Source organism: Cryptomeria japonica, chromosome 7 (assembly GCF_030272615.1).
Source record: "Cryptomeria japonica chromosome 7, Sugi_1.0, whole genome shotgun sequence".
In the NCBI taxonomy this organism is placed as follows: Eukaryota; Viridiplantae; Streptophyta; class Pinopsida; order Cupressales; family Cupressaceae; genus Cryptomeria; species Cryptomeria japonica.
This window is the reverse complement of record NC_081411.1, coordinates 810,660,300-810,804,478: the sequence shown is the minus strand read 5'-3', so window position 1 is coordinate 810,804,478 and position 144,179 is coordinate 810,660,300. Positions and strand designations below refer to the sequence as shown.

At 37.6% G+C, this 144,179-nt stretch overlaps 1 protein-coding gene across 1 annotated transcript; it reads right to left on the bottom strand.

Moving 5' to 3' along the window:
- Positions 1 to 38,164: 38,164 nt before the first annotated feature.
- Positions 38,165 to 105,305, bottom strand: LOC131067511 (wound-induced protein 1). The gene is made up of 2 exons (XM_058002573.2): positions 105,296 to 105,305; positions 38,165 to 38,968 (listed from the first exon to the last, which is right to left on the bottom strand). The coding sequence occupies exons 1-2, from the start codon at positions 105,303 to 105,305 to the stop codon at positions 38,502 to 38,504; spliced, it is 477 nt and encodes a 158-aa protein (XP_057858556.2). The 3' UTR covers positions 38,165 to 38,501.
- Positions 105,306 to 144,179: the final 38,874 nt, after the last annotated feature.

The following is a 144,179-nucleotide window of genomic DNA, read 5'->3' as shown; positions in this document are numbered from 1 at the left end:
ATATGACCCCTAATGACACCATATTGGGTCGCTTTGGGTCATATTGTGTCCTAAGGGGTCATATTGTGTTCTAAGGGGTCCTATGGTGTCTCAGGACACCATATGACCCCTATGGACACCGTATGATCCCTAACGACACCATAAGACCCCTTAAGACACCAAATCATGTCAGTAGGGGTCATATTGTGTCTTAGGGGGTCGTAGGACACAATATGACCCCTAATGACATGATTTGGTGTCTTAAGGGGTCCTATGGTGTCCTTAGGGGTCATATGGTGTCCCATGAACCCTTATGACCTCTTAGGACACCATATGACCCCTAATGACACCATATTGGGTTGCTTTGGGTCATATTGTAGGGAAAAGGGGTCATATTGTGTCCTAAGGGGTCTTATGGTGTCCCAAGACACCATATGACCCCTATGGACACTGTATGACCCCTAACGACACCATAAGACCCCTTAAGACACGAAATCATGTCGTTAGGGGTCACATTTTGTCTTACAGGGTCGTAGAACACAATATGACCCCTAACGACATGATTTGGTGTCTTAAGGGGTCATATGGTGTCGTTAGGGGTCATATGGTGTCCCATGAACCCTTATGACCTCTTAGGACACCATATGACCCCTAATGACACTATATTGGGTCGCTTTGGGTCATATTGTGTCCTAAGGGGTCATATTATGTCCTAAGGGGTCGTATGGTGTCCCATGAACCCTTATGACCTCTTTGGACACCATATGACCCCTAATGACACCATATTGGTTCGCTTTGGATCATATTCTAAGGAAAAGGGGTCATATTGTGTCCTAAGGGGTCCTATGATGTCCCAAGACACCATATGACCCCTATGGACACCGTATGACCCCTAACGACACCATAAGACCCCTTAAGACACCAAATCATGTTGTTAGGGGTCATATTGTGTCTTACGGGGTCATAAGACACAATATGACCCCTAACGACATGATTTGGTGTCTTAAGGGGTCCTATGGTGTCGTTAGGGGTCATATGGTGTCCATAGGGGTCATATTGTGTCCCATGAACCCTTATGACCTCTTAGGACACCATATAACCCCCAATGACACCATATTGGGTTGCTTTGGGTCATATTGTGTCCTAAGGGGTCCTATGGTGTCCCAAGACACCATATGACCCCTATGGACACCATATGACCCCTAACGACACCATAGGACACCTTAAGACACCAAACCATGTTGTTAGGGGTCATATTGTGTCTTACAAGGTCGTAGGACATAATATGACCCCTAACAACATGATTTAGTGTCTTAAGGGGTCTTATGGTGTCGTTAGGGGTCATAGGGTGTCCATAGGGGTCATATGGTGTCCCATTAACCCTTATGACCTTTTAGGACACCATATGATCCCTAATGGCACCATATTGGGTCGCTTTGGGTCATATTGTGTCCTAAGGGGTCCTATGGTGTCCCAAGACACCATATGACCCCTATGGACACCGTATGACCCCTAACGACACCATAAGACCCCTTAAGACACCAAATCATGTCGTTAGGGGTCATATTGTGTCTTACGGGGTCGTAGGACACAATATGACCCCTAACGACATGATTCGGTGTCTTAAGGGGTCCTATGGTGTCGTTAGGGGTCATATGGTGTCCATAGGGGTCATATGGTGTCCCATGAACCCTTATGACCTCTTAGGACACCATATGACCCCTAATGACACCATATTGGGTCGCTTTGGGTCATATTGTGTCCTAAGGGGTCATATTGTCTCTCTCTCTCTCTCCCTCCCTCTCCTCTCTCTCTCTCTCTCTCTCCTCTTCTTCTCTCTCTTTCTACCTCTCTCCCTCTCCTTCTCTCTCTCTCTCTAAAATATGACTAATAAAATCCTATATCCGATTTAATCGGATATCGGATTTCTGCAATGTGGCAGTTTACTAAATAAATAGCAGCAACGGGAATTTTTTTGGGGACCACAAATTTTTGTACTAAAATCGGATATCGGATAAAATCCGATATCCGAGTTTTGTACAAAAAACAGAGAAAAAAAGTTTTTGTGGGCCATTCTGTAGATTCCAACTGCCCACAGTCTACATATATTCTGTTTTCTGTCGAGGATCACGGGTTTTCAGACAGCTAGAGACAAATTTGTGCTTTTGGGAGATTCTTATAGCGAAAACTTACATTGTCAATCATGAAGGAGCATGTGTGGAGGGAAATGGGGAGTAGTAGTCGTCGGAAGTCTAAACGCAAAAGAAAACTTTCAAATGACCAAATTGAAGTGTATAGAGAAACATATAGAGAATGTCATAGGAGGAGAAGACAAGGTATGTTAAATATTGCTAATGTTACCTCAACTGAAGAAGAAATTGAATTTGAAAATGTGCCACAAGTTATTGAAAATGAAAATGTAGATTTTGAAAGTGAAAATTTTGAAAATTTTGAAAATGTTGAAAGTGATAATGAAAATGCTCAACATGTGGAAAATTTTGACATAGGAGGTGAAAATGTGGAAAACTTTAACATTGAAGGTGGAATTTCTCAACCAAGTGAACCATATGTAGCACCTAATTACTTTAGAAATGAAGACCCTCTCATGGATGAAAGACAAATTCCAAATCCAAGACCTTCAAGAACCCCAAAATGGTTATTTGAAATCGATGAGAACATTATTGCGAATCTTGAAGGCAAGAGGTCAACAAGAACCGTTCGGTTGTGGGCTACACAACTTTTCAACCAAAATTTTAGCAATAAGACATTGACTGAGCAATGCCAACTCTTTGTTCAATTGCTAAAGATGATAAAGATGAGACCATTGCTAAACAAATTGAAGATTCGTATGAACAAGAAGATGGAGAGAAATTCTGTTATTGCAAAAAATCTATTTGACGCTCTCAATTCTATTGGAAAGAATACCAAAGAAAGAGATAAGAGAGCCACTCGAAGAGTGATTACAACCTCCTTAGTAAGCCATCAATTGAGGAAGGCTCGTCAAATGAGACAAACTTGTGTTGATTTTAACATAAACCGTAAAACTTTGGATAGAGCACTTGCACGAAGACAAAGACTTGATGATCCACTTCAACAAGATACATGGGCATTTGGTGGGAGGCTTCCACATGTTGATAGAAAGTTGACTGACAATGTGAAGGAAGAGATTCAACAATTTTGGCACTCTAATTCTAGAGTGTCACCCAATGTAAAGGACGTTTTGAAATTAAGAATCGGCAACCGAGACCACACACCGCATCCCAAACATTTCTTGGAATCAAGCCAAACAATGTTGTACAATTTTTTTTGTGAATTACATCCAACTTTGCAAATATCACAAAGGGCCTTTGAATCATTGAAACCATTTTATTGTGTTCCTCTTAAGATTCGCAATACCTGTTGTTGCAAGTACCATGTGGAGTTTTCAATGTACCATGAACTTTTATGTCATATTCGTTCTACAATGCATACTAATGAGATGTTGCAGGAGTGTGGTGAAATGCTATTTCCGAGATCATCAAGAGACTTGCAAGATCTATTTTTATGCCCTAGAGATGATGGCTGCTATTTCTATAGAAATGATTGTTTGAATGAGAAGTGCTCAGAATGTGGTGGGTTGTCAAAGTTTGTTTCATGTTTTCATGAGGGCAGTGAACACAAGTTTGGAAATAATTATGTTGAGAAAAAAAGATACGAGACAGTGAAATATACTTTGAAGAGTGGAGGTGAAGGTTCTAGATACGAATTAGTCTCAAGAGAAGTGAGTATTGCTGATTTTATTTTGGATTTTAAGGAAAATCTTTGCTACAAGTATGCAAGGCACACCCATAGGTTTCAGTGGTTGGATCAACAGTTCAGGATGTGTAAGAACTCTTTCCCAATTGGCACTATTGTATCAGTGGTTGATTTTGCAGAGAACTATACATTGCAACCACAGAATGAGGTACAGTCTCAATACTACAATTCAGTCCAGATTGCTATTTTTGTTCACATTACATATAGACATGCTCCTGATAGTACAGAAGAGGACAGGAAGATAATCAGGGAGTGTTATTTTTATATGAGTGACGATAGATCACACTCCTCCGAGTATGTGCAACATTCTTTCGAGAATTTTTTTGAGTTCTTGCATGAGAAAGATATTGCAATTGACCGACATATAATATGGTCAGATAACTGTACGTGTCAATTCAAGAATGCCCATATGTTTTATTGGTTGATTAGAATGCATGTGGAGAGGCATAAACCTCATATTTGGAGCAAGTGCATGTTTGAAGAGAACTCTAGTTAAGGAGAAATTGAGGATTTCAGGTGCAAATTTCTCTGATGCACGTTCTATTGTTGATTGGTGTAGTTCAGCATTGTCACATGGAGGTACTCTTGATTCAACAATGAGCATATTCTTTTGGTTGGTTGAGGAGGGAACAGTGGGAGATAGATTGGATTGTCAAACAATTAAAGATTCTTAAAAAATGCATTCATTTCTTAGCTCAGATGCAAGTACATGGACCATTTGGACACGAGCGTTGGCTTGTTTTTGTCAGAGTTGTGTTCGATGTGATTGGGATCAGTGCAAGTCAAGTGAGTGGGTTGATACATGGGTTCCCCACTATCTAACTCCTTTATCTCAAACAATATCCTTGTCAAATGATGACATGGAAAGTTCACTTGAGTATGATCGTCTATCAGATCTTGTACAGCGAGGACATGTTTTTGCAGTTGTTGCACCGCAAGGGAATGAAGAGAGATCAGAATATTGGTTGGCATGATGTGTACAGGGAAAACAAAAGCTAACACAACCAGTGACAGATGATGATAGGTTCACATATCCTACAGGTTCAGTTGTTGTTGTGGGAACTTGGTTGCGAACATACATGATTAGAAAGAATGGCATACTTGCATTTGAAGACTATGAGAGACACAAAACCATTATAATGTATTCACACCTTATTATAGCTACAAATGTCAAGTTGTTGAAGCATCAACCAAAACCGAAGACCAAAGAGCTATGGACAGTGACTACTGCTGATCATGAAGCAATACTGGATACTCTTAAACAAAGAGATGACCCTTCAGGCACACTTGAGTAGTAGGTCTTTAATGGTGTCTTATTTTGTTTATCATGCATTTCATTTCGAACAATGATCATTAAACCTTAATGATCAAGTTTGTTACGTGTATATTAAGGATGTGTTGAAAATGCAGGTCTATTGATGAATGTTTTTTTTTGGCAACACGGTTTTTGCATGCACATAGTGGGTACACGATATAATCGGAAGGGACGTATTTTTGCAACACGACTTATTATCATGCATTTGATGAGCTTTACAATTTTTGTTATTAGAGAACACTATCTGACAATTTTTGATGATATAATTATCACAAAACCTTTATGCTCATGCAGGTCTTTATTGATGATATACAATAGTACATCACATTATGATTTTTGATGATATACAGGTTCATGCTAGATCATTCGCCGTTGACAAGACCCTCTCTTGGTGATGGTACATATTCTTTTGTGCATTAATGAGATAAAAATCTGTGCATAAACATTAAGTCAAGTGAATGTATTGCTATTTAGAAATGACCATATCTACCATCGTCTTCAACCATGCAGAGAAATGCAGTGAGAAGGGCTTTAATCAACATGCATCTTTCTTCAAAGTTATGCTTGTATACTTTGCAGAGAAACTGGTAAGTTTCGTAATTATACAATCTTGTGCGTCTTAAAAATGTTTGAAATGATCTATTTATAATTTGCCAAACTAATTTGTTGGTCTTCATTTATATACAGGCATTGATGTACGCAAGCTTTTCTCTTAGGACATGAGGATGTCTGATGCAAATGAAGTGGGTTGTTGTATTTGTATATGGATGTGAATTGATGTAACATTGTTATGATGATATACAATATCCATGAGCAAATTATGTGTATACAATACATGGAAATATTCATGATCATTATGTATCTACAGTGTAATGCTTGGAAATATTGATGATATACAATGTCCATGAAAAAAAATATCATGTTTGCATATCCCTTCATGGATGTCACATGCAAGTGTAATGGTAATTATGTGTATATAATACATGGAAATATTCATGATCATTATGTGTCTATAGTGTAATGCCTGTTTATATATAATTTTAGCACTCAAGGGACGACGTCGGTAGGGTATCACCCCGAGCGTTCGATCGAGTGGGGGGGCAAAATAGGAGCATGCGTAGGGTAATAATGCCTAAATGGATATGTCAGAGCCGATGGTTCGTCATCGCGATGAGCAGAACAAGAAATCGGCCACGCGACAACATTCCATTGAGTGAGACTGACGATTATTTCGCCAACCGAAAAATTGCTACCCTAATAAAACCGTAGGGCAACTTGAAAAACTAAGATAGGCTTTTGTAGGGACCCCTCTCGTGGCCTCGTAGGTTCAAACAGATCATTTGCAGATGCCACAGATTTCGAGTTAGGGTCCGTCAAAGTTTGACAATTTTGAGCACTTAGGCCGCTCAAGGGACGACGCCGGTAGGGTATGACCCCGAGTGTTCGATCGAGTGGGAGAGAAAAATAGGAGCATGCATAGGGAAATAATTCCTAACTGGACATGTCGGAGCTGATGGTTCGTCATTGCGACGAGCGGAATGAGAAATCGACTGCGCGACAACATTCCATTGAGTGAGACTGACGATTATTTCGCCAAATCGAAAAATTGCTGCCCTAATAAAACCGTAGGGAAAATTGAAAAACCAAGATAGGAATTTGTAGGGACCCCTCTCGTGGCCTCGTAGGTTCAAACAGATCATTCGCAGGTGCCACGGATTCCGATTTAGGGCCCGTCAAAGTTTGACAATTTTGAGCACTTAGGGCGCTCAAGGGACGACGTTGGTAGGGTATGACCCCGAGCGTTTGATTGAGTTGGGGGGAAAAATAGGAGCATGCGTAGGGTAATAATGCCTAACTGGACATGTCGAAGCTGACGGTTCATCATCGTGACGAGTAGAATGAGAAATCGGCCACGTGACAACATTCCATTGAGTGAGACTGACAATTTTTTTGCCAACCGAAAAATTGCTGCCCTAATAAAACCATAGGGAAACTTGAAAAACCGAGATAGGCTTTTGTAGGGACCCCTCTTGTGGCCTTGTAGGTTCAAATGGATTGTTCGCAGGTGCCACGGATTCCAAGTTAGGGCCCATCAAAGTTTGATAATTTTGAGCACTTAGGGCGCTCAAGGGACGACGCCGGTAGGGTATGACCCTGAGCATTCGATCGAGTGGGGGGGCAAAATAGGAGCATGCGTAGGGAACTAATGCCTAACTGGACATGTCAGAGCTGATGGTTCGTCATCGCGATGAGAAGAACGAGAAATCGGCCACGCGACAACATTCCATTGAGTGAGACTAACGATTATTTCGCCAACCGAAAAGTTGTTGCCCTAATAAAACCGTAGGGCAGCCTGAAAAACCGAGATAGGCTTTTGTAGGGACCCCTCTCATGGCCTCGTAGGTTCAAACGGATCATTCGCAGGTTCCACGGATTCCGAGTTAGGGCCCGTCAAAGTTTGACAATTTTGAGCACTTAGGGCACTCAAGGGACGACGTCGGTAGGGTATGACCCTGAGTGTTCGATCGAGTGGGGGGGCAAAATAGAAGCATACGTACGGTAATAATGCCTAACTGGACATGTTGGAGCTGATGGTTCGTCATCGCGACGAGCAGAACGAGAAATCGGCCACCCGACAACATTCCATTGAGTGAGACTGATGATTTTTTCGCCAACCAAAAAATTGTTGCCCTAATAAAACCATAGGGCAACTTGAAAAACCGAGATAGGATTTTGTAGGGACCCCTCTTGTGGCCTCGTAGGTTCAAACGAATCGTTCGCAGGTGCCACAGATTCCGAGTTAGGGCCCGTCAAAGTTTGACAATTTTGAACACTTAGGGCGCTCAAGGGACGACGTCGGTAGGGTATGACCTCGAGTGTTCGATCAAGTGGGGGGGCAAAATAGGAGCATGCATAGGGAAATAATGCCTAACTGGACATGTCGGAGCCGACGGTTCGTCATCGTGACGAGCAGAACGAGAAATTGGCCACGCGACAACATTCCATTGAGTGAGACTGACGATTTTTTCGCCAACCGAAAAATTGCTGCCCTAATAAAACTGTAGGGAAACTTGAAAAATCGAGATAGGATTTTGTAGGGACCCCTCTCGTGGCCCCGTAGGTTCAAACAGATCATTCGCAGGTGCCACGGATTCCGAGTTAGGGCCCGTCAAAGTTTGACAATTTTGAGCACTTAGGGCGCTCAAGGGACGACGTCGGTAGGGTATGACCCCGAGCGTTCGATCGAGTGGGGGGGAAAAATAGGAGCATTCGTAGGGTAATAATTCTTAACTGGACATGTCAGAGCCAACGGTTCATCATCCCGACGAGCAGAACGAGAAATCGGCCACGCGACAACATTCCATTGAGCGAGACTGACGATTTTTTTGCCAATCGAAAAATTGCTGCCCTAATAAAACCGTAGGGCAAATTGAAAAACCGAGATAGGCTTTTGTAGGGACCCCTCTCGTGGCCCTGTAGGTTCAAACGGATCGTTCGCAATTGCCACGGATTCCGAGTTAGGGCCCATCAAAGTTTGACAATTTTGAGCACTTAGGGCGCTCAAGGGACGACGTCGGTAGGGTATGACCCCGAGCGTTCGATCGAGTGGGGGGGGAAAATAAGAGCATGAGTAGGGAAATAATGCCTAACTGGACATATCGGAGCCGACGGTTCGTCATCATGACGAGCAGAACGAGAAATCGGCCACACGACAACATTCCATTGAGTGAGACTGATGATTTTTTCGCCAACCGAAAATTTTTTGCCCTAATAAAACTGTAGGGCAGCTTGAAAAACCAAGATAGGATTTTGTAGGGACCTCTCTCATGGCCCCATAGGTTCAAACGGATCGTTCGCAGGTGCCACAGATTCTGAGTTAGGGCCCGTCAAAGTTTGACAATTTTGAGCACTTAGGGCGCTCAAGGGACGACGCCGGTAGGGTATGACCCCGAGCGTTCGATCGAGTGGGGGGGCAAAATAGGAGCATGTGTAAGGTATTGTTCATTAAACGAATTGTATTTTTCATGAATTGTATTGTTCATTGAATGAATTGTATTGTATTGTTCATTAAATAAATTGTATTGTATTTTTCATTAAATGAATTGTATTGTTCATTATAAAAACAACACTTACGATGAAATGAAATGAATTGTATTGTTCATTAAATAGCCATTATTAACCATTGTTAATTATTGGAATGAAGATTAAAGATTTCCATGATAACACCACGCACAGATGAGCAACAATTTATATGATCGAATATCAACTTCTGTATATATAAAAATGTCAAATGATTACAAATGTATGTCCATACACAAATATGGCATAAACGCCAACTGAAACAAAATGTATGTCTAAATACGTGAATGTATGTCCATATACAAAATATACATGCCAACTAGACATGTAAGCATCCCAAAACTATCTATAACATCCTAAGCTGCTGATGGATCATCAAAATCGATCCTCTTCGCCACACTGCTCGGCTCTGAAGGATCCTGCCTAAGAAAAACAAACCATGATTAATATTAGTTATATTATATAATTCACATTCGAAAAGTTAACATAAAAATGAACTATAATTGAACTATTCATGTTTACCTCATCTCCACGTTTTCTCTTCAGCTTTGCAGGACTCTTGATGTATGTCTTCGGTAGAGGAGGTATGTTTTGAATATTTTCATACACAACCTACATATGTTCAGAAACATGACATTGATACAAGTTAGCATATAATTGTCACTGATAATAACAAATTATATCTACTAATCAAAAAATTAAAATAAACACACATCTACTCGACGCATCTCTTCTTCTTCTTCAGGTATACCGGGTGTAGTCATCAAGGATGTGAAGCCAAGAATTCTCTGTATATATACACATCAAGTATATGAAACTATCAATCTATGTCTAGACATGTATAATCACTATAAGTTATTTAAACTATTCATTCAATCATATTTGCATTCAATTACCTTTCCCTTGTCTCCAACTGCACTACCAGATCCTAAATCACACTGCCCCACACTCGTGCTGCTTGTGCCCTACAAGAGTAAAATAAGATATACATGCAAGTTACTACATAATATAATTAATACCAATATAAATGATGAGCATGTATGTACAATAAAATACAAACGACTAGGTGCAATAATATATGTATCGTCAAGCTATCAAGGCCAAATGAAATGGCCAACAAGGTGCCCTCCTGAATCTGTCTCAACTCATCCTTGGTCATCAACTGTTAAATAGACCATGCAAATAAAAATTAGTACTTAATATTATCTAATTTATAAATATTTAATTAAAATATAACATGAACTGTGAAAACACAAATCTTACCAATACATCATCAATGTATGATGACGGTGCCTCCTCGCCTCTAGCATGTGAGGACTCCCCAAGGTATCCTCCAGTCTATGTAATAACATCTGGTGCATCATGCATCTCATTCACCTCATAATCTGCACTGTCCACATGAGGATCAATGGGCTGTCCAAGTGGACCCAAGCATACGTGCCCACACATGACACAACTATGGGGCACGCATATGTGTGGAGCCGAGGATGACGTGTCACTGGCACCGGATGCATCGCTACCATCAAGAGTAGGCTGAGCTACTGACGCAGCCTGAGAAACCAAAAGGCTACTCAAAGAGTGAATAGCCGATATGGTCCGTGAAGCCGCCTCACAAATGATATCAGGATGCTGAACTGCAGGTGGGGGATCAACAGGAGGAGGGGGGACATATGGGCCCTGGACTAATCTGACTACCCTAGGTCTATTTTGGGGCATACCTAAACCTACACCCTGGAAAGGTTGGATGTCAAAGTAGTTCACATGTTTGTGTAAAACAAACTCACCATAAATTTTTTTATGAAATAGAAGGGGATATCAAGATTGTTGTTGGGTGGTTTGTCGAAAACCATCCACCAACGATCCCAAAATTTTTTCACAATCCCATCATTTGTGAACCATTTGATAGAAAGTTTTGTCTTTTTGGGATCTACGGGCTAACCAGTATAGGGATTGACAAACAATGAGGCGATTTCGGCTTTGGATATCTCAAGATCCTTGATATCCTTATACGACAAGCCATCTGCATATTTTTCCTTCATATAATCTCGCCACAAAAGGGCGGCATCGTGCTCCTCAGTCATGGTTTCCATACTTTTTATGATCGACGTGAGAGGATCAAACAATGAGTTTAGACGAGGGATCCTACGATATACTTCTGCAATCCCCCTCAATTCATTCAAATTTGTGCAATCAAATCTTGAATTGAGGAGGGGTTTGGCAAATGAGGGTTTGGTTGTTGCAGTTGTGGTTGGTCAGTGTTTTCATTGTTATCCCCCATTTTTAACCTAATTGAATGTAAACAATTAAATTTAGTTAACAAATTTAAACAATTAGGTATTTGATTTTAAAAAACTTAGCTTTCATGAAAAAAACCATATTTTCAATGAAAAATCAAATAAACATTAACAAAAAATACAAAAAATGAATGAAAATGATTCAAAACGATAAAATTCTTACCTCTAAATCTATTTTTTAGCATTTTTTTGTCAAAACACCGAATATCGGATGGAGCAGATATCGGATTTTGATGAATTTGCGCGGCCTGTGAGTTAAATAACTCACGGGACTGTCACTGTCGAAATATAAAAGTCTCAGAAAATCGGATATCCGATTTCTATACTTAAATTATTTTTAAATAACATATATAATATAATAATATATTATATAATATAATAATATATTATTATATTATATAATACGTATTGTATTATATTATATATTATAATATATAATATATAATATTATATTATATTATAATATATAATATAATACAATATTATATTATATTATAATATATAATATAATACAATATTATATTATATTATAATATATAATATAATACAATAATATATTATATAATATATATTATATATTGTATTATTACATTATATATATTATATAATATGTAACATATAATATATTTTTTAAATTAAAATTACAAATAACAATCGGATATCCGATTTGCATAGGTAATTACCAGGCCAAGGTGTACTGACACCCAGGCCAAGCAAAAAGTCAACATGGATTTTCGCGTTTTTAGGCGAGTGAGGAAGGCTATTTTTTTCACATCGCCACTTTTTGGCCCCCCTTGATCCTGCACTAACCTAGGCAGCACCTTTGCCAATGGCATGGCTCCTAACCCTTCTCTAATTCTAAAATCAGTTGCCTTCTTCAAAATTTTGGCCTTCCTCATTCGCTCCTTGACTTGCTTGAGGAGTTCCTCAATACTTTCTTCGGGTTACGCCTCCTCTTCTGGGTCCATAGAGGTATTCATTCTAGAGTTGGACCTTGTCCTGCGGGCATACTCCTTATGAGCCCTTGACTAAGGAACACCTGAGGTTGATTCCTTTTGCTTCCCCTTCGAAGCGCTCGGCCTAACCCTCAAACTTAACCACTGCCTAGTTCTATCTCTAATAGTTTGAGTTACTCTATCTATATCCACCTCTTCATGCCCCGACCATCTGATTGGAGAGAGAGGCTTCTTATCAATTTCATGTTCCTTAAATGTAGGGTCTAATAAATCACCATCATCCCTTAACTCTTTAGGGAGATTGGTCTCTATTTCAAAATTCCTTATCTGTGGAACTGAGAGCTTGGAATACTTTTTCTCTCTAACTTCAAAACTGTCTTGGAGGTTGGCCCAAAAATCCTCCAATCTTGACTTGTGTCCCTCATATGCCTTTGGCATTATTTGCTTTAGTTTGTTGTATGGGTCATAATACTCTCTAGCATAACTGAATTCTTTTAAATTTAGCTCTTGCAACTCCTGCTCTGTCATCTTAGCTACCGAAATCTTGGAATAGGAAAAATAACCAATAGAAACTGAAAAATCCACACATGTCTTATGTTTTGAAGACAAAAGTGATTGCAACCCAAGCATATGTCTCACATACTCTAATAATATAATGCGATCATTGCAATATCTTGGCAACAACATAGGGCTCCCTGTAAATCTACTGACCCTAATATACGTGGAACGTTCGTTCTGAATGAACCAACATTGCCATTCCCTGATTATGGCCATTGCTTCTGGGCTTATTCTATAACCTATATCACCTATGAGTTTGATGATGACAGGTAAAAGGAAGGCATCGTTTATTCTTTTATAATGTGCCTTTGTGTTGCCTAGAGGGAGTTAAGTGTAATACTCCTACGCCTTCTTTTGTCCTTCCTCGTCTCCAAGTTGGCCCTCTGTCTGCAACCCTAGAAATTTTCTTGCTCAAGCCACTACCCAAACAACGTATGAAGTGAAGAAGAATTTTTTCGTTTTATGCACATCTACTAATGGCCTGTGTATATTGTCTAATAAGATCTGAGCCCAATCGAAATATTTCTTTCCAATCAGAACAGTAGTCATGTAGTGAAACATCCATGGGTGGAAGTGTCGGTAATTTGTCTTGCCGAATGCCTTGCTTAGCATAATAATCAAGTCATGTTGTGGCTCCTTGAAAAATATTGTTTTTATCTCCTTCTGGAGCCAATTTTCATTCATATGCCTTTTGCTCGAAGTAATACCCCCATCCCATACTTCGGCGGCTTCTTCCTCAGTCATTAACAGCATCTCTTCCTCTCTTGAAGGAATACCAAACACATATCCCAACATATCAGCAGATAAATCTATTATTGTCCTTCCTTGGGCATCAGTGCACTTCCTAGTGTCTGCATTGTAGAAGTGTGCCACAGTCATAATGAATTCAGGGGCTTGGATGGATTGAGAAAAAACAATTGCTTCTACCAGCCCTGATCTCTTGATCCTCCTGTAAGGATCCTCTAGCCTTGTTTTATCCAATTGTGTTGCAATGTCTTCTAATTCAACATTTCCTACCTCTGTGTCAGTTACCCATTTGATTTGATCATCCAATTTTGAAACATAAACTTGCCCTTGATAATGGTAGTTCATGGTTGTGGGGAGTCTATCCAATTCCTTGCCTTTCTTGCTGGAGGTTGGGTCCATCTAATTTTTCTGATCTGCACGAAAGAACCACAAATTATCATATCACATCATCAAATAGATCAATTATATTACCCACTTCGGGACTCCAGGACTCCGAGGTTCTGGGGCGAGAAACTCTTTCTCAAACAACTAACCTTGGAACTCCGGGGTTCCGAGGTGAGGAAGGGCTAAAAATTTTAAAAAATTAAAAAAAATAACATGGCCCAGAACTTCGAGGTTCCGAAGTTCTGGGGTGGACCAAAATAATGGAGCCCGAGACTCTGAGGTGGACTAAGTGTGCAACCCATTCGAGACTTTGGGAACCCGAAGTCCTGAGGTAGTTCAAATAATGGCCTCAAAGATGCCTTGAAACTCCGAGACTCTAGGGTTCCGAGTTAAAACAATGGCCTAAGAGGAAAGAACTTCGGAACTTCGTGGTTCCGAGGTTAGTTGTAGTTCATCCATTGGTCAAAAAGGGATGGTCTGGAACTCTGTGGATCCGAGGTTCCGGGGTGAAAGCACAATCCAAAAAATATCAACCTCGGGACTCCGGGGTTCCAAGGTGAAAACAACTACCGAACCCGGAACTTCGAGGTTCCGGGGTTGGAAAACCCTAAGGGACGCGGGAAGAATACAAACACACAAAATGAGAAAAACCAAAAAAAACCAAATCTAAGCTAAAAAACTAATAGATCTAAACTAGAAAACACAAAGAGGCAAAGAAATCTACCAACTTGGCGGAAGAAATCCCTCGAAAATTCGGCGAAATGGAGGTGCAAAGTCGGGAGGCAGAGCAAGGAAATCGGAAAACTTGAATGCACAAATGAGCTCAAAAACGTTCATTTCCTCTGTTTATACCCCCGATATTTCGTTCGTACTATTGCCTTAAACACGAGCTCCGGAGTCTGGGGTTCCGGACTTCCGAGGTGAAAACACAGAAAAGCCAAAAATCATAAACAGACCTCAGGACTCCGGGGTTTCGGGTAAAAAACAATCAAGGGCACTTTAGAACTTCGGGGTTCTGGGGTAAAAAACTAGAAGGGGCACCTCAGGGCTCCGGGGTTCCAGGGTAAAAAACAAGCAAAGCAACTTCGAGACTCCGGGGTCAAAAACAACACAACTTCGGGACTCCATTCCGGGGTTCTGAAATGACTAACAACAAAACACGAAGAACTCAAAATTTCGGGACTCTGGGATTCCGAGGCTTCAACGACAAAAAGAGACAAGGCACGACTTCGGGAATCCGGGGTTTTGAGGTTGTGCCAAACACAAAAAACAAAAGCCTACCTCGGAACTTCGGGGCTCCGGGGTAAGAGCACAACCAAAAACAAGTGCCTACCTCGGAACTCCAGGGTTCTGGGGTAAGAACGCAACCAAAAACAAGTGTGTGCCTACCTCGGAACTTTGGGGTAGGACTTCAAAAATAGGCAAAGAACACCTTGGAAGTCCAGGGGTTCCGGAGTTCCGAACTGTCAAGGCAAAAACTAAAAAAAACAAAGCTACAAAAAGCAAAAAGGAGGGACCCATATTTTCAAGACAAGGAAACTAATGGGGTTAGGTATGCATGGCATAACAGGTTGCTAACTTGGCCACAAAATTTCTCCCATGTTGAAGGTCATCTTCCTATGCCATAAATGATTTATATATTCCATCCTTAACTTTCTAAGATTAGTTTTTCCCATTGGTAGAAATATTGCTCTTTTGTGGACTCCAATGAGAAAAACAATATATTTGTCTTTGATTGCAATAAAAAATAATATCTCATGTATCATTCTGAAGAAAATACCATCACCTTGCCTCCTTGATCACCTCTTAGATGAGGTTACTCGTCATTGGCCTCTTATAGGTTCGTAGCATACTTCTCAAAAGTGAACATAGGATTGTTGCTCATTGGTCTCTTGTAGATTTGTGGTAATTGTAGAAAGTGATCTTAAAGGTTCACTTTGTCGGCTAAGGTTTGAAAATAGAGAAGAGGTGCAAATTTTGAAAAACAGTTAGAATACACTAAGGCATCATTATCTTTTGTTTATTATAAATACATTATAATAGATGTTTGATGCATTCTAAAAATTAGATAATCATTCTCCAAATTTTGATGATACGATTAGGATTTGGAAAGTAAGACCAGCTAAATAAGAAAATTAAACTTAAAATGTCAGATTGTGGGGCATAGGATTTTCCCCTTGCCGCTGGATAAGGTGATTGAGAGCTACTGCAGAAACATTTCAATTTTGACCGGAACTCCAAAGGCTCCTTGTCATATACGCTGGCATATATTTTTCCCCTTTTGAAAGTTGCAACCTTTCTCCCCTTTCTAACCACTTTTATTGATGGATACGGTCAACACCAGCCATGAAGTAAATCTTTATGTTGAACGTTGCACCGTCTATGTTAGAATACTTGGTGATTGGACGAAACGGTCAAACATATACTTCTGTTCTAATCCCCTCTAATTTGTGACGGTGCATTTAAAGCTTCCCATAAATTTAGCTTCGGTCCAAGGAAGAAACAAAGAAAGTGACCTGCGGAGAATTCATGGGATATAGTAGGCGTCATAGTTTAGAAGGTAGCGCTAGGCGTTATATTCCTGGTTTTTTAAATCAAAATTGAGGTCAGTGAATTCAAAATTATGTTGGGCTTCTAGATATGGTCATAGGATGAGCGTAATCAAAGCTATGAGGTACAATTATCTAAGTGAGGAAAATAATTGACTTACAGTACGGTGTCTGAAGATCTCAACAATTGATAAAATCAATCAACCAAATCTTAAGTAAAGTCCAATAGACTTCAAATTTAAAGAGTAATTTCCTATATCTCTTTAGCAAAACAACAATGGAAAAAGGGATGATTGAACAACGAGCAGCACATAATGCATCTGTTAGCTGTGAAGACCCCTTGTTTGATCAGGTTTTAGTTTCTTGTGTGATGCAGTCCACAAAAACAATTAACCTTAGGAATGATCCTGTGATTCCAGACAATGGTAGGGGTAGAGCATTTGAAATTTTATTATGAGGCCATAGATTTAACCTACCAAAAGAGTGAAGAGTTCATATAATCTCAACTTTCATATAAGGATTGAACAATTTGCAATCCCCAGTGGCTTGCAGGAATTGATCAATGAGATTATCCATACCAATCAGCTGAGAGTGAAAATTTATCTATTGAGGAGTCTGACCAATCCAATCAATATGTCCATTCAGCATTTTCCCCATTAAAGGTTCTACCATACCAATGAATTGAGGAAGAGAATACAGAGGAGGGAGAGGAAGAGGCTCTAAGAAATATGCTTTGAATTCTTATTTCAAGGTACTTAGCTTTAAACATTAAGGCCCAATCTTTGTCACCCTTTAAAAGATTCCACCCTATTCTAAGGAAAAGTAGTATGTTGGCAAGGGAAACCTCACAATCCCATTCTACATAAACTCAGTAAGTGGAACATATTTTTCTACATAGAAATCTTCAAGTTGATAGGTACATAAGCAATTAAAGGGATTTGAATCATATGAGACATTCAGAATAGTCCTTAAATCCTAATTAATTGAAAAGGGGACATTACAAAGTATGGAAATGTTGGACCTACGCTAAATTTTTAAATTTGGATTAGATTTGGATACGTCTTTTAGATGGAAATTAAATCTCATGCTTGTTGGTATATATTTTATAGAATATAAGAGAGTATAAGAGAGGTAGAGCTAATCAATCTCATTTAGTTAACAAAGAACTTTATTCATAATTTGACTATGCAAATAAATGAGGAGTTTGGGTGAGAGAGTGGTCATGAATTAGAGCAAGTGTACCTAGATAATTGCAATTGAGAACTCATGAATTAAACTCCAAGGCTAATAAATTTTCAAGTTACAGTATAGTGCATTCACTAGGCTCATTAAGAGCATAAAGAAAATAAATTCTTATTGAGCAACCTTGGATAAGGAGAGAAGAGCCCATGCATAGTTATGTGAGAGGTCGTGCACATCAAAGAAACAACAAAGAAAGACCTCATACAACCCCTCCAATATTGTCAAAGTTCTTGGAAAGGAAGAACTTAACTTTGTAAATCTAGCCCAATCCTTAAACCTCTCATCTTTGTAACTTCTTGAAGTAAGATCACATACAAGATACCAAGCCCTGATTGTGTTTCTAAGTTGATATTTTCTAGTAGGGATGGACACCCCTCACATTCCATGATGTGATTTTTTTATTCATTGGGAAGTAAGAATAATTTAATCACTAGATGGCATCTTTGTTGTCCATGGCTATAATCTAGCTTTCTGTTTGAAGATCTTAAGTGGTATGAGACTCTAGGGGGAGATCTAGAATTGGGTCAAGGGGCTAGGTGATTCAAGGGGTGGTTTGGTAAAGGAGGAGAGGTTGGTCTTCCCATAAGGTTGGAAAAACTAGCTTATCCATCAAGTTCCTTATGCTTCTTGATCATGCACTAACCATCATCATGGGTGGGATCCCCATTATAAAGGGTTTTGGGTATGTGGTCAACGAGGATATGAAGATGAGGGCATGAAGAATTGAATTAGGGAGATGAGAGGGAAGTGATGATGAAGTGTGAGACTAAGAAGGGGTTATTTGAGGGATGAGAGTGAAGGAAAGGAGAACGGATGGAGGAGGAAGAAAGTTGAAAGGTTTGATGAGATTGAAGCTTAGATTATTTGAAGGCAAGCCTAGCTATGAGGCCTGGCATTTTGAGGTGAGGGTTTTAGTTTTCTAACTTTGCTTTTCCAAGTTAGGTGACCTTCTTGCAATAGTTGAATCAAATATTAGATTTGTTCAAGTAATCAATGGGTTGATCTTTTGAGACCTAGACCAAATAGTTTGATAATGGATGTAAGGGGTTGTGTTGAGTTTAATTCCACAAATGATCAAGACTAAACTCTTAGTCTAGCAAACGTGTCAGCATTGTTCCTACACCATATAAGCCAAAATAATTGACTAGTTATCCCTTTAAGGATGTTAATGTCAAGTTTACGTACATGGGAATGCAAAAGAAATCAAAGTCTCGTGCTCGTAGGTAGCTAACTTGGCCAGAAAATTTGTCCCATATTGAAGGTCATCTTCCTAGTCCATAAAATGGTTTATATATTCCATCCTTGACTTCCAAAGATTACTTTTCCCAATGGTAGAAATCTTTCTTTTTGTGGACTCCATAGAATGAAATATATTTGTTCTTTGATTGCAATAAAAAAAAAAATATCTCACATATCATTTCGAAGAAAATACCATCACCATGCCTCCTTGATCACCTCTTAAATGAGATTGTTGGTCATTGGCTTCTTATAAGTTTGTAGCATACTTCTCAAAAGTGAACATAAGATTGTTGGTCATTGGCCTCTTGTAGATTTGTGGCAAACTTCTCAAAAGTGAATATAAGATTGTTGGTCATTAGCCTCTTGTAACTTTTGTGACATACTTCTCAAAAGTAAACTTTGCTCCATTTGAAATATCTTTATTGTCCACAATTACATTAAGAGAGCTAGAGTTGAAAGAGATGGAAATTATAACTAAAAAAAAAAAAAATTAAAATTTCACTTTATCGACTAAGATTTTAAAATAGAGAGGTGCCAATTTGGCCGTGTAGTCCATGAGAGATTGTGGGGCACAAGGTTTCTTGTCGTATACGGTGGCATATGTTTTTGTCCATTTTAGAAGTCCCCACCCTTCTCCCCTTCCTAGCAAGTTGTATTGATGGAAACGGTCAGCACTCGCCGTGAATTAATTTTTTATGTTGAACGTTGCAGTGTCTATGTTTGAATGCTTGGTGATTGGACGAATACACCTCAACGGTCAAAAACATATTTATATTCCAATCCTTTCTAATTCCTGACGGTGCATCGAAAGTTTGGGACGACAAAGACTAAATTTGACGGCGTTTCCTAAATAAGCGGAAATTTCAGACGTGTTAGGTCCAGATTCATTCCAGAGAGCTTGGAGTGCATGTACGCAGTCGGTGCAAAAGCTTCACACATTGAATATTTCATTTGGAAGTGACTTCTCAATAGAAATCAAAATCCCATGCTCGTAGATAGCTAACTTGGCCAAAAAAATTGTCTCATATTGAGGTCGTCTTCCTAGGCCATAAAATTAACTTTCAAAGATAGAAATCTTTTTTTTTTAATTTCAATAGAGTGAAAACAATATATTTGTTTTTTTATTGTAATAAAAATTAATATCTCACATATCATTTCAAAGAAAATGTCATCACTTTGTCTTTTTGATCACTTCTTAAATGAGATGTTGGTCATTGATCTTTTGTAGGTTTGTAGCATACTTTTCAAAAGTGAACATAGTATTGTTGGTCATTGGCCTTTTGTAGATTTGTGACAAACTTCTCAAAAATGAACATAAGATTGTTGGTCATTAGCCTCTTGTAGATTTGTGACATACTTCTCAAAAGTGAACCTTGCTCCATTCAGAGTGTCTTTATTGTCTACAAGTACATCAAGAGAGCTAGAGTTAGAACAGATGAAAACTATAACTATAGGCAGCAATTTTAAACTTTTAACTTTGTTGACTAGAGTTTTCAAATAGAGAGAAGGTGCCAATTTGATGGTGCACTACGAAGAACTACAGTCAAAGAGATAGAAACGATAACTATAGAAAATAATTTTAGACTTTCACTTTGTTGACTAAAGTTTTAAAATAGAAAGAAGGCGCCAATTTGATAGTGCACCACGGTTAGGGTTTGTGAAATAAGGCAAGCTAAATAGAAAGAATCTAAAAGGGAGACTTCATAACATGATGGTGCAAGAGGGAAAACTTAGAATGTCATCCATGAGAGAAGGTGGTGCGGAGGGTTTCCCCCTTGCGGCTGGATGAGTCTAACGAGAGCTACTGCAGAACCATTTCAATTTTGAACGGAACTCCAAAGGCTCCTTGTCACATACGCTGCCATATGTTTATTCCCTTTTAGAAGTGCCCACCCTTTTCCCCTTCCGAACAACCTGTATGGATGAATACAGTCAACACTCGCCATGAATTAAATTTTTATATTGAACGCTGCAATGTCTATGTTGAAATGCTTGGTAATTGGACAGATACACCTGGACGGTCAAACATATATTTCTGTTCCAATCCTTCCTAATTTGTGACGGTGCACCCAAAGTTTGGTAAAGCAGGCTAAATTTGACGGCGTTCCCTAAATAAGCCGAAATTTCAGACGTGTAAGGTCCAGAATCATTCCAGAGATTTTGGAGTGCATGTACACCGTCGGTCCAAAGCTTCCAATTTTTCAATGGCCGCCCGATAAATTTAGCCCCGGTCTAAGGAAAAACACAAGAAAGTGACTTGCACAGAATTCATCGGATATACCTACTCTGAATAGCGAGTTTTCCAAGCGAGAAGCGTGTGCGTTCCGGCTGTCATCACGCGCTCACCTGCCTCACAAATCCACCGCCGGCCCTATAAATAGACTCTTTCCCTAATAGAATCATTCTACTTTCTTCTTCCTTTTACCTCTGCCTCTTTTGTTAAAACCTCTGTTTTCTACAAGTTCCGAGTTCGAATACCCCTCAAGATCTGGCTAGTTTAAGCCCAATCCTGGAGAACCAACAAGAGAAGGCGATACGCCACCTATATGACGCGCTAGGCTCAGGCGACGCACGGGCAGTGCAGAGCATTTTGGCCCCCGATTTGGAGTGGTGGTTTCACGGCCCTCCTGACTGCGAGTATTTGATGCGCTTACTCACCGGCCTTTCTCACCATTCCCGCTTCTCATTTCTGCCGGAGAATTTAACCGCCGTCGGTGACAAGGTCTTTGTGGAAGGCCGACTGAGTGAATCCCTGTATTGGGTTCACGTCTGGACTGTGGAGAATGGGATAGCTACGGAAGTTCGTGAGTATTTTAATACTTCCCTTGTCGTCACAGATTTCAACCCTCCCCCTTCATCATCCGGAAAATCTTCCGTTTGCCGCCCTCTGTGGCAGAGCAACCTCGGCAAATCTGACGGAGAATCGATGCCCGGCCTCGTCCTTGCAATCTGATTGACTGTGATCTGTGTGGTGTTACTGTTCTGTAGCGATGTAGGCTGTTTGGGGGTTTTTGTGGTTTTTCATCTGTGTTAAGTTTAATAAGGGTATATGTGTGTTGGGTAAAGACGTATAAATACAGGTATATACGTCGTATGTGTGTAGTGTTATATTTGTGGGCCGTATAGCCCTTGTAGACGTGTGTGAGAATATCCTAGCAAATATGTGCCTGTCTAAGAACCTGTCGTTTGTGAAAAGGTTTTATGAAATAAATAATAATATATGTGTTATTTTATTTTGGCAAATATTAATTTGGGCTCTACCTAACTACAGAGAGAAAAGGGGAACAGATCGTTGCCCCACAACGTTGAAAATGGGTTTTCTTAATTTTAAGAGATTAATTTTTAATTCAAGCTCTCATAGTGGAGGATGAGGATTCATTTCTTTAAAATTGCTTATGGATTTAAGTATTACTCTAGTCTATCTAATCATTTTTTCTAATCTACCTAACCATTATCTAATCGTAAAATTTCTTAATATGTTACTTTTATAAATTAGTTGGTTAAGATTATCTTTAAAGTTAGGTTTGTATAATCTGTAAATTCTTAGATTAATTAAGTCTTTATTTTATGTATATTCAAATTTTTTTATGGTCTTATGGCTTGCTTCATAGTCTAACAATGGTTTTCCAATAAGTTGTGATCTCTTTTGAAGGGTGATCATAGGTTATATGAAAAGTTAGAATTAGATTGTAAAAATTGCAAAGGGTATAATTTTATGGTTGACAAGCTATCTATTCGAACATTTAATACATCATTAAATGGTAATTAAGGGTATAATTTTCTGGTTGGAAGGTTATCTATTTCAACATTTATTACATCCTTAAATGGTTTTTTTTTTGCCTCAATCATTATCTACCCCCGCTCCATGATCCATTTTCAGACATTAAAATTTCATTTTGTATCCTTATGTCACCAAATAAGATTCAAAATCGCTATTACGTTCACATCCTCATTCAATTGCCACTCCTTCAACATTTCCTCTTATCCTCCTTTGCATTAGATAGCGTAATTGAATTGGCAAAAGATTTTGAGTTATTTATTCTTTTTATAGAATTAGCAAATGAACTATGCATAGATCAAGGTAACTTTGTATATTTAGAGTTAATTTTGTATATTTTGTAAACATTAGATTAGTTAAGTCTTTATTTTATGTCTTCTAAAATCTTATGTGGTCTTATATTATAGCTTGTGTCGTGGTCTATCTATGGGGTCTCCCAAAAAAGTTGTGGTCTCTTCTAAACGGTGATCATAGGTTATATGAAAACTCATGGTTAGACCACAAAAATTGCAAAGGGCATATTTCATTGTTGGCTAGCTATCCATATGAATAGTTGATACATCTTTAAATGGTTATTTTGTGCCATGGTTCATTATTTGCCCTTCTCCATGGTCTATTTTGAGACATACAAATTTCATTTTACATCCTTATGCTACTAAATTAGTTTAAAATTGCTATTACTCACATCCTTATTTAATAGCCACTCCATCATTTCCTCTTATCCTCCTTTACATGAGATGGTGTAGTTGAATTTGCAAAAGATTGTGCCTTATTTCTTCTTCCTATGAGATGGTGTAGTTGCATTTGCAAAAGATTGTGCCTTATTTTTTCTTCCTATAGGCTTTGTGGCTCTTTCTCTCTCATCCATACCCATCAACAAACAAACCATTCTTAAATCATGGTAACTTTTATTCCTTCTTGTCTTTCTAGATTGAATAGCTCTAAAAGCTTCTTCATTGGAAGGACAATTGTTTACTTTTTGTACTAGGACATATTTATATGATAATAAGCATTCATTTGGTGGAAAGCAATTAGAGAAGTACATCTATACTTATGTTAAACAAATAAAATTGAAAGGACTTATATTGAATCATTCATAACTATGAATTTTATAAAGTGATATTAGTTGTTGCATCTTGAGAGGGAATCGTTTAAAAAACGGCTTCCATTATTTTGTTTGATTGAATCAGATTGAAATGGTTGCCATTGAATCAATCATATCCATAGATTTTATATAATGATCTTGGTCACTGGATGTTGATTTTGGCATTTGTTGCATTATCTAATGTAGTTGTACTTTCTCCTTGAATTTGGATAGCTACATCTCTTGACTATTTAGCATTTACTATCGATTATTTGTTATTTATATCAAGACATAAACTTTACTTTTCTATTCAATTCTTTCATTGTATCTTAACAATCCTTACATTTCCATTTACTTTTACCATTTACCTTAACACTTTCTTAATTTTTAAAAAAAAATTAAGTTGTATTTAATACTCAAGACACCCCTATTTAGTAGCCACATGAGTGGCAACAAATAGAGATGACACTAAGGTTAGTACAATCTCAACGCCATTACTTTGAAAATATTAAATAAAAGAATAATATATAAATTTGGTATGTTCATACGATTTAATAATAAGATAAAAAGGAGAAAAATTACTCAACTTGCAACTTTAGTGAAAGGTAATAAGAAAATATTTTGTAAAAAAATTTGGGGTGACCATTTTTCACAATGCCCTTCCACCTTGCCTACTCTAAAAATGCTAATACCTCCTCTTGCAATTTCTATATATTTTTTTCAAAACTTTAGTTGCCTCATTTAACCTTTAGGGGTAATTGTTAGTTACATTATGTTTATGTGATTTTAATTAAAGGCATTATGTTGTGATACAATAGATATTTGGTTGCTAGTCATTAGCATAATCTTTCATATCTCCATACATTTGCTTTGTTTTGGAATAACAGTAACATAGAAAAATAATTTAATTTATTACCTAGAGGCAAATTAGCTAGCCTCATATCTATTATTAAGCGTGTACATTGGGGTGCAACTATTCGAACAATGAAAAGTTGTCATGAATGAAGAAGCTCAAACCTTCGACAAAGCTCTCATGTTACTCTACTCGTTGTCTATATTCATTGTCATGAATGAAGAAGCTCAAACCTTCGACAAAGCTCTCATGTTACTCTACTCGTTGTCTATATTCATTGTGCTTTGTTTTAAAGATCTTGGTCATTAGAACCCCCACCACCCTAACCCAAGGAGCAAAGCTACAACCTCCAACACCCATTAGACAGAGGGGGGGCTACAACACACAAAGAGAGGCAGGCAACCCACTCTGCATGCTTATTCTAGCTTATTCTAGCCCCCTACTGCCATAGAATTGGGCGGGGAAGGGTTAGCCCCCTACAATAATCTACCTCCCACCTACCCCCAACCGAATTGTAGGGCAAGGACTAGCAGGCAAACATTAATTACCCCCCCCCCCCCCCAACTATTTGAAGTTCTAGCCCCCAATTCTATGGTAAAGGGTGAGACTAGCAAGTTATCCTAGCAAGTTGCAATCAAGCCTAGTCAAGCACCTACTATTCTATGGCGGAATAACCCTCTAAGCAACAATATTAACCTTCCCAAAGGGACATCAAGGAGGGTATGCCCCCTTTAGAATAGTAGGGCATAATTTGAGGGGGGTGACAGGGGTTGCCGAGAGGTTACTATAGAAGCCTTTAGGGAGGTAGATTATAGTAGGGTTTCTTAGAATAGTAGGGCATAATTTGAGGGGGGTGACGGGGGCTGTCGAGAGGTTACTATAGAAGCCTTTAGGGAGGTAGATTATAGTAGGGTTTCTCAGAATAGTAGGGCATCATTGCTCAAAAAAAAACAGCCCTTGCATTTCCAAAATGATTGCTTAAATCAATTTCTTAATAGATACACGCATCAATGGACTTGAGCATAATAGGATTTTTGGAAGATGTGACTATCACCATAATGAGAGACCATGACATGATAGACATTTTTGAAAAGAATCTCATCTTTTTGGAGGATGTGACTATCATTATGATGGGAGACATGATAGACATTTTTTAAAAGAAGCCCATCTTTTTAAAGGATGTGACTATCATTATGATGAGAGACCATTACATGATAGACATTTTTTAAAAGAAGCTCATCTTTCATCTTTTTGAAGGATGTGACTATCATTATGATGGAAGACCATTACATGGTAGACATTTTTGAAAAGAAGCTCATCTCTTTGAAAGATGTGACTATCATCATGGTGGGAGACCATGGCATAAATAGTGGGCACTTGGACTTGTAATAAGAAGTTCTAACATTTCTGAAAGATTATTTTCCTTACATTTGGGAACAATCTTATAATCATATTGTGACTTTTAAGTGGATTCTTCGTAGGAGACCACTTCTACATCTGACCAATATACCCGCGTCTGAAAACTGCACAAAACGGAAATCCCAAACAGGGCATCACCTCTGAAGCCTGAATGACTCAATTTCTGTAACAGTTTATTACGACCCACACAAAGATTTTCTAGTTTACATTTATTACTTATTTATGGCGCAGCAATTAGAGAAGATATTATAAGATGGCAAAGCATCGACAGCCGATCAGATTTGCCCACCGGGCTCTGACACAAGGGCCAGTAAACGGACATTTCTAGACGCGGAAGAAGAAGAACATGGCTTTGTATTCAATGGCGACCAGAGATAACTTGCATAGCTATTCTAACGTGAGCTTTGAACCGGCCAAGATATCTCATCTTCCGTATGATTTTCCAGGTTGGGTTTGGACTTTGAGCCGGGCACATCTTTAGAGGGAAGTCCAAGATTGGGATTTGGGGAAGGGGGAAAAAATCAAAAAGCGAGCATAGAAACTACCTACCTAGAGAACTTTGGTGGGGTAGATTGTGCGTACAATGGATGGCGTGCAGATAGTTGTCTCCTGGGCCCGCAGCGACAATTCATATGAGATGATGCTCCAACGTATCAAATGGAACATTTTTCTTCACAAGACACGCTGTCAAGGCATCCCATCATATGAAGGATGAGAGCAACGATGATGGTGTGATGGATAGAGTACTAGTAGGTCTATCATGCAACAGTCAAAAACACATGCTCAAGGAAAAATAAAAAATAAAAAATAAAAAAAAATCAGTAGAGAATGTATAAAACACAAGTTGTACGAGTGGGAATATATGGCATCATTTTAGGTGTGAGATCGGTCGGTGAAGATTCTCAAAGGAATTTGGGAGGGAAGAGCTTGCATATTTTACAATAAGGGGTAATGGACACATAATAGCACTTCATTATTGAATGCATGGTTTATGGAGATATTCATACTTAGTACAAAAATGGTTTGAAGGTTGACAGCGTGCATCAGTTATTTGAGGAAGATAGGATTAACCATATGGCCAACCTCATAGTCAAAATTAGTAGTAGGAAATTTGACATAAAAAAAAATCTGAAAATAAATTAAGGATTTGTCTATGTCCCATACACTGTTTAATCTCGTAGACGTCATTAAAATCTTTTGTTCATTCATTCAAATTGGTATCCAATGACATATTGAAGTCAAGAATGTACATGATGATTAGTGGAAAGGAAAGGTGAAGGGGATGGAAAGGGGGATGTATAGTGAGGATGTGAAGATATATGAGGATAGATTGAGATGAAAAGGTCATGCCTTAGTGGGGATATATGTGGTAACTATTCCCTAGGAAACACCATCAAGTGGATGGCCCCATTTGAGTACAAAATCAAGGAGAGGTTGTGGAATGAATGAGGGTAAAAATGAATGAAACAAATGGAGGGGGTAAATGAATGGATGGGGGAGTGGGTAGAGATGAAAATCTTGGTAGGTGAGCACTCTAACAAAGAATGGTGGTATGAATAGGTAAATGCATATAGATGGGATGATGGAGAGGAATGAGATGAATGAAGGCTGAATTTTGAAATGATAAATAGGGAGCTTGAGCAAATGACTTGAAATGAAGGGGATGAAGGAATGGGTGGAATGTGATGGAGATAATATGGGTGATGAATGCTCATAAACTAAAGTGGTTGTTTGTTATACATGATTTTTATTTGCTAGATTTTCATCATGTTACTTGTATAAGGTGTCACAAAAGTAGATTTTACCATTGGATGTATTTATTTTCTTCGCTATCTTTTTGGATTTGTGCTAAAAAAAAATTATTTTATTTTTTAAGCTTCTTGACTTTGGGTTGCTATCTCTATAGTCAATTATTATATGATACGAGAGTACTCTATACCAACTATTACATGGTATTAGAGCTTGTATGATGTTTTTTGTTAATCATTTGATAGATCATTGATTGAGTGGTATTTGAGGAGTACTCTTGTGCATTGTGTTTGTTAGTTTGGTATTTGTTTGACTCAATTTAGGAGTCTATTATAGTTAATAATGGGTTGTTCAATTCATCATTTTGTTGTCCACTTAAAACAACTAAACATAAGTCTTCGTGACATGGAATCCTAAAACATCTAGGTGGCCTTATCTTTTACTCCATCTCTGTGAAATTGTTCTTGAGCTAGGTACTCATTGGCAGAAGCAAGCATGGGCTAACAAGAGTGATCATTTCCTAGGATTGATTGGTTGCAATGTTGCTAGTAACACTATCTATGCCATATTAGATATTGAGTGCCCTCATTCCCTTTAGACCAAAATTTAGGAGATGGATCTAGACACTCAAATGAGCCTCCACATTGAGAGATCCTATTTTGGATTATCTTATTCCCCTTGATGATTGCGATTACCTTCCATGGTGATACAAAAGAGAAAATTTCTTATGATGTAGAGCTTGAATGTTTCTTAGCATAGAAATTTTTATTAATTCTTCAACTTCAACAACTCCTATTCCAAACTTAGATTCTTTATTTTCCTTATACATGAGTCTACATCTTGAGGTTGAGTCTCATCTCCATCTTACCTTGCTTCTTTAAAGTTTAGTGTTGCTATGCATGAGGCTTCCTATAATTTAATATAATAAGACATACATCATCTTCCAAAGATAGCTCCTTGGAATGTGGATTAAACAGAGGCATTTCAATTTTGATTGTGGATCTTATATTATAGATTTGGAGGACACCATTGAGAATATTCATTTCTTTTTTGATGTTATCTCTTATGGACTTGCATCATATTCTTCAAAGATCACGAGGGAATATTCATACCCTCTTGTTCTTTCTCTACCTATGTATTTGTCACAATTTGGACTTGGTTTGCAGATCCTTCGACAATATTTAAATGGATCGTCATCTTCTTTGGATCTTGTAGAAGATTAATCCATCAATGGTTTCCATTAATCTAGGAAACACCAACATGGACTTCTCCATAATGGTTGTTAATCAATCAATATGCAAAAAGTTTAATGATTCAAACATGTCTCTTGCCATGCAATATTCCTCCTACTACATTGAATCTCAACCAACAATATCCTCAAAATCTACAAGATATGAAAAACTAGGGGCTACTATCTAGACAATAGAAATTTACCATGGATGAAAAGGCTCAAACCTTCAGGCAAGCTCTCATGTTACTCTTTGTTCATTCCCTAGATTCATTGTGCTCTATTCTAAACATCTTGATCATTAGGTCCACCGCTTTAGATTAGATAGTCCTCATAAACCCAAAATGATTACTTAGATTAATTTATTAATGGAGTAACACATCGATGGACTTGAGCATAATGGGATTTTGGAAGATGTGACTATCACCATGGTGGGAGACCATGACATGGTGGGCACTTGTGAAAAGCAGCTCATCTTTTTGGAAGATGTGACTATCAAGATGGTGGGAGACCATGGCATAAATAGTGGGCCCCTGGGAGACCATGGCATAAATAGTGGGCTCCTGTGATAAGAAATTAGGAGACCATGACATAAATAGTGGACCCATGTAATAAGAAGTTCAACATTTTGAAAGATTTCCTACCTTAGATTTTAATTTTTTACTTTCCATCACCTCAATACCCCACTCATAAAACTACACAAAGGGAAATCCCAAACAGGCCACCTCTGAAGTCTGAATGTTTAATGACCCATACAAAGACCATCTCCATCTCCATCTCCATCTCCATCTCCATGAATGACAACTAGAAATAACTTGATAGCTATTATATCCTTCACCCTTTAAACGTGGGCTTTGAAACTAGACAAGATTGGTGGGGTCGATCGTGTGTATAATAGATGGCGTGCAGATAGTTGTCTCCCGGGCCCCACGGCGACAATTCATATGATGATATGCTATGCTATGCTTCAACATATCAAATGGAACATTTTCTTCGTTTAGCAGGAAACGGCATCGTAAGGGCGACGAATAAGCTAGGAGAGATTATCTTTGTTCTACGCACAAAAAGTAAAGGTGGTTGCGATTTTCTAAAACTGTCATTTTCCGCTCCCTTTACTTTCTTTTCATTGGCAGTTGAAAGTACTTGTCAAGATACCAAATCTCATTTCTTTAATCTCTCGATTATGAGCTTTTAAAAGGCTCTAATTTCTTTAATCTCTCCATCCTAATCTTTTTAAAGTCTACTATATTCTTTATTTATGTCTTTTTATCAAAGTTTAAGTTTCTTGGGGTGCAATAAATAATAGATGCTTATGATAAGATAGCTTTAAATTATGACAATAATAAAAAAATTGTAACAAGACTTTATTTTTGAAATGACAATAGAATGAATGTGATATTTTTAAAATATTTGAAAAAAAGGTAAGGAAATTGAAATAAAGGTAAGGGAAAAATATTATTGGGTGATAAAGATTACTACATTGTAAGATGTTCTTGCATCATTCAAGTATACATATTATACTATATATTATTTATTTATGTCTTTTTATCAAAGTTTAAGTTTCTTGTAGATGCAATAAATAGTAGATGCTCGTGACAAGTTAGCTTTAAATTATGAGCATAAATAATAGATGCTCATGACAAGTTAGCTTTAAATTAAGATAATAATAAAAAAACTGTAGTGAGAATTGGTCTTTGAAATGACACAATGAAATGAATGTGACATTTTAAAATATTTGAAAGAAGTAAGGAAAAAATATTGTTGGGTGATAAAGATTGCTACATCTCTATGATGTTCTCACATCATTCAAGTAGGGGAGAGGGCCCAGTAGTTGAGCACGGTCCAATTTTTGTGATAGTAGTTGTTGATTTAATACCCATACTTGTTGATTTAATGTTCAATTTTTTTGACAACATTGCACCAATAGTTGTGACTTTAAAGTTGTTATTGCTATGATGACTACCCATAATTGAATGAAATGTAACATTAGTTGTAAAAGCAACCAATCATGTGATGCCACATCAACTACACAAGCATAGGGGCCTCTTTTGCACGACTATTGGTCTCACTTTTTTTTTTGGTTGTTTTGGACACCTTGACAAAAAGCATGCTAATGTGGCATCATATTTGATGATGTGGCCCTGAAACCTTAGTTATAAACAAGGGACTTGCCAAGCAAGCTACTATAAAATATTGAGAGTGATTTGAAATTTCCATGTAGGATTTTGAGAAGCATGAAGTTATGGTGAACAACTACTGGGTCCTCTCCCCTATATAAATTGTAGACTACAAGAATGTGATTATTTTATACATCTTACTTGACATAATTTTATTATTTATTGGATCTTATATTGTTTATAATGATGAGGTGAACTATCAGAATTCACATTTTATCAACCTCATTTTAACACAACAAAAAGCCAGACCACACATTCAACTCTCATGACTTCTTTATCACTTTACTTCTCTATGAAACTTCATTTACTGCTACTCAAAGTTGGTCCTATCAAAATTGGCAAAGTGACTTATATATCATAAAATACAACTAAAATTTTGAGAAGATCTTATCATGTTAAGGAAAAGAAAAATTAGATATATATATATATATATATATATATATATATATATATATATATATATATATATATATATAAAGAAAGATAATTGTATCAATCAATCATGATTAATTATAGCTCCTAAGGTCGATTCTCTCTAACCAAACTAATCTAACGGTAGTGGCTTATGGGTGCTTGTTGGCATCCCCAAGGGGAAGTCTCGCCCTAAAAAAGGCTTAAACCAAGCTAGGTCACAAGGACATCCTTGAATTATCAAAAAAAGAACTAATCACATGATTAATTATTACAAATATATGTTTTATTTATAATAGAAACTTATCTTACTTAACATATAATTATAAAAAATATATAACTTTTTTAATTTTATTTTAGTATTTTGAGTTTTCTAGTTTTCACAACTTAAGTAACATAGAAGTTTTGATAAAATATATCAAATAACTATAAAAAAAAAGAACATGATATTTATAATATAAAGATACTAGAAAATATTAAGAAGATAGTAAGTTTTTTATTTTATTTTATTGTTTTGAATTTTATATTTTATAAATAATAATACTTAAATTTCACTTACAAATATGAGTATAACTTTTTTATAAATAAATTTAGGTTTTATAAAAATTTATAATGGAAAGATTTTGCAATAATTAGTAGGAAAAATATTTCAAAAATATGAATTTTTTTTATCATATTGAATTATATATATATTAATAAATCATCATCATCATTTAAGAAATATCATCATTATATAAGAAATATTTATTTTCTCTCTACATGTATTATATAAATTTTTGAAAGATATACATTTTACTTATGAAGAATAATAAAAAAGAGAAATAGATATGAGAAACAAGGGTCTTAGATAATATAATCTATAAAATAATATAGGTTGGTTAAGTCGTGATGTTGTGATTCTTATCACTAAGATTCAAATCACTCTTAGAAAGATATTGTTTGAGTGTTCACTCCTTGTCAAATGAGAAGCCTAATCCCATATTTATTTTCCCACGACAACAAAATAACTTAATTCCAACTAGAATTGTACTAAATTTTAAATTCTGCATATTTAGTTTACTTTCAATTTATCTCTATTTCCTTGTTGTTCTCAATAATTACATTGTTTGACGGCTTTCCACAACTTTTGAGAATTACATTAAAAAACAAAAACTTACAATTTTAATATTTGTACCTAACTTCATTAAAAAAAATCCATAATATTTTTTTATTACAACTTTACAAGAAAGAAGATCACTAATACTTAAATAATATTTAGATACACAAGAAAAAAATCTCAATCAAATCCATACACATTGATATCGACCACCATCAAATATTCATATATTTTGATACGTCAACGTGCCCAACAAGAAAACTAAGAAGATATTTAAAGATACAAAATTAGTATTTATCATATCATAGAACATTTCCACACATTCAAACTTGACACACATCCTAAATATGTTTGCTAAGAGTGTATTCTCACACCTCCAAGAGAAGAGGGCTACAAGACCCCACCCAAACATGAAGAATAGGGAGGTTGAGCAAATGATTTGAGATGAAGGGGATGAAGGAATTGGTAGAATGTGATGGAGATGATATGGGTGATGGAGATTAAAGTGAAGTAGTTGTTTGTTACACATGATCTATATTTGTAAGGTTATCATTAGGTATTTGTATAAGGTGTCATAAAAATGTAGATTTCATGATTAGATGAGTTTTTTTTTCTCTATATTTTTAGATTTTTGTTTATTTTTTTATTTTTTTTCAAACTTCTTGATCTTCAATTACTATCTCTATAGTTAAATATTATATGATATTAGAGTACTCTATATCAATTATTACATGGTATTAGAGCTTATATGATTTTTTATGTTAATCATTTGATGGATCATTGATTGAGTGATGTTTGAGGGATAATCTTGTGCATTGTGTTTGTTATTTTGGTCTTTGTTTGACTCAATTTAGGAGTCTATTATGGTCAATAATGGGTTATTCAATTTATCATTTTTCTATCACTTTAAAACAAGGAAACATAAGTCTTGGTAAGATGGAATCCTTAAACATCATAGGTGGCCTTATCTTTTACACCATCTCTATGGAATTGTTCTTGAGCTAGGTGCTCATTGGTAGAAGCAAGCATGGGCTAACTAGAGTGATCATATCCTAAGATCAATTGGTTGCAATGATGGTAATAACACTATCTATTAAATATTGAGTTCATACCTTTTAGACCAAAATTTAGGAGATGGATCTAGACACTCAAATGAGCCTCTATTTCGAGAGATCCTATTATGGATTATCTTATTCCCCTTGATTGTGATTACCTTCCATATCATGATGATACAAAAGAGGAAATTTCTTATGATGTAGAGCTTAAATGTCATTTAACATAGAGATTTCTATTAATTTTTCAATTTCAATGACTCCTAATCCAAATTTGGATTCTTTATCTTCTCTATACATGAGTCTACATCTTGAGGTTGAGGACTCTTGCATTTTATGATTGAAAGAATTATTTGGTGTACATACTCAAACATCTTGTGTAGACACATCCTCATGTATTAACATCTCATCTCCATCCTACCTTGCTTCTTTAAAGTTTAGTGTTGCTTTGGATGAGGCTTCTTATAATTCAATATAATAGGACATAAATCATCTCCCAAAGATAGCTCCTTGGGATGTGGATTAAATAGAGATTCAATTTTTATTGTAGGTCATATATTATATATTTGGAGGACAACATTGAGGATATTCATCTAATTTTTTGATGTTATCTCTTATGGACTTGTGACTTATTCTTCAAATGTCATGAGGACATATTCATACCCTCTTGTTCTTTCTCTACCTATTTATTTGTCACGGTTTGGACTTGGTTTGCAGATCCTTGGACAATATTTAAATGGATCAACATCTTCTTTAGATCTTGTAGAAGAGTAATCCCTTAATGAAAACCTTGGTTTCTATTAATCTAGGAAACACCAACATGGACTTATCCATAATGGTTATCAATCCATCAATATCCAAAAAGTTTAACGATTCAACTATATGTCTAGCCATGCAATATTTCTTCTACGACATTGAATCTCGACCAAGAATATCTTCGAAACCTATAATATATAAAAACTAGAGACAATTGTTCAAACAATAAAAATTTACCATAAATAAAGAAGCTCAAACCTTCAACAAAGCTTGTATGTTCCTCTTTGTTCATCACCTAAATTCGTTGTGCTCTATTCTAAAGTCATTAAGACCACCACTTTAGATTAAGTGGTCCTCATAAACCCAAATTACTTAGATTAATTTCTTAATGGAGAGACACATAAATGGATTTGAACATAATGGGAGACCATGGCACATGGTATTCTATCCTCCACCCTTTAAACGTGAACTTTGAAACTCGAGAAATTTGGTGGAGTAGATCGTGTGTAAAATAGAGTGTACAGATAGTTGTCTGGTGGGCCCCGCAGCGACGATTCATATGAGATGATGCTATGCTCTGCTCCAACGGATACATTTTTCTTCGTTTACCACATAAAGTAAAGGTAGTTGCGATTTTATAAAACTGTCTTTTCCACTCCCTTTACTTTCTTTCCATTGGCTGTTGAAAGAACTCGTCAAGGCAGGTACCTACTAATCTCATTTCCTCCTCTCTAATTTCTTTTATGTCTACATTATCAGCTTTTTAAAGTCTATTATATTATTATTTAATTATGTCTTTTTATCAAAGTTTTAAGTTTCTTGCAATGCAATAAATAATAGATATTCTTGATAAAGTAGCTTTAAATTATGACAATAGAATAAAAGAAAAAAAAAGTGAGAATTTAACTTTGAGATGACATTTAAAAATATTTGAAAAAAACGAAAGGAAAGAATATTTCAGTTCTAAGAGATTTCCACAATCCATTTGGAAAGAATATTGTTGGGTGAGAAGGATTGCTACACCTCTATGATGTTCTTACTTCATTCAAGTATACAAATTGTAGATTACACTAATAGAATTATTATTTTATACATCTTACTTGACACAATTTAATTATTTTTTAGATCTTATTTTGTTTATACTCATGAGGTGAACTATCAAAATTTGGAAGTTGTCAACCTCATTCCAACACAACAAAAATTAAAACCACACATTCAACTCTCATGACGTCTTTAGCACTTCACTTCTTTGTTTACTACTATTCAAAGTTGGTCCCTATCAAAATTGACAAAATGACTTATATTTAATAACAATCCATAGGCAATGGCTTGCAGGGGGTTGTTGTCATCCCCAAAGAGATTAGTCTCAACCAAAGAGAGTCTTAGGTTGTCTCCCCCTTGTAAGACTTTGGCCTGGTTTTCATTTATAATAGTAACATGTCCTACTTAACCCATAATTACCAAAAGTATGTATGCTATCATTTTATTTTATTTTTATTATTTTGAAAACATAAGATAGATTTTGATAAAATAAATCAAATAACAAAATAAAAAGGGAACATGAGAGTAGTTTGACAGCTAGGCTAGGACAAATCGCTTCACGCAAGATTTTAGTCACATCATATCGAATTTTGGGTGATATGCGAGATTTGGAGCATTTCAAAACGAAGGAATAGATGGTCGAGCTCCATATATTTATGAAACATTTATTTGTCTCTTCATCGAGAAGATATTAGAGATTTGGAAATCTTTCTATAAATACTTGGCTTCGTTGAATACATTCGGTATTCTAAGGTGGTGTTTTGGGTAGGTTTTCAGATGGATCCCCCCATTAGGCTTATCTCTGACAAGAGGCAGATTGCCTTTTTAGGCATACTGACCAATAAGCACCTACTAGAAGTGATGAATCATTCCCACCATTTGTTCATTTATGAGATTAAGAGGATTTTGGGGGGGTGAATTCATTCGAGCAGACCATAGATACAGGGTAAACTCGGATCGGACATCCCTGCTTTCTTTCTAGCAACTGTCTTATGGATGGAAGAGAAGAAGCTCGTGGCTGAGGAGCTTCACAAAAGGGTATTAAAAAATGTCTACTTGGGTGACATTGATCGGGTGCTTCATAAAGTGGATGAGAATTTAACCATTCCCTATCCAAAGCATTACTTCCATGCTAGATTCATTGGGGAATTGGTTCCAAGATTTTCAGTGCTTGTTAACTATGAGATGCCTTTGCATATCAGATGACCCATTGTCCTAACGAGTCTTGAATTTCTCAAAAGACTTATGGGTTTCACTCCAGACGGTTTATTGGTCAATGTCATTGGTGATGCGGTGTATGAAGAGGAAGATTGGGTGGTGGAGTTTAAGAAGGATGAAGATATTGATGGTATGGGCAATGATGATTCGACTGATGCTGAACCAGACTTGGAGCTGAAGCCATGATTGCTGGACTGGCTCCAGATGAAGGAGTTCATCATACTCATGCTCCTGGAGTGGACAAGGTTGGTCCTTCTAACGCCCTTGTCTCTTGGGATTAATCTGTGTTTTGTTATATGTCTATGTTTATGCTTTGTTCTTTATGGCCTCCTATTCAGGGCATTTTGTCTTCTCTATTTTCATGGCCGAACTTTTGGCTTTTTCTGGTTGACATTTTGTTGGAAGCTCTGGCTCAATAGCAAGCTATGGTCTGTTGCAAGACATGGACCTCTAATCTGGACCCTTAATCAAGAAAAAAAAGGGGAAAGTGAGATTATAAAAAGATGCTAACAAGTACTAAAAGCATGGTAAGTTTTTATTTTATTTTATTGTTTTGAATTTATATTTATAAATAAGTGTGGCGAGTACTTAAAAAAAATATTTGTTACAATTCTTAAGTATTGTAGTTTTAAATTATTGTTATTTTAAAAATATATTATTTTAATCAATATTTATATTATATTAACTATGATTCATAAGTTGGCCTAGTGGTGGAGAAATTGTGTTCTTGAAAGTAAGGTTACAAGATCCTAAGTTGGTCTAGTGGTGAAGAACTTATGCTCTTGAAAGAGAGGTCACAAGGTCAAATTCCACAAATACAAAGAAAGAAATAAGATCACTAATGTTTAAATAATAAAAACATCCACAATACTTTTTTATTACCAACCTTACAAGAAACAAGATCACTAATGTTTAAATAATATTTTTTTATTACAATTTACAAGAAAAAAAATATCATTAATACTTAAATAATATTTAAATACACAAGATTAAATTCTCAATGAAATCCATCCATGCACATTGATATCATCCACCGTAAAAAAAAATCTCAATGAAATTCATGCACGTTTATATCATCCACCGTCAAACATTCACATTTTATATTTTTAATACCAAAACATGCCCAACAAGAAAACTAAAAAAATACTTAAAAATCCAAAACCATTATTTTCCAGAAAAAACCATTTATTTATTACCATATCATAGAACATTTCCACAGATTCCAGCTTGGCACACATTCTAAACATGGTTGCTAAAAGCGTAATCTCACACCTCCAAGAGGGCTAAAGACCCCACCAGAACGTGAAAACCACTCATACAATAAAAGAGTATATCCCTGTATTTCTACTTCTCAGCCCAATCCACGTACGCAAAACCCACTAACAGCCTACATTTCTAAAGAACCGAAATCACCCAAAGAGTCTACATCTCTGTAACAACTGCAACACCACACAAAGCTTTGATAATTATTTAGGGAAAAGGCAATCCAAAGACGATTTTATCAAATTGCGAGGACGAGCCCGGGCATCGATTCACCGTCAGATTTGCCCAATTCACTCTGCCACAGTGGCCGGCAAACAGAAGATTTTCCGGATGAGGAAGAAGGAGGGTTAAAATCTGTGACGACAAGGGAAGTATTGAAATACTCACGAACTTCTGTAGCTATCCCATTCTCCACAGTCCAGACGTGAACCCAGTACAGGGATTCACCCAGATAACCTTCCACAAATACCTTGTCGCCGACGGCGGTTAAAGTATCCGGGCGAAATGAGAAACCGGTGTGGTGAGAAAGGCCTGTGAGCAAGCGCATCAAATACTCACAGTCGGGAGGGCCGTGAAACCACCACTCCAAATCGGGGGCCAAAATGCTCTGCACTGCCCGTGCGTTACCTGAGCTTAGCGCATCGTACAGTTGGCGTATCGCCTCCTCGTTTTGGCTCTCCAGGGTTGGGGTTGAACTAGCCAGATCTTAAGCGGGGTTTCGATCCCGAGACCGGACCTGCAAAAGCAAAAGAGAAAGGAGAGAAAAGGGAAAATAATCAGACCGAAAAAATGCAAGACAAAGTGCCGCGTAATAGAAGAATGGGGGGCTCGGGGGGCTATTTATAGCATGTTCGGTTGCTGACGTGGCATTCAGAAGTTTCGTGAATTACACGACGAGGCCGGCTTTACCCTAAAAAAGTATCGCCCGATAGGAATGGAATATATTCCGAATTTGGATATGCTTGGGGGTGTTTTTTTGGACATACATGTTTATCCCCTTGGATTGCCGAAGAATCGGTGGAAAAACTTAAGATCAAAAAGAGTTTGGGATAATGTTCCATCATTCATTGTGGAATTTGTGCATGGGAGGGCACCAAAGTATTGGGTTCCTTGTGGTGGAGATCATCAATTTGGTAAAAGTTAACAATTATGGTAAGGGGTATTTATTCTCTCACATTTGTTTGGGTCACAATCTCCGTTTCATTTCTTATGATGTCAAAATCTTGCACTCAACAAGACTTGATCTTTGGTGGGTTTATTAGGAACCTTTCAACTTCACTAAGAGACAAAGAGCATATTGGCGTATTGGTTCCTTTTGACAAACATCAATAGACTAATAAAATATTTTTTATTAAAAAAATTAGCTAATAAAATAAAATGGTAGTTTTATTTGACTTTCAATGAATAAAATAAAAATTTATTAACTTTACGTAGAAATTTGAGGACATAAAAAGTATATGTTATATAAGAAACATTAACTAGCATATTTATATTTTGAAAAAATATATGAAAAAGAGTGGGAAGATATCATTATGGAGGCTAGGCTTCACATTTGAGCTATTTTAGTTTTACATTTAATTTTAATTTTAAACTGTAGACACATAAATTTGTCCACTTAATTAAATGAATATTTAGTATTTATTTGATTATTTAACCATCAATCAATAATTAATTATTTAATTAATTCATTTTAACCCTATTCTCCTATTAATTAAATAAATTATTCAATTTATTTGATTTAATTCACTTAACCAAATTCAGACCATAAATAAATCATATTTGTTTAATTAAATCCTCTCTCACATTTAGATAAATTAATATTTATTTAAATCCCCCAAAATCCCATCTCTCACATTTAAATAAATTAATATTTATTTAAATCACCTTTATCCTCCACCCAAATGCAAGTTGCATAACTATTTTAAATAAATAAATTATTTATTTAAAATCCTATTTATCCTCACCCACTTGAAACCTTTAATGGTTTCTCTTAAAGTCTTCAAACTTAATGGCTTCCTTCTAGAGTCTTCTCAAGCCTTTAATGGTTTCCCTTAAAGTCTTCAAACTAAATGGCTTCCTTCTAGAGTCTTCTTAAGCCTTTAATGGTTTCCCTTAAAGTTTTCAAACTTAAATGTTACTTTCTAGAGTCTTCTTAAGCCTTTAAAGGTTTCCCTTAAAGTCTTCAAGCATTTAATGCTTTATCTTCCTTTTTCTTATGTAAATAAATTAAGATTTATTTAAATAAAATCCAAATTTTACATTCACATTTAAATAAATTAATATTTATTTAAATATCTATCCAAATGCAAATTAAACCATTTAATTGAAATAAATGATTTTATTTTAATTGAAAATCCCAAAATTCTTCCCACTTGCATTCTCCTACAAAATCCACTTGCATGCCTAAATCCCTTCAAGATTCTTCTAATTCTTCTAATTAGCCTAATCCTATCATAATCATTATCACATTCCTAAATAAAAGGAAGTCACTTCTCAAAAACCTTCAAAGTCTCCGATAACCATTAAAGGCTTTATGTCTTCAAATGGTTAACCTCTAAAGTCTTCCAAACCATTAAAGGCCCTTACATAACCATTTATGGTTAACCCACCTTTTACCTTTGGTTAAAGACTTTCCTCTAACTTAACCATCATTTTGACTCATGGGTCTCTTCAAAGCATTTATTTATTTGACTAAGGTAACCATTTAACCCTTGCACATTCATTTATCCCTTGGATAAAAGGAATATCCATTAACCTAACCCTAACCCAACCCCCCCAGGGTAACCATCATGTCCCCTCAAACATTTAATGCTCCTTATCTCTCCTCTCAAGCCTCCTCATGGTGACACTTGTCAACATGGGATTGGGTTGAAAGTCTTGCATGGATTGAATATCTTTCAATCCTAGCCCTTGCTAAGATTGCTCAATCTTAACCCTTCATTTCCCCATTTCTTCTATAAATAGAACCTTTTTCCTCAAGCTAAGAAGGAAGCATTAGAGTGTTGTTGCTATATTGGTATTAGCATAGAGCTTTTGCATAGCATCACTACCTACACTTGCATAGCATTTGTTTATCACATCCAACCATCTTGATTCTCCATATATGGCATCCATGGCTAGTGCTAAAAGCTGAGAGCTACACTCATTTGGGACTTGGAGAGGGGAGAAACAAGGGAGAAGCATCAAAAGGCATCATGGAAGCATCTTAGGGAGGCTCTTCTCCTTTCTTTTGTTTTGTTAAAATTCTTTCATGCTTTTTGAAATCTCTTTTGATATGTTTGGAATGGTTTTTAGTTCTTTGTTTTGGTTTTATGGTTGAAACTAACTTATTAACATTGAACTTTGTTGTTGCCTTGTCCCCATTTCCATGACATCATAAACATTTCACTTAGGAGTGTAAGGCTAGAGTTTTACTTAAGAGAACTTAACCCTCACAATTTGACCGATTCCTTAAAGGTGTATGTAAACACTACATAATGCATTTTTAGATAGTAGAAATCCAAGTGATAAAATCCCCAATAATTCATATTTTGCTAGATTAAATCAGTAAGTTCCATATTAGGTCCACGTGTAGGTTCAAATTTGCACTTACAGTGATCATTTGTATGCCCTCATAGTTAATCAAGAGAGAAAACTACTAATTTTGTAGAATATGAGAGCTTCATATGAGCTAATTCAATGTAGTAGGATATTCATCGTCTTCCAAATATAACTACTTGGGATGAGTATTTGACAAACATTTCAAGTTTATTTTGTGATTCCTATCTTGTAGATTTGGAGGACACTATTAAGGATATTCATCTCCTCTTTTATATTTCTTGCCATGGAGTTGCATCACATTTTTTAGATTTGGAGGAACCTTTAGACCCTCTTATTCTTTGTCCACATAATCATTTGTTGGTGCTTAGCGGGTGAACCCACAATAGTGGGTTAAACTTTTTTGCCAACTTTGACACTTCAATTTTTATTTTCAGAAAAAACCTCACATTCAGACACTTATTACTGCTAAATCATAATGAATTTGCAGATGATGTGAACTAGTGATTTGTGATATTTTGTGTGTAGATTCTAAATATATTTTTTTGAAATTTTTTTAAATCAATTTATTTTCATTTTTCTATCTCCCTCAAAAACTAGTTTTTTACAAAAAAATTACATTTTCAAAGAGTGTTACTCATTTGGTATAACATAATTTTTTTTCTAAAATAGATATGAATGTGATTCTTTTGAATTTACTTTTGTGACATCCATATCGAATGTTTTCAATTGGTCTCATAACACTATCTTCAATATTTCATATTTTATTAAGTTTTGAAGTCGAGTTAATTGTAATTTTGACATGTGTTCATTTGGTTGATCATAACTTGTTGTGTATGTATCCAAATTCAATTTATTTTTTTTGTTGGAAAGAGGACTTCAATACCTAGTGCACAAATATTTTTCAAATTTTTTTTTTCACTTGTTTACTATTTTTCCATAACCGTTGAACTTGAAAGTTGATGTTCGGTATGAAACCTATTTTTAGTTAATCTAAAAAAAATTCATAATAAACTCTTATATATTAAAATAATAGTCATTAGAAATCTTGCTTCGAGTACTACTATCATGCATTTGGGTTTGTCAAAATTCGTCCATTTGAGCCCCCAATTTGAGCTTCGAAGGCCAAAAATCTGCAGAAACCATGATAGGTTTGGGGGGAGTCCAAAACCAAGCACATTCAATAGAACATATGTTCTATCGAAGGGGGTTCGATCAAACCCACCTTCTATCGAACCCGCTAATGCGAATTCTGTATTTTATGCCTTTTTAGGTTTGATTAGAAGTGGGTTTCAATCGAATGTGTTTTTTACATTCGATCGAAAGGGGGTTTCGATAGAACATGGCTAAAATCAAGTTTTGGACAAAAGAGTCAATTTTTTTCATCCGAAAAAGTGTAACCCACTATTGTGGGTTCACCCTAGCATTGGCTTGGAGACTCTTGAGCATCATTTGGATGAGCCATTTTCATCTCTAAATTCTATTATAAATTTATCTCTACTAGATTTTGGATTGCCATCTTCATCACTATGGCTTGGTACACCTAAATTGTAGTGGCAACTTTCAACATTGGTATGGAGACACGTGAGAAAAGTTTGGAGACATTATACATTTTGACCTTTATTCTTTTATATTTCTTTCAAAAATGGGAAGACATCTTGCATGCATCTATGGTTTTGATTCTTCCTAGGGGGGGATGTTATTTGATAATCATGGACTATCTTCTACATCCAATTTCAAGCATCTATAGGACTCTACATTAGAGGGGTGTACATGGTTTCTCTTCTTCTCTCTTATGAGGGGAATGTTTCGTCACATGAGGTTTTATCCTTTTCATACTTTTGAGAGAATTAAATGCATTTTCTCTCTTTTGAGGAGTTTTATCCCACCAGGTTTTGTCTTCTTCTCTATTTGTAAGAGATTATTTTGTACATGGGTTCCTATGATGGCCTAGTAGCCAAGACCCATCGTTACATCATTACATGTTTGCATCATTATAGTTCACCTTCTAAGTCCCATTCAAACATGTTTATTAAGTTTACTTAAGGTCCACATATGATGCATATCCTATTATGTCTCATATCACAAGATTCACTTGTCATAGTCATGTGTGTCTTATGTATCACCTTGGCCTATATAGCCAATGGTCTCTTATAAAAAATATGATTATACATATATTATATTTACATTTTTGGATAGAAATGGAGTTTATTCTTGTCATATTGGTCTTCTAAGTACTTTGTGCTTTTCATTAAGCCTTTAGATCCTGGGTGGATATCTTCAAAATCAAATCCTACACTATTCCCGCATTTAGTGTTCACTTCAATTTTACTTCCATCAATGTTTCATCCACATCCCTTTTAGGATAACGTGACATTAACCTTGCGATCCTAAATCATTTTCATGTGTCTCTGTGATCCTTACAATGTGTACTTGGACACCTAAGGACATGTGAAATAAAAATATTTAATATTTTCTTATCACAAGTTATAAATGTATTCTTAGAGGTGGATTAATCATTAGTGGCAGTTACAAAAGCATATTGAAAGAATATTCCTTTTGGGCATCCCCTTTGAACGTGGGTCACAGTTGGACTTGCATCCCTATGCAATTTGATATGTCATTTGAATGTTATGTTGAGTGGGACACCCAAGTTTGCATGTTGTCCATGTTAGCCATCAAAGCCATTAGAGAGTAATGGATCACCCACTATTGACCATGTGATCATTTATGATTATCTTACTATGTTATATAATTTCCAAGATCCCAAGGTGCATGGTTTTTGCAGTTGGATTTGACCTTGTTTTGAGATTCCATAATGGTATTTTCATCTTTTCTCTTTTATAAATTTGGTACTTGAGTTAGTAGAAGTTAAGTTGTTTTTTAGGTTGTTGAAGTAATGAAGTGTTGAACTAAAATATAGTAAAAGAGAGATGTTATATTGACGTGTACAACTCTTTTGAAGGATTAATATAGGTGTTGAATCTTTTTTATTGGTTTTTTTCTTGAAAGGGTTTCTCCATGTAAATTATGCATCCCTAGTGGTATTGATTACTTTTTGCATTATTGTTTAATGTGCCATCGCAAAATCTCTATGGATAATCTTAGATAATAACTATTTTATTATTTTCATACACTTTGTTTAATTTATATTATAGTAGTTTCACCTTAATTTTTAACATTCAGTATCAGAGCTAACAATTCTATTGAGAGAGGGATGCCTTTCTCTTGAGTGTTAAAGGTTTTATGCTTGTAGTGGGAGTTTTTGCATTATGGGTTTTGTAGAATTGTGAGAAAATTGCATGCCATGGCTTATGCCTCTAATCTAGATGTTGAGAATTTAAATGGATCTAAGTATGAGACGTGAAAATTGAAGATGGAATATCTCCCAAAAGAAAGAGATAATTGGTTAGTAGTTTCTTATAATATAAATCCATCTAGAATGTTTGATGAATATTGGTTGAATCTTGACAAGAAGGAACGAGGAAACATATGGTTGTGTCTTGTAGAATATATCGTCTTGAATGTTTATGAGGAATCTACCACATGTAATTTGTGGAAGAGGATATGTGATATTTACCAAGCCAAAAGTATTACTAATAAACTTTGTATCTCAAATTACAGTTATATATATTAAAATAAAGGATGGCGATTTTGTTGTAGGCCATTTAAATGATTTTAACTTGCTTTTAAGTCAAATTGCATCTATATATGTTAAGCTAGAAGAGGAAGCTAAATACATCTTGTTACTTTGTTTTTTACCCAAATCTTTGGAAAATCTAATTGTTTCTATCAATGGAAAAGGTCCAAAGCCAAAGATTGATAATTTCATTGCTACACTTCTCACAAAACAAATGAGAATGAATTTCATGAATGTTGGCTCCTTAGATGCATTACATGTGTGACCTAGAAATTTTAAAGAGAAAAGAGGTCCTAAAGGGGACAAGAAGAAGGATAAGTCAAAGGGATCAAGAATAAAAAGTGTTGGAATTATGGTATAAGAGCCTGACATGTAAAGAAGGAATGTAAAAACAAGAAAAAGAGTACAAATTCCTCCATGAAAAAATCCTTATATGACAGTGATAATGATGCTTTATTTACTTTAGCCAACACTAAATTGTTAATGGTGCTTGGCTTATTGGTTCAAGTTGCTTATACCATATGAATCCTCAAAAGGAGTGGTTTTTTACATAAATAACCTATGATGGAGGAGGAGTTCCTTTGGTGATAACAAAACTAAATGGATTGTTGGTAAGGGAAAGATAACGTTGTGTTTTAATGTTGGAAGGTTTAAAACCCTAGATGATGTTTTACATATACCAATGCTTACAAGAAATTTACTTTTGTATTCGAGTTGAATGATTAAAGAATGTATGTGATATTTAAGAATTCCAATCATAGGTTGGTTAGAGATAATTTGGTGGTAAAGGCTAAAGAATCTCAAATTGGAACATTCTTTAAGCTTAATGCCTCTACATTTTATAATTATTCTATTATGTTTTCTATTGAAAATGCATGTATGTTGTGGAACCATAAATTGGGTCAAAAAAGTGAAAAACATCTGAGGACCATACTTAATAAAAGTTGGTTGATGATCATTCTAATTATTCTATTGGTAAAAATAACTTCTATAAGCATTACGTGTTTGAAAAAAAAGATCATCATTTCTTAATGGGACTACAAAGTTAAGAGATTATTAAAGATCATTCACTTGAATGTGCTTAAACTAATAGATGTTGAATCTTTTAGAAAATCTCAAAATTATGTTACATTTATTGATGATGTCTCAAGTTACACTTGAATTTATTTTATGCATGTTAAATATGAAGTTTTCACTAAGTTTAAAGAACTTAAAACCTTGGTTGAGAAATCATGAACAAATTATAAGATAAGGGTGTTAAGATATGATAATGGCATTAAATATTATTATATAAAATTTGATGAGTTTTGTAAGGATGCAGATAGACTACTCTTTTTACTCCCCAACAAAATGGGGTACTAGAAAGATTGAACCAAACCTTGATGGAAAGAGTTAGAAGGATGTTGAGTGGTGTGATGCTTGATAAATAAATTTTGTCTAAAGCTATAAGTACTACTTTTTATTTGATTAATGAATCTCCTTGTTCAAATATTGTTGATAAAACTCAAGTTATAAATTTTGGATAGGTAGAAAGCTTAATGTTCCACATTTAAGGGTCTTTGGTTATGAGTCTTATGTTCATGTACCTCGAGAAAAGTGATCCAAACTAGATTCAAAAGCTCATAAATGCATCTTTGTAAGTTACATTGGGAATATATAATAGGTTATGAGCTTTGGAATCCTCTAACCCAAGAAATAGTTTATTCTAGATTTATGATTTTTAGGGGTTTTAAACCTTATTTAATCAAGTAGATCAATCAAAGGAGAAAAAAAGGACTAAAATAGTGCATTTTGAGATTAAAAAATAAAAAAGAAAAAAGATGCACATGTGGAAGAATAATCAAATAGATTAGAGGATGGAGAAAAAGAAGAGGGTTCAAAGAGTTCAAAAGTTGTGCAAGATGAGCATACAAAAGAATGAGTATCTAGTCCATTAAGTTCCCACTTTAAGAAGGTCCAAAAGACAAAAAAAGAATTAGTCAACAGGTATAGACCACTAATTTTTTTTGTTTATTTACATTGTAAAATATTGACAATGAACCTAGATCTTTCAAGGAGGCTCTCTCTTCAGAGGAAAGTGACTCTTGGATAAAGGTCATGCAAGAGGAGATAATGGCTTTAGATTGTTGTGTTTCTTAGGATCTTGTTAGTTTGCCTAAAAGAAGAAATCACATTGGTTGCAAGTGAGTATTCAAAAATAAATTCAGTGTACACAATCATTTAGAGTAGTATGAGGCTAGACTAGTGGCCAAGGGCCACTCCTAGAGAGTGGAGTTTGATTTTGGTAAATTTTCTCTCTTGTTCCTAAGTTGTCTTCTATTAGATTCCTTTTATCCATTTTTTTCCCATGGGGTTCTTGAGGAAGATATTTATATGTGACATTCTAATGGTTTTCTTGTAAAAGAAAAAGAACACTTGGTTTATTAGTTAAAACAATCATTTTATGGTCTAAAACAATCACCCAGGATGATAGCAAAAGTTTAATGGCTTTGAATTGAAGTTGGGTTTTATTAGGATTAAGGTGGATAATTACATTTTTATTAATATTATTAATGATCAAGTATTGATTATTGTCTTTTATGTTGATGACATGTTGTTTATGAGTAACAATAAGGTGGTGATTATGGAGCTCAAGGCTCGAATTTCTAGAATATTTGATATGAAAGACTTGAGGAATACTAAATATATTATTTGGATGGAAATAAGAAAGGATTTGATGCATATAAATATTTGGTTAAGTCAAAATAAGTATGTTATGACATTTCACAAAGATTTAATATGCAAACTATAAGAGAATACATATTTTGCTTTTTGTTGGTACTAAACTTAGTAGAAATGTTTCCTAATGTTGATGATGATTTTGAATATATGTCTAAGGTTTTTTATGATAGTGTTGTTGATAGTTTGATGTATGAAATGGTTTTCACTAGACCATATATTTCCCAAGTAGTGGGAGTTTTGTATAAGTTTATGATTTTATTTGGTAGAGAGTATCGTACTTTTGTTAAAAGGGTATCTAAATATTTATGAGAAACTTCTAATTACTATTTGGTTTATTGTGGCAATGATGATGTGGTTAATTCATTAGACATTTAAGGTTTTATTGATGCAAATTGGGTAAGTGACTTGGATATTCAAAGGTCCCCTATTGGTTATGTTTTCTCTCCATTTGGAGGTACATTAAGTTGGAGGAGTAAAAGATAGCCTAGAATTGCTTTTTCCACCACAAAAGTAGCGTATATGACTACTACACATGCCTCTAAGGAGGAAATATGCCATCATTGATTTGGATATGTGAGATAGAAATATTTAATAGCTATTTACTTATGAAAAAAATGTAATTGCCATCATTGAGTTGGATCTAGTCATTAGTGGCGATTACAAAGCACAATATTTCTTTTTGGCATCTACTTTGGGAGTGGGGTATAGTTGGATTTGCATATCTATGCATGTTTATATATGTCATTTTCATTTTATACTAATTGGTGTGCCCAATTTTTCATGTATAAGTTGTGTTGCTCGTTGGAGTTCTCAAAGAGAAATGGAGAACTTGGTATTGACCAAGTTTGATTCATTGTGGGTTGCGTGCCCACGTGAAGGCCATGTGATCGTTCATGTTTTTTTTACATTGTTTACAAGAGTTCCAATTGGCGGAGAATATGGTTTTGTAGGTGAATTTTACCCTTGTTCTGAGATGCCAAAATTGTATTCCAATCCTTTCTCTTCTATAAATTGGGTACATTTGTTAGTAGAAGTTAGTTGTTTTGCAAGTTGTTAAACTAACAAAGTGTTTCTTTAATATTGTCAGAGAGATGTTGAATTAATGTAGTCTTTTGAAGAATTAATGCAAGCATTGGATCTCTTTGAATGTGGAGTTTTTCTTGGAAGGGTTTCTCCATGAAAAAAATTTCACTTGTGGTATTGCTTATTTTTTATATTATTGTTGGATGTGCCATTTTATAATCTTTCTCGTTAATCTTGGATTAAAAAACTCTCTTTAGATTTGCATAGACTTTGTTGAGGTTAATATTGTAGTAGTTTCACCTTGATTTACAAAAATCTCATCCTTTCACACATATGTTGGATATTGGTTGATATGTTGTCATTGATGTCAACATATGTGGAAATTGTTAATGTGTAGATTGTTGGACATTTTTTTGTGTATTCCAGTGTTTTGGTTTGATTGGATGAGCTAGTTTATCATGTGGGTTACAAATGAAATGATGAGGTTTAAAAGGTTTCTGGTATGTTGTCTGTAGATGGTTCATTCCCATTTACAAAGGTCTGCATGATGATTTGATAAGTTATGAGATCCGATACTACGGATGTTATGCAGTTATTCATGTTATTTGGTATTCTGATTTGTGCTTCGTATTGCTCCAAAATTGATATATCTTTGGTTGTGGATGTGTGGGATGTATTCTAGACATTGATGTGTGTCTTTAGTTCGAGTGGTTCATGATCTGGAGGTCCGCAAGCAAATCTTTTAGTTTAACAGTCAATTATGTTGATGTTGTTATGCTCTGGTAGAGAAATGATGATGGTTTTGGTAATTCGAGTTATTGCATTTGTTGTGATGCAATTCACGTTGCTTGTGAATATCTCTAGATCGGGTTCTATGCATATTGGAGGTCTCCATTGATTATTGTGCATGTTATCAAAGATTTTCCTTGTCCGGTGATGTTCTTCATGTTATGTGACATTCTTGATGATTGTAGTGTGTTCCAGATGATCAAGGCATACTTTTTGAAGGTGTTCTATATTTGTGGTATTGATTTGGGTCCAGACTATGTCTTAGTTGACATTGTTTTGGTCTGCATGTATTCTTGTAGCCTGTGAGGATATTATTTTGTAATTTGTATTGAGGGTTTAACCAATCTTGAAATATGAGTTGAAGGTTTGTATAAATATATGTAATAATCATGTAAGATGTATCTCTGCGAGTGTCTGCATTGTATATGAGAGTATATGATTGAATTGGATGTGCGAAGAAGTGATCTGATCTCTCGAAAGTGTGAAGAAGAGAAGTGTTGCAGACCAGACTGTGTGCTTAACCTGAACTGTTCTCAAGCATATGGAGATGTTATTTTCAAAGTTCATGTAATCCAAATTGTAGTCTGAATGTCTTTGTAAGTTATTGAGAATTCCTATAAGACAGTGAGCCTTCCCTTAAGGTTGTAGCCTTTCTGGGTTTCTTATCTTGAGCAGTGAGCTCTAGGCAGTATTCCTGAATGCATGTGCATTCCCATTTCAATATTCACATTTACTCCTAACAAGGTATTATCTTATTGTGGGTAGGTTCCCACCGTGGTTTTTCCGTTAACCAGGTTTTCCACGTCAAAAATATGTGCGTTATGTATTTTATTGATGTGGTGTTGTTTCATGCTTTAACTATTAATTATCATATTTGTTTTGTGGTTTAAGTTGCAGTCGTAGACACCTAAAATTGTCTTGTCTAATTAAATAAATATCTTTATTTATTTAATTATCTTAAGCCTAATTCTTCTATTAATTAAATAAATCTTTATTTATTTAATTAATTCATTTATCCTCTTCTAGCCTTATTTCTCATTTAAATAAATACATTTATTTATTTAATTACCCTTTTCCTAAATTAAATAAATACTTTTATTTATTTAATCGATCCCACTTCTTCTATTAATTAAATAAATCTTTATTTATTTAATTAATTCATTATCTTTTTCCACCTATGACACATGCCATTCATCTCTTAATTCATACACTACCTACCCTCTCATTATTTTCTTATTTCCTCTACCTACCCTTTAATTATAGCCGACCATTTATCTTTTACACCTCTCAATCTTATCCCTCCATTTCTTATGGTGTCTTATATATAAGGAGATGCTTCCTTCATTATCAAACCCCCGCTGACTACCCGACTATGCATCCCAACATTCAAATTTTCATATGCGATCAAGCCTACTTGCAACCACATTTTTGTTCTTTGTTGAGCTCTTGTGCACATATAACATCTGAGAGCAAATATATCAAGCAAGACCAATGGAGATAGGAAGAATGGAGATCCAAACCATATTGGACATGTGATGGTATAATCTTTGTGATTTCATTTGATTTGCATTGTCTTAGGTAATCTTCATATGTTATGGTGGATCTTTGTTGTTGTTAGGCTAGGGTTTTGTGGTTGAATTCATTTAGTCTTTCACTATTGTTGTTTCCACTTTTCACCATATACATTTTGGCACGCCTAGTGGGACTCTTGTCCCTTTTTTTGCATTTAACATCTTTTGTTGCAAATTTTGTTGTTAAAGTTGCACATCTAACATTTTCGACAACATTTCGACATTTTCGCATTTTGAGATCGCGTTTTTGATTTTCTGCCGCGTCTGTGACATTTGGGATTGCGTCTGCGTCTTCAACAATATTTTTACTTTTTTGTAGATCACAGTGCCGCATCTGTGTTCCCTAATCACGTATGTGAATCACTCAGCCGCGGCTATGTTCCCCAGGCGCGCCTGTGTCTAGAAGACGCGTCTATGTCGAATCTAGGCGCGTTTGCGTATTTCTGTAGTGTTTGTGTTAGTGATAACCGCGTTTGTGATTCAACTTTTTCATTTTGGTTTCTTGTGATTCAGTTTTTGGTCATTTGGATTTCAGATCTGGTCTAAATTGAGCTAACATCTTTTGATCTAGCTAACGAAATTGGTGCAGCTTGTTTTGAAAGCAAAATCGTTTTGTCGAAGGCCCCTATTTCACAAAGTCTTTTGGATCTAAAATTTACCTAACTTGTGTGCTTGCAGGAAGGGGTGATCATTTGAAACAATCCAAACTACTAACAAATCTTTGTTGCAGGATCTTGACAAAGGTTTTCTTCTGGATCTTTATTGTGTGCCTTGTTTTCATAGACTAGCAAACACTTCAATTGGTGCACTAAAATTGAACCAATGTCTTTTGTGTCTTGAGCAATAGGCTCTTTTTGTTTAATCTTTAGAGGGCCTGTCTCCCCATGTGGTCATTAGGACTACTAGTGAGGAGAGAACGACCCAAGTGGTAGCGAGGAAAAGCCATCCTCTTCCGAACCACTATAAACAACTGTATTCATGGTGAAAACCATGGATAACGTGTGCTGATTAGTTCATACCGACACCATGTCTCCCCATAAACCCGTTTGATCAAATTTATTTGATCAGTTGTAGGGCGCAACCCCTACCGGCTGGGAGCCTTCTGTATTTACAGAGCTAAAAGTGTCGCATGTATGGCCACATGAGCGGATGCCCTTACTAGCACCTTTTTGTTTTAGAAGCCAAAATCTTTCTAGTTGTTGGGGCTAGAGGTCAGACCTCTGGAGCAACCCACACACATACGTTCTTAGTAGAGATACAAAGTTCACCACAGGGAGTTTTCGTGGGGACTGATGCTTGGTTGCCCTGAGAAGTGAGTGCCGAGGGTGGAGCCAGTGGGGTCAAGCATCTAAGTATCCGCTTTGAATAGCGTAGCCTCAGGGGAAACCCCATGTGGGATCAACAACTATTGTCCTAGCCAACCATAAGAATTGTGCTTGTCTTATTTTGAACTATCAAACATTCAAGACCAAGCATCAAAACATTGTGTCTTTTGTGTCTTCAAGTGTATGCAAAACAATTTTACATCAAACAACACACTTTTCTTTGAGTCATTTTTGAGTCTAAACACTTGCAAACATTGAGTCCTCATCAACATTGTGTCCACTTGTCACGAAAAATAGTCAAAAAATTCAGATTGGGTCACAACAAAACAACTTCACGAATTGGAAAAATTGCACCCAGTTTTCAGAAACGCGTCTGTGTCTGACAGAACCATGTCTGTGTCATCTAACCGCGTCTGTGAAGGGAAGAAACACGTTTGTGTTCTCTTGAGAAACATTTCATTTACAAAATCCTAGAAATGCGTCTGTGTCTGATAGAACCACGTCTGTGTCATTTAAGTGCGTCTGTGAAGTATACAGGCACTTTTGTGTTCAGAATTGGAAAAAATTATAGTCCAACAAACAAGAACAGTTAGTTTCAGACTTATTGAGCTTCCTAGGTTATCTCTTCGGGTTTTCATCTAGCATTCAACCTGTCTTTGGGTCTCACAAAGTCCATCATTGCTTTACACCTTGCATTACATTCACATTTGTCTAAACTTGAGTCAAAAGGTCACTTGCTTGTCCTCATCATACTTTGTCAACACATTACATACAACAACATTTTGCTAAGTGGTCCCTCATCAAGGTCTATCACCTTTGGGTCTCATTTGGTCTTACTTAGAGTCAAGGTCAACTTACCTCATCAAGAGAAACTATCATCTCTTTGGAAGTCACACCTACTCTACTACATACATACTCGGTCTTACACTTTGGACATTGCAAGTACACCTGAGATTCATTAACATTCTATCCAACTCTTGGTCTTCCATACTCTTTTCTAGTCTCACACATCTTGGTCAATACCTAGTTCATGGTTGAAACCCATTCCCAAAAATCTAGGAGAGAAGCTAAAGAGGCTAAAGAGTCCGCAAACATGAGTTCCTATGAGTATGACAATGATATCTTTTTTAATTCTGATCATACTACATTACCTGACATGGATGCTTATAGAAACATTCCAAATGTTGAGAACATGGACAATATAAACAACAATGATACACACAATGACAATATGGACAACATTTCAGTACATTCAACAGAAGTGGAAGACTCCATTATGGATCCTCGTTTTAATCGATTGGTTGAGGAAATAATGAGGAGAGATAGACAATATTTCTTACAAGTGATGGCACAAAGTGGAGCCAAGATCCCTCATGATTTTTACATGTCTCAAATAATGGAAAACCAACCTTTGCAACAACCTCACCTCAACATGGATCAAAGGAGGCCTAATAGTGGAGGCAATAGAGGACCACATCTTGTGCCTGAATCACCATCATCTTTGTTTCAAAAACCAGAGGTCCCATACACACATTTTCAAGCATATGATACTCACCTTCGCAGACCATTATGGAAGTCTTATGCAGAAAAATATACTCAATCACATGCCAATTCTAAGGACCAACCACCAAAGCAATTGGATATCCAAAGGCATGTTCAAAATTTGGACACAAGGAAACCCCGCGTCAAATTTAGGGGTAGCACATTAAAACAAACTCATGACATGCTTGTAGAGTATGGTATACATGGACAAAACAAATATTCCATTCCTCATCATGACTCTATACCAAGTGGTCCTTATACACAACACCATTATAGACCTCCTCCATATGAACATGTGTATGATCAATACCATCCATATATGCAACATGCTCCTCCTCCACCCGGTGCCTCAAGTATGGGATATGGTTCAAGAAGTCGATCTCCACCTAAGAACAATTTGGAACAGCAAATCAAGGACTTACAAAAGAAAATGGAGGACATAAATACACCGAAGCCAACTTACACAATGAGAGGCATATGTCCCTATCCATTTGACAAAAGTATTCCAATACCTCCATTTCCTACACATTTCATGACACCTAAGTTCGATAAGTACAAAGGAAAAGGGGATCCTAAGGCACATATAAGACAGTTTTTCACAACTTGCATTGAGGTAGTAGCAGAAGAGACATATTTGATGAGATTATTCCCACAGAGCTTAGGTGATCAAGTTATGGAATGGTTCTCCCAACTCCCACTTGGAATTAAGTCATGGGGTGACTTAGCAGAGGCATTTATCCAACATCTCATACAACATAGAGACAGACATATCAATCACTACCTTGTGCAATACCAAACAAAAGGATGGAGATTTTTTTTCATCATTTTTACAAAGGTGGAGGAATCTAGCCAGCAGATGCTCTTGTGAAATTCCACAAAAACAAATGGTAGAGATTTTCACCCAAAATGTTAACAAAGACATTGGTTATGACTTAAGAAAAGCTTGTTTGTCGACATTCAAGGACATCATTGAAAAAGGCTTAGCAACAGAGAAGGTCCCAATTGAACAAGGAGTCATTAAAATATTCAAGGAAAACAAAGAGGACTATAAAGGAAAAGACAAGCCAATATTTTGGAATAAAAACAAGAACACAGTCAATGATGGTGTTGTGGATGCCAATACAGTGCGACCCAAAATCATTTTTTCTAGATCAAGCTCTACAAACAATCAAGTGAATACTCAAACAACTTCAAAGTCACGAAGGAAGTACACCCCATTGGGAGAACCATTAGAGTCAGTTTTCAAAAACTAGTGGCAAACAAGATAATAACAATTCCAGATCTGCCTCCATATGAGCCAAAGGTTAAACCAAATTTGTGGAATGCTGATGAGTATTGTGAATTTCATAAGAGCAAGGGCCATAAGACAAGAAATTATCGATTGAAGAACATCATACAAGATCTTATTGATAGAGGTGACATTGAGATCGAGGGACACTCATCTAACCAAGAACATGAAATGTTTAAGGAACCATTCCCAAAACATGACAAGGGAAAAGCTAAAGCCACAGATGACCAAACCAACTATACCAGAGCATCTTATAACTATGATTCAACCATCAATCACATTTCGATGGACAATTATGTCTCTACCATTATCATCAAGGACAAAATGCTTGAGAATTCTACACAAAGGCCCAAGATCATCCTGAAAGGAATTGGATCTTCTTCCGAACCTACCTCTGAATGTAATGTTACAACTCGTCGAGGTAAATTCACTTTGCAAGGTGCTCCAGTTAAAAATATCGCTTCCTCATCAACCAAACCTGAGTATGACCTTGTAGAACAGTTAGGAAAAACACCCACGCTCATCTCAATCCTCGAGCTCTTACGCATATCCCCTGCACATAAAGCCATTCTTGACAAAATCTTGCGAGACACTTCTATTCCTACTAATCTGAATGTGAACCAGTTTCAAGCCATGGTGGGATACCTTTTCGTTCCACACTCCCTCACATTTACAGAAGCTGATGACGCCTCTGTGAGCCAACCACATAATGCACCATTGCACATTGAAGCCTTCCTACACAAACATCGAATAAAACGAGTCCTAATAGATGGAGGAGCAGGTCTAAACATTTGTACATTAAGCACTATTAAACAATTGGGATATTCGGATAAAGCTGTGAATTCTACAAACAAAATTACCATCAAGGCATATGATGATGAAGAGCGTTCATCCAAGGGCACAATCACCTTGCCTCTCAGAGTTGGACCAGTTACAAAAGATGTGGTTTGTCAAGTCCTAGACCTTGATCTCACATACAATATATTGCTAGGACGTCCTTGGATTCATGAGATGAGGGCAGTCCCATCTAGATACCACCAATGCATTAAGTTTCCTCACAATGGAGTTGAAATAACAGTAAATGGTGATCCTAATCCATTTATATACTGCAATAACTTAAGACCAAAAACTAAGACGATCATTCCAAGTAATAGGGAAGTTGTCCCTTCTTCTGCATACATTGATCCTAAATCATTAAAACCTTCGACATCAAAACAAGGTGAGCTTAAAGGGAAATATCAGGACAAAGGCATGGGTGAATACACTTTGAATAAAACCATGTGCTTACAACAAGTTATGAGTTCACCAAAAGAATATGGACGACCATATCCTTCCAAACGGGTATCTATCATAACACTCAAATGGGATCCTACTATCTTCCAAAGATGGGGTGAAATGGAAGAAGAAGACTTATACAAAATGCTTTACAAAGATCCTAAAAATGATACACAAGATGACATCAACATACCATGTAAAAAATATGGCAAAGGGTTCAAGATCCTACAAAAATTTGGGTATGATGGCAAAAGTCCTCTTGGCTTAAGAAAGGAAAGTATCATTCAACCTTTACAACCCGAATTGACATTCAAAAAGGAACGCTCGAAAGGACTTGGTTTTATGTCTTCCAAGGTAAACATTCAAAAGAGAGAAGAAGCATTACAGATCAAAGCTGCCAAAAATCAACAAGAGAATCGCTATTCCACAGACTCCAATGAATGGGAATGGTGTTCAGACAAATCCCTCAATGACTATGAGCTCACCGAGACATTCAGAGAACCAGGTGAACCCACATAAGAAGAAGAATTTTATATAAAATTCAAAGTTGGTCAAGAAGCAACCCCTGAGGATCCCACACAGTCCTTGTCTCTAGGTTCTAGGTCGAAATCACGAAGAATGAGAACACCCATCCCGGAATGCACTACTAGTAATGACAATTTGGATTCGTTCACGATTGAGACAGATGAGGAGAGTGCCAACTATGACCTCGACAATTACCTTGACATACCTGAATATAACTGCATCTTCACCCTTAGTCATGTTGACTTTGAAAGCATTGAAGGTCTTCCCCTTGTCCACCACCAACTTATTGACTGGGACCATGAAGGACCTGTACAGTTCGACACATTCCAAAATGATGAAGCCTTTATTGACTATCTAGGCATATGAGATGATCTTCCCCCTGGGGACCATAAGGCAGGATACACTATAGAGCTCAACAGCGTGGCATATTTTGGTGAGGGTGTTGGGTCTTCTAGTCGCAAAAATATAAAACTAAAAACAAATCAATGGTCTTATGGTGGAAACCACGTTGTGGCACTATTTGACCCCAAAAAAGTAAAAAGAAAGGACGTATTTGAGGGCGAAAACCTCTCTGAGGCACCCGAAGATGGAAGGCTCGACATTCTCCCGACACCATATGAAGAAAAATCATCTATGTTGATAGAGGAGACCATCAAAACAAACATTGGTACAGAAGAAATTCCACATAACATATTCCTAGCACATTCTCTGACAGAGATAGAAAGATCAAAGTTCATAAGTTTATTCACAGAGTGACAAATCAATTTTCCATGGTCATACACTGATATGCCTGGACTGGATCCGGATTTGGTAATGCATCATTTGACAGTCAAACCGGGTGCAAAACCAGTGAAACGGAAATTAAGAAAGATGCATCCACAAGTGGCATTATTAGTCAAAGCAGAGCTTGAAAAATTATTGGATGTCGGATTCATACGTCCAATTGACTATCCTGAATGGATCTCCAACTTAGTGCCTATTAGCAAGCCAGATCGTAGCATCAGAATATGCACAAATTTCAGAGACATCAACAAAGCTTGTCCTAAGGATGATTTTCCATTGCCAAATATTGACCTGATCATAGATCTCACAGCAGGTCATGCGATGTTATCTTTGATGGATGGATTCTCTGGCTATAATCAAATAAAAATCGCATCCAAGGATCAGCACAAAACAACATTTACTTGTCCTTGGGGAACTTTCTACTGAAATGTCATGCCCTTTGGGCTAAAGAATGCAGGTGCTACATATCAAAGAGCCATGACTACTATGTTTCATGATCTTATGCACGTTACTATGGAAGATTATGTTGATGACCTCTTGGGAAAATCAATAGACAGATATACACATTTGGACATACTTTCAGTCATTTTTTATCAGTTGGAAAAATACAAAGTAAGATTAAACCCCAAGAAATGTGTCTTTGGAGTAACCTCCAGGAAGCTCCTGGGATTCATTGTCTCAAAAAGAGAAATTGAAGCCGATCTAGCAAAAGTTAAGGCCATCCTAGAGATGCAACTGTAGACACCCAAAATTGTCCAGTCTAATTAAATAAATATTTTATTTATTTAATTATCTAAGCTTAATTCTTCTATTAATTAAATAAATCTTTATTTATTTAATTAATTCATTTATCCTCTTCTAGCCTTATTTCTCATTTAAATAAATACATTTATTTATTTAAATTATCCTTTTCCTAAATTAAATAAATATCTTATTTATTTAATTGATCCCACTTCTTCTATTAATTAAATAAATCTTTATTTATTTAATTAATTCATTAACCTTTTCTACCTATGACACATGTCATTCATCTCTTAATTCCTACACTACCTACCCCTCTCATTATTTTATTATTTCCTCTACCTACCCTCTAATCATAGCCGACCTCCTTTTACACCTCTCAATCTTATCCCTCCATTTCATATAGTGTCTTCTATATAAGGAGATGCTTCCTTCATTATCAAGGCCTAATGATTCATTCTAATCAATTTGTGTAATTTGACCACACTACAATCCTACTTACAACCACATTTTGTTCTTTGTTGAGCTCTTGTGCACATAAAATCTGAGAGCAAATATATCAAGCAAGATCAATGGAGATAGGAAGAATGGAGATCCAAACCCTATTGGACATGTGATGGTATAATCTTTGTGATTTCATTTGATTTGCATTGTCTCAGGTAATCTTCATATGTTATGGTGGATCTTTATAGTTGTTAGGCTAGGGTTTTGTGGTTGAATTCATTTAGCCTTTCAATATTGTTATTATTGTTATCCATTTTCACCATATACATTTTGGCACAGTTTTAGGACAAGGGCATGGGAGAATATACTTTAAATCAGACCATGTACTTATGACAAGTCATGAGTTCCCCAAAAGAATATGGAAGACCACATCCTAACAAGCAAGTATCCATCATGATACTCAAATGAGACCCTACTACCTTTCAAAGATGGGGTGAACTAGAAGAGGAAGATTTATACCAAATGTTTTTCAGAGACAATGAAGGCAACACACAAGATCACATTAGTCTACCATGTGAGAAATATGGCAAAGGCTTCAAAATTCTACAAAAATTCGGGTATGATGGAAAAAGCCCTCTTGGGTTACGAAAGGAAGGCATCATTGAACCTTTACAACCTGAATTGACTTTCAAAAAGGAACGCTCGAAAGGACTTGGTTTCTTAACTTCCAAGGTCCACACCCAAAGGACAGAAGAAGCCTTACAAATCAAAGCTGCCAAAATTCAACAAGAGGATCGCTATTCCACAGATTCCAACAAATGGGAATGGGGTTCCGACAAGTTTTCTAATGACTACGAGCTCACCGAGATATTCAGAGAGCCAGATGAACCAACAGAAGAAGAGGAATTTTATAACAAATTCAGAGTCGGTCAAGAAACAACCCATAAGGATTCTACACAGTCCTTGTCTCAAGGTTTTAGGTTGAAATCACATAGGATGAGAACACCTGTCCCAGAATGCGCTACTAGTGATGATAATTTGGATTCTCTCGCGATCGAGACTGATGAGGAGAGTGCCATCAATGACCTCGATAATTACCTTGACATACATGAATATAACTGCATCTTCACTCTTAGCTCCACTAGCTTCGAAGACATTAACGGCCTTCCCCTTGTTCACCACCAACTCATTGACTGGGATCATGAAGGACCTGCACAGTTTGACACATTCCAAAACGATGAAGCTTTTATTGACTATATGGGGATACGAGATGATCTTCCTCCTGGAGACCATAAAGCGGGATACACTATAGAACTCAATAGCGTGGCATATTTTGGTGAGGGTGTCGGACCTTCCAGTCGCAAAAATGTGAAAATAAGAACAAATCAAGGGTCTTATGGCGAAAACCACACTGTGGCGCTATCTGACCCCAAAAAAGTAAAAAGAAAAAAGAAAGGACGTATCTGAGGGTGAAAACCTCTCTGAGGTACCCGAAGATGGAAGGCTCGACATTCTCCCAGCATCATATGAGGAAAAGTCATCTATGTTGGTAGAGGAGACTATCAAAACAAACATTGGTACAAAAGAGATTCCACACAACATATTCCTAGCTCAATCATTGACAGAGTCCGAAAGGTCAAAATTCATAAGTTTCTTCAAAGAACGACAAATCAACTTCGCCTGGTCATATGCTAATATGCCTGGATTGGATCCGGATTTGGTAATGCATCATCTGACAGTTAAACCGGGGGCAAAACCAGTAAAATAGAAATTAAGAAAAATGCATCCCCAAGTGGCATTACTAGTCAAAGCAGAACTTGAGAAGTTATTGGATGTTGGATTCATACGCCCAATCGATTATCCTGAGTGGATCTCCAACTTAGTACCTGTCAATAAACTAGATCGCAGCATCAGAATTTGCACAGATTTCAGAGACATCAACAAAGCTTGTCGAAAGGATGACTTCCCCTTACCAAATATTGACTTGATTGTTTATCTCACCACAGGTCATGAATTGTTATCATTGAAGGATGGATTCTCTGGTTATAATCAAATAAGGATCGCACCCAAGGATCAACACAAAACATCATTTACTTGTCCATGGGGAACTTTATGCTAGAATGTCATGCCTTTCGGGCTAAAGAATGCAGGTGCTACATATCAAAGAGCCATGACTACTATCTTTCATGATCTCATGCACGTAATCGTGGAAGATTATGTTGACGACCTCTTGGGCAAATTAGTAGACAAAAATACACATTTGGACATACTTTTAGTCGTCTTTGATCGGTTGGAAAAATACAAAGTAAGATTAAACCCCAAGAAGTGTGTCTTTGGAGTAACCTCCGGGAAGCTCCTAGGATTCATTGTATCCAAAAGAGGAATTGAAGTTGATCCAGCAAAAGTCAAGGCCATCTTGGAGATGCAACCACCAAGAAATATCAGTCAACTTTGATCCTTACAAGGCAGACTCCAGTCCATCCGAAGATTCATAGCACAACTTGCAAATAAGTGTAATCCTTTTCAGCACCTGCTACATAAAAACATCAAATTCAAATGGGATGATAACTGTCAACAGGCTTTCCAGACGCTCAAAGATTATCTTCTAAATCCGCCAGTTCTGATGCCACCAGTTCCAGATCAACCACTGTTACTATACATATCAGCTACTCCAACAGCACTGGGGGCACTCTTAGCACAACAAATTGCTGAGGGCAAAGAAAAAGCAGTGTATTATATCAGTCGCACATTGGTAGGATATGAGCTAAACTACACACCAATTGAGCGTGCATGTCTCACCGTGGTCTTTGCTTCGCAGAAATTATGACATTACATGCTCACTCATAAGACTAAGTTAGTTGCAAGGATAGACCCATTGAAATACCTTCTCAATAAAGCAACACTTACTGGGCAACTGGCCAAATGGGTAATGATCCTGAGTGAATTTGACATCGAGTATGTGGATAGAAAAGCAATAAAAGGACAAGCCATCGCAGATCAATTGGTAGATGCTCCCATGATAGATGATGTTCCTCTAAGTTCAGAATTTCCAGATGAATCCATTTTGACAATGTCACATGCAAAGCCATGGCAACTGTACTTCGACGGCTCATACACACAGCATGGGGTAGGAGCTGGCATCCTCTTTATAACTCCTCAAGGGGATTCTATACCAAAATCATACCGCTTATCATTTCCTTGCACTAACAATATAGCGGAATATGAGGCATTAACAACAGGATTACGAATTGCAGTTCAATGGAAGATCCAAGAACTTCGTGTTTTTGGGGACTCCCAACTTGTCATCCGTCAAGCAACTAATAATTACCAAATAAAAGATGAAAAATTAATGCCTTATAAACAAATGGTGGATGACCTGAAACAACACTTCACAAAGATAGACTTTGAGCAGATACCAAGAGAGCAGAATCGCGCCGCAGATGCCATGGCTACAATTGCTTCACTGATTGATCTACCTCCAAACGAGACCCGCTATGAGTTCTTGGTGGATAACCTTTTGGTTCCTTCATATGAGATCATGCCTACTGAGACGATATGTGTTGTCGGTCCCGAATCCCAGTTATATGGTTCCATTTTAACATACCTACGTGACAATACTCTACCTCCTGATCTATCAAATAACCAATGTCACACTTTCATTCGCCAATCCTCTCGATATGTCATTTTAGCTGATAACCTATACCGGCGAGGTTTAGATGGCACTCTTCTTAGATGTTTAGAAAGTGATGAAACTCAGATTGCGTTACGTGAAGTGCACGAAGGGATATGTGGTCCACATGCTAGTGGTCCTACCTTGGCCAAGAAACTCATCAGGACTGGATATTATTGGCCCAATATGGAGAAAGACTCATATCAGTTTGTCAAGAAATGTAAACAATGCCAAATTCATGGAGGCCTCATACATGCGCCAACACAAGAACTTCAACCAATTGCGTCTCCTTGGCCCTTTTGTCAGTGGGGACTCGATCTCATAGGCAAGATTCACCCTCCTTCTTCCAATGGTCATAAATTCATTATCACTGCCACAGAATATTTTACAAAATGGATTGAAGCCGTGCCTCTCACACAAGTCACAGGAAAATAGATTGCTACATTCATCCTTAACTATATCATTTGCCGATACGGTATTCCTATTTCCATTATCATTGATAACGGGCATCCCTTCAAAAATCAGGATGTTCGTGAACTCTGTGATCACTTCCATATTTTCCATTGTTTCTCCACACCATATTACCCCCAAGGTAATGGCCAAGCTGAGGCGTCTAATAAAACAATCCTTAAAATCCTAAAGAAGACAGTCGACGATGCTAGTCGTAATTGGCATATCCAACTTAATCCTGCACTTTGGGCCTACCGCACAAGTGTCCGCACACCTACAGGAGCTACACCCTATTCACTTGTCTATGGCACTGAAACTATCTTGCCTATTGAGGTCGAGCTACCCTCTTTACGGGTTTCTTTGTAAAACATCATCAATGATGAAGACTATAGGGTTTCTCGCTTACAAGAGCTGGAACTATTGGATGAACAAAGACAAACTGCTTTTAATCATCTCAAAGCTTACCAACAACGAATGAGTCGCAGCTACAATCACAAGGTCAAGCCTCGCACATTTGAGGTGGGTGACTTAGTTCTCAAAGAAAATTCTAAAAATCAGCAAGACAGAGAGAAGAAGGGCAAGTTCGAACCAAATTGGCTTGGTCCTTACATCATTACAGCAGCATATGGATCTGGGGCATATCAGCTCTCAACTACAGAAGGTGAACCTTTGGTGGATCCTATCAACAACATGCACCTTCGCAAGTTTTACACATAGCTCTTCAGAGTATCCTATTTCAAAAATACAAAAAAATTCAAAAATTTCAAAAATACAAAAAAAAAATAAAAAAAAAAAAAAATCGTTACTTGGTGAAAACCTGGCAAACAGGCGCCTTGTAACACAAAAAAAACATTGAAAAATCGAAAAAAAAAAAAAAAGTAAAGAGAAATAATTTCGTCCAACGGTGAAAACCACTTCGATGGCACCCTGGGCAAGTACCATGGTGAAAACTGGGTCACCAGCGCCATGCGTAGAGACATTGCTCCTCCCTCCTTCAGGATTCTCTTTCATCACTTCACTTTGCACACACTCACAACCTATTTGTTCATAATAAACTTACCCATTCCCATCATGGCTTGTTATTGATCTACCCAAGATTGGTTAGCCATTCATAATAAACCTTCCTTTTCACTCCTTTCCATCCATAATAAATCAGATCCTATCTGTGGCTAAGGCAAATTTTACGTCTAGTGATGGGTGTGGAACTAAGAGCATCACATATTATGAGGAGTTCAGTTTCTTCCAGCTTTCTTCAGTCTATCCACATACAATCCACAATAAAGCATCTGCATCGCCAATCCGCAATAAAGTTTCATCTTCTTCGCAATAAAGTATCAGTTTCATGGATTCAGTCAGTTTCAGATGAGACAACAGCAACAATGAGCTTCAACAAAATTAAATCTTTCAACAGACTCAGACAACATATGGTTCAGTGCTATCTATCCATTTTGTGAAATTAAACATTGTGACCACAATCAAATAAGACTTATACAAGTGACAAGAGACACTAAACTTGAGGACTACAGTGGATGTTGGTGTCGAGCCTTGGTTTTCTTTTGATTTTATCTTTTGGTGACATGTCTTTTAGCTTTTCCGGGATGTCTCTGACTAGAGATTCTATCTCCAGGATGTCTTTGACTAGAAAGGCGAGGATGGGGTATCGTCACCTATTTGTATTTGCTATCTGTGGATTGTCTCTTAGTAATGCTATGACTTGTCCAAGGATATGAGGACACTGTGAGTCTAGTATGAACTGGGGCATACCTTGTTTGTGACTGTCTTATCTCCATGCAAACAGGTACAATGACTTTCTGGGTCGAACATATGCCTCGATTGTCATAACCTACTTTCCATAATAAAGCTCAATGATGATAACGCACAAGAAGCTCTTTCACTTTCATATCTTCTGTCTTCCATCCCCCTTTCTTGATTGACTTCCATCATCCTTCTCAAGTCCGCGTAGCTTGCTATCACATGACTGAGTATAATGACACACCAAAAACATTTGCATTTCATGTAGTTGCACTTGCATTGCCACATATAAGCATTTCATACATACATATAGATATCACATCCTGCACACAACACCTATTAGCACAATTTACATTTGCATTATCATATTCATTTGCATTACATACATTCACATTTGCATTGGCATAACATATAAAAACATAAAAGAACAAATTTTGCATTACATCATATAAATATTTGCATCCATAGCATAAAACAAACATCACATAAGAACATCTCATCACATAGGTACACATGCATATAGTTTCCGCAAAGATGAATCATCTTATATATATAATCATAAAGGTGTCATGATACAATGATGTCAAAATCATATGGCTACAAAAGCACCCGCAGGTGTCTACATCATCATACAAAAATGGTACAATACTGATACATAGGGAGCCCTCTATGGCTATGATGAACTCCTTCCCTCAGAGCCACCTGGCCTCGATGGAATTTGAGCCCCTGAAGGACCCGCCCCAGGATCATCCCTCATGTCCCCTCTATCTGGTGGTGGTGGAGGACCCATAACCCCACCACTCGATGCCTGTCTCCTCCAACTCCCTCCCGTAGTTATCGTTGTACGCGACGGTCTCTGGAAGCTCCTCATCCGTTGGTCCGCTGGCACTGCACCATAATAGAGATCCCGCCAGTAGGCAATCTCCTCCCCTGCTCGCAGGACATAAGCATATCCTGCCCCTGTTTCCTCCGCTGCCTGTCTCCCCGCCCTCAACGCTGTCTCAGCCTCTGTATAACGCTGAATAGCTTGATCCCGCTCCCGCTCAGTATCTCTGAGCCTCCTCCTGAGTCGATCCCTCTCCCTCTCCAACTCTTGGATCTCATCTGCCTGGCCCTTGCAGATCTCCCTCAACTCTATCAGCTCATCCTCCTCTGCGTCAGCCCCATCTGCCTCTGCCTGTGGCTCCCCCTGTACGGGTGCCTGCCCCTATGCCTATACCTGTACTGGTACCTGTCCCTATATCTGTCCCTATCCCTATACCTATACCTGTCTAGGACCCTGTGCTGCTGGCACTTGTAGCGGCAATCCACCGTGACCCCTCACCACCTGAGCCTGTCTCTCCTCTCCACCCTCCCTCCGAGGTGCAACCCTCCTCTCTCCAACTGCTCCCCTCCTCCTCCGTCGGCCTCTGCCCCCATCACCTCCACCATCATCATCATCTCCACCCCCATCTCCATCCAATGGCTCTCCTGGATCCATCAAGCGTGGGAAGGGATGCTCCACCCAGTATGCTGTATACTCGGCATCCATGCCGACATCCTCAATCTCTGGCCACATGTCCCAGGGTAGGGGCATCATCTCTACTAGCTATGTAACTGCCTGATCATATGACAGCAAGGGCCCAAACTGTGCCTGATCTCTGACAGTCCGTGCATACATGCCTGAGCCCCGTGGCATCCTCTGGATCCTGCCAAACTACCGACCAACCCTATCCACTAGCTGCCTCTCCAGTACATAGGGCGTCCATCCAATCAGATACCTGCTCTGGAAGGTGTAAGGAAGCTCAACTGCATCATCCTCCCACTGCTCGCATCCCAGATATGGCCTCCATATGACCACATCAATATCATCTATCACCCGCCGCTAGTGCTCCAACCTGCCAATCCGTGGCTGCGACGTGATCATATCATACAAGTGCACAAAACTGCGTCCATGACCCCTGCCTCTGAAATGTATCGGCCTCGTCACTAGCAGATGCTTATAAGCCCACACTTGCAATAATGTCACCCCGCAGCCCAATCCTACTGATCCATAGTATACGAACTGATGCAGCTCATAGTAGAGGTGTGCCAGCACACACGGTCCCCAAGCATATCTGGTGTGCTGCGTCACTAGTGTCTCTAGTGCTCCTCCCCAACCCACAACCAACCCCCGTGTCGCCCTATCTAGACATAGGAACCCACTGATCGCTCCTCCTACCACTGCTAGAAGCACTAGCCCTGTGGCTGTCATAGTGTCCCACGCCACATGTCCTGCCCTCATCTCCAGTCCTGGGTCCTGAAATACTCGTCTCAGAGCCTCCCTGTCTCCATCTCGATCATATGGGATCAACTCCCCATCGATCAGTATCCTCAGTATCCTATATACATCCTCAAGGGTGACTGTCATCTCACCCATCGGCAAATGAAAAGTACAGGTCTCGGAGTGCCATCTCTCCGCCAGCGCAGTCAACAGTCCCATGTTCACCCAAAACTTAGGCACATATAGAACATGTCTCAATCCCATCTCCTCAATAGAAGCTCACTCCTTGGCTGTCAGCTCAGGTCGCAATCTCTGAGTCGACGGGAATCTCTCCTGTGACTCCAGCATCGGCAAATACTCCTGCAGTCAAGCAAATCAATCATGTCAGTCATCGTGGCATTCACTGTTCATCACAAACTGCTTCTTTTTTTCCAAATGCATATGGCTATCTATCCTAGTGACACTCACTGTTCATCACAAAGTGTTACTCACATTTGCACTCACTGTTCATCACAAAGCGCTCCTCATATTTTAGTACTCACTGTTCATCACAAAGTGCCTTGATCTATCTTATCCTAGGGCCTATTCTTGAGTGAATCCTCTTGAGTAGTTTCCTAATTGGCAACGTATGTTCTATCACAAAATTGTCAATCCTATCCCTATTTGTTATCCTAGTCTTCCCTAGAGGACTTGCTTGAGTGTATCCTCTCAGCAGCTTATCCAATCGACAGCGTATGTTCATCACAGAACTGCCGATTTGACCTAGAAGACGCAACTTCACACTTTTTAAACACAAACGCGCTTACCTGACATAAACACGCTCCAAGACTGCACAGACGCGCCTGGGCGACACAGATGTGCCTTCTTCGCACAGACGCGACTGACCATCACAAACGCGACCACATTTGACACAGACGCGGGTTCAAACACAGACGCGCCTGGCACAAACACAGACGCACCTCTCGAGCACAGACGCGCCTGGCACCAACGTAGACGCGCCTGGACGTTTTTGGACATTTTTTTGGACCCTAGTCTAAGCGCATTTATTGCTCTACCTAGCATGCATTAATGACAACAATAAATGCATCAAAGTACAAGGAGGTTTGGTGGTACTTACCGGCTCTCCTGCCTCAGCTGGCCTTTGGAATCGGCGAACCCGGTCGAATCTATGAACAAAAGCCATCGCTGCTGACTACTGCTCCTCTATTCTTGCTCTGCACTCTAATCTCTTGGAGGTGTGGATGACAATGAGGATGTTTTCCCCTCGTGGTCTATCATATAGACTACCCTAGCCCTAGTCTCCTGTGTCAGTCTTCATTATCCCGTGACTCTGTCACTTTATCCGATCAATCCATTCTATCCCTTTCTTTCTTATCGAGAGATTGTCTGCAATCTTTTCAGACATTTTTATCCAATCTCTCGAGGGGGCATATCATTCCCATCTTGGGGCAACTCTGTATCAGTTCATATTATCTTCTTTGAAACAACGCGACAAGCCGCATTGTCTCAAAGAGGGGCAAAATGTAGACACCCAAAATTGTCCAGTCTAATTAAATAAATATTTTATTTATTTAATTATCTAAGCTTAATTCTTCTATTAATTAAATAAATATTTATTTATTTAATTAATTCATTTATCCTCTTCTAGCCTTATTTCTCATTTAAATAAATACATTTATTTATTTAAATTATCCTTTTCCTAAATTAAATAAATATCTTATTTATTTAATTGATCCCACTTCTTCTATTAATTAAATAAATCTTTATTTAATTAATTAATTTATTAACCTTTTCTACCTATGACACATCTCATTCATCTCTTAATTCCTACACTACCTACCCCTCTCATTATTTTATTATTTCCTCTACCTACCCTCTAATCATAGCCGACCTCCTTTTACACCTCTCAATCTTATCCCTCCATTTCATATAGTGTCTTCTATATAAGGAGATGCTTCCTTTATTATCAAGGCCTAATGATTCATTCTAATCAATTTGTGTAATTTGACCACACTACGATCCTACTTACAACCACATTCCGTTCTTTGTTGAGCTCTTGTGCACATAAAATCTGAGAGCAAATATATCAAGCAAGATCAATGGAGATAGGAAGAATGGAGATCCAAACCCTATTGGACATGTGATGGTATAATCTTTGTGATTTCATTTGATTTGCATTGTCTTAGGTAATCTTCATATGTTATGGTGGATCTTTATTGTTGTTAGGCTAGGGTTTTGTGGTTGAATTCATTTAGCCTTTCAATATTGTTATTATTGTTATCCATTTTCACCATATACAGCAACCACCAAGAAATATCAGTCAACTTCGATCTTTGCAAGGGAGACTCTAGTCCATACGAATATTCATAGCACAACTTGTAGATAAATGTCATCCTTTTCAGCACTTGCTACACAAAAACATCAAATTCAAATGGGATGATAACTGTCAACAGGCTTTCCAGATACTCAAAGATTATCTTTTGAATCCGCCAGTCTTGATGCCACCAGTTCTGGATCAACCCCTATTACTATACATATCCACTCAACATCATTGGGGGCACTCTTAGCACAACAAGACACTGAGGGCAAAGAAAAGGCAGTCTACTACATCATTCACACTTTGGTGGGATATGAGATAAACTACACACCAATTGAGCGTACATGTCTCGTTGTGGTCTTTGCTTCGCAGAAATTATGACATTACATGCTAACTCATAAAACTAAGTTGGTCGCAAGGATCGATCCATTGAAATACCTTCTTGATAAAGCAATGCTTACTGGTCGACTAGCCAAATGGGTGATGCTCCTGAGTGAATTTGACATTGAATATGTGGACAGAAAAGCAATAAAAGGACAAGCTATCACAGATCAATTAGCAGATGCTCCCATGATAGATGATGCTCCTCTAACTTCAGAATTTCTAGATGAATCCATCTTGACAGTATCACACGCAAAGCCTTGGCAACTATACTTTGACGGCTCATACACATAGCATGGTGCAGGAGCTGGCATCCTCTTCATCACACCTCAAGGGGATTCCATACCAAAATCATATCGATTATCATTTCCTTTCACTAATAACATAGCAGAATACGAGGCACTAACAACTGGATTACAAATTGCAATTTAGTGGAAGATCCAGGAACTTCATGTTTTTGGGGACTCTCAACTTGTAATTCGTCAAGCAACTGATGACTACCAAACTAAGGATGAAAAAATAATGCCTTACAAAAGAATGGTAGATGACCTAAAACAACATTTCATGAAGTTAGACTTTGAGCAGATACCAAGAGAGCATAATCAAGCCGCAGATGCTATGGCTACTATTGCTTCATTGATCGATCTACCACATAATGAAACCCGATATGAGTTCTTGGTGGATAACCTTCTGGTTCCCTTGTATGATATTACTACTACTGAGATGATATGCATCGTTGGTCCTAATTCCCAGTTATATGGTCCCATTTTCACATACCTTCACAATAATACCCTTCCCCCTGACTTATCCAACAACCAATGTCGCACTTTCATTTGCCAATCTTCTCAATACATCATTTTAGCCAATATCCTATACCGTCGAGGTCTAGATGGAACTCTTCTTAGATGTTTATAAAGTGACGAAGCTCAGATTGTGTTACACGAAGTTCATGAAGGGATATGTGGTCCACATTCTAGTGGTCCTAGCGTAGCCAAGAAGCTCATCAGGACTGGATATTACTGGCCCAATATGGAAAAAGATTCATATCAGTTTGTCAAGAAATGTAAGCATTGTCAACTTCATAGAGACCTCATTCATGCGCCATCACAAGAACTTCAACTGATTGAGACTCCTTGGCCCTTTTGTCAATGGGGACTCGATCTCATAGGCAAGATTCACCCTCCTTCCTCCAATGGCCACAAATTCATCATCACCGCCATAGAATATTTCACAAAATGGATCGAAGTCGTGCCTCTTACACAAGTCACTGGGAAACAGATTGCTACATTCATTCTCAACCACATCATCTGTCGATACGGTATTCCTATCTCCATCATCATCGATAACAGGCGTCCCTTCAAAAATCAGGATGTTCGTGAACTTTGTGATCGCTTCCATATTACCCATCGTTTCTCCACACCTTATTACCCCCAAGGCAACAGTCAATTTGAGGCATCTAATAAAACCATTCTTAAAATCCTAAAAAAGATAGTAGATGACGTTGGCCGCAATTAGCATGTCCAACTTAATCCCGCACTTTGGGCTTACCGCGCAAGTGTTTGCACACCTACAGGAGCTACACCTTATTCACTTGTCTATGGCACTGAAGCTATCTTGCCTATTGAGGTCGAGTTACCCTCTTTACGAGTCTCTTTGCAAAACATTATCAGTGATGAAGACTACAGGGTCTCTCACTTACAGGAACTTGAACTATTGGATGAACGAAGACAAACTGCTTTTAATCATCTTGAGGCTTATCAACAACGAATGATTCGCAGCTACAATCATAAAGTCAAACCTCGCACATTTGAGGTAGGTGACTTAGTTCTCAGAGAAAATCCTAAAAATCAGCAAGACAGAGAGAAGAAGGGCAAGTTCGAACCAAATTGGCTTGGTCCTTACATCATCATAGCAGCATATGGATCTGGTGCATATCAACTCTCAACCACAGAGGGTGAACCTTTGGAGGATCCTATCAATAGCATGCACCTTCACAAGTTTTACACATAGCTCTTCAGAGTATCCTAATTCAAAATACAAAAAAAATAAAATACAAAAAAAATCAAAAAAATACAAAAAAAATAAAAAATCATAAACATAAAAAATCGTTACTTGGTGAAAACCTGTTAAACAGGCGCCTTGTGACACAAAAAAAATTTGAAAAATAAAAAAAAAAGTAAAGAAAAACATTTTGTCAAACGGTGAAAACCACTTCGGTGGCGCCCTGGGCAAGTACCATGGTGAAAACTGGGTCACCGGCGCCATGTGTAGAGACATTGCTCCTCCCTCCTTCAGGATTCAATCTCATCATTTCACTTTGCACACACTCACAACCTCTTCATCCATAATAAACTTACCCATTCCCATCATGGCTTGTTATTGATCTACCTAAGATTGGTTAGCCATTCATAATAAACCTCCCTTTTCACCCCTTTCTGTCCATAATAAATCAACTCCTATATGTGGCTAAGGCAAATCCTACGTCTAGTGATGGGTGTGGAACTGAGAGCATCACATGTTTCAAGGAGTACCGTTTCTTCCAAATTTTCTTCAGTCTATCCGTGCACAATTCACAATAAAACAACATTTGCATCGCCAATCCACAATAAAGTTCCGTCTTCTCCGCAATAAAGTATCAGTTTCATGGATTCAGTCAGTTTTAGATGAGACAAGCAGCAATGGGCTTCAACAAATCAAATTTTTCAACAGACTCAGGCAACATTATGGTTCAGTGCTATCTATCCTTTTGTGAACGAAAACATTGTGACCATAATCAAATAGACTTATACAAGTGACAAGAGACACTAAACTTGAGAACTACAATGCATGTTGGTGTCGAGTCTTGGTTTTCTTTTGATTTTATTTTTCTGGTGACATGTCTTTTAGCTTTTCTGGGATATCTCTAACTAGAGATTTTATCTCTAGGATGTCTTTGACTAGAAAGGTGAGGATGGGGTATCGTCACCTTTTTTTCTTTTGATGTTTGTGGATTGTCTCTTAGTAATGCTATGACTTGTCCAAGGATATGAGGACACTGTGAGTCTAGTATGAACTGGGGCATTTCTTGTTTGCAATTGTCTGATCTCCATGCAAATGGGTACATGACTTTCTAGGTCGAACATATGCCTCAATTGTCATAACCTACTTGCCATAATAAAGCTCAATGATGATAACGCACAAGAAGCTCTTTCACTTTCATATCTTCTATCTTCCATCCCCCTTTCTTGATTGACTTCCATCGTCCTTCTTGAGTCTGTGTAGCCTGCTATCACACGACTGAGTATAATGACATGCCAAAAATATTTACATTTCATGTAGTTGCTCCTGCATTACCACATATAAGCATTTCATACATACATATAGATATCACAATTGCATCATATACTGCACACAACACATGTTAGCACATCTTACATTTTTATCATGTAAATAGTTATTTGCATTATCATATTCATCTGCATTTCATACATTCATATTTGCATTGGCATAACATTTAAAAACATAAAAAAATAAAAAATATTATATTTCATCATGTACATATTTGCATCCATATCATAAGTATCACATAGAAACATACATTATGAAACATCTCATCACATAGGTACACATGCATATAGTTGCCGCAAGGATGAATCTCATATATATATAATCATAAGTGTCATGATACAATGATGTCAAAATCATATGGCTACAATCACCCAAAGGTGTCATAATACAAAATCATACAAAACTGATACATAGGGAGCCCTCTAAGGCTATGATGAACTCCCTCCCTCGGAGCCACCTAGCCTCGACGGAGTCTGAGCCCTGGAAGGACCTGCCCCAAGATCGTCTCTCCTGTCCCCTCTGTTTGGTGGTGGTGGAGGACCCATGACCCCACCACTAGATGCCTATCTCCTGTCTCTTCCTCCAATGGTCATCGTAGTCTGTGACGGTCTTTGGAAGCTCCTAGCCCGCTGCTCTGGTGGCACCGCTCCATAGTATAGGTCTCTCTAGTAACCTATCTCCTCCCCGGCCCGTAGAACATAGGCGTATCCAACTCCTATGTCCTTTGCTGCCTATCTCCCTGCCCTCAGTACTGTCTCAGCCTCTGTATAACGTTGGATAGCCTGATCCCTCTCCCCCTCAATATCCCTCAACTGTCTTCTAAGCCTATCCCGCTCCCACTCGAGATCCTGGATGTCATCTGCCTATCCCTAGCAGATCTCCCTCAACTCTAGTAGCTCATCCTCCTCCTCTCCCCCCTCACCATGTCCATGTACCTATGGCTGCTCCTGTGGCTACCCCTGTCCTTGTCCCTATCCCTGTATCTGTAGGGGACCCTGTGTTGCTAGCACCTGTAAAGGCAATCTGCCTCTGCCCCTCACTATGTGACCCTGCCAAGCTTTCCTCTCCTCTCCACCCTCCCTCCTCAGAGCCAATCTCCTCTCTCTTACTATACCCCACCTCCTCCGTCGGCCTCTACCCCCACCATCTCCATCATCATCCCCATCACCTCCGCCATCTCCATCTATCGGCTCCCCAGGATCCGTCAACCGTGGAAACAGATGCTCAACCCAATATGCAGTATACTCTGCATCCATCCCTGCATCCTCTATCTCTGGCCACATATCCCAAGGCAAGGGAATCATCTCTACCAGCTACATCACTACCTGATCATATGATAACAATGGCCCGAAGTGTGCCTGATCCCTCACTATCCAAGCATACATCCTAGAACCCCGTGGTATCCGTTGTATCCTGTCGAACTGCCTGCCCACCTTATCCACCAACTGCCTCTCAAGAACATATGGCATCTGCCCAATCAGATACCCGCTCTGAAATGTATATGGAAGCTCCACTGCGTCATCCTCCCACTCCTCGCACTCTCGGTACGACCTTCATACTACACTGTCAATCTCATCAATGACCCTGTGCCAGTACTCTAATCTCCCAATCTGCGGTTGAGATGTAATCATGTCATATAAATGCACAAAACTGCGCCAATGGCCTCTGCCTCTTAAATGAATCGGTCATGTCACTAGCAGATGCTCATATGCCCACACCTACAACAGTGTAACTCCACAACCCAATCCTACCGATCCATGGTATACAAACTGATGTAGCTCATAGTACAAATGTGCCAGCAGACATGGTCCCCATGCAAATCTGGTGTGCTATGTCACCAATGTCTCTAGTGTACCACCCCAGCCCATAGCCAATCCTTGTGTCGCCCTATCGGGATAGAGGAACCCACTGATCACTCCTGCCAATACTGCTGGTAGTGCTAATCCTATCTATGTCATGGTATCCCAAGCCACATGTCCTGCCCTCATCTACAATCCCGGAGCCTGGAACACTCATCTCAGTGCATCCCTGTCTCCGTCTCGATCGTAAGGAACCAAATCTCCAATCAATATCCTCAGTATCCTGTAAACATCCTCTAAGGTGACTATCATCTCACCCATCGACAAATGAAAACTACAAGTCTTTGAATGTCATCTCTCAACCAGCGCAGTCAGCAACCCCATGTTCACCCAAAACTCAGGCACATACAAAATATGTTGCAAGCCCATAACCTCAATCAATGCCCTATCCTCAAATGTCAGCTCTGGTCATAAACTCTGAGTCGATGGGAATCTCTCCCGTGACTCCAACATAGGTAGGTACTCCGATAGTCAAGCAAATCAACTGTGTCAGTTAAAGTGGCATTTCCTATTCATCACAAAATGTTGCTTTTTATCTAAGTGCTTATGGTATTCTATCCTAGTGACACTCATTGTTCATCACAAAGTATTGTTGTTTATCCTAGTGGTACGCACTATTCATCACACAGTACTAAGTGTTTTTGCACTCCCTGTTCATCACAAAGTGCTGCTCTTTTTAGTACTCCCTGTTCATCACAAAGTGCCTCGATCTATCTTATCCTAGGGCCCCTGCTTGAGTGTATCCTCTTGAGTAGTCTCCTAATTGGAAACGTATGTTCTATCACAAAATTGTCAATCCTAGCCCTATCTGCTATTCTAGTCTTCCCTAGAGGATCTGCTTGAGTGTATCCTCTTAGCAGCTTATCCAATCGACAACGTATGTTCATCACAGAACTTTCGATTCGACCTAGAAGACATAAACGCACATTTAAGACATAAACGTGCTTACATACTGCACATACGCATTTGCTCTACATAGACATGCCTGACATACATAGACGTGCATCTACTCTGCACAGACGCGCCCATACAGCATAAATGTGCCTGCACAATGTAGACGCGCTCGTATTTGACATAAACGCCTTTGTATTCATAGACGCGCCTGTCACAAACACAGACACGCCTAGCCAACCCAGACGTGCCTGGCACCAGCACAAACCCGCCTTAGCATTTTTGGACCTTGCTTGACATATTATAAAATGCATTAAATGCACTACCTAACATGCATTTATGACAACATTTATTGCAACAAAGTACAAGGAGGTTTTGTGTTACTCACCAGCTCTCCTAAATCTGTGAACCAATGCCATCGCTGCTAACTGTTGTTGCTCTATTCTCTCTCTGCACTCTGATCTCTTGGATGTGTGGATGACAATGAGGATTTTTTCCCCTCGTGGTCTATCTTATAGACTGCTCTAGCTCTAGTCCTAGCCCTAGCCCTCATTTCTCGAGTCAGTCTTCTTTATCCCGTGACTCTGTCACTTTATCCAATCAGTCCATTCTAGCCTTTCTTTCTTATCGAGAGATTGTCTATGATCTTTTCAGACATTTTCATCTAATCTCTCGAGGGGGCATATCATTCCCATCTTGGGGCAACTTTGTATCAGTTCATCTTATCTTCTTTGAAACAACGCGACAAGCTGCATTGTCTCAAAGAGGGGCAAAATGTAGACACCTAAAATAGTCTTATCTAATTAAATAAATATCTTTATTTATTTAATTATCTTAAGCCTAATTCTTCTATTAATTAAATAAATTTTTATTTATTTAATTAATTCAGTTATCCTCTTCTAGCCTTATTTCTCATTTAAATAAATTTATTTATTTATTTAAATTACCCTTTTCCTAAATTAAATAAATACTTTTATTTATTTAATTGATCCCACTTCTTCTATTAATTAAATACATCTTTATTTATTTAATTAATTCATTAGCCTTTTCCACCTATGACACATGTCATTCATCTCTTAATTCATACATTACCTACCCTCTCATTATTTTCTTATTTCCTCTACCTACCCTTTAATCGTAGCCGACCATTTATCTTTTACACCTCTCAATCTTATCCCTCCATTTCTTATGGTGTCTTCTATATAAGGAGATGCTTCCTTCATTATCAAACCCCCACTGACTACCTGACTACGCATCCTAGCATTCGAATTTTCATATGCGATCAAGCCTACTTGCAACCACATTTTCGTTCTTTGTTGAGCTCTTGTGCACATATAAAATCTGAGAGCAAATATATCAAGCAAGATCAATGGAGATAGGAAGAATGGAGATCCAAACCCTATTGGACATGTGATGATATAATCTTTGTGATTTCATTTTATTTGCATTGTCTTAGGTAATCTTCATATGTTATGGTGGATCTTTGTTGTTGTTAGGCTAGGGTTTTGTGGTTGAATTCATTTAGTCTTTCAATATTGTTGTTTCCACTTTTCACCATATACAACAATAAGTTTTGGTGAAAACTGATTCACCCCCCCTCTCAGTTTGTTGCATTATTGCCAACACTTACTACTGATAGTAGCCATACTTATGGTGCTCGTACTATTCCTTCTTCTCATCCCATGTCCCTCCACTTTATAATGTGATATTCACCTTTATACGATCATGACATTACCTATTATCACTTATCCTGATTATGATTCGTATTATAACACATCCTCATTATACTTCCTCCTTTATTTCACACAATCCTCATACCATTATTAGTTCTACTTTTACTCTAGATGCATTATTGCAAGACTTTGTTAATATTAAGAAAAATGTGGATGATATGCCTAATGGAAAAGATTATATCACTTATACTTATCCACAACATACACCACTTTTGTTTGAGGTTATCACATACATAATATCTCCTAATTTGTTGCCCCTAGATTTGAGCTATATAATGAAAAATGAGACCCTAATGTCCATTTACAATCTTTCAATGCTATATGTTTTATTTTTTCATGTGAGAATAAGATCTTATCCAAGTTGTTTCTAAGATACTTAATGGTTTATTATTCAATAGTTTTATTCTTTGATTTGTAGTTCTATACATTTTTTTTATGAGCTAACCAATGCTTTCTTTGAATTTTTTCATATTAATGTGGAATTTAAAAATAACTATGAGATATTTGAATAAATGTGACCAAAAGTATATAAAGACTATAAAAAATTATGGTATTATTTTCTTTCAATTATTATGGGCTAAATATTTTTTTTGTTTAATATTTAATAGAAAGGGAGCTACCCACATAGTAGCAACTTTCTTAAAAAAAAAATTGACGTAAAAAAACATTAATTTGAAGACGATGAGCTACACAATATCTTCTTTGAGGGACTCCTTCCTACTACTAAGAATAATGTGCACTTGAGAATTTTTACTTCTTGTATAAACATGTGCACTAGCCTAAACAACCTTGAGATAAAATTTCTTACATCAAATGCCCATAAGTGTAGATAATATTCATCTACATTCTCTTATCCTTCAATATTTTAACAAATCAATACTTTTCTAAAAGGAAATGATTCTAAGGAAACACTAAATATTTATCATCAAGTGGCTAATATTTCAAATGTGTCTTCAATTAATCCTCACATGTTTAGAATTTTTTCTTAGTTACCATATCCCTTGGATATTATTCTTCAAAGTTTATTGAGCTCTAATTTTATTACTCTTCCATTTATACATCCATTAGATCAAACTAGGGAGCTCATCATGAGTTGCAATGAGATTGCATTTTGCAACTTCCATAGAGTTAAGGGATATCATATTTAAAATAACATAAAGATATTGGTTTTCTAAGATGTAAGTTGTCCCTATATCTATTACATAGACTAAATTAAAATATAAAAAAATACACTAATATAATCAACACTAACAAAAATAAGAGTGCGGAAATTTTTCACAAGTCACAAAACTAAAAATTTCAATGTTGTAAATTATATCCCTCTACAAATTCAACACTTATTTTGGGCTCATTTTGGTGGTTGTGGCTCATGTCCCTAATTCATTCCTGATTATGCTCAATTTATGGCCATTTTTGGAAGTTTAAAGCAAAGTCCTCTGTTCACTGACCCTCATTTTAACCCAAAATGCCAAGGCTATGGTGCCTAGTGCCATAGACCTCCTGGATTATGGCATCTAGTGCCATGGTCCAACCATTTTTAACCCAAATTTGAAATGATAATGGTCGGGATTTTGAATAGTGAGAAAGTGCTCCTTGATGTCAACCTTCTTTAAAATTTCAATCTGATAAGGTGTAAATTGTGTATGAATACAACTCCCTCATTTGAACATGTATCTCATCAAGTTATCATTCCTCTCAAGTCCAATGACAATTCAATCAAGCATCTTCAAGGCAATCATGGAGAAATGTGCATGCAAGCATTCAAGTTCAACAATCATAATCAAGTTATATGTTCCTCCATGAATGAAGGTGTGCATATACACCTATCAAGTAACATCAGTCTTTGTGTGAGGCTTCAAGGAAAAGAGTTTCACACCAAGGTATCGTAATTTATCAATTCAAGCATTTTATTAAGGTTTTCAGCCCCTGCCCCACTAGGGGTAAGCTCTCTTTCATCTAACATTATCGTAGTGGACGTGGAGACACCAACATGGGCTTTGACTTAGGCAAGTCCCTATACAACACAATATTTTTTCCTCTTCTTTGTGTGCAAGTTACAGAATTGATAGCCAAAAGTGAAGAATTTACATATAACAAATTAAGACATACAATTCCAAACATTGAATAGGCAAAAACCCTAGGACTATATCGATTTGCACACTTGACTGACACTGTTTTGCTAAATTTTAGAGGGAATAATCTGGAGAATATCATGATCCAAAATATGATGTTTTATCTTATGGAAGCACCTCCAAGTCTAGGGCACCTAGCACACTTAACTGACACTTTCAGTTCCAAATTTCAATGGTAGGTTCCCTTTTGCATATCATTTCTAGATCTACCCTTTTGTGTTAACTTTATATCATTATCTATCTGTTTATGTTGAACCTTGGCAATTTAGCATCACTTAAGCTAGTTCTTGCATTATCATGCCAAATCATATCCAATCAAATTAAATAGAAAAGGAAACAATTAACCATAGTGTCCAACTCTCATAGAGGACTAGAGCTGGGTCTAATTGGTTGTTCCCCTAATGAAATTATTATAATTGGAAATGGTTCCTAGTTTGGACTTCCAGGGTAAAGAACCCATTTCCCAACAATATATTTTGATGAACATTAAATTTTAATTTTAATTCTTACAATTGCCACAATGAAGCTAGATCAAATTGTGATCAACATGCAAACTTGATCAAACTACGATCTATGCAATGGGCTATCCCACATTAATGGTTCCCACTTTCGTCAATGAAAGAAATTGGCAAAAGTGGAGAATTATGTTGGGGGCGGTTCAAACGATCTAGGGGGGTTCGAGTGAGCCCCCCCCTCCGGGTTCGATTGAACCCACCATCGGACATGGGTTCAATCGAACTCCGGGTGGGTTTTCGGGTTTGATCAAACCCAGTTTAACTTTTTTTTTTTCAAACTTCTATAAAATCCGAAAATGACAATTAAACTGTCATTTTCAAACTTGTATTTTTCTGTCTAGTGGGGGTTAGAGCAAACCCAACATTAGCACCACGTCACCATGCCCTGTCTGCAGCAGCCAACACATCTCACCTTTCAGCTTTTGACCTACATTATTTCAGGTGCACAAAATAACCCTTTTTTTGTTTAATAATGCCTTTTTTTTATTAAATTTATTCAAAAATTAATAAATAATTTGTTTGTTAATTTATTTTTTTAATTAAATAATTATATATTTATTGTTTTTCAGCATTTTAGAAAAACGTTTGATAATTTAATGTTTTGATTGAATTTTGTCAATTTGTTTTTAAAATTACATAACTACATATGTATTTTTTTTTCAACTTTTTAAAAAATTGTTATGAAAAACTTAGAAAACTAAGGTAGTAAATTAGAACTTAGAAATACATTAGCAAAAAAAAAAATTAGAAAAATGTTACAAATCTAAATATAATAAAAAAAAACATTAGAAAAATTAATAAATTTTAATTTTAAAAAACATTAGAAAACTTAGATCACAAATTTAAACAAATTACACAAAATAAATCCTCTACAATGTGACCCCTTTTCACATCCTATTACACACACAACATGACCCCTTACGACCCCTTAAGACCACATATGCCCCCGATGACACTATGCGTCCCCTTAGGACCATAGAGGATCACATAGTGGAACCTACAGGGTCACGCATGCTCCTAAGGGGTCACGCATGTGTTCTAACACGTGTGACCCCTTAGGACTGCATGCGACCCCTTATAAAAGCCTAGTGTGTATGATATACCCCTTAGTCCATTACATAGTGTCGTAAGGGGTCATATATGGTCATAAGGGGTCACACATGTGTTAACCAAATGCGTGACCCCTTAGGACCACATATGACCCTTTATAACATCCTAGTGTGTACGACATACCCCTTAGGATCACATAGTGTCCTAAGGGGTCATATGTGGGCCTAAGGGGTCACACATGTGTTCTAACACATGTGTGACCCCTTACAACTGCATATGACCCCTTATAAAATCCTAGTGTGAACGACATACCCCTTAGTCCATATAGATACAGATACAGATACAGATAAAATCCTAGTGTGAACGACATACAGATAGAAATTTCTGGACATTGTCTTCCAAATATCCTTCGATGCAAAAGCATCATTCTCATAATAGAAAAAAGGTGGCCCTTGCATGAACACATTGATTTCCTCCAAGCGTGGCCCAATAGGTTTCCCAGGAACTCCAAAACCAGTTAGTCCCTCTGGACATAAATTAGAGACCACATCACACACTCCAGACATTGTTTGTATGTATTGCATACTCTCTATGTATTTATCACCCTTTAACACTTTCCTATGATTTTCTCCAATTACTCTCTTCTGGGCAGCTGATGAGCTTGTTTCCATGTCATTCAAGATAATGCCTACTTGCTTTCTTTTATGAAATTTACTTGCACATGACTCTTCATCTTGTATCTTTTGCTTCTGCAAAGTTTTTTATTTCGTTGGAATTCTGCCGACAACTAAAGAAACATCCGATGAGGATGCTGTATGTCCAAAGACACTTCCTTGTCGGACGGTCGTCGATGCATGGTACGTAATACATATAAAATTAAATAGAAATGAAAATAAAAATACATACTTGCATCATGATATCTTTTCCTTCTTTGTTCTCGATATCTTTGTTCTATTCCGGGAGAATAATTCCTTGAAGTCTTATTTTGCCTTCTCTTCTTGTTCCCCATGCTTGTAAAAAAACCTTCAAATATCTTCAAATTATTTCCCTCAAAATATTTTTCAAATGTCTTCTTTCATCCAAAAATGCGAATTGTTTTAATCATTTGTGTGTTAAAAAATGAAAAAAATGATGTATATTTATACGACTCTACTAAAAAGTAAAAAAAAAAAAATTGAGTCGGCCAGGGTTTGAACGAACGCTGACAGTTACAAAAGGTTGGGTTCATTCGAACCCGATCGTTACATAAATTTGTGCATCATAATTTATCCTGGGGGTTCGATCGAAGGGGGTCCGCTCAAACCCCTTAGGGTTCAAGCGGACCCACCTTCGCTCGAACCAGTGTTGATTCGAACCCTCTTGTTAGAGGTCTCTCCCAAAAATATTTCAGAGTTCTGATGAATTTTTGCCTTCGAACCTCTGGTTCAAGGCACACATGAGATAATATTGATAACCCAAAAATATTAGATGGTAGTAGTTGGAGCAAGCTTTCCAATGAGTATAATTTTATTACATTGTGAATTTATTATGTTCTTGTTTTTTTAATTTTATGGAATATTGGTTTTTCACTGAACATGAACTTCTCTGTTCAACACATTGGGAAAAATAGGAAACTAATTCAAAAAAATTCTGAAAAATATCTATGCCCCAGGTATTGATGTCTTCTTTCTAACAAAAAAAATAAATTTGAATTTCAATATATATAGAACAAGTTATGTGTTCAAACTTAAACCTATGTCTGAATTATGACTAGTCAGATTTCAAAACTTAATAAAATGAAAAATATTCAACATATCACTATCAAACCAACTGCAAGCCCTGGATATTGATGTGACAAACCAAAATTTGAAAGAATTGAGTTTTTATCATATATAGAAAAAAAAAGATGCGTTTCGGGAGGCATGTCACTCTTAAAAAATTTAGTTTGTTGTAAAAAACTACTTTTCGACGGAGATGGAAAACTTAAATTTAAATCCTTCAAAAAAAATTGAAAAAAATATATATAACATCTATAGACAAAATGCTACAAATCACTAATTTACATCATCTTCAAATTTTTAATAGTTAGAAATTTATAGTTTTCGGAAGTTGAAGATTATTTTAAAAATGTTCATCGCAATGTCAAAGGTGGCAAAAAAGTGGGAACCATTATTGTGAGTTCACCCCAATACAATTGCCAAAATATGGCAAATAAGGTTGTGTCAAAAGTAATTTTTTTGCTCATAATGACTATAAAATGATAACACCACTGTATGCGAGAAAAGCAGTGCAGTGAAATGGAAATTACAAAATTCAATGACTTGCCCACACACCAATGGGACTCTTGGTGCAATTTATGGAGAAATATGGAATAGCTCAACTTCCCAAGGGGTGTTCCATTGTTCTCTATCTCACAAGACCCCTCAAGCCAATGCCTTTTCTCTCAAATCACTGAGCAAAGTGACTTGGGGATGACAATCATGAGAATGAGGGATGTGTTTGATCAATCTTAATATGAATGCAATCCTAACTATACATGATTTTAACAAATATGAACTAAACTAGTGATGATAAGATGAAAAGATTAGTACAAGACTATCCTAACATGATATACTAGTTTATACGATTAACTAAGATGATAGAAATGCTTCTAAAATGTTTATTAGATTATTTCTATTTCAAAGAGAGATTAAATGCTTGCTAAAAATGAGTATAAGTGAGATGCTAAAGACTTGGATGATGAGAATGAGGGAATGAGGGCTCTATTTATAGGAAAAATAGGGCAATGGATGGTCAATATTGGAAGAGCTTATCAAGGGTCAGGATTGAAAGTTATCAATCCATGTTTACAATTTTCACCAATGAAATGGTGACAATTGTCAACATAAGACCGCTTGAGAGGAGATGTAAGAAGCATTAAATGCTTGAGAAGGCCTCATGGTTACCTTAGGAGGTAAGGGTTAAGGTTAGGTTAAGATTACCCATTGGATAAAGCTTTTACCCAAATGATAAACTCTCGTGCAAGGGTTAAAGGAATAACCATGGTCAAAGCAATGAATGCTTGATGAGACCCTATGGTTAGATGAGGGTTGAGTTAGGAAAAAAGTCTCTAACCATGCCACAAAGGGTTAGTTAACCATTAATGGTTTGGAAGACTTTGGGGACAAATTTGTAAGAGTCCTTCCAAATTTGGGGGTATTCAACAAGTTAGCTTGTTGAAGGCATAAAGGCTTTAATGCCTTTGGAAAAGGCTTTAATGCCTTTGGAAGACTTTACTCCAAATTTGAGAAGTGACATCCTCAAATTTAGGGGAAAGAGATAATTGAAAGGTTTAGGATAATTGATTAGGATTAGATGGGTTCTAGAAGAATTTAGAAAGGGGTTTAGGAGGCAAGTGGGAGATGTAGGATTTTGCAAGTGGGTGGGAAAAATAGAATTTAATTAAAATAAATTGCTTTATTTCAATTGTGGTTGTAAGTGGAGGATTTAAATAAATTAGATTTATTTATTTGCAGTGAATAATTTAATTAAATATAAATTTAATTAAAAAGAGAGATAAGGGATTTAATTAAATAAAATGATTTATTCAATTAAATGACATGAAAGGCTTAGGTGAATTCAAATAAATAAATTGAATAATTTATTTAATCAAATAGAGGAATGTGAGTGATTTAATTAAATTAGATTTAACTAAATAGAGGAATGAGAATAAAATGAACATTAAATATTCATTTAGGAATGTGGTCATTTTTATGCGTCTATATTTTGCCCCTCTTTGAAGTGACGTGTGCGCACATGTTGATTCAAAGAAAATTGATGTGTTGTCAAAATTTGATCGGTGTCGAAATGTCGATGTCGTGCCCCAAAATTTTGATAAATGATCTTAATAATGCCCCCTCGAGAGATGAATCAAAAAAATTGAAAATTTGGTTGATTTGATAATTGTTGTAGATTTGATCACATTTTAAAATTTTGTCGATGTTAAATGCACGCCAATTGATTCATCTCCCGATAATGATGTGTGCTAGGGTTAGATGCGAGATCACGAGCAAAATACATGCCCCACCTCCTAACCCTAATTTTCTTTTACCCTATAAAAAGGTGAAAAGTGATTTTATTTGTATCATTTGTGCTTTGTTGACTTTGGAGAAAGTGACATTTGGAGAGAGAGAGACAAAATGTCGGTTCCCTATGCTTCTCATCGATTCGAGCGCGTTCATCGGTACCAGAGGCCTGCCACGTATGGTCCACCTATAAGTCATCTAATTTTGTCTCTTTTTGCTTTTTGTTTTGTCGATTTTGAGCACATTTTTCATTTTTTTTGTTGGATTGTCATGGGTTAGCGCGTAGGGTATGCATCGTAGTGCATACAATAAAAATCATAGCGTGTAAAGTTTTGGAATTAGGGTAGCATCGGGTGGGGGTTTCGTAGCGCGTAGCAGTTTTAGGCTAGCGCATTAGGTAGTCTTAGCGCATAGGGCTAATAGGATAGCGCATAGCAGGTGAAGGGCAACACGTAGGTGAAACCTAGCGCATAGGGTTAGTCAGGTAGCGCAATGGGGTTAAAGGGCAGCATGTAGGTGAAACCTAGTGCATAGGGTAAATATGGTGGTGCATGGGTAGAACAGGGTAGCGCATAGGGTAAAGTCTACAACGCACAGAGGTGTTTGATTAGCGCATAGGTGGCAGCTTAGTGCAGAGAAAAAATATCTTAGCACGTAGGCAGAAAATGTAGTGTTTTTAGGAGGAAAATATGATGTTGTGAGGTAATTTGAGAGGAATGAAGATATGTTGGGGTAAGTAGGTGTCTGCCAATCTATGTGCCTGTTGTGCGGATGTGTGTTTTGTTGTGATAAATTTTGAGATTTATTGAATTTCCAAGCTGAGTGTTTGAATGGCGATCTTGATGTGTCTGTTGTTTTAGATCTTTGATTTGTTTTTGTCATGAATCTGATGTCCGATATGAGTTCCGATATGGTGTCTGATATGAGTCTTTTGATATGGATTTGAAAGATAAAACTTGATTTGATTTGCGTTGTTTCAACTTGATATGAATGTTGATGTTTGATATGGGTTTGAAACTCTATTTGATATTCATTGTTTCAAGTTGATATGAATGTGATGTTGATATGGTTTTGATTGCTGATATGAAACTTGATTTGATTTTCGTTGTTTCAAGTTGATATGAATTTGATGTTGATATGGTTTTGATTGCTGATATGAAACTTGATTTGATTTTTGTTGTTTCAAGTTGATATGGATTTGATGTTGATACAGTTTTGATTGTTGATATGAAACTTGATTTGTTTTTCGTTGTTTCAAGTTGATATGAATTTTGATATGAGTTGGATTTTTTATATGAAACTTGATTTGATTTTCATTGTTTCAAGTTGATATGAATTTTGATGTTGATATGGATTTGATTGCTGATATAAAACTTAATTTGTTTTTAGTTGTTTCAAGTTGATATGAATTTTGATATGAGTTGGATTTTTTATATGAAAGTTGATTTGATTTTCATTGTTTCAAGTTGATATGAATTTTGATGTTGATACGGTTTTGATTGCTGATATGAAACTTGATTTGTTTTTCGTTGTTTCAAGTTTATATGAATTTTGATATGAGTTGGATTTTTGATATGAAACTTGATTAAATTTTCATTGTTTCAAGTTGATATGAATTTTGATGTTGATATGGATTTGATCGCTGATATGAAACTTGATTTGTTTTTCGTTGTTTCAAGTTGATATGAATTTTGATATGAGTTGGATTTTTGATATGAAACTTGAATTGATTTTCATTGTTTCAAGTTGTTATGAATTTTGATGTTGATATGGATTTTTGATGCAGGAACTAATATTGGACATGTTTTGTTTGTGACAAGAGCGGCTTGGTGTGCTTTAGTTGTGAGAGCGATTTCTAAGGCCATGGTCTTTGATTCCATGATTGACATAGGCGGATAGAGATATTATTGAGAGATGCAGATTATCCTCATTATTGGAAATGCCTCGGTATATCATTAATCGGGGTTTATTGACAGCATTGGCAAAGAGGTGGCATGGTGACACCAACACCTTTCACTTGGCAATAGGTGAGATTACAGTCACACCAGAGGATTGTTATCGGATTTTGCGGATTCCTGTGGTAGGTGCACTATTGCCTTATGAGAAAACTAAGGAGGGTGGGACAGAGGCGCTTCGCCAGATTTTGCATGATGATATGATTTGTGGGTATGAGATCCCTTGGCAGGAGTTTATTGATTTGGATTATGCCCCACTACCATCAGTACTGGCAAGTTTTGTAGGTGGCTTCTTGTGTCCCAACTATAGGTCAAAGGGACTGGCAATGGGATGGGGGTTGGTTCTAGAGGATATGGTGACACAGGGTCTCCGGTTCGCATGGGGGTCCAGCATGTTGGCCCATTTATATAGAGATTTTCATCATGTGGTATACTTAGGCTATAGCAGTTTATCAGTTAGGGTTACATTGCTACAGGTATGGGCGTGGGAGCACATTCCTGTAGCAAGGCCACTTGCAGACAGAGAGAGGCCATTTGGGCGCGCCTATGCATATGGATACACAGGGATAGCTGTCCAGCGTAAGCTGGACAAGCTAGAGCATTGGAGGAGGGTGCTAGATGATATCGATATGGTTGTCTGGAGATCGTATATGGAGTGTGAGGTGTGGGATGAGGATGGGATAGAGATACCATATATATACTTGACACGATTCCTGATAGGGCGGACACCATTTGTGATTGAGAGGTTCTTGCACAACCGAGTTCAGCAGCAGTATAGTCGACAACAGGGTATACCACAGGGAGCATGCTTATATGCTCGACGGAGACAGGATGTGCCAGAGTGGGGTCTGACCATTGATAGTGTTGCGGCAGTGGAGGAGTACATGCATCTAGCCGACCAGATATGGGACTATGCCTATGGGGTAGTGGATGCAGGGATGACAGAGGATTTTTCAGCACTCTTTGTGGCTCATGTTGTAGCCCAGATATCTGATCCAGTGGAGATGATTCCCTCTTTTGATGATGATGAGGATGAGCAGCCTGAGAGGCTAGGGAGATGAGAGAGGAGGGAGAGGAGCTTGAGGAGGGAGTTGGGGATGGTGGAGGGATGACGGTGGAGATGGTGGAGGAGGTGGCTGAGGTCGGTGTGGAGATAGAGGGAGGAGAGGAGATAGAGGAGAAGTTGGTGGGGATAGAGGGATGCAGGGTGATAGAGTAGTGTGGCAATCAGTGGAGGAGAGAGGGAGGGGAGGTTCGGAGGTGGTGGTGGTGGGCGAGCTGGGGAGGTTATAACAGCTGTGGGTGGGACGGATGATTTTAGACGGCCCACCCAGAGGAGGAGGTCAGATGTGCTACCCCCACCAGTACCAAGGACAGGGAGAGGGACAGGGGGTACCACGACACAGGTACCCCTCCAGATTCAGATTCCCACTCATAGAGAGGATGCTCAGATTAGATCTTTATAGTTGTCGGTGCAACATCTACAGACACAGTTACTAACGCAACAATGTCAGATTACACAGATTACCACAGAGCGGGACACAGAGAGAGCATCGGTGTTGAGCAGAGGAGCTTGTAGAGAGTCTGCAGAGAGCGACAATGGGTGCCCCAATGTGAGACACACTGAGGGAGATACGACACACTACCATGGTGGTCGAGTACTATAGGCGGTTGTATGAGGACCTAGTCCCCAGAGAGCAGAGGGCTCCTAGTTTTAATGCTAGTCAGTCAACTCGGAGTCAGTCGGGGACAGAGAGAAGAGGTGTGACTGGGCCACCTTGACATGATCCACCCGGAGATCCAAGTGCTAGTACATCTGTTGCGAGACCATCAACTTCAGGAGATAGTCATACCTGAGAGACTTGTCTCCATTGTATTTTGATCATTGTGTCGTATTTGGGACATACATGACATCTTTTATATATTTTGACCATTTTGGAAATATATATATATATATATATCCATATGTGATGTGTTTTATGGATGATGCTTTACATATGATTTTGATGATTCTATGATTTTGATGATGCAATGCATGTGATTTGATATTTGATGGATATGACTGGATGATGCATGATTTATGATATGTAAGATGTATCTTGAAAATGAGATGTATGATAATGATATGTTGTGAGATGTATCTTGAAAAATGAGATGTATGATAATGATATGATGTGAGATGTATCTTGAAAATGAGATGGATGATAATGATATGAAACTAATTGTAAAATGATATACAACTAATTGATCATCCTTCTTCCATTTGTCATTCCTGTATAGTCACATGTTGTTTCTTTCTTTGTGTTTATCATCATTGAGTTGTTTGGATATGTTGAAAATTTATACAAGCATAATGGTATAATTGAACCATAATGACCTGAGAAAAATTAATATGACTTTTGATATTGCAAGATGGCACAAGCGTCAAGGTATAATTGAACCAAGATGACCTGAGTGTGGGTTGCGTATAAACAGACAAGATTAAACCATTTGTATGCGCAAAGTGGAATCATGTATTTAGTGATATGCGTTGAATCACGTCTTGAGACAAGTATTTGCACAGTACAAGTGGTCACCTCATAGACAGAAAACTAAAAGATATTGGACTTCTAATCACTTTCTCTAGCTCAATGCATCATTGAGAAAATTTAAGGGATCCAATAGCTCAAAAAGAGTTCAAATGCAAAAATAGTCAAAACTTCATGCAAGATGTAAAAAAATTATACTTTAGAAAATCATCCATTATGTGTTGTGAATTTGTTATGTGTATCAATGTTTTGTTCTCTGGATTACTGAATTTGGGTTGGATATGATTCTCTTAGTCTGCTACAAGTTTTAATTTATTGACATGGCAGAATGTAGATAAATGTTGCCCCTAGCTAAATTTACCACCTGACGTGGATATGTACAATGATTACCAAGCCATGGTGGGATATGATGAAATGATATTTGGATAAGCAAGGATAGTGACTATGCTAAGTATGTCCTCGATAATTCTATTTTGACAAAGTGTTGGGCAATGGTTGGTGGTGCTTGATCGTGGATATAAAAGTTTGAGAGTAAACATAGATAGAGGAGTTGTTCTCTCACAAGTAGTGCCTGTTGCCAGGTTTTCACCATTTGTTTTTATTGCATCTTTTTGTTTGTTTTTATATTTTTTCTGAGTTTTTTATTTTTTATTTTTTGTGCATTAGACTTCTCAAGTATAGTATCTCTTTAGATGGATGGTGTTTGTTGGTTCATCGAGCACATCGCCTTCTAAAGTTGTTAGCTAGTAGGTGCCTGATCCTTAGGCTGATATGATGACATAGGGACCCAGCCAGTTAGGTTCAAACTTCCCTTTCTTTTCTCGATCCTGTTGATTTCTGGGATTATCTTTGAGTACAAGATCATCGACTTTCTAAAATCCTAGGGATGACCTTGTGGTTTTAGCTTCGACACATGCGTTGCTGGTATGCTTTGAGGTGAGTATAGGCATGTTGTCTCTTTTCATCAAGAAGTTCTAGCTCTTGCAGTCTGTTTACTTGATACTCTTCATCTGGAATGAGGTCTTTCAAAGATACTCTGAGTGATGGGATTTCTACCTCGAGGGGTAAAATTGCTTCTGATCCATACACCAATGAATATGGCGTAGCTCCTATAGGTGTGCAAATGCTAGTTCTATATGCCCAAAGTGCTAGATTGAGTTGCACGTGCCAATCTTTTCCTGCATCATTTACTATTTTCTTGAGGATTTTCAATATTATTTTATTTGATGCCTCTGCTTGACCATTCCCCTGTGGGTAGTAAGGTGTAGAGAAATGATGTTGGATTTTGAATCGTTCACATAGTTCTCACACATCCTGGTTTTTGAAAGGTTGTCCATTGTCTGTGATGATGGAACTTGGAATGTCGTATCTGCAGATCAGATAATTAAGAATAAAAGAGGCAATTTGTTTTCCAGATACTGTGGTCATGGGGACCGCTTCAATCCATTTGGTAAAATATTTTGTTGCAGTGATAATGAACTTGTGTCCATTTGAAGATGAAGGGTGTATTTTACCTACTAAGTCCAATCCCCACTAACAAAAAGGCCAGGATGTTGTAAATGGTTGCAATTCCTGTGCTAGTGCATGTATAAGATTGCCATGGATTTGGCATTTAGGACATTTCTTTGCAAAATGATAAGAATCCTTTTCCATTGTCGGCCAGTAATATCCCATTCTTAGAAGTTTTTTAGCAAGAGTAGGACCACTTGAATGTGTGCCACAGATATCTTCATGAAGCTCTTATAAAGCAGAGTTGGATTCATTACGACCAAGGCAACGGAGAAGAGTACCATCTAGACCTAGACGGTAAAGAGTATCATTAGTTAGAGTATAACGGGCGGCTTGCCGGATAAAGTTGCATTTTTTTATTTCAAGATAAGTCATTGGGTAGGGTATTGGTTTTAAGATAGTCGTATATTGTGTTGTATAACGGAGAGTCTGAACCGGTTAAGGCATAGATAACATGGGATGTGGAATTGTCATAGGCTGGGGAAAACAATTACTTTACCAGAAACTCATAACAACTCTGTTGTTTTGGAATTTGTAGCAGTGAAGCGATAGTAGCCATTGTATCGGCTGCTCTGTTGTCCAACCTTGGTATTTGTTCGAAGGTGATGTGTACAAAATATTGTTTGAAATCATCCACCTTTTGTTTATATGGTAGAAGCTTGTCATCTTTTGTCTGATAGTCATTATTAATCTGATTTATGACTAGTTGTGAATCTCCATAGACTTTCAATTCTGTGATTCTCCATTCCACGACTATTTTGATCCCTGTAACCAGTGCCTCATACTCAACAATGTTATTTGTGCATGGGAACATGAGCCTATATGATCTTGGTATGGTGTGTCCTTCAGGAGTGATGAACAAGATGCCAACACTTGAGCCATGTTGAGTGTAGGAACCATCAAAGTATAGGGTCCATTGCTAGGTGGTAATAGTAAGAACATCCCTATCTGGAAATTCGATCTACATTGGTTGTTTATCTTGTAGTGGTGCATCAGCTAATTGATCTGCAATTACCTGTCCTTTGATAGCTCAACGCTCTATGTATTGGATATCAAATTCATTGAGAATCATTACCCATTTAGCCAATCTACCTGTGAGAGTTGCTTTGCTGAGTAAGTACTTTAGAGGGTCAATTTTTGCTACTAGCTTGATTGTGTGAGCTAGCATGTAGTGTCGAAACTTTTGAGAAGCAAATACCACTGTCAAACAAGCCTTCTCAATGAATGTATAATTGAGATCATAACCATTCAAAGTTCTACTGATGTAATAGATAGCTCGTTCCTTGCCTTCTTGATTTTCTTGTGCTAATAGTGCCCCCAATGATATGTCTATTGTTGATATGTAGAGAATAAGTGGCTTGCCTGCTATTGGGGGTACCAGAACTGGTGGGTTCATTAAATATTGCTTGATTTGGTAGAATGATTATGTACATTTGGCTTCCCATCTAAATGGTACATTCTTGTGTAGCAAATGATTGAATGGTAGACTTTTATCTGCTAGTTGGGCGATGAACCACCTAATTGACTGGAGCCATCCTTACAAGGATCTGAGTTGGCAGATGTTTTTAGGTGGTGGCATTTCCATGATGAATTGTACCTTTGCTGGATCTACTTCAATGCCTTTTGTTGACATGATGTAGCCTAATAACTTGCCTAATGTTACCCCAAAGATGCACTTCTTAGGGCTGAGTCTGACTTGAAATTTCTCCAACCTTTCAAAAAAAATTCTCCAAGATGCCTAGATGTTCGGCTCGGGTAAATGACTTAGCTAGCAAATCATCCACATAGTCTTCCATGAAGGTATGCATCATGTCATGAAATATTGTTGCCATTTCTCGTTGATAAGTTGCCCCAACATTCTTTAAGACAAAAGGCATGACATTCCAACAATACGTTCCCCAAGGATAAGTAAACACTATTTTATCTTGATCCTCTGGAGCTATCTTGATTTTATTATAGCCATCAATGATAACATTGCATGGCCTGCTGTGAGGTCTACAATTATATCGATACTAGGCAAAGGAAAGTCATCCTTTGGACAGGCTTTGTTGACATCCCTAAAATTGGTGCATATCTTGATGCTGCCATCTAGTTTTGAAACTAGTACAATGTTTGAAATCCATTCAGCATAGTCTATAGGTCGAATAAATCCAACATCTAATAGTTTCTTTAACTCAACTTTGACCATGAGTGCTATATGTGGATTCATCTTTCTCAATTTTTACTTAATCGGCTTAGCTCCTGGAGCAATGGATAAGTGATGCACGATTAAGTGTGGATCAATCCCGGGCATATCTGCATATGACCAAGCAAAATTGATTTGCTTTTCTTTGAAAATTTTGATAAACTCTGATTTTTCTTCCTTTGTTAGAGATTCTGCTAGGTGTATGTTTTTGGCTGCTTCTATTGTACCAATGTTTATTGATTGAGTGGGCTCAATCAATATGGGTGATCGCTCCTGATAGTGTTCAGGAAGAGTGTCAAGTCTCTCATCGTTGGGTGCCTTACAAAGGTTTTCACTCGTAGATGCGTCCTTTATTTTTACTTTTTTGTGATCTAGTGCTGCCATTGACTAGTTTTCAGCAATAGATCCTTTATTTCTTTCATTTTTGCGACTGAGAGACTTGGCACTCCCCTAGTGCAGATGTCATTATTTTGTTTGTTGGTAGAGTCTGTTTTCGGGTTGACAGTAAATAAGTAATGGATAATGGAATCATCATTTGGGAAAATAGGTATGTCATGATTTTCAGGTTCATCCCAGTCTATGAGATTAGGAAAAATGAGTGGTAAAGAGTCATTTGGTGGGTCGAGTTCAGCTATTGTAAGTGTTAGGATGGAGGTATCATCAAGGTTGGCTGGGATATTAAATAAGTTAATGATTTTGTCAAGGTCTTCGATGGTATCATCTTCCATGTAGACTTGCTCATAATGTCGTTGCTCATTTTCTTTGGCATCATAGATATTTTGTGGACCAAATTCAAGTAGTCTAGGCTTTGTGTCGTGTTCTTCTTGAGAAAGGGGTGTATGACTAGCATTTTCAGTAATATCTTCAATAACATTTGAACAGCTACCCCATTCATAATCATTTGAATCAATCTCAGAAGTATTATCCCAGATTCTTTCAGTGTTGTGGACAGGTATGTTGTAGGGTGAAAACAGGTCCCTGATGATTGATACTAGTATAATAGTTTTCTTTGATTCTGTATCAAACCCTGCTTCTACTCTTTGCATTTGCTCATATACTGTCTCTCCTCGGGGAGTAGTGATGTTACCCGGGGGTGATTCTTCTTTGTTTGAAATAGGTTCTTGAACATGATGGACTTTCGCATAAGATGCTTCTTCTCTTTGAATGGCCAACTCCTCGTGTTGTGTCTCTTTTTCCTGGTATTCACGTTCCTTCCGTATTGTTTCTGCTAATTCAAATAGTGCCTCCTGCCATGAATCCTCCTTGTATTTTTCTTTTCCTTCCACTGCAATTTTTGATATTTATTTGGTGTCTTTTTGGGGGGGGTAGAGTGTGTTCATAGCCCAATCTCGTTTTATCTTTAGAAAACTGCGAAGGAGGATCCAATGGTTCTGTGACACCATCTTGACACTTGCTGATAGGTCCTTTGCCATTGTATCCCATTTGTTGCATGATCAGGTAGCCTTTTCCATACAGCTGTGTTGGTATAGCTACTTCCATAGTAGCAGCTCTGACTTCTTCTTCATCCTTGTATAGCCAACTAAGGATGTCCTTCTGTTCTGATTCATGTGCTAGTGTGCCTCATTGAATAAATTTGCCATAAAACTTGGTGACGGGTTGTGTTGCTTGATGTATTGATGCTGAAGGTAGCCCATGAGATTTAGGCGATGCTAGTAAGTTGATTAGACATAAGGGTTCCAAAGATTACTCTCCCATGCCTTGTTCTTTGATTTTCATCTTCTGTTTGAAATCCATGGATAAAGATTTAGGCTTTTCTTGCTGAAGATCTGGTGTTGAGGAAGTTTGTTTTTCTCTGTTATGTGGAACCAAACTGTCTTGGGCTACCCCCATAGCATTACAATGTTGAAAAGGGTTATGATATGCTGATATAGAAATCTCCTATCCATTGTATGGGAACTTAACACACTGGTGGTAAGCTGAGGGTATTGCTTGCATTTCATGTATCCAAGGTCGACCCAATAAAATATTATATGTGAGGTCTATGTCTAAAACTTGGCACATAGTGTCCCTTTGTATCGGTCCTACTTGAATTGGAAATACCATTGTTCCCTTGGATGATCTTTCTTCATCATCATATGCTTTGATAATGATCTTTTTGTGTGGATCAATAGACTTCTCAGAGAAGCCTAATATACAGATAAGTTTTAAGGTACAGATATTGAGTCCAGCTCCTTCATCTATTAATACTCTTTTAACTCGATGTTCGTAGACCAAGACTTCAATGTGGAGTGGATTATTGTGTGGATGGCTCAATGAAATATTATCATGCTCAGAAAAGGTGAGATTATGAGGCCCTGTCATGTGAGCTATCATTGCTTGGAATTTGTTAATATCCAGATCTTGAGGTACATTTGTTTCCAATAGTGCCTATTCCAAGATGTCCTTGTGTTTTGGTGAAAGTTTCAGCAACTCAAGTATAGATATTTGAGCAAGAGTTTTGCGTAGTTGACTGACCAAATCATATTGAATTTTGGGGATGGTATTTGTTGTTGATGTATGCCCTTTCAAGACATATTTTTGAGCTTTGGTGGTTACATTGATCGATTCATGTTCGCATTTGTCCTTGATTATAATGACACTTATTTGATTGTCATATGTTGATATATGATTGATGGTGTTATTATATATGTGATTGATATGAGCTCTGCGTGTAAGATTTGATGTTGAAGCTCTGTCCTTGTTGTAGTTTGGAAGAGGATTTTTAAAGGCATAATGGTCACCATTTTTTTTGAGACCATTGACTGTTAAATCACCTCTATCAATCATGTCTTGAACAATGTTTTTCAGCCTCATGCAATCATTTGTTTGATGTCCTTTGTTTCAATGAAAATCACAAAAGTGTGAGTCATTCCACCAAGGTGGTTTGACTTGTGGTTCAAAGTTGTTGATTGCTGGTAATGAGATAATTTTGTTTGCCAAGAGCTCTCAGAATGCTGACTCTAATGATTTCCCTAATGGTGTGTAAATGCGTTTAGGAAAGTTGTTGGTGTTACCGCATGAGTTTGTATTAGGTCCTCAATTTGCGTTATTATTTTGGGTATTGTTGGTAGTGTTCGCATTTGAAAGTTCTGGATTGGTATTGGGTGCATAAGTGTTATTGCCTTGGTTAGCACCCTTGTGATTCTTGGTAGCCTGAGGATTGCTTGATAAGGCCAATAATGGTTGTTTGGACTTCACATCATTAGCCTCATTTCCTCCTTCATTTCTAGCATTTTTGTTTCTGGTCCAGAACCTGGATTTGTCTAAGTTGTTGTTGTTGTTCTAGTTATTGTAATGAGAGTTGGATGAATTGGTTCCTTCTTTGAATAATTTCAATGATCCTTTCTTAACACATGCCTCTTCTACGTGGATGCCATTTTCAATCAATTTAGTAAAAGATGGTATGCGTTGGAGCTTGAGTATGTAACTCATCTCGCTATTCAAATTGTCAATGAAAATTTCCATCTTTTCCTTTTCAGGCACATCTCGAGGATATCTCGAAACCATCTATCTCCAAAATTGAAGAAACACCATGAATGTTTCATTGTTCTTCTATTTGGTATTGCAAACATCTAGCATGGTGATGGCATGTTGAATATTGTAGGAGTATTGAGTGATAAATTTATTGACTAATTCATCAAAGGATCTGACAGGAGGTGTGATTCTGGATAACCATTCCATTGTTTGTCCTCCCAAGCTTCTTGGGAATAACCTCATCAAATATGTATCATCATGGGCAAATTAAAGGATCATGGTACAAAATTCCCTAACATGATCACGAGGATCGCTTTTTTCATCATATTTGTTAAATTTTGGAATGTCTGAATTTGGGGGAAAAGGTGCCATGTTTAACCTTCTGTCAAAAGGGTAATGACAAATTTCGTTTAAAGAATATCATATTGTTGTCCCATGTTGCATGTCTTGCATTTGTCTTTGCAGCATTTGTATTTGTTGTGTGAGAGAAACCAAGGGTGCATTTGCTTGCCGAGGAAAGAGTTCTTCCCTCTCATTATTTCTAGTTCGAGTATGTGTGGGTTCTGGTATGTTTTATTCAGGTATGTTTTTTTCAGGGTCATGTGCTTCCTCCTCTCTTTGTCATTCTTGATAAGCATAATGTTGAGACGCTGTCCTAAATATGTCATTATCAAAGTCTTCAGGGAGCCTAACCCCTTTGCTTGTTAGAATGAGTAAGTATTTCTCTTTGTCGGCCTCTATGAGTTTTTCCATAAGTTTTTTAAATGAAGATCTTTCTTAACATTCTTGGAGGATTTCTTCAAAGATTTTTGTGTCTTCTAGATTTGGATATTCAAAAGGATTTGATAATCTTCGACCCATGCTAGACTCTAGTTGTGGTTCGCTTTGCTTGTTTTGTTGAGAGCGAGTGACAATGGGCATCTAGTAGAAACTTTTTGTGACAAAGGGGATGAATTCCTCTTCAATGTTTTGTTCGGGGGTTGGTGGTTCAAATTGAGGTATGTTATAAATGATGCAAACTTCTATAAAGAAACCTAGATTGATCTTTCCTCCTCAATTTAGGCATTGGCTGATGCTGCTTTTTGACAAAAGGCTCTAGTTCTCAATAGCTCTTCGTCAAATTCGTTTGACTTGTCTTGAAGATATAAGCACATATGACAGAGAAAGGTGCGATGAGATTTGAAGAGCTGGCGATTGATGTAGAGAAATCTATTCCTTTTAGCAAGTTTTTGGGAACTAGGTTGTTGTTTTCTTAACTTAGTGTTGTGATGAATACTTTTTCTTCTCAAAATATGAGGATTAGTCATACACAGGTGATTAATGGTTTGCTTTGATTTGTTTTGGATTAAGATACTTAGTTTGAAAAGTTTAGTCTACTTTTATCAAATGAAGGTTTAGATGCCCCCTCATGACAAAAGTGTGTCAAATGTTATGGAATAAGAGCTTTCCTGATATGGAAACTCGATTTGACAACCTTAGTTTGAAACGAGTATGTTTTGGGGATAGAATCCATTTGATTTGGAAGACCTTTTGATGTGTGTGATGATGTTACCTAATTTTGATAGGAAAATGTGTTTATCCTTCAGCTAGTTTTTGGACTCAACAACTTTTGTTCTAAGAATATCTTGTTTTGATTGTTTTGGAATAGTTCTGATACTCTGATTTGAATTTCTACCTGACGAAGTTGAGTGAGGATTGAAATGGCTTCCCAAACTATTTTAAAAAAATTTCAAAAAAGTTTAATGTTTGTTCTTTGTTTTCTCAGTTTCAACTATGCGCTAAGCCAGAGACCCGATGTGCTAACAAATGCTACCAATGCGCCAGAGAAAGATCTCAAATCTCTAAGCTGCCCTTCTTACACGCTAGCTTGAATTGTTTGGTTGTGACTTGGTCTGGAAAGTTATGCGCTAATATGTCCTTCCTACGCACTAACTTTTGAACTTAAAGCGCTAATGTTTGCTTCCAAAGCGCTAAGTTGTTGCTCCAAAGCGCTGAGCTATTTTTAAGAAGCACTAAGTTTTATCTGCCAAATGTGTAAGTTGTTTATGCGCTAGTTTTTAGAATAGTTGTGCTATGTTGAAGCATGGACGCGCTAAAAGATGGTTTTAAAGTGCTAAGTTTTTCTTTAGATGCGCTAAAATGTTGCTTTTACGCGCTAAACTTCCCTGTTTGTTTTGACTTGTTAGTTTTTTTGTGATTTTTAACTTTTTCTCAACTATTATGGATGATTTTCTAGAGTATGAAATCCAAACACAGCATGAAAAAGATAACCATTTTCGCCTATTCTAAATAAAGAGTGTATATTCTGCGAGGATGTGTTCAAATCCCCAATGTTTTAACAGGTTTGGATACAAATAATGCAATTCAATCAGACTCTTTATTCAAGGGTTATCAACAACATCATAGCCCACTAGTCTCGATACTCCGTCAGCTCAAACAACCTTGTCACCCCCTAGGGGGCGCCCATTTTTTTGCCTTTTGCCAGAAATTAACCAAAAGTGAATTGCTTCACAATTGAGTAGCTATCTTGGGAGATATATGGTGAGTGATCTTGGGGGCAGATTCTTCCCCACCCTTGCACTATGATATTACCAATGTCTGGATACTGACTCGGCTCAAAGTTTCTAATGCTAAGGTTCGTAATCAGGCTTCCTGTTCGGCCCAAAGGATAAACTCTTATGCAAGGGTTAAAGGAATAACCATGGTCAAAGCAATGAATGCTTGATGAGACTCTATGGTTAGATAAGGGTTGAGTTAGGAAAAAAGTCTCTAACCATGCCACAAAGGCTTAGTTAACCATTAATGGTTTGGAAGACTTTGGGGACAAATTTGTAAGAGTCCTTCCAAATTTGGGGGTATTCAACAAGTTAGCTTGTTGAAGGCATAAAGGCTTTAATTCCTTTGGAAGACTTTACTCCATTTGCAAGAAGGCTAGACATCACAGACTTGAACTGACTAGAACTGAACAAAGATCTATTTGCAAGATGTTTTATTTGACAAGAGTAGATTCCAAATAGCATGCATGCTTACTTATGGTTGTTAATTTTTGCTTATCATATCTCCTAAGTGACTCAAGGATGTCTTATGACTAGAGAAGCAAGGAAGGAATGTGATGTTTTATTTGTCTTCTATCTGTGAGTGAAGTTTTTTACCATGCAAATTTGTCCTACAAAGCAATTAGGTGGCATATCGTTGAGGACATTTCAGATTTGTATGGGACAAAGGTTAACTCTTGTTTGTTTACGCAAGCAACACTCAGGTCATCTTGGTTCAATTATACCTTGACGCTTGTGTCATCTTGCAATATCAAAATCCATGTAAGTTATACTCAGGTCATTATGGTTCAATTATACCATGATGCTTGTATCAACTTTCAGCAAATCAAGGCTCAATGATGAAAACAAAGGAAGCACTGGAACTTTGATCACAATAGATGGCAACATTGAGAATGAGAATGCATATTAAGCTTTACATTAGCTGCACATCATTGTCATCTTAATCTTGCATTAGGTTGCACATCATTTTTAATCTTGCATTTAGTTGCACATCATTATCATTACCATGCATGTCATTTTTAAGACACATCTCACATCTCATAAATCAAAGCAATGCATCATCACATTTTGCTTATCAAAATCATGGATCATACATTCACATCATAATCAAAATCAAGAGCATTACTATCTAATCATCAAATCATCCTCATACAATCTCATATCGAAACATAATTCATATCATTCATCATTCATCATTGCATCCATCACATGCATATCTATCGCATCATCATGGAATCTTTCTTCACTTTCATATCTTCATCATTCTTCCAAACTATCTATCATGTCTTATACAAGTTGTATCTTTCCTAAAACTAGACATTTTGATCAGCTCTTATACAAGATATATCATTCCTGAAACCAAACGTTTTGATCAACTCTTATATAGGATATATCGTTCCTGAAACCAGACGCTCAATCATCCATGTCTTATACAGGTGGTATCATTCCTGAAAATAGATGCTTCGATCATCTTTCTCTTATACAGGCGATATCATTCTTGAAAACAGGCTCTTCGATCATCTTTGTCTTATACAGGCGGTATCATTCCTGAAACCAGATGTTTTGATCATCCAAGTCTTTAGCATCTCACTTATACTCATTTTTAGCAAGCATTTAATCTCTCTTTGAAATAGAAATAATCTAATAAACATTTTAGAAGCATTTCTATCATCTTAGTTAATCATATAAACTAGTATATCATGTTAGGATAGTCTTGTACTAATATTTTCATCTTATCATCACTAGTTTAGTTCATATTTGTTAAAATCATGCATAGTTAGGATTGCATTCATTTTAAGATTGATCAAAAGCATCCCTCATTCTCATGATTGTCATCCCTAAGTCACTTTGCTCAGTGATCTGAGAGCAAAGGCATTGGCTTGAGGGGTCTTGTGAGATAGAGAACAATGGAACACCCCTTGGGAAGTTGAGCTATTCCATATAGCTCCATAAATTGCACCAAGAGTCCCATTGGTGTGTGGGCAAGTCATTGAATTTTGTAATTTCCATTTCATTACATTGTTTTTCCCGCATACAAGTCCGCATACAGTGGGCACCAGAAATGTATGCGGGAAAAGAAGTGCAATGAAATGGAAATTACAAAATTCAATGACTTTCCCACACACCAATGGGACCCTTGCTGCAAGTTATGGAGCTATATGGAATAGTTCAACTTCATGTGTTAGTGTGAGCATACACAAGCCTAAATTCTTATCTTGGTTACAAATTTTACAATCCTGATCCTGAAATGCCCTAAAATTTGACTAAGTCTGAAATTTGGAAGATCTTCCAAAAACTAGATTTTGCATTATAACTCCTAGAAGTCCAAAACCCCTCTCAAACATCCTGACCATAAATATGGAATACAACTTAAAGTATAAGAAAGAGAAAAGAGAAGAGGAAATGTCACTTATACTTAAATATTATATTCTATATATATTGTCCTTCCACAAGCCTCATTTTTTACTCTACTACAAATTTTTGCCTCTGTCAGCTCTATGTGTTAAACTATTGCATAGATGTGCTAAGAAATGATGTCTATGCGCTAAGAAAAAGCACCTATGCGCTATTATGTGGCTTGAATGCGCTAAAACAATACTCCTATGCGCTGAAATAACAGAGAGAAATATGCGCTAAAAGGAAGATCAGTTGCACTAAAAGATGGTTTCTATGCGCTAATATGTGCCATGGATGCGCTTAAGTTTAGCACAAATGCGCTACAAAAATTTTAGATGCGCTATTCTGGTATTTTGGCGTGATTGTTGTCTTCTACCTACATGAAAAATGATGTTATTTTTGAGGATGTGCCCCATGGTGGTGCTAGAAATATATGTGGGAAAAGCGGTGCAATGAAATGGAAATTACAAAATTCAATGACTTGCCCACACACCAACGGGACTCTTGGTGCAAGTTATGGAGCTATATGGAATAGCTCAACTTCCCAAGTGGTGTTCCATTGTTCTCTATCTCACAAGACCCCTCAAGCCAATGCCTTTGCTCTTAGATCACTGAGCAAAGTGACTTAAGGATGACAATCATGAAATGATCTAAAATTATATTCTATCAAAGAGAGATAATATGATTAATGTTATGAGACTATAAATTTGATGCACAAATACTTCATTGTTTTGAAGAAGGAATGGGCTCTATTTATAAGGAAAATAGGGCAATGGAGGGTTGAGATTGGATAATCTCAATAAGGGCTAGGAGTGAAAGTTATCAATCCATGTTTACAATTCTCACCAATGAAATGGTGACAATTGTCAACAAAAGACTGCTTGAGAGGAGATGTAAGAAGCATTAAATTCTTGAGAAGACATGAAGGTTACCTTAGGAGGTAAGGGTTAATGTTAGGTTAGGGTTATCCAATGGATAAAGCTTTTATCCAAGGTGTAAACTCTTGTGCAAAGGTTAAAGGGATAACCAAGGGTAAAGCCATGAGTGCCTAATGAGACCCCTGGGTTAGATGAAGGTTGAGTTAGGCAAAAATTCTCTAACCATGCCACAAGGGTGAGTTAACCATTAATGGTTTGGAAGACTTTGGGGATAAATTTGTAAGAGTCCTTCCAAATTTGGGGGAGCTCAACAAGTTAGCTTGTTGAAGATATAAAGGCTTTATTGTTTTTGGAAGACTTTCCTCCAAATTTGAGAAGTGGCATCCTCAAATTTAGGGAAAAGGAATGATTGAAGGGTTTAGGCTTAATTGATTAGGATTAGATAGGTTCTAGAAGAATTTAGGAAGGGGGTTTAGGAGGCAAGTGGGAGATGTAGGATTTTGCAAGTGGGTGGGGAAAATAGAATTTAATTAAAATAAAATTTATTTATTTCAATTGTGGTTGCAACTTTCATTTGTAGGATTTTGCAAGTGGGGGGATTTAATTAAATGTAAATTTAATTAAATGGGCTAGAAGGGGGATTTAATTAAATGTGAATTTAATTAAATGACTTAGATAGAAGAAGGGTATATTAATTAAATCTTAATTTAATTAATATGCGATTAGAAGAATAGGGATATTAATTAAATCTTAATTTAATTAATTAGAAGAATTAAGAATAATTGAATGAATAAAATTCACTTAATTCATTGTGCAACTTTTAGGTGTCTACAACCACTATGAAGTACATACAAAATTATGCACTTCTAAAAGAAATTGCACCTAAAAAGAAGTTTGTATGAGGTCGAACGGAGCCCTGAAAGTTCCAAACATGGGGATTAATCGACAACACCTGTGACAAATTAAAATTTTCAAAAAATTCATATATCAAAACTTCAAATCATCTTCACCGTTGTGTTGAGTGTGAAAAATTGGCCCAAAAAAAATCTTGAAAAAAATACAAACGAAGCTCAAGTTATGGGCATTTGAAAATCAACTCCAAACCAAAACTACTAACGAAGAGGGGGGTCAAAAAATTCAAAGCATATGCGTACATTAACACTATATAACTATTAACTTTGACAGAACTATCACTAACTTTGGAGGTGTCGCCAAATGTAGATATCTGCAACTAAATTACCTAAGTTTCACCAGATCTAGATCCTTTGCTAAATCTACACCTCTACTAAAATTGATTGAACAACTGAGTCAACTACTAGATATAGTGGCCTAGCTAAATTTGGAGGAAACCAATTTTATTGAAAATACATTTAAAAAAAAAAAAAAAAAGTTCATAAGTGTGTGGGTGGGACGCGTCTATTCTGGCTCCAAAAGTGACCTGTCATACCAACAACATGCATCGACATACATTTTTGAGACATGCATACCATGCCAATTTGGCGCAACCACCGGAAATGTCGGGGCCCACGCGAAACTACGTGGACATGTCGGAGGAGGGCGGATCCTAGGTTGGGGCTCACAGTGGTGTGTTGTGCATAACACGCACATTAAAAGCCATGAAAAACAAACATCCAATGACAACTGCAGATGACCGCGTTCAGACGACAAAACAGGGCACGGGCTTCCAAAACGCGTTGGCTCCCTCCAAAATGGACAAAACGTCTCGTACGTGTTAGTGACAGGTGGCTTAGTCCTTAGTCAATCGCAGTAGTTCATTGAAAAATTGATGATGTACAACGCGCCACTAACAGCCCTAACACACATGTTAGGCAAACCATACTACCTCGCACGCCATTTTCTGCCTCATGTGGAAAAAAGGACTAATGGGACTAATGCAATCGCAGCCGTTCATTGAAAAATCGACGATGTACAACACGCCAGCGTGTTAGGTAAACCGTACTATGCACCCCAATACCTCCATTTACCTCGCACCATTTTCTACCTCATGTGGAAAAAATGAGTAATGGGACTAATGCAATCACAGTCGTTCATTGAAAAATCGACAATGTACAACGCGCCACTAACATGCGTGTTAGGTAAACCATAGTACGCGTCCCTGTAGCTCTGTTTCATAAAACCTCGCGTCATTTTCTGCCTCATGTGGAAAAAAGGAGGACTAATGGGACTAATGCGCGATTAAAGCAAGTGTCCTCATTGTTGGGCGTCCTCATTGTTGAAGTCTTTTGTTGTTGAAGGGAAAGAAGTGCTTGAAGAAGGAGGCAATGAGTTATTATTGAAGGGCAGTCTCCGTTGTTGAAGGAGGCTTCATCTTCTGCTATTGTTGAAGGGAAAGGACTTGAAGAAGGAGGTAGCGAGTTATTATTGAAGGGCAGCCTGCATTGTTGAAGGAGGCTTCATTTTTTAAGGTTGTCAAGTATGTCATTTTCTTTTTGTTTGTATATTCTGGTTTTCAATTCTTTGTTTTTGTTTTTTATTTTGCTTTATATGCAGTGGGAAAATTTTCTTGTTTTGCTTAAGTGGGAAATTATTTTTGTTTTGCTTTAGTGGGAAATTATTTGCGTTAGGGTTAGATATCGCGTAGGACGTGTGTTAGTCTCGTTGTACTGCCATTTTCGAGCTAGAATAGACAAGTCTGCCGCATTAGGGTTAGAATTGGTGTTAGGATGTCTGCATCTATTTGGTCTGTCATGTCTCAGCAAAGCTATTTAGACTTTCTTTTCGCTACAACCTTCACTTTTGGTGACATTTCCACTATTGCGCTTTTCGGTATAAGTCTTACCGATAGCCTCATTGGTTATCGACAAGACAATTTTATGCTTTTGCCGCGTATGTTCACTATACCGATGAACCTTATCGATATATGATTGCCCGATATAACCGTCGTTGGCTTCATAACTTAATCGGCGAGAGTAATGCCGATAGGTCCGAGCTTGGATTTCCATGCATTGTTATCAGTATATGATACACTGATCAACAACTAGTATTTGTTGCGTGTTTTTATCGGGGTTACTTATCCCGATAGTGTAACTTTCCATTATTTGTAATTTTTACTTCCATAATCAAGCAGGGACTTCTTCCATCCATAAGGGCGCACCTTTTCTCATTATGCTTCTTTAGATGCGCACTCGTCTATCTGGCTCCAAAACCACAGTAAGGATTTACTAGAATAGTTGCACGCGTGTTAGTTGCGCAATAGCCGCGGCAACTCCATCGTACGGATTGAATAAGCGGCATGTTAGTCCATCCACGATTAACAATTAAATGTACCCAATTAGGTTGACAAGCTCATAGATCTAATACCACTCATTTTAAGACAACAATATACGTAAAATATATAGCATAACACTAATATTCAAATTATCTTCAAATGATTCAAATCAATATGTAGAAATACCCATATTTGTAGATAATTTTACACAAGTTTTTTTGTCTTCTTATTTTAATTTGATTTACTATTTATTACATAAATATTCTACAATAACAAAAAAAATGTCTGTTTTGGAGCCGCGGCCGAACGTGTCTATTCTGTCTCCAAAAAGTCAGTACGGATTGACTAACAGGGGTGTTAGTTGCACGTGTGTGTATTGTGGTTCGAAAACAAAGTTCGAGTTTACTAACACGCGGGTTAGTATAGTGTTTTACACCGTCGATTTTGCAATTAATGGTTGCGATTGACTAACCCGTCGTTAACACGCTGTACGAAAGGTCCGCTTTGGAGCGAGAGCACCTATTGTACAGTGTGTTAGCGTTGTGTTAGTCAATCGATGCCCATTGATTACAAAATTGACGGTTTAAAACGTGCAACTAACAGGCATGTTAGTCATTGCATACTACCATTTTGGAGCAATCACATAACACGCCTTGTTAGTCGAAGAAACTTTTTATTAGTTGTGTGCATCATATGAATTGAAGGTCTTCGTAGGATAGCATGATATGGATATGTGTAAGTGTACAAAAACATCCCCAAACTATTGTGCAGAAACTTAGATTCTAGAATAACATGGAACATGTGGTAGATATACTTAGTTATTAGAAAGCACTAAAAAATTAAGACATAGGTTGATAAAAATTCAAATAATTTATAGACGTCGTTGTTAGTCTGATAGATTTGCATGTCCGTTTTGGAATCACAGGTATCTCGACTTCAAATATGGAGGCCAACTTTTCTTTAGAGACAAGCAAAACATAGGTCGCATTTTGGGGACGAATAAGTGATGATAGGTTGATGAACCTATTTATCTATGAAGACACCACATTCCTTTCTGTAGCGAAGTTGATCCTTGGACCTGAGTATGTAGATGGTGGATGGAAGTACAGAATGAATGTGGACATAGTGTCTCTGTTTATGGCATGGTGTATGGAGCTCTGACCTGTTCTAAAAGTCAGAGAAATCATGAACAGGTGTGTGAAGAAGGAATGGCTAGGTAGAATGGAAGCTTTATTAGGTTTGGCACGAGACATGGATGGCTTTGAAAGTGTGGACGAAGCATGGATTCACATGAGTGAATTCACTCCTCCCTTGCGACCGTTCTTGCTTTCGAGTTCCACATTCGATAAAGAGGCCAAAAGAAGTGTAGCACAGGTTGGAATGTATGGTATTATGCAATACCTTGAGATGGTCGATGTCTGGGAAGCACGTGTGGAGATGGGAAAATGGGGACCTTGGTCGGAATATAGAGCACTTGTGCAACGAACGGTTCCTGCACGCACAAAACGACTGGGTCGACCTCGTGGAAGAGGAGCGGCTAAGAAGGGTCGTGTGTTGCAGTTCGGTGAAGGCTCCAGCAAGGAGACAGAAATGAACCAAGTTAGGAATATGGAAGTGCTGGATGTGGAAGAGGGCACAGTCACTGTTCACCTGGAGTAGTGAGATGGCACATACAACCTTTATTGAAGCAAGCATTGTGTTTGTTTTTTTAAATGTTTTTGAATGTGTTATGTATGGACCATTATGCATACCGGCTTCGATGGTCTAGTCGGCTAGCCGTAGAGGTTTATCTTTTAGAATGTAAACATTTTCAGAATTAATATAAAATATAGCTTTACCGGACAAAAATAAAAATTGTTGACACCAACTGATACTCTTATCTTCCCTGTTTTTAAATTGTTGTTAACATTTCATTATATATGGTGAAAAAACAAGTGTTCTTGATTGTATGTGCATGAAATTGTTCTATAACATCAAACTCAAGCATTTCAATATATATGACTACAAATAAAATTAAATTCTTGTAGCACAATTGAGTTTCTATTCTGGCTTGTTAAGAAATTGGAGGATTTCAATATATATGTTGGAAAAAAACCAATAACCTTATCTTCCTCTTCTATGCTCGGCTTTGTCTCCCTCATCAGGTATCGGCGTAACCCAAAACTCTTCTCACCAATGATTTGAGTTATCCCGATGACTTAGTATTTCTACCTTTCGGTATTGCCTCATCGGAGTAAGTTATGCCAATGATACCACCTTTGTTGTCTAGCCCATCGGGTATCAGAGTAGCGTGGGATGACATTCTCCGATGACCTTGTTGGTCGCTGAGTCGCAATGGGTAAAAGGAATTGCATATTCCCATCGCGGTCTCACGACCACTGTTGATTTTCCTTGGACCTGACCACAATTTAAAGCACTTTTTCCACTTCAAACTTTTCGGGCCCACCATTCAGTCGTTGATCCATGAAGAGTAAAAGGACTCGCAACTCTTCATCGTGGTCTAGCGACAACCGTCAAATCAAATCCTTACCGATCAAACTTTAAGACCCATTCATCACTTAACCGCCATCGCTTAACTGCCAATGGTGGATCTCTGACTGGCCCCGCCACTAGCGGCTTGTCGTTGACTCGCGATGGCTATTAAACGTGCAACTTCCCATTGCGGTATCACGACCACCATAGGATCAAAATGGACCTGCCTGACTTTTAAGAACCCGATGCATACGTTAGAAAACCATACTTATACTTAGGAAAATTAAAGAGATCCAACTTAAAAGATGAAACTTGCCTAAACTTAAAACTCAAATTGCCCCTTTTCAACACATAAAGACCCTTCCGGTTAAGTGGAGAAAAAGGTAACGGACAAACAGATTTTCTTTAGAGACAATATGACATGAAGGATTTTTATCAAATGTTCTCGAAATTATTAAACCCAAAATTCATAATTCGTGGACCATATTGTTGCGGCAATGTGAATTGACTAAAAGGTGTGTTAGTCATGCATTTTACACTGTCGATTTTGCAATAAACGACTGTGATTGACTAACCTGTCTCTAACACGTTGTACGAAAGGTCCATCCATTTTGGAGCTAGAGTAGACGTAGCCCGGCTATTCTGGCTCCAAAAAAGACCTTTCATACAACATGATAGTGACATGTTAGTCAATCCCAGCCATTTATCGCAAAATCGACAGTTTACAACTCGTAACTAACACGCGTGCTAATCAAACTGCTCGTGAACCTTTGCTCAAGCGAAGAGCAATACAAATTTGTAAACACACCTGAAACCTATAGAAAAAGAAATTAGAAACACCTCCTGAGCAATAAAATAACATACACTAAAACACTATGAAAGAATAGTAGCAAGGTCAATCCATTTGGTACAGACTACTGCTACAAAAATGACAAAATTACAAGGTAAAATCTAGAATTGTCTTCAAAATCTATTCAAACTTGCTCACAAATGTTCCAACCCATGTAGAATCATTCTCAGAGCATTTTATATGCCATTTTGGTGATAACCAACTCTTTATCAGTTTCCTAACCACCGATTTGCTCAAAAATGCAAAGTTGCTAAAAAAGTTGCAAAAAGTTGTCAAGCAACAATGACAACTTTTGCTCAAATGTGCATTTTTGCCTTTTATGCATTTTTACTTATACTGAACCTCCTAGAATGACTTCCTAATATTAAATTGACATGTGTAAATTCCTAATCAGGTTTTACAATTCATTTTAGATCATAATGCAAATTTATGCCATTTTAGGCTTACAAGGGCTCATAGGCCAGATTTGAGAAAAGTAACAACCTAGGTGACAATCATCCTTCAAATAACTATCAAACACACATGTGGAGCTCTGAGTATTGCATTATTCAAACACATAATCCAAAATATGTATCATCACCTCAAAATGTCAAAAATGCATAAAATTGGTTAAAAGCTAGGTGCTCCTGCACCAATGGGTGTCCAACTTACCTATTTCAAGAACTTTGGAGATTCAACATTATGCATTATGATTGTAATTAAATGTTAGACTATGTAAACAAAAATTTAGAGATAGACTCATTTAATAGTATTTGGAAACCTTGATAAATAGTTTCCTAACACCTCACTTGGTATGATGAATCTCCTTAGCATGGTCTTAATTTCCCTGTCTCTTCCGTTTGGTGGAACAAGCTATTTTAGTATAAGGAACCCCCTTTATGTCGATGAATGTGGATTGAGTAGGGGAGCTTCATTTTAGCTAAAGTTAGGCCATAACTTAGTGGAAGGACAAACCAAAGACCTCTATGTTTTTTCATGCGCTTTGGCAGATTGGTATCAAGTCAGTTAGATAAAGTATGTACGAGCAGGGACTTGACAAGTTCTCATAATAGTAAAGATATGTTGTTCGGATGAACCTTGATTGGAATTCGGGCATGTTCTGGTCTCTGGACTTCTCTAGAAAGTCCAAAACTGTATATAAGGAATGGTTCATATTGCAGTCTTAAACCTAGAAGTATCGATTTGAACCGATGGTGCATCATTTTGGTCTCAGTTGCCTATGTAGAAAGGAATCGATCCAAGCCCAATGCAGCCAACTATTTCAAGCAAATGATGTTCTCTGGAATGTTGTATGGCGGGTGGCTAATGGTATATTGGGTGCTAATCGACACTAGTGTGATGGGTTTGTGTATGAGGTTGTCATTTGCCCTATGGTTGACATATTCGATTCAAAGGAAGCGACCATATAGAGGATCGACGACTTTGTCTACCCGTGTGATGGACAAGCCCTGACAAATGCCATTCTAGAGTTGGATTCTAATTGTTGAGTAAGCACCCTCGGCATCTATTTTAACCACACCAACTACATCTCCTCTGAATCAGAGGAGTCAAACAGTGAAGACGAGGAAATTGCCCAAAAAAGGGGAGCACGGGAGAGGAGGAAGAACTTCATCCAAGAGGCGTGGGAGATGTTTAGGGTAGGGGTGAGGAATGGGAATCTGGATCCCTTCCGTAGACTACTCAACTCCGATGATAACTGGCTCTCGACACCAGCCATTGTCAAAAAAATGGAGATTGGAGAGAACATGGTTGTCATACTCCAATACATTGGGAATTAGTTTTATTGTTTATCTACAATTTCCTGTTTTGCATATGTCACTTGAAACTACACTTCTATGACCCTATTGCAGACAATAGGAATAATTTTGTAAAATTTGCAGTAGCACTATTTTAGGTACTTACCCACTATGTTATAAAACATCTTGTTATGGTAAATAGGAAAAAGTGTCAGCTGACACTATGTTAGAAATGGCTCACCATTGTAGGTGCATGGAGCACCTTTAATGGTCATTTTGTAGCCAATATTTTTATGTTTAAAGATGTCATTTTCATCTACATGTACTGATGATGGATGGTGGACATTACAATTTGTAAAGAACCAATGTGATAGGGAGGCTACCTAGTTTACCATCAATTAGGTTTCTTTGATGGTTTGCTTTTATTCCTTTCCGGGTTCCACCCCTCTAGACTTCTAAGGGCTTCCCTACCATTTCTTTGCTTATCTCACCTTCCTCAAGCTCACAAAGTAAGCTCGTTCACTAAATCCTTGCAGGGGTGAAGGACACACACATTCTTTCTCTCTTTGCAAAACCACCCATCTTGTTTGGTTTAGCAAACTTTCCCCCCTTTGGTTACACAATGTGTCAATTTCAGGCTTGTAGCCTTCTGGATCTTCTTGGATGAGATAAATCTCATTAACAATAGTTTTCCATTTGTAACTATTTCACAGGTTCCATCGGAACATCGGGGTAACATCCAAACAAGGTTACTAAAGTCCGTTGACAACCTCCAACACTTTGCACTCCCTATTGGGTCTTCGGTGTAACATCAAAATGAGCTACCAATGACCGATGACTGCACACACCGCTTTGCACTTTCCATCGGATCATCAGGGAGACTTCAAAACATGTCTTCCGATGGCCGAAGACAACTTTCCGCGCTCTACACTTCCTATCGAGTCATCGGGAAGACTTCAAAACCTCACTTTCGATGGCCGATGATAACTTGGAAAGGGAGGTAGTCTCATCAGGTCATCGGTGTAGTGTGAAACTACTCTTCCCAATCTATGATAGCACCACCTTCAAACGCGCTCCAACTCCAATTCTTACTCATCAGGTTGTCGGGGTAACGTGAACCTGCTCCTTTCGATACCCGATGGCTTCACCAACGAACGACCAAACAAAGCTTTCTTATCGGGTCAGCGGGGTAACTTGAAACCACTCTCCCCGATACCCGATGGCTCCACTCCACGCCTATGCCTTCTCATCGGGTCATAGTTTCATCATAAGAGCATTGCCCATTGCTTTTTTCACTTAAGCGGAAGGGTCACCGTGTCCTCAAAAGGGGCCATTTTGAGTTCTAGGTTTGGGCAAGTTTTAATTAAATTTGAAATGTTTCATAGTTTCCTAAAGTCCTAAGTATTTTCCTTTATGTATGCGTCGGGTTCTTAAAAGCCGGATAAGTTTATTTTGATCTAACGGTTGTCATGACACCGCAATGGGAAGTTGCATGTTGAATATTCATCGCGACCCAGTGACAAGCCACTAGCGGCAGGGCCGGTCAAATAGTCAATCCATATAGTTAATGGAGATAGCTAGTGGTGACGGTTTAGTGGTGACAGCTAAGTAATGAAGGACCTTAAGGATCGAATGGTTAGCTGATGATCAGACGGTTCTCACTAGAACACTATGAAGAGATGCTCCTCCTTTACTCTTCGCGGACTAGCGACTGAATGTTTGGCCCGGCCAATGTGACAAAGTCCAGAGGAAATCAACGGTTGTCGCTAGACTGCAAAGGGAAGATGCTTGACCTTTACCCATCGTGGATTAGCGACAAAGAGCAGGCAAGTGACGAAATGATGAGCCCACTTTGAAGGCTAAAGTGATTAAAGGGAGCGTTGAATCCGCATGATCTAACGGTTCTCAGTAGACCGCGATAGGAAGACGCTCAACGTTTACTCATTGCGGATCAGCAACTGAAGGGAAAAATACTTAGAAGAAGCCATTTTCGTCTATTTGAGCCAAAATTTGAAATTTAAAAGAATTAATTGCAGAAGTGCACGGCCCTATTGATGATAATTAATGCTTAGTTGTCGGTAAGGTGCCTCCATAAGACATTGTTTTGAAATTGAAATTGTAAATAGCTATCAAGAGGATTAGCAGAGACTAGGTGTGTTGTTTTTATGATTTCTCAGGCGACAAGTAAGTTTTTCTATGACTGTGCTTTGCAATACCTGTTTGTGTGACATTGTTTGGTGCTGGAAATTTAGAAGGGGTTATTTGAATAACAATTGAAGTGATGATAGCTTTAGATTGATAAGATGGCACCGTGAAGAGAATTTAAGGGAAAGATAGATTACCAATAGAGGGCTATTTGCAATGACTTTCTCGAATAATTGGTTCAATCCACAAATAGTACAACCAAGATAAAGGAACTTGTGATGGTTTATATGACAAGGGATGTTGGCTAAGAGATCCTCAAATAGGCATGATAGGTTTAGGTCTGTTCAGGGTAGGGTTTGGCCAATGGAATAAACCTGGTCCTATAAATAATATATGGGAATTAGATGTTGGGAAACTGGTGGTTCCTGGAGTTTTCATGGATATTGATTTGTTGACCCAGATTGCAAAAAGTTATGACCCTATCACTAGGACTATGAGGATTGTAAAAAGGGGATCCCTAATTCAAATCACTGATGATAAACTCAAAAGGGTATTCTGGCTGAATGAAGCCTCAAGTTATTTAGAACCCATTGATTTTGAAATGCTCAAGAATGTCTATGATGCCCAAAAGGATCATCTTAGGAATGGGCCATTGAAGGAATTATTTGCAAAGATAGGAGGGTTAACATATGTAGGCCCTAGCACAATGGAACCTTTCCCTATGAATTTCTTCACTTTAAGGGGTAAGGGTGTATATTGGTCTTTATGTCAAATTTTCGGAGAAGATGCAAAGAATGCCATGCCTATTCTTATGATGGCACAAATTTTGAATCTGTCCTTAGCAGTGGCATATGATTTTGCACCTTATCTTGCAGATGTCATTCATGAGGGTTTAATTGGGATAAATAATGCTAAAGTGGATAGACCTTTTGGTTGGTATTCCATATTGATGCATATGTTCTTGTTTAAAGGCGTGGAATATTTTGGAAAAGATATGGACCTACTAAGAAAAGGGGATGGTGAAGACATGCCAGTTCAATTATGGAGTGCAAATCTATCTTGGGACAGAGAAGATGCTAGCTATCTGAAATTTGATAGATGCTTTGCATCTAAGCTTAGAATTCTCCCGTGTCAAGAGAACCCTAGGATCCCAGAGGTTCTCCTTGAATTCATCAGACCTAAGGAGTTTGTAGAGAGCATCAAGATTGTGCACAATTGGGGTGACATAATCTTATATCCCATTTCCACAATTTTCAGAGTATATGGTTTCAATGGAACCCCATATTTGCTCCTCTATCAGGTCCCTTTGAAGATTGGTATTGCTGAGATTATGAGGAAAATTGGAGGCCTACAAGAAGCAAAGCTAACAAATAAAGGAAGAGGAACAATCTTCCCAATAGTCACCATGGCACATCAATTTGTAGTCACCAAAGGTGGTTGGCTACATTTTGAGAAGTTCCTTCAGCCATACAGATTGTCAACAATAGTGGCTAGGTTTGCTAATCCTGAAGAGTTCTTCAATGGTATGTTTAGGAAGAAAGTGAGGTGCGGTCGCAGAATTCATCAATTTCACTTCCCTAAAGATCTGATAAGAAATGAATTTAATTTGGATGAGCAGGAAGTAAAAAAGGAAAAATGGTTGGCATATAAGAAGACCCTTGATTTTGTCCAATTTTTTGACAAGAATTATGATCCTTTGAAAAGCTTTCACCCATTTGAGGAGAAGATCAATTATTTGATGGGATACTTTGACGGTGCAATGCAGACTCTGAATGAGAAGAAGGATTCTTTAATGAAGGCAAACCCTAAGAAAGCCAAGCTTGTCTTCACTAAGCCCGTTTTGGCCAAAGTCATTCCCCCTGGAGAGTATGTAATATAGAAGAAATCGGGATATAATGTCGTAATGCCTAGGAGGGATGAACCTTCTACGTCAAAGGGAAAGAGGCCAATGGAGGATGCCCTTCAGTCACAAGCTTCCCCAAAAAGGCAGAGGATGGAAAAAGAGGCATAGTCAAATGAATCCCTATATTCTCCTTCTCAATCCCCATTATTTATAGGTGATGAGCAGGTAGTTGCTAAGCAATTACTGCAACTAGGAAGCTTAGGGGAGATTGCATGTACATATGGAGAATTGCAAGAAGGGATACCAAAAGAGCCAGCAGGTGCCAAAATGAACCTGACTATTGATGAATTTGCAGGTAGAGAACTGGATCCTGTCATTAAGAAGGCCAGTGATGAATTTTTGGCTGATAACAGTTTTGTAAAGACAGGAGCCTTTCTGCAATTTGTTTGGCGAAGGCATATAGGGAAGTTTAAAGAAAGGTGTTGAAAGGGGAAAGTTGAACAACCCCATAAGGATACATCTATTGTTGAAGCATAAATAAAGCAGGAAATGGTGAGAGAGTTTGAAGCAATTACCCCTAAGGAAGGGAGGAAATTGATTGCAGATGTTGGAGTGCTAATTCTCCCAGAATGGGACATAGCCGATGCAATAGTTTTCGATGTAGTAAGGAAGGAGACCAAGCCTTTAGAGGGAATGAATTATAGTACTGACCATGTAGCCCTTGTAATGTGGTCACTTAAAAGAGACAAAAATAAAAGAAAGAGATTTCTCAGAATCTGATTACTCAGGGGGCTTGATTGTGAAAAGAGTCAGAGACACAGGGGTAGTAGAAGCTGCTAGCACTAGTATGCTAAATTCGGCATGGAAATGGCCGAAAAAGAGGCCAAGGAGAAATCTGATCTCCATGCAAAATTAGAGGTAGTCCTAAAGCCTTATAATCAAGCAAAGCTTGAGCTAGCTTCTAAAGATGGCACTATTGCAGAGCTAAAGAGTAAATTGGAAGGACAACATCAAAGGGGTGAGTCTTCCCAACTGATGATTGCTTCTTCTCCTGATAAGCCCCCTCCTTCTATCCCAATTATTGAATTCCCTCCTTCTCCCATGACTCCTAGTTTCCAATCAACTGAGAACATTGAGGATGATATTGAGAGATTGAGGAAAGCTCAAACAATTTTTGCAAATAAGTATGAGGAAAAGATCAGGGGTACTATTTTGAAGTTTGTCGATATTATTGGGCTAGAAATTGTGCATATACATATGGGAAGGGTAATGAGTCTTTTAGATTCTTTCAAAGAAGAAAAGGCTACTTTGGAGCTAATTTTGGATAAATGGACCACTAGAGAGGTGGATTTGAAGACTATATATTCTTTGTCCCAGGGAGAAGAAGGTGTTGATGTTATAATCAAACCTACTTGTGAATTATAAAATGAGTTATCCAGGTTTGTAGCAGAAGGATTTAACATCGAAAGGAGGGAAAACTTGTACCGAAAGGAGTATGCAAGTGAAAAAATTGAATTGTTTCCTGGAGGTTTTTTGAGCGCCAACAAGATAAAAGATAAAGAAGTATGGATTGAGGAGTTGGGTCATAAATTATGTCAGAGAATTAATAACATTATAAACATGGATGATACTTCTTTATTTATTTAGACTATTGAGGAAATTGAGAAAATAAAATCACATTTCGGCTTTTTGGAGAAGGAAGTTAAATAGTTGACAAAATCATGGAAGAGTTGGAACAAACTGAAGAAAAAAATCATTAAATTCTCATGGCCTGATGATGATACATTCAAAATATGGGAGACCAAATATATTTTGAAAGAAACAGAAACAAAGGAAGGTCCCACCGACGCCTCGGCATGTGGCACTTCATAGGCAACCTAATCTGCAGAGGAATACTTTTTAGAATCAGTTGCGCTCCTACTGCTACAATATTTTGTAATTGATGTAACTTTTGGGGGGGAATTGTGGCTAGGATAGGAATATTTTCTAGGGAACTTCGAAGCTTGTCGCATCTTATTTTGTATAAGTGGATACCAGGACTACCTAGAAGGGGATTGCAAGAATTTTGTATGAAAGCTCTGGGAAAATATATATAGGCTTTTGTTTTGGCATTTTGGAGGATCATTTTGTGTCTATGTAAAACTTTGATGGGAGAATATTAATATACAATCCGAACATTTATGAGCACATATCTGAATGTTGTCTTTGTGTCTATATGCTTGTTATCATTTTGATTAAATGATTTAGGATTGTTTAGTTAAATGATTCGCAAGGCAAATTATGAGAATGTCTTAGGTTTTTTCCTCAAGGACAAAAATTAAGTATACTTAATTCCTTTTCATTCATAATCAGTAAATTTGCATGAATTTGATGACTGTGTCTACCATAGGTTGAGAGTTTATATATGTCAGGCATATATAGATTCAGTAAATCAAGGTGATGATATGTATGTGAATGCCTTTGAAAATAAATGAAAATGATTATGATAGTATATTTAGAATAAGAATGCTTTCAGGACTTAAAAGAAATATGCGAAGATCAGTTCATATAGAATTTGGGAAGAATGTTTCTCTATCAAGGACCTTAAATACATGGCCAACCAGGACCTTAAAAGATAAATAACAGACCAGTACCTCAATCCAGGCCAGGGGTATTTATGACACTTTGCAGACAAGAATCTTATCAACTCATCAGACAATATTAATCATCAACTATGAGGGTTTTAGTATGTGTTACACAATAATGAAAACCCCAATCTCACATTTAATGTAACAACATGTGATGGCACATCATAGCAAATCATATGACAGATTTATCAAGAAGACAAAGACAACTCATCAACACAGAAGTATGCACAATACTTAGGAAAAGAAACAATGAACCTTCATATATTAATCCTTAAGAGATGATTGCATACATAAGCTGCACTTGAAAATACTCCATTACAGTCTGTTTGCACAAAAAGATACTTCTTTGTTCTATAGGCTTCACTAATACATATAATTTGCAGTCCTTCCAGGCAGTATGTTTTTTCTGAATCCTAGATGCCTTTACATACAAAATGACTCATTATAAATACACATGCTAAGAGATACGAATGAAAGGACGCACCCTTTCATTATCCTAAACAACTAACTGAACAATAACTAAACAACCTAACTAAAACATCAATTGCACTATAAACACAAAAGTAAACAATGACTTAAGGTTTTTGATCCAGCCATTGTCTGCACTTCTGAATGTGCCGCAAATAGCCTGCATCTTTGTAGGTTGTAGCATTGAATATTGTATCCTTGGTTGTGTTCTCTATCACATTAAACTTCTCCAACTAATCGGTTGTTTCATTCATATCAAGAATGTCCATTTTGGTAATGGCTTGGGTTGCACTAAGAAAAAGACTTACGCTCAGAAAGCCATACAGTCTTATCCTTGATTACACCTGCATCATCTACCAAACTAGGAACCCCATGCTGAACAATTTGCTGGAATTCGTCAAATTCAAATTTTAATTCCTTCGTGAATTCATCATGCGTGACAAGAAAACCCTGAACCTTTTTGTTTACCTTTTCCCTAGTCAATGCATCTTGTAACAACAGGTCGAGTCTATCTCGAATTATGGTATTAGAAACCATATTGTCCATGTTCCTTTGATATAAATCCCAGAATTCGTTCAATGCCTTCTCCATGTTATCATATCTTTTACTCATTAATACACAAGCAGTATCATCCCTGATGCTCTTCATCTCCCTCTTCAACTTGGTGTGTTCATAAGCTAGTTTTTCAAATTTCTTCCACTGGCCTCCTAAATCAGTAATTTGAGGGATCAGATGCCCACTTCTCTTAACAGTTTCTTCATATAAATCCTTATATTTATTTTTCTCTTCTATCTCATGTTTCATCTGAGCCTTATTGAATTTTGAGATATTAATACCTATGTGAGCAGTGACCATAGGATCTACCTCTCCAACTTTCAGGGTCATCATGTGACCAAAAGCTTTATCCACATCTATGATTTTTGGCCTTTTATTCAGGAGGTACAAAGCCCATAACAACATTTCTTGTTCATCTAGTTCATACCTCGATCCAATGAATATATCATTAACCCCTTGGACATTCAACTTGAAGTCCTTATTGTCTACCTGTAGTAAGCTGTCAAAAATGAATGATGCACTCAAATTCCATCCTGGGAAAAGAATAATACCTGCTTCCACTAGCAATTGTCTTCCTCTCTGAGGGGTCATTATCTCCATTTCTGCATCAATATCAGCTTTGAGCTTTTGCAACATTTCCTCCTCATTCTCTGGTGTGATATTTGGCATTGCTTCCCTCAGCCTCTTCCCTTTGAAGTGGTATAAGAAGGACTTAAACTCTTTAGATTTGATGAATTGATCATCTGAAACAAATGAAGTGTGCTTTGTCATCCTTTCATCTATTTCTATATTTAGCACAACGAGGAGCTTATCCTATGCTTCTAGTTCCTTCTCTTTGTCAGGTGCACGGAGCTTGGAAACTACCTCATTCTCCCCTGAATCACTTTAGGCTAGGTCTCCCTCCATGTTTTGTAGTCTCTGTCTTCTCTCCTCCAGTTTCTTCTCCAAGGTCTTCATAACCTTTGCAAGCTCTTCTACTTCCTTATTTTTACACATGTCTTCAAACTCATCCTCCTGATCAAAGTAATCTCCCAACTCTTGTCTCTTCCTGCTTGTGTGGATGTAGCCCTCAGGATCATAATGCGTTCTAGATATGTGCTGGAACAGGTTGTACTCATCCACCAGCTTCCTATAAATAACCTCATATGCTCTGGTAGATACAATTTTAAAATCTAGGAAATGAAGTGTGCTAGGGAGGAAGGCTTGCTTGTGTGCACCTCTAAAGTGTTTGGCATTAGAGACACTTAATTGCCTTACAATTTCCAAAAAAAGAAATCCTGTCTGGTGCAGGCTTTACTAGCACATAGGGGTAACCTTCAAATCCATAGCACTGAACAAAAGTGAAGTTTTGGCGTGAGTACCAATCACCCCAATTGTGATTAACCTTCGGATTTTTGTGCTCATGAGGCCTAAGAAACTTCTTTACATCCTCAGAAAATGATCCCTGCAGAGGCTCACCAAAGAGAAAGAAAATCAGCTTAACAAATAATTCTTCATATTTGAGGTAGTGAGAATTTCCATATCTGTAGTCCCAGAGAGAAACCCATAACTGCACTGGTTAATCCTATCCATTCTTCCCAACTGTACTTACATTCAAACCTTTTGACCATAACCCTCTAAATCTCCCATAAAATAAAATAATATGCATCAACAGCGAATAATGCTTAAAAATGCCTGTGTGGACTATCTTTCAAGTTCATGAAGCCTTCATGAAGTCTATCCATCAGGTATGAAGCAAAATCAAAATCTCTAGGCTCATGTCTCTGAATATCTACTGCTAAAACTAGTGGTCCTATGTTTGCCACATCAGGGGCTTCAACTCCTCCAACCTAACCACAAGCCATATATGTATACTATAAATATTTCTTGAAAATAGTCATATCATTCGGAGGACCATCTTCCTTTGTTAGCCTCCCCTTCTCTTCTTTTTGGATAGCGAGGTTCCAACCCTGGTATGTAGTATCCATATTTTGTATCCTCTTCCATTTCCACAAAAGATAAGGGCACATTCGCCTCTAGATCTACTGCAAAAACTTCCTGAATTGTGGCTACTGCAAAGTGAACTAAAGCAGTCTCGTCGGGTAACGAAATGCATTGCTTATTTGTATCATAATGTCTTACCAGGAGCTTTAATAAATCAATATTTATAAAGACATTAGGTACCATGAGTTTACCTAAATTAGTACTCCATGGGTTTGAAATTGGCATAGGCTCATCCCTGCGGATGTAATGAAAAAGAAATAGCTCGTGCCCTCGCACTGTTGTGAGTACATCTCCAATTTCTCTGTATCTATCTTCCAACTAGTCATGAATAGGCAAATTAACCTTAGCTCTACGTGACCTAGCTCCTGGAGAGCCCATCTGATCTATCATGTCTTGATTTAATTTTCTTCGAGCCTCACTGAATTCACCCTTCGATTTTTTTGTCGTGGCAGTGGATATTTCAGCAACCTTTCATTTCCGTTTTGAGCTTGACCCTTCCATCTCTACAAATTCCTTTACTCTATGCTCAACAGCTCTGAATATTTCTCAATAAACACCTGATATCTTTCTACAATAACTTTGTGTGAAATGTTGTTATACAACACTAGCTATATATCCCAAGGAGTCCAATCTTGTACTTAATTACTACAATCTTGATGGATTTGCTTCGTGTGGCAATGGACCTATTCAATGGATGCATTTAATGGAAGCCATTTTGTTAGTTTTTCACATCAAGACCTCCAACGGCTAATCGGTGAGACTTTTTCGAATGATTCAATTGTTTGGCGTCATTTGTTATGACTTTACTGTTTTTCACCTTCTAATCGGCACAAGCTATCCCAACCGACTTATCATGTCTCAGGATAGTAATTTTTCTACTATCCCGATGGTTCAATTTATCCCGATGGGCACTCCTTCAGTTTCGGCTTTGCTTTTTGTTTTCACGCTCCATCGAAATAACTCTCCCCGATGCATTCGCCTTCAGTTTTCTCTTACTTAACCCATCGGGTATCAGCATAGTTCTTTTTATGTCCCTCTGATGCCCCGATGATCTCAATATACCAATCCGCATTCTGACTAAGCCCCTCACATTATCAACATAACTCACCCCGAAGAACTCCTTGCAACTCACCAACCGCCTTAATAGTCATGTCGGGATTCGACATAGCAAAAAGGTTCTTCTTCCGATGTCCCGATGAGTCCTCACTTAATGTTTACTTTATCGGTATAATTTACATCGATATCCCTGCAGGAGCTTTTATCTACATCGAGGGTCTAAATAGCCCTTTTCTATTCCTCTTAATGAGTCTCTGATGCACTTTTATACTTTATACCTCCGAGTATATTTTATCAGTATAGGTGATACCGATAGTTCTACCTTCTTATTCTCCAATTCATCAGTAGTCAGCCTAACTATTTTTGCACTATCTCGATATGGTCTCTTTCTTCAATGGACTCGCCTTCAGTTCCCTTCAGTCATCGGGTATCGGGATAGAGTTTTTTCATTATTTCTGATAGGCCGATACATGCTGATAGACAATGCCCACATTCTGCCTCATCGAAACAAGCTATCTCGATGGTATGATTTTCCAAGAGCACGCACCGTGTTTGAACAGTACTCAAGTGCCTCAATGAATCTGCCCTCTGATTTATTGGTATATGTTATGTCAATAATCCTTCTTTTGGTTGCCAATGTTGTTTCATTAGGTATCAACGTAACACTGAACAAGTCCACCTTCAGGCGTTAGCCCTTCTTTGTCGTCAAGTCCAGCTAGATATTCATCGAGCAGTTTTCCACTGTGGTATAGCGACAACCCATTGGATCTGCATCTAACCTGCATGCCCTTTATCTCTTCGTCCATCTGTGCCACATGTCAGATTTCGGTTTGCTCACGGATCCACTTGGACTACCACTGGACTACCACCTCGTCAATCACCAAGCCACGATGGTTAACCAACGAGTATCTTCATCATGTGGTATAGCAACAATCGTCTAATCATCCCAGACTTGCTCACTCATTAACTCACCTGAGCTGCTCTTTTGTCGGGCCCCACCTTGGTCACCAAGCGGCAATGGATAACATTCGTGCATCCCCATCATGTGGTATAGAAACAACCGTTGGATCTGGATCTAACCTACACACCTTTTATCCTTTCATCCATCTGATAACCGATGCTACCCCGATGACCAAAGATGACTTCATCAGGTCATCGGGATGACTTCAAACTTGCTACTCCGAGCTCCAAAATGGATCTTTCGTAAAGCATGTTAGTGATAGGTTAGTCAATCACAACTATTAATTGCAAAATCAATGGTGTAAAATGCGCAACTAATGTGCGTGTTAGTCAAGACTCATCGGGTATCGGTATAGAAGACTGAGACCGCTCTCGATAGCCAATACCTACTCTGATATGTCGAGGTCATCGGTAGAGGTTGTGTCGATAGAGCTCATAGATTTTCTTCACACTATTTCATCGATTAAAGTTAACCCAATCAGTATGAACAAAGGTCAAGTGAATTAGAGGCATATTTCCAACACATACCACTGACATCTCTGAACATGTTCATGACCCTGCGCTATACTGATCCTCCAAAAGTACTTCTGCAATGAAACTAATTATGAAGATGAGGATTGCCAAAATGCCATAGTACTCAACATTCCCTTCAATATGCCCAAGTGATGCTTTTTCATCAAGATACTGCAACATATCACCTATACATACAATCCACTAGTAAATGCTCTTATGATGAAACTAAAAGTGTCCATATATAGCACAAAACTATTTTGTAAAAATATGTGCTAACAGGATGAAGGTCTAATAGTAATGTAGCTTTGTGAAGTCATTTGTGCCAAGCGACCAATATCATGGCAAACACATTTGACATCAACCACTATCTCAAAACACTATCACACTGAAGATATCATCACTGTGGCTGTTTATTATTGATGATATCTCTTTCTTTGTCCGATACGTGCAGGACCACAATGGGAAAACACCAGAAATGGTAGGACATTATGGTATTGGAAGTTCAAGATGTTGGTGAAAGTTTGCATCATTCTTGTTCAAGGGATATTCAGAGGATGCCAATTTGTGTCAAAAATGATTCATTCAAAGACCTGTGTGCAGCAATTCCACTAGGTAGATTGGATGCATTCATCAAAGGGGAATTGTTGTGCGAAGGTGTTGAAACCCAATTCCTTCGAAAGCGTCACACTGAGCACGAGAGTGTTGTGCAAAACATGCATACAACAAAGATGTACAGCCGGTTCGTAGACACATTCTTTCCTATTCTTTGTCTACGTTTAATGACATTACGACTGTTGTTGATAATAGGAGTTGTTTTTGAAGGTATTGGTGTTCATATGGACTAGAAGACAATAGGAAAAAGTCATCGAATAAGAAGCACGCCCGGACATATCAGAAAAAAAAAGAGGTTGTACATGCCACTTCATTGTTAAGGTGTTATATGGTAGGCCTGATGTGGCCATCTTGATATTGAAGCAATCGTTGCATGTAGACAAGAATGGTGAAGCTTGTCATGGCATGGATGATACCAGCAATGAGTTGCGATCTCAATTTGCACAAAACCTTTATTATGAATGCAAAGCATATATAGAGAGGTTGTTGCTGATGGATGTGAGCATTGATGCTATTATGGACAGACATCTTGATGATCTTATTTTTCATGACATGTTGAAGAAGAGAGATTCATTTGTCACACGCAAGGATGTTATGAATGCGGCAATGAGGGTCCGTTCTATTCGGTCACGAAAGCATGTGCACGATGCCACTAGCATCTTAGAATGGAAAAAACAAGATGAGGCAAATTTCTTTTTTTTCCAGCAGCCACAAGGTGTCGACAGACCTTTCATTATGGGAATACAAATGGCTTGGATGCTTGACATGATGGTTCGATTCTCGCATGACTCAATCATCTCAATGGATTCGACATTCGTAACAAAAAAATACGGGGTAACTTTCTTCGAACTTAACCTATTTTCATGCAATCCATTTGATTTGTGGATGGTCATGATCTTCCTGTTTGTTGTCTAAAACAATATCAATTTTATTCGTGTCTCATCTTCGACGAGCAGCAATTGGGAGTGCCTGTTGCATGGGTTGTGACATCAAGGAACAAGATCAAGGATATCCAGGTGTGGTTCATGGAGTTGCGGAGATGAGGAAAGGAAAAGAGACCTGATTGGAGGATCAATGCATTCATCACGGATGATGCGAGTGCAGAGATTCAAGTGATAGAGTAAGTGCAAGAGAAAAATATTTGTCTACATAAAATCAAACATTATGATATGTTGGTCTATGTTTTATTTAAAATGAGCAGGCTCCCAGCTCAATGAAACATTTTTTTCATAACAAGAGTGTTTTTGAATGTTATGTCATACTTTGTATTTGGCATGTGCGTTGAGCATGGTTGAAGAATGTGTACAAGTATGCAACAAAGGAAAGAGAAATGGACATTTTTCACCGTCTAGGGGTGATAATGATGGCAATGCATGAAAGTGAAGAGAGCACTATGGAGGAGTTGCACACTTTCTCTGCCAAATTTAGTGATTAACCATGTTTTCTAGAGTACTTCTACAGCACATGGTGTCAGGGAGAAGGCCATTACATTCGACTAGTGGCTTTATGACTTGTTACCCGTTTTGGTTGTCATTTGGTAGTTGACATCCTACTCCTATTTTAAATCTTTTTTTCAATTTTTTTTGTCCAGCTATGTTGGCGAAAAACTTTAGTAATTTTGCTCATGCTAACCAGGACACAAATAATGCCATCGAATTGTACCATGGAAAATTGAAGTCACTGCACCTAAGAGATGATAAAAAGACATGCTCGAGGAGGATGGACAATCTGGATTTTATACTTGTGTATAAAGTGGAACCATTCTACTAGCATAAGCGAGAATTGCAGCATTTTGGATTTATTAAAAACTACAGGTTGACACATTTGCAAACCAGTATGGAGAGGGTAAAGGCATTTCCTGATGCCGATTGTGTTCCAGATGACACTACTCCTGGTTGGTACTGGGTGAAAATTCAGTCCTCGTGCAACTGGTATGTGGTTAGGAAATTTGGGGATCACTTCTACATCTGTGAATGTCTGTGGAGTTTGCGAGGAAACATGTACAAGCATGCGTTGAAGGTTGTTGCAATGATGAACAATTCATTCCATGATTCATGTGTTCCAGATAAGTGGATGTTCATGAATGTTGATCTTTGCTAACTTAAAAGATATGTACTTCACTCTAAGATCTTGTTTCATATAGATCCTATTCCTATGTCGACTCCAATATCTGCTAATACTAATGAAAACCCAACACCTGAACCCGTCATCGATAGCATTTCTAATGTACATACAAATTTAGAGGATGTGGACACCATAATGTGGAACAAAGAAAATAGAAAGTTAAACATATTTTTGCAAACAATGTCAGGTTTAGGTGATAAACTAATGGCATTTGTAGGTTGTCTGGATAGGTTTATGGCTGATCTTCAAAATGTTGGTGCCATTGTCATTTGATTTTATTCCGTCTAGTGATCCAACCAATACAACCACTGAACATATGCGGCCTTGGTTCAGTGCAAGTCGGGTCCATCATCGCAATCAGCGGCAACATAGGCAAAGTACTACGAGTGAGATTTGTCATGATGTTCAGCAGCCTGTCACCTTTGAGTTTCCCTTTGAGACTTCTAGGAGGAGAACGGGAAAGAGGCAATTGGACCAAGCACCGGAACCTCATGTCCTTGCCATTGCATCTGTTGTTTCTGATACAGGTTGGTACTCTAGTGTCACCTATAAGTGGTTTCTAAACATTTAAATGATGCACACGTTGATTTAGTCATCATGTCTTGCAATCGGTGAAAGTGATCCACACTTATGTGTGACAGTGTTTGGCACCCCCTCAACACCTGGCCATAGGAGTCGTCATCAGCGATTGGCTTTTGATGGTCTTTTACATGGACAGGGATCACAGAATGATCCTCTCTAATACTAATTTTGATATTATTTGTTCAGATTAAGCTTTATGTTTGTAACTGTGTCATATATGTGCTTGATGTTTAGCCATTCTTCAGTCAACCTGTTGCGTAATATGGAATAGCTTTGTTTATTGTAGTTGCATTGTAATGTTTACTATTACTGTCCCTAACCATATTTTATAATGTATCTTTGTATGCGGGTCCATTGTTTTTCGCCCTTTTTTATCACTAAATGGCTTTCACGTACACATCGGGTGACAGGCGCAGGTTTTATGCAACTTAATTTTTAGTATTACACTTTTATGTCTTCAATTTATTGAATGCTCTAGTTAAATAATTAATACTCTTATAGTGTGATTATGTCTTGCATTTTTTTAGTGCTTAACACTCTTATGTCTTACATTTATTGAATGTTATATTTATATTACTAACACTCTTATCGTATGTATCTGTAGACTACTACAAAGGTTGGCAGAGAACGATGAGGAGTTTGCCTTATTTCAGCGCCTCCCAAATATCATTGTTTTAAATATTATCTAAACAATAACTCCCAGACAGGCCGGTGAGTGGACCATTCGAATGAGAAGACATTATACCGAGGACAATATGTACATTCTCCACATAGAAGACGTGATCTCGTTCGCCAGATTGTCAACTCCGGTGACAGTCACTTTGTATAGGTGACTATGGCCAGTGTATTTCGCCCTTGCATACTGGCCAGTCACTCTCCCTTGGATTCACATTCAGTGTGCTGACAGACCCCATTGGGGACGTGGATGGTCCCTTGTGCCATGCTCTAATGACAGTATCAAGGATGTCACGACATTCTTTCCATGGAACCTCCTTATTATGGACTACACCCGAATTTTCACAGGTTATGGTAGTCCTCGGCCAGCACGGAGGTTTGTCAGGATACAGAGTAGATTCCCAATGCAAAGGAGGTCCTCTCATTAAAATTGTATAACTGCTCATGTATGGTCCCTCCTGTATGACTATGCTATTTTTATAAAACGATTCATTTGTATGGTTACATAGTCAATATTTGTACATCATTTGTCTCGATTGTTTATGATTTATATGTTTGTGTCGGTTATGTTTACAATTTGTATGTTTGTCTCTATACACTTTATATGTCTACAAACCAATACACTTTATATGTTAATTTAAATCTAATAAATATAATCTTTTCTCTAAAGGAAAGGTTGAAGCTATTCTGGCTCCAAAATGATTGCCATTGACTAACCTATTGCTAACATGTTGTACGAAAGGGGCTTTTGAAGCGAGCAATCGACTAAGAGGACGTGTTAGTCGATTTCTCCGTTTCACATGGCAAAAGGAAATGGCGGCCACCTAGTCCACCTATCAGTGAAATAGACTAACATGATGTGTTAGTCTATTTGTGTTAGTCTATTTGAGTTAGTCTATTTCACTGTTTCGCAGGCGTAAAGGAAATGGCAGCCTGCCAGTCAATGAAAAGGACTAACGCGACGTGTTAGTCTATTTTGACGTTTCACCGGCGAAAAGGAAATGGCGGCCATGCATTCTATGAATCAATGAAATCGACTAACACAAATTGGCTAACACAAATCGACTAAGACAGCGTGTTAGTCCATTTGGTTGTTTCGCGTGGCAAAAAGAAATGTGGGCCAGCCAGTCCTTGAATCAGCGAAATTGACTAACACAAATAGACTAACACGCTATGTTAGTCTATTTCGCTGATAGGTGGACTGGGTGGCCGCCATTTCCTTTTGCCACACGAAATGGTGAAATCCACTAACACGTCGTCTTAGTCGATTTCTCGCTCCAAAAGGCCTTTCGTACAGTGTGTTAGCGATAGGTTAGTCAATGGCAGTCATTTTGGAGCCAGAATAGCTTCAGCCCTCATTGAGTTGGCTATCTTATGTACTTGTGATTTAGTTTATGTATTATTTATAAATAATACTTTTTCAGTCTTCAATAAGCAACTATTATAAGCAGGTGGAAACGACTAACACTTCTCACATATATATGAAGTGTCACTTTCAATTTGAGTTTCTTTGTTTACGGAATACAAGTATAACTAACTTGCATGTTATACTCCACCTTATTCGTGTGCTAAAGCTTAAATAGTTAAATACTCATTGATCTATATTTAATATTTACGAAGAAGAATACTCATTGAGTTGGCTATCTTATGTACTTGTGATTCAGTTTATCCATCATTTATAAATAATTATTTTTCAGTCTTCAATAAGCAACTATTATAAGCAGGTGGAAATGACTAACACTTCTCACATATATATGAAGTGTTACTTTCAATTTGAGTTTCTTTGTTTATGAAATACAAGTATAACTAACCTGTGTGTGATACTCCACCTTATTCATGTGCTAAAGCTTAAATAGTTAAATACTCATTGATCTATATTTAATATTTACGAACAAGAATACTCATTGAGCTGGCTATCTTATGTACTTGTGATTCAATTTATCCATCATTTATAAATAATCATTTTTCAGTCTTCAATAAGCAATATTATAAGCAGGTGGAAGTTAAGAAAAATTGTCATCATACAATTACTGGTTCTTTTAAATCCGCTATATAAAAACCTTTAACCTACAGTTAGGTTTCAGGTATAGATTCACCCGCCTTGGTTCGCCAAGACTGATTTGGAAGTCATTAAGAGAAATGCGAAAACCATTCATCATACAAGACGTGTAGAAAAGCCACATATAACCATTCAAAAAGCATGAAGAAGTGTACAAGAAACCAATAATTAACCATTGAAGTTGTTTAAGTGAAGTCAATCACATTTTATTTTTTTATTTTTTTGAAAAGGTGGCGAGGCCACTTAATATATATATATATAGTTCAAGAAGGGCTCCCGAAGAAAAGAACCAGAAAGAAAAACTTCGGTCAATCACATTTATTGAAAATAACAATTCATGAAGCATACAAAGTGTTTTCTTAAATGAAAGAATATGTCAGATTACAAACAGTCTGCACCATTGTTCATGTTTTATTCAATAGGAGTCAGCAATATACATCTAGAAAACTTTCGTAACAGTACAAACCTCTTATGGAGGCAGAGGTTGAGTATTTAAATGACTTTTGTTTCCCCCAGTGGTCGGAGTAAGGGGAGGCACATCATTCCCATCATCTTCATCAGTTACGAAGGCAGACACCTCTGCGTACCTCTGTTTCCAGTAGTGAGCGCATTGCGCACAAACATATAGCATGCCCTACATTTGGTCACTTATGATTTTGGTTTTTTTAGCGCATGCCTCACGCACTACCTCCTATCTCTCATTCGCCATCTGCAAACTATACACTTTCAGCTCAAGGTTTGTATTCTTATCGTCCAAGTCCATGACCTTGTTATTAAGTTCCATGCATTTCTTATTGAGTTTAGTGCATTTCTTATTGATTTTAGTGCAACTCCTTTTCACTTCAGTGAATCTCCATTCAAGATCAGAAACAATCCCCTTCAGCCTTTCATTTTCAGCGTGGGCCATTTCGACCTTCTGCATTAACAGTTCTACACGCATGGCGTCAAACTTCATTGTGTCCATCCCATCATTCCAGTCCACAAAGGGTTGTGGTGGTTGTCTTGCAGATCACCTTTGAATTCGTAGCAGTCATTCCGTTCTGCGAAATAGATGTTTTGACACCCTGTCTTTTTCCTATCCGTTCTCTTCCCATTGCCATCCCTGCAAACAATGCCAAAAATAAGTATCGGTAGACAGGTGGGCAAGACAACATGAAAAATATAGAAAACAATAGTTTATGCCAACACGAAATGAATAGCTATCTATTGCATTTTTTCATGAATAACATTATGTACAATACAAAAGTTAACGTGTTCACTAAAGTTGACATGTTCACTAAACTAGGCACTTGGGTGGCAGGTTACCTGCCAATTGGGAATCCATGTTTTGGGAAGATAACTCCATCAGTCACCACTCCTCGTCCTACATCCAACTTATTACACATTTTCCATGAAACTCTAACGGAAATCTAGTGTATTTTAATTGATTTTTTTTTGTTATTTTTTATTTTGTTAATTCATTTCAGATTCAGTGTTCAAAAACAAACAATAACAATCGTATATTGAACTGTCGTAAGCTACAGTGGAAAGAGCACATGGTTCACAATTTCAATCAAACATTCTACTTGATTTGTATACGTAAAAGAGTTGCAGGTACCCTATTGCTACACAATAACAAAACCTATGCATATGGAATATGTAAGAGACCTTGAACAAAACTTGAACAATAAACGACTATCATCAACTTTATTGTACCATCCACTATCATTATTAAAAATGTTGCACACCAAAGACGGGTTTCTAAAGTTATTGAAGGGTAGTTGATGGTGCAGGATCACCATGAAACAGTCCAACAAATCAAGCCTTTACAGTTATGTTGCTTAAAATAGAAGGAAAGGTTGAAAATAAAGTAAAATTCATTTAAAACGTAAACAATAATTGAGAGGGTTTAAACTATGGTAAGGTAAAATACATCTCCAAATCTCATTTGAATAGTCTATCAAGACTAATCTTCAACCATGGTATCTCTCTCTAAATATTAGGAAAGAGGAACAACAACTATGATCGAAAAATATTATCGCCTCCGCTGTCTGGATTGCGTAATGGAGTTGACAGCACCGTAAAATGCTTTACGCTTCTTCTCATTCTAATGCAACTTGGGAGGGGTGATACCAAGTGATCGTAACCTTTGACTTACCCATCTGATCACAGGGCTGCGTTTAACATCCACTTTTTGTGGCTGGACACTTTCGCCAACTTTATCCTGCCACATACAAATGACATCATACAAGTGTTGCCTATTTCATTACATTACAATAAGGTAAATGATGGAATGATAAGACGGAGGAAGGGATCTTGTCATCTTCAAAACTTACCGCGGGTGGGGAACATACCAAGTCTTCAATAGGCCACACTACCCACGAGTTTATGGAATCCGACAAGACATTGGCGAAAGGACCTAGGCAAGGCAGTTGGGCATTTGCATCAAAGACTTTGACGATGTGAACTTTAGCACAATGTCGTGGGACTAGAATAGTATGACACATTACACCCTTCCCAAGACCATCAACAACGCCTTCCCCAACCACTGCCCCATCCACTAGTAGGTGGACTTCAAGTCCAACAGCAACAGCGTGAGCATCTTCATTGGCGCACTCTTCTTTGTCTTCCACAGTTGTCTGCATCAGTAACGAGTGGACTCGGTCACTTAAATAAAATTCCTTATACATGTCCATCAAACATAGGCAAATCAATTCATGGCAACGCAGTACAACAGTACCAGAATAGTTGTCTCTCTCGGCCCGTTGCCCCCATCGCAGTCATGGTCGGCATTTGTACATCCATCATCATTTCCCCCAGACTCTTTCTCAATGCTTTCTTCTATCAGATTATGTTGCAAAACGTGACACATTGTACAGGAGTGTAAGTACACATTAAACCCATACACCTACAAACACTACTGGACCAAGGCCGATGAATTTTACTTGACTAAGGCAATAACAGGAACACAGATAATGGACACAAACTACATCATAAAAAATCCTCTCCAGTATAACACTACCTCTCACCGCCTGTTATCCAAAATAAGAGCCCAATACATGTGATGAATACTAAGAGAGGGGGGTGAATTAGTATACCAAAAAATACCGAACTCAAACACTTTAACAGTCTAGTAGTAAACAAGTATAATAGTTTAACTAACAAACCTGTTAACACACATGCAAACCAAACAGCAAGTAAGGCATTCACCCACAGAAGCACAATCACCATAACACACGAGATTTTGATGTGGAAACCCAAATGGGAAAAACCACGGTGAGATGAAACTCACAAGTAACTATCTGCAGAATAGTAACAAGACCGATTAAGGTCATACAATGTTCTTTACCAGAATAGATCCTGTTAGGAATCTCAATCTCTGTTAGGAGATAAGTCCGATCAAAGACTACCTTGTGAGAGGATTTCAGTGTTGGCAAATGCACACTCCAATGAGACATTGTAGGTGATTGAAGGTTTTTTCATTGATGGCAACGTTACAATCCTATGACATTGGGAAGGTAATCCACCGGCACCAGCAAAGTCAGATTCTACACCAGCACACAGACCACCAGCACCGGCAATGAAAGGAAGCATACCGACACAGAAGCCGACAGGAATTTTGTTTGTAATTTATTTTGTTTATTATTGTAAAATCATTGGAAAATTGTAAAATGACTCATATATATAAGAGATCATTGTAGAACAATTATGTAAGTATGGAGGAATGTAATTAAGCGAAATAAGGCAAACCTATTATGCGAATTATAGGTTAAGGGTTTATGTAAGAAGCAGAGCTATAAACCGGTACTGGATCCGGCATAGTAGATGTTATTTGAAGCAGTACAAGACATTGGATTTATATAATCCATTTTGTAAGTCAGTGAGACTTCCCATTTTGTAATTGAGTAGTGAGCTCTAGGCACTTGGCCTTCCTGCATGTGCAGGCCCCTCTTGTAGCAGTAATATTCTCTTATTGGCCAGTAAGTGAATATTGTGGGTCACAAATCCCACCGAGGTTTTTCCCACACTGGGTTTCGTCGTTAAACTACTATGTTTTGGTGTGTTTTTCATGTGGTTGTTGTTATCTTTGTTTATTGCATTATTTCTTGTTTACCGGTATACAGTATTAATATGCTTTACATGTTTTAAGTCAAGAAAATATTATAACCGGTTAGATACTGATTCACCCCCCCTCTTTGTATCTGTGGGAATCCTAACGTTTGGTATCAGACTTGGTCCTCTATTTTCAGAAGCCTAACAACTTGAGGAAGATCTTGACACCAGTAAAGATGGAAAACTTGATGAAGCAATTAGAAGGAGCTCTCTCAGACTATGATGCAGAAAAATTGAAAAATATCAAACTTGAAGATGATCTAAAAGCTGCACAAAATATTATTCAAGCTCTTCAAGAAAATCTTACCATTTCAAGAAACAAGAGAAGAGAACTTTGTGAAAAGATGCAAAATGAGAATGATGAAAGGGAAACTCTTAGTGATCTGATGAATAAGATGAAACAAGAAAACATGACAACAAAGAATGAGATGTAGGATATGACTATGAGATTTTGTAAAGAAATTGAAGATAGAAAGAAGAATGAAGAAGACTTGACTAGAAGACTGAATGATGCTGCAAATAAAAACACAAGACTTAGTTATGAAAATGATATGTTGAAGACAGATCTGATGCATGCACAAAATGACTCAAATGAACTCATGAGACAAAAAGGTATCTTGGAAGGAGAACTGGCTGCTGCAAATCAACATAAAGAAAAATTCAAAAAAAGCTCAGAAGAACTCGGTGACTTGTTGAAGAATCAGAAACCTAATGGTGACACTAATGGTCTTGGCTTTGAAACTGGTGTAAGCTTTGGTACTACAAACACACAGGATCATGGCAAACTGGTAAGACAACCTACTACTTATAAATTCAATGGCAAATGCTTTAACTGTAACAAGTATGGTCATAGAGAAAATCAATGTAGATCTAGAAATTATCAGAATACCAATACACCCATCGGTCAATATTCAAAATGCAACAAAGTTGGTCATAATTCTGAAAATTGCAGAATGAATGTAAGATGTTATGTTTGTGGAAGATTTGGACACTTATCTAATCAATGCAGAACACAAACCGGCATAGGTTATGGGAAAGCTATTCAGAAAAACAATGTGACTTGTTATGCCTGTAACAAAATTGGACATATTGCTAAATTTTGTAGAAGCAAGTCCTCACCGGTAAACAACAAAGGTCCTAGTTTGAAAGGTAAAGAAAAGGTTGAAGAGGTAAAGCAAGAATTCTCAAAATAATGGATCAGGAAATCAGAGCAATTCAGCAATCAATCATTCCTAAGTCAGAGAAAGGTATTTATAATCATGGCATCTTCTTTTGTACCTGAATTCATAGAAAACCCTACTGTAGTCAAAGTAATCAAACGCCCTAGGCCCGTATTTCAGTTAGTTCCTGAAATACCTAAGAAGGATGATAATGTTGGTGCATTTTCTCAAATTCCCAAAGGAGTAGTTTTTGCAGAAGACCCTAGAATGTACATTCATTGTCACATAGAAGAATTAGGTGATGAGGAAATCAAGAACATGTATAAAACTGAAATTTGTGATGATTCCGGTAATGTGAAACCTGAACACAAAATAGTCGAAACCCTAGGATTCACTGAAATCCTTAGTATTCTGAAATTCCCTAAGGATGTTATAAGGATAGTTTTAAGCAGGGTTCATGGTGAATTTTTCTGGTTAGACTCAGTTCACAAAATAACTAAAGAGGTAGTAAAGGTTGTAATAGGGTTACCCTCCACCGGTAACAGACCTGATAAGACAAAGAAGGTCTCAAATGACCTGGTGACTAACCTAACAGGTGCAACATCTGACAAGAGATCTTTAAGAGTGAATGGTGTAATCGACATCAATGTCAGATTCATTAGCATGATTTTAGGGTATAAAAGAACACATGCAAACAGGTTAAATTCAAGTTCTAGTTTATGCATAAAGAGTGCTTATGATATGATCAAGGATAATGCAAAAATAGATGTGTGTGAATGGTTGAAGGATGAACTGATTGATAATCTTGGAAAGATCAAGAAAGACAAAAAGGGGACATTTAGATTTGGTAACCTACTTGTCTATTTAATGTTGCACATAACAAAACAGGTGCCCAGTATTGGCAACAAAAATCTAGGTTTTGACATACCGGTAGGCAAACAACTGTCTGATTTACTGCACAACATGGGTGAAAACAAAGAAAAGCATATAAATGAGTACTTTTAGGCATTAAAGGCCCAGATGAATACTAGAGTCAGACTTTCACAAGCAATTGTAAATAAGTATAAGGATGAAATATGCTTTGTTATTAAGAAGGATGAGATTTGGATGGAGGCAGTTGTCCCAAGAACCATTTGGGTTACTAAAATGGGTTATGAAACTCATGACAACATAACTGAAACATATGCAAAAGCCCTTCTGGAAGCACCTAAGGAACCAAAAGAAGAGGTATTTGGCAGTGCTGAGACTATTAAGAATAAAATTCAATCAAAGAAAAGATTAAAGAAGGTAGAAGCAACAGTAAGAAGAGGATCTAGGCAAGCAAAGGCTATCAAAGAAGATGTACTTAAACAAACCGGTATCACTGAAGATGAGTTACAAGCACAACAGCCAGAAACTCACCTTTCACCGGTAGCAACTTCTTCGGAAAGTGATATGCTAGCTGCATTTAAAAGAGTTGTGAGGAAAAGAGAACCTTCACTGATATCCACACCTTCACCTAGAAGAACCAGACAAAAACAACAGGCAGTAAGGCCCCCAACTAAGAAGATAACTCCAAAGAAGAAAAAGTTAAAACCCAAAAAGAAGACTCAACAAAACATTGCTCCAATTGACAAACTACTAGATGAAATAACAGAGGATGGACAGCTGAAAAACATCAACAAATTATATGATACATTATCAGTTGATGACAAGGAGAAAGTTGAAAACAGTGTAATTCTACACTTGGATATCTATAAGAAATTTTTGATACAAGTTGTAGATGAATTACCGGTAGAACTGTTTAAGAGACTTGAAGCTAGAAGGCAAGCTGTTGTAGAGCTTGACAAGAAAAAAAAATTGAGAAACTACTTGTTGTTTATCCTGTTAACTCACCAAAGGAGATAGATGATATGATCTCAGAGGCTAACCGGATAGTATTCTCAACTGCACACTAGCATGTAGCACTTATGGTTGGTAGAGTAAATGAGGTTGTAGAGGAAACTGCTAATTCATGGGACATATTCCTTGTTGAGAAAGAAAAGCAGGAAGAGTATAGAAATCCTAAACCTATCAAAGTATATCAGAAAGATAAGGATAAGGGTAAAGGAAAGGTTGGTGGACCTCCGAGCATAAAAATAAAAGACAACTTATCCCCACCACCTCTGAATACTCCACCGGTAGTTACAACTGAAAGTCAACCGGCTAATGAGAGTATGGAGATACCACAAGAGGACACAAATCCAAACTCTGAGGTGTTATACACAGTTGACATTGATACTCAAAAAGTTAACATTGTGGTAGATAAGGACACAACTGGAAAGACAGATATGGCTAGTGAGGCACTGGTAACAGATAACACAGAAGGTAAACCGGTAGATGGTAACACAGAACAACAAGCAGAGCAAAAGGATCCATCACAACAACAGTTTCACACAAAGTCAGTACCACTGGCATCAGCTGAGCAAGATAAACCTTTGCTTAAGGAAATGGAAACACAAACTGACCTACCAGAGGTCACCACAAGCAAGGATATTTCTCCCACCGGTGGGGTACAGAGTGTTGGCACTTCAACTGCAGGATTCAAATCAACTAATGTAACATAAGTTCTTTTGGACTCCTTAAAGAAAATAACAGATTGTAGCTCACAAGCATACAAGGCTATAGATGATACAATTCCAATTCTGAAGATGATAGCTCCAAAATGTAATGTAGATAATAAAGATTCTTTGAGTCAACTTGACACTTTGTCTAAGTATATTACTGAAAACACTGTGATAGTTGAACAAATAAAAGAGGAAGCATTCAAGGAGAGATTAGAGAAGGAAAAACACAAATTCTTTGAGGAAGAAATAAAGAAGTGTACAAGGCAGTTTGACACACTTCTACCAGAATTATGTAGCACATTAAAGGAATTCAAAACTTTGTACAGAGATACTTGTAAGACTAACTTTTTGACAGTTGATATAGACAAGAAGATCAGCAAGATACAGGAGGAAATAAATTAACTAGCTGACAATTTCATTAACTCATCTGATTCACTATCAGTTTTTGAGCAGAAGATAACAAGTTTTGAGGAAGAACTATTAATCTGGAAAGAGAAAAGGAAAGAATAAAAGGTAAGGCAAAGGATCTTAAATGGAGTCCAAAACTAGACTACCTCGCCACCTTAAGGAAAGAAATATCTAATGCCCTGATTCAAGGATAGAAAACACTAGCAGAGCAAATGCAACACCTCATCGGTATAGTTCAGAGGGCAGAGGCCGCAATAAAAGACAACAAAAAGTTCATTGAGAGCTTGAATCTGGTTTTGGCAGAACTTTTTCAGATTGTAACCAACCGGTTACAAGGATGAAGCTGGAAACCACACTCAATTGACACTTTGACAACCTTTGTCATTGATGCCAAAGGGAGAGTAGTGGTATGAGAAAAATCCAATAACTTAGGGATCATCTTCTCAGGGGGAGCACACATTTTTGGTAAAAATTTTGGACTTCAATTTTTGGATACACTTCTGAATTTTTCTCATGAGTGTTGCCATCAATGCCAAAGGGGGAGATTGTTGGCAAATGCACACTCCAATGAGACATTGTAGGTGATTAAAGGTTTTGTCATTGATGGAAACCTTACAATCCTATGACACCGGAAGAGGCAATCCATTGGCACCAGCAAAGTCAGATTCTACACTGGCACACAGACCACCGGCACCAGCAGTGAAAGCAAGCATACCGGCACAGAAGCCGACAGGAATTTTGTTTGTAATTTATTTTGTTTATTATTGTAAAATCATTGTAAGCCAACTTGGAAAATTGTAAAATGACTCATATATATAAGAGATCATTGTAGAACAATTATGTAAGTATGGAGGAATGTAATTAAGCAAAATAAGGCAGACCTATTATGCAAATTATAGGTTAAGGGTTTATTTAAGAAGCAGAGCTATAAACCGGTACTGGATCTGGCATAGTAGATGCTATTTTGAAGCAGTACAAGACATTGGATTTATATAATCCATTTTGTAAGTCATTGAGACTTCCCATTTTGTAATTGAGCAGTGAGCTCTAGGCACTTGGCCTTCCTGCATGTGCAGGCCCCTCTTGTAGCAGTAATATTCTCTTATTGGCCAGTAAGTGAATATTGTGGGTCCCAAATCCCACCGAGGTTTTTCTCACACTAGGTTTCCTCGTTAAACTACTGTGTTATGGTTTGTTTTTCATGTGGTTGTTGTTATCTTTGTTTATTGCATTATTTCTTGTTTACCGGTATACAGTATTAATATGCTTTACATGTTTTAAGTCAAGAAAATATTATAACCGATTAGATACTGATTCACCCCCCCTCTCAGTATCTGTGGGAATCCTAACATTCAAATCCACAGTTGTGAACCACCTTGTTAGAGGATTTACAAAGGCTTTGCCAAGCCTACCCAGTTAAAGGTTTCAGAAATGTCGAAGATGTGAGTAATCAACAAGTGAGTGATCTAAATATTAGCACGGTATGCTTGGTTAGATCCCTGATAGCTCATTATTAATGCATTCCAGTATTACTTCAGTCTTCAATATCTCTACACTCTATTTCTTCACACAGACCTATTCTTCTTCTATAATCGCACATGCAAAAACCTCAACAATCACCTTGAACCCTAACAGCTACACACCCTAAAACCCTAGACATGATGTCCTTAAAAAGGAATCTGATTTCACGTCGGTCCAATAGGATTACATTCCAAGTTCCTAGGTTTAGTGTATCTAGACACATTTGGTAACACGGCACAAAATCACCATCAAAGTGTCGGTGGATGTTAACTCATCATAAAAATATACCGATTGGTAACTCATCACAGAGTATTACCAGTTAATACAACTTTACCGATTACCAGTTGGTAACTCAGAGTAATACTAGTTTAATTATTATCAGTTGAGAAAAATGAAGACTGGGAAAATGATAACTATCACTTTTAGTTCCTTTTCTCCGTTCCGTTTGAGATCCTCAAACTGCTTGAGGTCTTCATGCCGCTTGAGATCGGTAAACACTTTCTGCAAAACACCGATAGTCTAAATACTACAACATAATACCAGTTCAAAACAAATACCGGTTGAGCATAATTCATACATTCAAAAAGTGATCTCATAGCAAGTGTGTGTCCATCAATGACAATCACAACATAATCATCAAAAATGCCAACAACATGTTCATCTTTGTTCTTATCCTCCAATGTCTACCCCAATTGAGTAGACTCCTCTGCAATCTTCTCACCACTGCATGCACTCAAATTTCCATTCAACATCTCCTTCAACTTCTCCCTCGAAATAGACTTCTGAAGTTTCTCGTCCAATACCGCGGCCAACTGCATACAAAAAGAGTTACTCTATAGTATAACACACCATGTGATGATATAGAACTACATGTCATGCACAATGGCACTGCATTACCTGTTCATCTTTGTACCTATCCTCCAACCTCTACCCCAGTTTAGGAGACTGCTTTGCAATCATCTCGCCACTGCATGCACTCGATTTTTCAATCATCGTCTCCTTCAACTTCTTCCTCCTAACAGACGTCTGAGATTTTGGACTTGGTTTTTTGGGAACACTACACACAATGTCATCAGGCAACTGCATTGACTATTCTTTTCTCCTATCGTCCATCGTCTACCCCAACTTAGGAGACTACTCCGCAATCTTCTCGCCACTGCATGCACCCAATTTTTCATTTGACGTCTCCTTCAGCTTCTTTGATGAAACGGACTTATACCTAACAGACGATCGAGGTTTTCAACTTAAATTTTTTGGCACACTGCATTCTATGTCATCCAATACCACGGGACAGTCCATGCTCCCTCCATGGACCCCATCAAAATCAGCCTAGAATGACATGGACAAAATAGTCGACATACTAGACAATGGAGTGCAAAGAATACCATGCAATGAAAACACACATATGGACAGGCCAATAGACAGTCACTTTCGATGGCAAATGTGTTGCCTCATCTGAAGTCGGACTTGTTTTTTCTATGGCATTCTTGTTTTCTTGCTTGCTCGATGAATCACATGCAAGCTCATTGACTGGCACGTTTGTTTCAGGATGTGAAGTCAGCCATGTTTTTTCCGCAGCATTCTTCTTTTTTTGCTTCCCTGACAAAATAGGTGCACCCTCATTTGTTTCAGGATCTGAAGTTGGCCTTGTTTTTTCCACATTATTCTTCTTTTTTTGCTTCCCCAACGAAATAGATGTAGCCTCATTCATTGGCACGTTTGTTTCACGATTAGCCTTTGATGCCAGAACCTCCTCGCCATGGCCTGCATCGTCACTTAAAATCTGGGCACCAGGATAGGATAGGTCAATAAGTCATTCTTCACATGTTTAAAGGAATTTAGTAAACTGCAAAACAATACAATCACTAAAAATTACCTCTGTTGCAATAGTCTTTCTTTCCAGTAACTCTAAAACCTTCTTCCTTCTCGCCTCCCTAACCAGACTGTTGTCGTACACTCGCATTGCTTCTTTTATCTCTTCCTTCCCTTCGGTAGGAAGCTCATCACGTGTTTTCTTGCCATATTTCATGCACACCTGGTCAGTGACACTTTTTTTTTTGCATACTGTGTCGTACACCCATTTGGTATTCGATATTAGACTCCCTCTTTTTCAAGTGCATCAACGATTTCTTTGTATGACCCACGCTGCGTTGTCCACTACCACACGGTTGACGACTATGTCATGCAATCCCCAATAATGGAAGTTGATGTTCTCTGGCTCTATGAATATTAAGCCTCCCTAGATCGCAAAACTGACGGCCTCCATTTTGGGAACAATAACGGAATAGACAAAAGTAGTGCAACCTGCCATTAATATGTTCTCTTTTGTGATCAGCCTGTTGTTGCGCACAGCCAACGGAGAGAAAGAGTCACATTCAATTTTTCACTAATCAAGCATTATAAAGATAATCCAATATATAATGACTAATAGTGGACCTCCTTGTTATTTGCCCCTCCTCCTTGTTCCTGTTCATGAGCACTGATAGAATCACATTGTCATTCAGTCTCCTGCTCTATGCTCACCTCGTGCTCTCTACGAACATCCCCTTTTTCACTCTCATCGCCTAGAGCATCAGTATAATCGCCCTCATCTACATTTCAAATGGCCTCATCTTACTCACCAGCACAACCACTATCATAATGTTGTTCAATAAAATAGCACACATCATCGATGCATTTTATGCCCATGTATATATCTACATTTCCACTTATAAATCCCAACTTCCAGCAACCATGCCATGCAATGATGGAAAAAAATATAATGCAATGATAAATAATTACCAGTGTGGTTGTGCAGTCACTGAGAAGCCGACTTGACAATGGGTTCAAAATTGGAGACCCAACTCATGACTCATTCATATTTGAATCCCCAACTACTCCCTGACTTGAAGACCCATCTCCTGACTCTTTCAGATTTGGATCCCCAACTAGTCCCGCATCTGAAAGCCCAACTCCTGACTCTTTCAGATTTGAATCCTCAACTAGTCGTGGATGTGAAAGTCCAACTCCTGAGTCTTTCAGATTTGAATCCCCAACTTGTCGTGCATCTGAAAGCCCAACTCCTGACTCTTTTAGATTTGACTCCTCAACTAGTCTTGGATGCAAAAGCCCAGCTTCTGAATCTTTCAGATTTGAATCTCCAACTGGTCGCACATCTGAAAGCCCAACTCCCGACTCTTTCAGATTCGAATCCTCAACTACTCCTAGCTGTGAAATCCCAACTCCTGAATCTTTCAGATATGAATACCAAACTGGTCCCGCATATGAAAGCCCAACTCTCTCTTGGGTATACAAATTGGTTCTCCAGTCACAAGCATTAAACAGTGATAATACCAAGAAATACTACATGTTGCATCATCCATTAAAGCTACTTAGCTTACAGGCAGGTCGATGTCATGTGTCACTGGGAAGCGAATGCGGCCAACTCCCAAGAGATCATCTGCCTTTAGCTCCACTAACCCATAATCACGATCAACAATTTTCCTCAACCTTTTTCGCAACGCAATTGACATGATTGAACTGAAACAAAAAAAAATGCAATTCATATTCTTCACACTATCAATAACACCACACATTCACCACAAATGACATAGCCAACACACAACTGGTTATTCCCACATTGCAATACAAAGTCAGCATGTCGCTGTGTTATGTGCAACCCAGCTAACGGTTTAGCCATAAACTATCCATGACATTCCGCTGTAGAACATATTTCATTGCAATTGCAACAAAATAATGACTATGATCCATCACCAATGTTGTTAAAAAGGCTTCATGTATCCTCCCCATCCAAAATACAACACAAAAACTAGACTTTGTTAAGGATTGATAAATAAGGATGCAAAACACGATTAACGCATCGACTGCGTCTATTTTGGCTCCAAAATGGACCTTTCCTACAACGTGTTAGCGACAGGTTAGTCAATCACAACTGCTAATTACAAAATCGACGGTGTAAAACGAGTGTGTGGCAATTAAGATGGTCAATCTATGTCAGAGAATACACAGGGATTCATTATCATTAACAAAGTCTTTGACGATAATTAATGGGTACAGAGACCTCCAATTCATTATTCCAAAGACACATGTCTTTTGAAATGAGTATGTATTCTAAAGCTTCCATCTCTTTGTTGATATGGGAATATTATTATTTATTAAAAACTCAGTCTTAAGTTACGAAAAGAAAAAAAAATAATGTGAAGGATATACATGCGAGGAGTTCGTCATGCCAACCGAAGACATCTGAAATAGAAGCCCAAATAACATTTCAAATCGGAGTTGGATCATCAAACACATGTACTTCTCAAACATCACAAAAATCAATAATATAGATATACAAATATACTGGGATGAACATAAACACTCTCATGCAAATCAACAGAATATATACAAATTTATAACACATAGTTCGCAAGAATCAGGATTTCTGGTTCATAAATTCAACACTAGTTTCATGACTCGAAGATCCATAAATAACAATCGTACTGCATTCAGGTTGGAAAATAATATCTTTTTGTCTAATATGGTGCATCTATAGCATATAATATAAGGCATCAACCAATTGCATTGTTCATTTTCATCATTATCAAATTCAGTAAAAGTAAAGACATTAAT